This window comes from Anoplophora glabripennis, unplaced genomic scaffold (genome assembly GCF_000390285.2).
Source record: "Anoplophora glabripennis isolate ALB-LARVAE unplaced genomic scaffold, Agla_2.0 scaffold327, whole genome shotgun sequence".
NCBI lineage: Eukaryota > Metazoa > Arthropoda > Insecta > Coleoptera > Cerambycidae > Anoplophora > Anoplophora glabripennis.
Genome location: NW_019416408.1, coordinates 267,063 through 411,241, shown reverse-complemented (window position 1 = coordinate 411,241; position 144,179 = coordinate 267,063). Strand labels below are relative to the sequence as shown.

Genomic DNA, 144,179 nt, shown 5'->3' with positions numbered 1-144,179 from the left:
TTTATGGAAAACAAAACATAAAGATTATCATAACAACATAAAGAGAACAGTGTGTTATGAGGTACTTGTGAACAAAATGAAAGAAATAGACAATACTGCCGATTTAAATAAAGTAAAAAAGAAGGACAGTGTTTCGGAAAGAATTAAAGAAACTGAATGACTCTCTGGTGTCCGGAAGCAGTTAACAGCAGAAGTTAACTGATCGATCGTAACGACCAATCCTTTCGTGTGTGAGTGGTGAGTTTTGAGCACTCAATCATCACGATATCCTTTCAGATTGATCGTAACGACGGATCGTTCCGTGTATGGGGCACTTTAGATTCATTAAAAAAAATTGTTGCTGATTTAATGACAGGTAATTGTTCCAGTCGCTTGACCTCTTCACACCATTAAACTGTGCAATGAAGATAATACATAAATCTTGACTTATTAACATTAACCTATCTTCGATTTCTATGAACTTTAATATGGGTTTACTGTAGAGATAGACTAACGTTCATTAACATAGGCAAAATTTAGAAATTAAAATTTTCTAATGAATAACAAATACAATTTTCAAATTTCTAACGATAAAGGGATATTAAAATATAGACATATAGGGTGTTCCAGAAAATAGTGGTCATACAGCAACCAGGAATTCCTTGGATAAAAACAGTGCAACTTACATCAAGTTAAAGAAAAATCTTATATTTGAGAGGATTTTCCATTAATATCTGAGATGTGATATTATATTCACATTTGGTACACGTGGGTGTGAGAAGCAATAAAAATTTCATTTCATTCACTGTATAAATGATATACGGGAGGGAGGAAGATGTGCCCTTTTGAATATATCTATTTTCTCTGGCTATGGTTCTTTGAAGAAAAACGAGTGTATTTCGGGTAAAATGGGAAGAAATGTTAAGTTTTGAGATTCTCCCAGTTTCATCTCCTCAATGTACTGATGTACCTACAGCAGAAAATATGTTGTAGCATTGATTAATGTCTTTAAAGGAACAGAAAAAGTTTTTCTCTTTTGTTTCCTAGACACATTCAATTTGGTATCTTCATTATTGGGGTAGCAAACAGAATCTTCTGTTTTTTAAGAAATATTGGTAAGAAGTCGTAATAAATAATTGAGGGAATTGATTTCAAATAAATTGTTTGTCTTGAGGATTCTGTGGTTGCTGTATAATCACTGATTTTCAGGGCAACCTAAACATTGTCTGAATATACCTAACTAAATAGAAAAAAGATGTTTCCTTAAGTCTAATTGTAAGTCATACTTCTTTAAGGTTGATGCTTAAGCCCCTTTCCACAAAAAATAACAATGTGTTTTGTTGGGTTGACTTCGAGCGAATTCCATTTTTGCAATTAAAGATCATCATAGATCTTATGTGACTAATACACTGAACAATTGAATGCCTAAACTACTAATTAATGAATGACAATGGAAATTATTGCTGAAACCTTGAACCTAAACAGTAGGTATATGAAATAAATTAAGAGCAATTAGCTTCACATAGGTATAAATAATAAACGGCGCCCCATACGAAGAAAAGGCAAGAGATATTTTTTGTCACAAATTGAACGAGGAATTCAAAAATGATTTTTAATTTGTAATATCTCAGTGGCGTACCATTTTTTTCTTTAAAAAAATTGAGATTATTACCTGTACGCGCGCCAATGATGAACATGAAATTCTTAATTGCGTGTCAAAAAATGCGCAATAACTACCTCTTAAAACCCACAAAATTTCATTTGCACATCTCGACCGGTTTCAGAGCAATAAAGTAAATCGTCAGTTTTTAAGAATAACTTTGACACCCCGTATCTCGGAAAACGAATCATTTGCGGACATACGTTTATAAGCAAACTGCCATTATTTTCTCATGTAGAATCACCCCCTGAAATTTGTCGCACTTATTTACTAACACCCTGTATATTATGTAACAGCCCGATTATTAAACAACCAATTACATACAAAATTTGTTAACAAAAAATTCCTTGAATTTGTTTGAATTAACTTAATACTTTTAAAATAGGGAAAAAAGTATTATAACAATTTATTTCATTTTGACTTATTGCCTTTACAACTGTGTATTTATTTATTATTTACCACTAGATATACTAGTAAGGTCTAAAAAAAAATAATTTAATAAAAAACAGTAAAAAAAATTGTTTTTTGAAGAGTACTAAGCAATTTGAATATATCGTCCGATTTAGTTTTTATGTGAACACGAGATGGCAGAACGCACTTAGCTTTTCATATTATAGATTATTTTAGGATAGATAAATACACAAAAATCCGTGAAAATATGTAGGCAGTATTAAATTATATTATTATATTTATTATTATAAAATTGCACATAAGATAATACAATTTGTATTTTTATTAAATTTGACCTTTATTAATTTTTATTAAAATTATGGACTTCTTTTCATTATTATTGGAAATTATTATTCCTATGGTTTATGTTACTGTAGTCGGTTATCTCGGTTGGCGTAATCGGGAAATTTAATTTTTAGTGAAATTTTTAATAAACGAAACATTGATAGTTTACATACCCACAAATCAAAAGTAGATATATTAAAATGTGTGATAAAAGAACATTATCGCAGATATGAAATAAATCTACTTCACTAAGTAGCTGTACTTAAAAAGAATTGAACTATTTAAATCGAAATTTTGTCATGGTAAATTTTTCAAACCAGTTAGATAAGATTTAATTTATACACTAATTGTAAGAGAGTTTTAAATATAACGAATAGATTAACTTACTGATAGACAGAGGCGGCGTAAGGCGTAGATGGTGTGGGCCACCGCCCACGGCCTCGCGGTGCAAAGGGCCTCGCGCCTCAAAGCCGAAATAAATTAAAGAAAAGTATGAAAAATCCAAAAGTGCACGCCACAAGGCTTTTTTATAATTAATAAATTATAAAATTCTCAACTCCATCTGTTTTTCGCCATAAGATATCGAAAAATTGATATATCGACATTTTTTTTTTAAGAGAAAATGTTAATGTTGACTTTCTTACATTATTAGTTGATACTGTTTATTTAAAATATTATTGTTGATTTTTATTTTATTGATTGATAATACTAATACTAAAAATGTGTAGTTATTTTTTTAATGTGACGTTTTTTCATTACTATTCCCTGTTTTGAAGCTGCAGTTATAAATTATTTTTTACAAATCGGAATTTTTGCCTATATTTAATGTATAACAAATGCCAGTTTTACTCGAAATCCATAAACGATATGAACATTTTGTAAGAGCAGAAAAATCTACTAAATTAATGCTTATTTTTAAAAATATAAATTCTGTCGTCATTGGCGCACACACAAAAAAGTTTCGGTATAGCCAGTGGCGCACAGGCACTAGAAAGAGAACATCCTGTATATGTATTCTCACCAAATTCAGTATTTATCTTGTCCTTATATAAAAAAAATAAGTGTATCAAATTCGAGGTTTCTAAGAAAAATAGTTTTCAAATTATTTGAAAAAAACTAGGTTATCTATTCTATATTTAGAAGGCTATATCTCAGTAGGCGTGCACTTTTGTATATAGGTAAGTTAGGCTAAATAGTCTTATTTTCATCCAAGGAATCTGTGGTCAAACGTTGTCCATCCCTTTCAGGGACACCCAGTATCATAGAGAACGATTTGAAACAAATTTACCCAAATATTTACATAGTCATTCGAATTTTGTTAACAATACCTGTAAGTACTGCTTCCGCTGAATGGAGCTTTTCAAAATTAAAACTAAAAAAATTATTTAAGAAATACAATGGGTCAGGAAAGACTTTCAGCTTTAGCAGTTTTATCTATTGAAGCAGATATAGCATCTAAGATAAATTATGGACGAATCATTAAGGAGTTCAGTAAAACTAAAAATAGAAAATTTCTGTTTCTATAATTGTGTCTTTTTTTAATCTTTGTATAATGTGCCAAAGAAGTATAAGTAAAAAGTTTCTTTGTTTCTTTATGAATAAAAAAATGTCAACCTCTTCTTGGGCCATCAGAGGGCCTCGCGAAATGTATCTTGCCCACATTAAGTTTAGGTCTCGTGCCGCCACTGCCGATAGATCGAAAACAGACCTTTAAAATATGAGTTCTCCATCAAAATATGATCCGAACAAACGCAGAACTTAATTGATCATATCTTACATGGGCATAAATGTAAACATGAAACCGTTTCGACAAAAATCCATAGATTATACCTAAATGTTTATCCGAAAATCCAAGACTGTCTACAAAATCCGGAGATCCGGATAAATCCGTAGTATATACTGTAGTAGCTATCCAATACTCTTGTTTAAACCATATAGTTTACAGGCAACCAGCAATACAAAACTGATAACTGTGAGTGGTAGACTAAAGGATATTTATTTAACATTTAATGAGTTTGTGCTTTCGCAAAACAAACTACATATAATATAATAAGATGCAGACATTAGTCATATTAGATTATCTCCTGATTTATGTACTCACTCGCTTTCGACGAAAAAAGTTGTAAAATGTAGGAACCTTGGCTGCAATGAAATTTACACTCGCAAGTTAGTTCTTCGAATTAACATATAGCTAGTAGATGTGATATAACCAATTTGCATTATAAGCAGTTTTATTAAATCTTTACATTTATTGAATTTTAAAAAGGTTGTTTCTAAAACCGACTGCCAAATATCTAGTGCAGTCAAAATAAACAAAAAATTTAAATGAAGCGTCTTGAATATGACTTATAATATATTTTTTTAAATATTTTCTAAATCTGTTAACGTTTCAGAACCTACCAACTTTAATACATATTTTTAGTCATTGATGACATTTATAATATGGGTACAAAAATGGCTTATAAGGAATCCATAGCAATTTTAGAAGCTGTACCTGAAAGAGTGCTATTTATGGTAAAAATCGTTGCTCTTGAAAGATTTTCAAGTAAATTCTGCCTTTTTTCGCATTTTTTGCCCCAAAAAAGCCGTCCTCTAAGTTTGAACATCAGATTTGTGTTCAGCACCCAAAAATACATAGAAAATCTAAGTCAAAATCGGGATAAAGTCAGTATTCTTCATATTTACCATAGATGGTATCGAGATAATTGCATATTCAATATAGAAGACATTTGTCCCTATGATTACAAAAAATCTAATAGATGAAAATTTCTTTACTCTTTAAATTTGGTTTCAGCACATCAAATTCTATAATAAATGATAGGTCTAACCCAGAAACCAAAAAAAAATTTTTTGTCGTCCCGTGTAATTATTACTAATGATGACGCATATAAGAAAGCTTATGAAAAACCAATAAATTTTGCTGATTACCAATCTTTTATGCTATAGCGTCTGAACTCACATTTTGCACGAGCTATAAAAAATCCACATGTAGAAAATCGTTTGATTTGCACAGATGTTGGTGTCGAGTGGATGAAATATTTAACTACACAGCTAAATCTTAAATTGCTATGATCTATCGTTCGATGTGAAGGTGCCATTAGCTCACCGATTTGAATAATAGGTAGATTTCCGAACAAAAAAAACAAGCTACGCATTATTTTGTTAATGATCAATAGTCGTTCTTCGAGGGTGAATGGGAACTTCCACATAAAAAAAAAACTGGAAAATGTACAGATGATGTAGATACATTAACTTTTAATTAGTGACTGACGTTATTAACCATGACGTAAAATCTATTTTCATCAAAAACATTTCCATTACATTATCAGTTTATATTATTCACGAGTTTTAGAAAAATTTAATCAGTACTTCTAAGTACCTACTTATCCAATACATATTTTAGTTTGGTATTTCGGCATTTCATTTGCACATAATTAGATGTTTTAATTCTGAAATTCTTTTAATTATATGTACATGAATGTTAACCAAAGAACTTTCTCATTAATATACAGTGTAGGAAAGTACCGATGGTCTATCTGAAGTTACGTGAGAGCGATAAAGTAAGCCATAGAAATCCATGCGATAGAGAAGGATGGCTATAATGAAGGCCTCTCATAGTCACCGCCCGTTTCGCCATTCCACAAATAAGATCCACTTCTTATTTGTGGAAACACAAATTCAAACAGCCAATTTTTCGATTTTCGTCGCGTTTACACTTATACATTTTAATTCTCATTTTTTGCAAAAAAAAAAGGAAGGATTCGTTCATGGATTTTCATCACGACTTGTTCGAAGGGTCATTAAAAATGAAAAAACCGCGGGGTGCTATTAAATTAGAGGGTTGAAATTGAAGATAGGGGTGAAAATGCACTTTTGCAGTTTTTTAAATATAACACGAAAACGAAGCAAAATTCCGATATCTCATAGGAAATATTTTGTAGAGTAAATTTCTCATCAAAATAGCTTTTATAAAAATTTAAAAGAAAAATTTTATGCAAAATATCGTTAAAAAACAATTTAAAAAAAGTAAAAAATATTAGATTTTTTTTACTTTTTTGACTAATTTTTTTTAGTAGAAGTAGGCTAAGAAAATGACTGTACAAAAAAACTAGATGACATTCCCTTCAAAATGATGTGTTTTCAAAAGTTTTTGGACTAATATTTTAAACATAAATTAGAGTCAAAAAAGTAAAAAATAATCAAAAAATCTTATTTCTTGCTTTTTTAAAATTGTTAACTATTTTTGCATAATATTTTTTTTAATTTTTTAAATAAGCCATTTCGAACTATAGCGAAATTTTGTTTCTTTTTCGAGCTACAATTAAAAAACTAAAAACATTTTCACCCCTATCTCCAATTTCCATCCTCTAATTTTTTCATCTAAAATGACCCTTTGAATGATTCATGCAATAAAATAGCTTGAACGTGATAGTTTCTTTTAACCCTGTTTTTTTTTTTGGATATAATCAATAGCCTAGTTGATCTGGTTGCCCTTTGGACAAGGACAGACTAACTTTTCCTAAACCTATGGGCAATGTCAACAATTGACAAACTCTCTTGTCCTGTCATAATTAGCTAAATTACATACGCTTTGTAATACTAGTCTGTCCAATCCTGTGATAGATATAACTTCGTTCTGTAAACCATCTACGGCTTACCAAATTCATCTAATTTGATGTTTTTTAAATAAGGATAATCACAGAAATTCAAATTTGATAGTCACAATTTATAGGATGGATGAATTTCAAATGCAATAGACCTCAACAGGTTTGCTTAACTATAGATTTGCTTTTATATAAATTAACTTCTCGACTAGAAAGACATATATTGAAATTAAATGAACCTGTATTCGCTGTCCTAATGACTAGAAAGGAATCAGGTTTTGAACCAGCAAAGTCACATGTCACATGTCACATGCTCCTAAGCTCCGAGCTCCAAATTTTCACCCAAGTTCTCAAAATATTTCAATAAACCTTCAAAAAGCCATACACGCGGCATAAATCCCGTTAGAAATAGGAAACCATGGACAAGAGATTGCAGATGTCACGACCTACATCGGACAGGATGCAAAACAAAATTGCACCGATGTTTCCAAATTTTCCCAAAATTCCCCTACGAGCCCCAATTGCTGCCAAACACCAACAACCGTAGCAGACGATGCTAACAGAGCACGCTATCGACCGATCAGCCATCGCCGACAGCACACAAAGGCACAAAAATTTTCAGTCAATAATTCCAAATAGCGGACGTCAATTCATCGATTTTTTAAAGTCCATTTACTACTATGGCGACGCGTTTATAAGGAGACATCACACTACAAGCTCTAAAAGCTTCCATATCAGGTACTCTCGGCAGATCCCACAAACATTTAGTACTCGGGAAAAGCCGACAAGGATAGTGAAACATAGACACACGAATATCTTACTCTCAGAGCTAACAAACCAATCTGCAAAGTGCAATATAGAATTCCGAGGTTATATCAGTTTATTCTAGGCAACAATACTATTATTCCAAGGATTTCAGCTCGTTATCAGTGAAGGAAGAATGACAATCGCGGTGTATTACTCAAACGTTGCTATTGGTGTGAAGAAAACATCCAGTTCACTTCTTCGCAAGTGAACCATAGAAAATATAGAACTTACGTAGAATGAAATGTCCCTAATATTGATTACAGCGCCATCTATCGTATGCAAACGACTTCTCACTTATATCCTCTATACATTATTTTAAAAATTTTAAAAGCAAACCCTTATACAAATAGGAATAGTCAAGTGTCAATACTTTTGAGATCAGATTATTTAATTAAACAGAAAATGTAGCGAAAAACTAATATTCAGTACTTTACTAATTCACTTCTGCTTTGACAACGAAACTAGAGGTTTCAAAAACGTCATAGTGTTATTGTGATGTGTATTTTTTTCCAGTGCGTAACCAGACTTATACATGTAGATGTATGTCTCTAGCAATGGCATCTCACTATTAGGCAAAAGTTTTCAGTATTGACACTTGACTGTCCCTATCGGTACAAGGGTTTATTTTTCCAGTTTTTTTTTCTTCAATCTATGGCAAAATATTCAAATTATAGCAAACATTTATAATGCCACAAATAAATACAGACAATTTCTTCTTATTTATTATTTTATTATATTATAGTATTTTTCAAATATTGATATTTGCCAAGATATACTTAGTAAATGGTTTCGATAAGGAAATAAAACATTTTTTAATAATTTTAAGTTTATTTTATATCTACAAGAAATCCTAAGTGATTTATACAGAATGTTGATATGCATGTACTACTAAAACAATTTCTTGTTATGTATTTAATTGTAAGTAAAAACGACAACAATTTCATTCATTTGCTTCATAAACTTGATAAGTTGGCAAGTAAGCTGTAAAAATATAAAAATTATGCAGGGACTGTTATAATAATCTCATTTTCCGGAGAGTATAACCGAATATTTGTACAATATTGGGTTAAATTCAACAGTTCATATAGTTTGGAACTTTCAAACCATAGAAAACTTAATATTAACACTATATTTTCCATGTCTCAAACTGAATAAAGAAAGCAATTCACCACCATTAAATTTTGTAAGCATCTAAGTATCAAAGGTTTCATAAAATATTAGTTGGAGTTTATCATCATACATATAATTATTTTTATCTATATTTAACTTAAATAATATGTAATTACACATTTTATGTGAACTGTTTCTAATCGATTAATATAAGTAACATGAGTATGAGTGTTCCACATAATGTTGATAAAGATATGAGTTTGGTTTTTAATAAAACTATATAGCTTAAAACTTACATATCATATATCAGGGTTGGCATTCTCTGCGCCACCTTTTATTTTGGAAGCTAACTAATATGTGACACCGCCATGACAGTTTCATTATTCATATGTTAGATTTCATTCTACCTACGTTAGTACTATATTTTCTAGGCCAGTGAACAGACGACTAACCTCCCGGCACTTCAGACGAAATACAAGGATCTCGGTGTACCATCAATCCAGTAACAAAGATGTGGAGGTCCAAGACCACCTTATGTATGAACTAGAAATAAATCTAAATCTCGGGGTGAGGGCACTACTTTGTCAGAAGGTAACGTCTATACGGATGTACTAAAAATTTTTTTGTCTTTAACGCCATTTAGCAGTTAAATGAGGCAACTTGGTATAGAGAAATGGTGCACTAAAACACCATATTCTAATTTTCGATTCATAAATGCAAGCGAGCAAGCACGCTTTGCAAGATATATATCTTTGTTTACGTTTATAAAAAAATCAGTTTGTTATTAATAATAACAACATACATATTTTACATTACTCAGCTCCCAACGTCCTGAACTTGAACTTGACCGGCGTTTTTATGCACAATTTATGAAATGGAATTATTATTCTGTTTTAAACTCTGAGATCTGATCTGTAAATAAATCTACCGACTCCGAAACATTTGACCTGTTTAGAAGTAAGCGTTGCATAATACTATAGGGTGATATCATTTTGCATTCATTATATAATAATTATGAAAGAGAAAGATTTTATTTGTGCAATAATAAATTTCTCACTTTGTACACGTTCTCCTTCAACCCACACTGCTTGTTTAAGTAGCCACCTGCTAAAACTATTAGATTTCATAGCAGGAAAAGAATACTGAAATATGTAACTGAATGTTACGTTGTAAATATTTTTTATACAGTGCTCCAAAGCATTAGCCTAATTCAGTGACTTGTGGGGAAGAAGAAGCAGTATACTATTATATAGGGTGTCGCACTTAAATGTGACATTTATCCTACATTCCATAAAAACAAATTTTGAAATCGAAAGAAGTTACAGGTTTGTATTACATTTCGCGACTTCATGGAGTGCCTGAAGATGTATTGATTTTGATGAAACTTAGTGGTAAGTCGTTTTATGGGATGGTGAATGAGAATACGCTAATCGCTAATACCAATCAGCTGTTTTGATGTCAACAAAACGCGTCCTAGTTGGCGGTGAATTGCATTAATAAAAACGGCAATATCACAGTTAGATAGTTTTTTTTAGCCTACATTCCAAAAAAAATTTTTGAATTCGATCAAAAAATAAAGAAGTTACAGGCTTGTATCACATTTAAGCGCGACGCCCTGTATAAACTATCTTAGTATCCAGAAACGTCATACGGTGTACCTTGAATGACAGGACATATTTGTTAACTATCACGTATAATGAACTAGGTACATATTATTATAGTTATTTTAATTTTGCAGGTACATTCAATTATAAAATCAAAACTGTAATGAAGTAATTTGTAGAAATTACATTATTTCATTAAAATTAAGTTTGTACTTATAACGCACATTTAAATACTTAATAGATGCACTTAAATATATGAAAATTCATTGCTTTTATTTCATCAACAGTTTTTAGTAAAATTTATAAAACTGGAAACTAAGACAATATATTGTTTGTTTTAAATAAAAATACGATGAAGTTAAATATCATGGTTATAGTAGATTGGCAATGTCCATAAAAAAGAAAAAAACCCAAATTAATTATGGAATAAAATAACAATAAATGTTTACTAAATATTAGGTATAAGTATTTAATCTTAGTGTTGCTCAACTCGATTCACTTCTTGTTATTGTATTATACAGTTTTCATAAATGTTTACTAGCCACGTGACTACCAAGCATAGGCAACCCAACATGGCACGATTGGTACTGGTAACGAAAAATTCCCTAGATATTGGTGTCACCAATATTAATGACTCGTTTACAATGACCAATGACAAAGCACTACATCTATGCTCCAGATAAAGGCGATTGCAGATTGGTTGAATAAATTGCCCCAATCACAGTCTGTGAAACAGATCGTCGAATTTTAATGGCCAACATGAAGGAAATAAAATTACTGTTCCAAACAAAATTACTGGTCACGTGGCTTGTAAACATTTATGAAGGCTTTGTACTATTTGTCACTAAAAAAACTTTTTGATTCCCAAAAATAATAAAATTTGACGATTTTACTATTTTTGGGAATCAAAAAGTTTTATTATGGCAAATAATATAATAACGTTGTGGTTTACAACTGAAAAATTATTATTACATTTTTATAAAGAATAACATTCCTGATGAAGAAAAATAATAGGCAGATAAGTACAAAATAACATAATAAAATGTCATTTTCTTGAAGATGATTTTGAATTATTTTTTTCTAAATGGATGTGTTATTTTTTTCGCAAAAATTATACTTATTAAGGGAAAAAATTAAAGTAGGTACATGTAATTTCTATACAACAAAAAATGTACCTAATGCTTTACCAAAAAGAAAAATGTTAACAAACCAGAAATATAAATTTGTCATTCTGTAGAGCTAAGAAAAGAGGCCCGTCGTTGTTTCAGTTTTAAATGTAAAATAGACAAAAGAATTACTCATTTTGATAATGTTATCTGTAGTGTAAAGTCCTATAAATTATCGCAAATGTGTTATCTACATATTACCTATATCCTTGGAAATCTTTTGTCTCGGCTGTGTGTGTAAATATGGTAACGCTGACAAATAATGAAAACAAAAAAATGTATGTTGCCCTATTTTCAGTTGACTGAAATTACAGGGAATTACTTTGGTTAATTGAATGTATTGAATATTCTTGCTGCTAAAATTAAAATCGTTTTTTGCAACACGCGAAAATTTTGTAACTACGTCTTTGCAGTTGGAATAATATCTTCACAAAAAAAAGGAAAACAAATATTTAGTCTTGTTTATGATTTCAATAAATTGATAACTTCAATTTTAGTAAATATCCTTGTTTATACAGGGTGTCTCACATTTAAATAGCAGGACTTCAGGAATCAGTAGAAGACCTCATTTTGAGTCTAAAAGTTCCTATATATATATGGGTCCTAAAACGCTTCGTTTCTGAGATACAGGGCGTTGAATTTTATTTTTGTTTTATTTATTTAATTTTTAACTAAATAACCGCTGACAAAAAAAATCATCATGTTGCGGCGAAAGACTTAGTATTTAAGGGCAAATAATTTGACACAGAAAATCATCGCATATTAGTTCCAGTGGTGGAGATAGAGGGGTCTCTATGCATATTTTTATAAAAAAAAGTATAGCCGATTTGATATTTTCCAAATGTTTTCGAAAAATATGAAAGAGCATTCAATTTTACCCAGAAAAGGCCCTCTTGTCCAAAGTCGATAGGAGGTGGCGTTTTCAAGAAAAACCGAAAATACTGTTTAGAAGTCGAATTAAGAAAAACCGAAAATACTGTTTAGAAATCAAATCAGACTTGAAATGTCATTCTAATATTGACATTTGCGCTTATTTTATTATAGTTTCTAATTGTGTGTAGAGTATTAAAAAAAATTGCAACAAATTCAAAATGCCGTTTAAGTTTACGAACCAAGAATACGCAGATATTCACTTCGTATACGGGTTTGCCAATGGGAACTCGGCAGAAGCTGCTAGGGAATATCGGAGACGATTTCCTAATAGAAGACAGCCGCATCCACACGTTTTTATTAATATTCATCAACGTTTCGCTAATGACGGATTGAATCTGGTCCATAGGGATCGCAACATAATTAACGTTAATATTGGCAGAAATAGGAGGAATCAGCGAATCTTGCACGAATTTGACAGAGATCCCACGACGAGTACCAGAAAAATTTCCAGGATTATTGGTGTTTCCAGGTGCACTATTTCTAGAACATTAAGACGAGATCATAGACATCCCTACCACTTACAACCTGTTCAGGGTTTACGTCCGGGTGACGAGGAACATAGAATAGCTTTTTCTCGGTGGATTCTTAACTCAATTGAAAACGACGGAAATTTTTTATCACACATATTATGGACCGACGAGTCATGTTTTACTCGTCGAGGTGTGACAAATTTACACAATCAGCATGAGTGGGCACATGAAAACCCGCATGCAATCAGACCACGAAATTTTCAGCACGAATTTAGTGTTAATATTTGGCTCGGCGTTTATAACAATTGTCTTTTCGGCCCTTACATCTTACCTCAACGACTGAATTCTGCGAATTTCTTAGAGTTCTTAGAGACCGAGAGTGCCAACATGTGGGAGGAAATTCCTCTGAATTTAAGAATGCGAGCATGGTTTCAACTTGATGGCTGTCCAGCTCATTTTGGCCGAAATGTCAGGAACTGGTTGAACACCCACTTTCCCGAAAAATGGATTGGCCGCGGGGGTATCGTTGCATGGCCTCACCGATCCCCTGATCTGACACCCCTAGATTTTTTCCTCTGGGGTTTTATTAAAGAGAGAGTTTATACCACTACTGTGGACACAAGGGATGAACTTATTCGTCGGATTCGGAACGCATGCAGTGAAATCAGAGAAAATAACTTAATGAGGATATGGATTTTATTTTATATCCCTAGTACCCGTAGAAAATATTTTAACTACGCTCATATAAACCATTTTTCTAATTTCTATATGTAAAATTGCTTCTTTAAACATAAAAACGAAATTCTCGAACACCTTGAATTTCAGTACGTATGACCGAAGATATCTGCTTTTACTTGAAATCCACAGCTGACCTCAACTTTTCAATAAAAAATCAAACGTCAGAAATTCTCTAGAAATCAATGTTATATCGAATAATATAAATAGACAATAAAAATTATAGGGTCTCCAAAATAATTATCACCAAATTTAATTATCTTATGTATTGCGGTGATAAAGGGTGTTAGAAGTTTGAGTGCCTTAATTTTAACAGACGATATAATATATTAAAATAAACAAAAAAAATCTTATGACATGAGTCCTAAACTCAACCATTTCCGAGAAAAAAAATTATTAAAATCTCATGATAAACTAACATATTTTCACAAGAGTCACGAAAAAAAATCGTTCTAAATCGTTCTTTTTTGGGCCATCCTAATATACCTACATATAGAGGGTATTCCAATTAAGAATACCAAAAGTCGTATTATTTGGATACCTTCGCGATGTACATTATCTGATACAAAATTCTGACGCTTCGAGAAAGTTTACGTTTCAAGAAAAAAAGAAATATACTTGACATATTTACATTTTTTCTATTTGTAAAAATACTAACTCTAGCAAGGGTGCAAAATATAGAGAAGCATGCTGTATAATAAGAATTCACTTAGCGATACAATATGAAACCTTCAAGCAATGAGATATAAGCGCCTATATCAGAACAAGCCAAACTTTTAAGTTTTAAACAAATAAATAACCATTATGTACTTTATCTTCAGTACAATATCTAGAGGAAAATAATCTGTTGACGCATCTGATATGTTATTTGACCCAAACAAGTTCATTGTATTCAGTTTTGAAGGTTGATACTTTATTGGAAAATATATGACAAATAGCAGCCTTGTAATTACCTAAATCAATTGTTGATAACAATTAAAGATAAATGGTGACAAAGACAAATAAGAAAAAAACCACTACAACTAAGTGGCGTTATATTCATACATTAGTCAAGTAAGTTAACAATAATTATAGTCGGATAGAGTTCAATTACAATCAATTATGTTTTTTTTTTGTAGACATTTTATATAAAAAGCAGGGGAAAAAAACTGGTAAAAATACTCGATTAAATTTTATTTACGAATGAGTAATTTTTCAAAGCCTAATAAAAAATTTTGTATAAGGCAATGTTTCTTTAATACGTATTAACCGACAAAACTACTGCTTTTAAGTATACCAAACGTTAGCTATGTGTAGTGTAAAGTATAACAACCTTTGATTCCTTTTATGAATTTATCATATTATCTATCTTTATTCTGATATACTCCTACGTATATCAGTTAAATATTTGTTGACAATTACTGTAAAATCAAATTTTACAAAACAATTTGTTACTGGGTATCTTATGTACTCATGGTAAATGTTAAGTTTGTGCATTAAATGATAAATAGAAAGAAGCACTGTTTTGATACCTGGAACACTATTTCACACAGTATTTACTACTGTAGACAATTAATTATTCTGCATTTTTCTAAGAAATAGGTGAAATAAACGTAACCACTTACTTAAAATTGAAAGATCACATTAAATTTATGAATTCATAATTAATTCTGAAGATGTAATCATATAGGTATATAGAGACGTATGTATTTTTGCGATTTTCAACAATTATTTTCCTTTGATATTACAAACCAAAGAAATGATGTACTTTATACTAATTAAAATGAAAAAATGTATAAATACTATCAAAATAAATCAGTGAGAAAAGATCTCAAACAAGTAAGTACTCCCTATTCATATCTCTAGCAAATATTTATTTTTATTTGGAAACTATCCCCAATAGATTAGAAACACTTATGGAAATCTTTACCTGTGTACCTAGTATAAAAATTAATATAATAATAATTTCAATTTAAAAATTAATTAAAAACTGCTATTGTTGCAACATAATACAGATTAAATAAAGAGAATGAAAAACATGCGAAGAAAACATTTTGAAAATTAAGTACATTCTTAAGTTTATTTTTTAAAAAAATTGTAGAAGAAACATTAACAAGAATGTTTGGTAAAAAATTCTAGTCATGAAATACACATATTACGTACATTACATACGACTGCAGAAAAAATGTCTACATCTCGAATACATGTTGAATATCAGTGATAACATATAAATAAATACGATAAATCTGTAGAATCTGTATGTGCCATGAAGAATGCGATAAGTAGTAATCAGGCCGCCAGGCTTAAATCTTTCAATTTCTGGGATTAGCTTGAGGAAATTTAATCTTCATAAGAAAGCCAAGTAAATAATAGGGAAGTCTAGTTGCAGCATGTTGCAACAGTTTGAGATTGGTTTGGATACCACACAGCTGAACCATATTCTATGATGGGTCGTATGCAAGGTTTTTATAAGCAGTTAATATTTCAATTGAAAATGCAGATAATATTTTTTTCAAAAGAAATTATGAGTTTAGCTTTGTTACAAGCGTATATGCGTACGAGAGGACATTAGAAACCGCTACACCAAGATCAGTTTGTCTGTCCACTTATGACAATGAAATGTTGCTAATTTGATAATGAAATCTTTGGTTATATTGACCTAAGTGCAAAACTACCCATTTGGAGTTCAGAGATATCAACCATTTTTAGCACCAAACTGTTATAGCAATCAAGCTTTCCTGGAATAGTTGATAAATCAGCAATAGGATTCCTATAAATCTTTGTGTCCTGGAGAGACGAAACGTTACATATAAAACTTAATTATGATATTCGATAGAGGGCAAAAAGTTGCCATGAAAAAGTGTTCTTCTTTTTTCAATATCACCTCAAACAAGGCTGAAATGAAACATAAACGGATTTCCAAAATTTCGGTTTCTTTCAAATATTTCGAAAACTAATTATGTTAGCTTTGATTTTTTAGAGGCATAATGTCGGTCTCCTGATTACGCAACTTTGCCTCCATTTAAGCAATTTCGTATATCTTACCGTTTCCGATGTAGTGAGAAGCCTGTATATCTTATAAAATATGGTAAAACATCATAATTTACCATCCCCTTTGAAAATATTTCTTTATTATTAGCAATTTTCAGAAAAATATTTACATCGTCAACTTGGTGTCCTAAAAATATTGGAAGGCACCTTGTGTATTATTATATAGTGAAATTTAATCTTATTCCAATGCCATTAACTGAAAAGGTTAATGACATTGGAATTTAAGACAACCTAGTTTGATAAGCACAGTACTTGTTTGTTATGGTGAGTGCTGACAGACCGAAGAAACCCTTGATGCAAGCGTTTGAGTAGGTACAAGGTGTTGCACTTAAGACGAATAAGAATTTGTTGCTACAGAAGACCGCAACTCTCGTAGTATCAATAATACAATAATGTATCTCAATAAAAAGTTACTACAAATCATTTTCTTAACACTTTCAAATTATTTCTGATTCTACAGTGAGATTCCTTTTTTTCTAGCGTTTACTTTTTCATAAATTCGTCTGTGTGTAAATTTGCAGCAGCCATATATATCAAATATCTTTTGACACTAAGATTTTTTTCACCATTTGTTCAAGACCGTAAAAAAGATATTTTATTACTTGCATGTCAAGTAGAAAAATAATAATCGATTAGTTTTATATCCCAAATAATTTATTTTTTTTTAACGAAACAGTGTTATTTAGTACAGATAGATGCAAAACTTTCTTGATATTTTAGCGTCATTACTTTAGTTTATGTTCTCGTCCCTTGATATCATTGTTTTTAATCCAAAGTAGTAAAAATAATGTTTTAAATTGACTGGATGAGGCCCCATAAATTGATAAACAAATATTGAGGTGTTTATTTGTCAAAATAGCCCTTAAAATCAACGAAGAATTAAAAAAATGTAATAATGTACATTTGAAAACATAAAGTTAGTTATCGCCCAGGAAAATTCACCTTGTAGGGTCGAAAATCCTAAAAAGAAATTCATGTGTAGCAACTTTTATTCGAGACAATTATTTCGTGTTGTTCATATTACGGAAGCTCCCGAAGAATACATCTTAGTAGGAACACCCTGTACATTTAAACACCTTCAAGGTCAGGCAGATTATTGACCTAAAATTCTATAGGAAAGTCTTTACATTGGGCTATAAAAAGCCTCCAGAACTGGTTTATTTAAAAAAATACCACTGAAAAATATACCTACTGCCGACTGGTCTTCCTCTATTTTTTGTTTTAGTCCTAAAATGAAAGTTTTATAGATACAACGACCTTCTGCTTAAAGCGTCATGCTTGGTGTTTCCTGCATCGATATTACTGTATGGCTCTTTTAGCGTGAGAGCTTCGGCTTTTTTTATTCTAGAATAAAACTTTGCCCTGAACTTATTGCAAAATTAATTAATTCATTTACTTATATACAGGGTGGTCCGAATTTTATGCAGGAAACTTCCTGGGCTGATAGATCTCTTTAAAATAATAGGTGTTTGCCTTATAAACATAGGTCTGGAACGGCCTCGTTTTAGAGATACAGGGTGTTGAAGTTGTTAAAAAAAATTAATTTTTTGTTTATATCTCCGGAATCTATTAACCGATCTGAACAGAATTTGGTACAGATAATGGATGACAGTAGGCCTTGCATTCTCTAAAATATAAGCTCTAAAGGATCTACCAGTGGTGTACAACTGGACAGGGTCACCCTTTTTTTATAAAAAAAACCTACGCCACTGTATTTTTTACAATCTATTGTAACGGATTTATATTCTAATGTACAAAATACGTAAAAAAGGTAACGTGAATTTTTTCCCTAAAGTTCACCGTTCTCAAGTTATTCATACGAATACAATCTCCTTGTGGCGGATACTTCTAACCATAATATTACAAGAATATTTATGTTTATGCTTAAAAGTAAGTGCAATTTGTAAGCACATCAACAAAATTCTTTACACTCGTCGCTTTCATCTTTTGGATTAAAACGATATTTGGAAAATCACGACGGCTCAATGAAAGACACAGAAATGAAATTTTAAGAACATTGGGGTGAGTAAATCGAAAATTTGAAAAGTTCTACATAAGGATGGTAGAAATCCGTACTATTTACAACCTGTGCAAAATTTACTTCCGGGAGATGTAGACACACCTGAATTTTTGTTAGTGGTTGTTTTAAAGTCACAACATAATCCAGAATTCTTACTAGAAATACTTTGGACCGATGAGGCTACGTTCACAAGGCGAGGGGTAGTGAATTTTCACAATATTTGGTCACAAGAAAATCCTCGTGAAATTCGGATAAGATCTTTTCAACGAATTTTCTGGCTCGGAATAATTCGGACTTTATTTCTTGTCACCCCATCTAAATTCCCAGCATTTCTAAACTTTCTAGAAAACCATCTATTTGAATTATTAGAGGATGTTCCATTAAATATACCACAAAATAGCTGGATACAAATGGATGGTGCTCCTGCGCATTTTAGGAGAATAATACAATAATGGCTTAAAAATTATATGGGGCGATGGATAGGTTGAAGACCAAATGCCAATGTCAACCATAATGGTGCAGAGAATCCAGTCTCTTGGCCAGCCAAATCGCCAGATCTAAACCCCCTGGACTTCTACGTTTGGGGTTACCTATCTGAAAAGTAAAGTTTACTCTACTCCACCACAACTACTGCAGCGAATAGAAGAGGGGTGTAATGAATTAAAAGAAAACCACCACATGATATTAGTTAGGTAATTCCATTAATCATTAATAGAAATTGTCAGAAATGTATCGATGTGGATGGTTCGCATTTTGAACAATTGCTGCAAATACGTAACGTTAATTTCATTTCTTGTTTAATTGTCGTTGCTTGGTAAATGTATTTTTATTATTATTTTCATTTAAATTGTCCTTATTTGTAAAGATAGTGGATTAAGCCTCCAGGAGAAACTAAAATACACTAGGAACACTACCTCACAGGTGATGTGGAAATAATTTTGTTGATCTGCTTACAAATTGCACTTCCTTTTAAGCATAAACATAAATATTCTTGTAATATTATGGTTTGAAGTGTCTGCCACAAGGGGTTTGTATTTGTATGAATAACTTGAGAACGGTGAATCTTAGGGAAAAAATTCAAGTTACCTTTTTTACGTATTTAGTGCATTAGAATATAAATCCGTTACAATAACTTGTAAAAAATACAGTGGCGTAAGTTTTTTTTATAAAAAGAGGGCGACCCCTGTCCAGTTGTACACCACTGGTTGAACCTTTAGAGCTCATATTTTAGGAAATGTAAGGCTTACTGTCATACATTATCTATACCAAATTTTATTAAGATCGGTTAATAGATTCCGGAGATATAAACAAAAAATCAATTTTTTTTAACAACTTCAACACCCTGTATCTCTAAAACGAGGCCGTTCCAGACCTATGTTTATAAGGCAAACACCTATTATTTTAAAGAGATCTATATGCCCTCGAAGTTTCCTGCATAAAATTCGGACCACCCTGTATACCAGTAGATAGTTTATTCAATGCTACGTAGGTATGACATTAGAATAATGTAATAGATGTTTCAGTTAACTGAAGAAATCAATTTGAAAAACTGTTTCAAGAAACAAAATTTCTTTTATTAGAAGACAAATTCTGTAGTAGATATTTTACATATCTACATTTATATCGTTTTATGTATAAATAAATTACAGTTTACAATAATGAACATAATACTGAGTACAGTGATTACCTTTTAATATTATAATTTTTAAACAAGAATGTACAAACAAACTTACGTGACGGCGGTAGTTTTTTGTATATAAATAGCACTCTATTTTCTGTAACATTTTCCTTCTTTTTCCCTTTCCGAAAACTGTACATCGTAAATTTTGGGAACCTGATACTAACGCACACGTTTAAGGTTCAACTAAGACACCATTTAAACTGTAACACTTTATTTATTGTATGCTAATTTTCCTTTAGTTACAACATTACACGTATGCACTCATTTTGCTTGTCACTGTCAGATTGTGTAAATTAATTATAAGTTAAAAATACAGCTCTTGTGGCTTACTTAGCTGAAAAGATATTTCAGTTTACTCAAGTTTTTAAAATTTTTGGCGTAGGCGCTAGTGTTAGATAAAGGAACTGCTCTAAAAAGGACGAATGACAAATTTTGTTTTTTTTCTTTGGAAATATGAAGGTTGCAATAGTCTGTTTCTTATCGTGCTTAACTGCTTATGACTCTTTTTCATTTATTTCATTGTTCGAACCCTTTTAAATGTTTCAAGTCGGACACATGTTTTTGTCCATAGTTGTAGAGTTGTATGGTATACAAAACAGAATAATTTATCTATTCTTAAATGAAACTCGTAGTTAGACGACCACATAATTCAATATGTGGGCGTTGAAATTATTTTGTTTTCACTTAACTGTTATATTTATAAATATACACAATAAAGGATGTTAAAATGTTTCCTTTTAAAATGTTCACTTTTGACATATTTTATTGTTTTCGCTAAAATATTTTGTCGCTTTTGTAATAAAAATTACCTATATGTATGCTTATAGCAAAATCATTATACAGTGTGTCCAAGATAAGGATGGTATACCATTAGGATCTTGGAAACGGTAAGATATACGGGGTGGCTCAAATTAGAAAAAAATGTGTTTTTATACCTAACAATATGCCGTTTAGAAAGTTTTAAAATTCCGGGCAGTTCCGGATATATCCGGAAAAACCCGAAATTTTGCAAAATCGCTTTATTTTTTTTTTCTGGCTTTATTTGAAAACGAATTTTAATTGGATAGAGCGAAAAAATGGCAATGTAAATATGCAATTTATTTTAAAATTCGTTTTCAAATAAAACCAGAAAAGAAATAAAACGATTTAGCAAAATTACCCGGAATTTTAAAACTTTCTAAACGGCATATTGTTGACGGGTATAAAAAAACACAATTCTAAATTGAGCGCCCCCGTATCTCTTACCGTTTTCTACATCCTAATGCTATGCTATCCTTATCTTAGACACACTGTATATTTCATCCCTTATTTATTATTTCTGTTAGGAAGCTGTAAAATATCACAAATAATGAAATAATAGTCTATAATAATTATTTTCTATGACATTTTCGTTAAATATGCATTATACAGGTGAATTGTACAAAGAGGAACAGGTGATTTGTGACGTCATAAGAATGTGATCTGGCCAAACTTACCTTAGTCCAATAGTTGATAGTAACCGAGCTACAGGGTGTTAAAAAAATATATTTTCAATTTTTTTAAATAACCCTCGAAGTAATTGATGTATTTAATCGAAATTTGATATCCCGGGTTTTTTTGACATAAAAAATTAAAAGTTCCTTATAATTTTGTCATATATTCTAGAGGGCGACACTTACACCCCCTGTTAGAATTTGTATAGTTCACAAATTTTTTGCTACATACTGTATCTTATTTTCTGGTAGCAACATCTCTTTTTCCGTCACTTTTACATAAAAAAGGTGTACCTTCTCAACATCGCTGGGAATTACCGTTCTCGAGATATTTGCATTTAAAAAAATTGTGAAAGATACATACTATGTAATTTAGATTTGATCAAAGTAGTCTCGCAAATAATAACAGAAACAATTGAAAGCTTTAAAAACCAGTTTATGCCAAAGTTGTCATCTGATTAGTGATAGAATTTAGATTACTGTTGAGTTTCTACAGAGTTGATTTTGACACCCTGTGTCCAGGACTAAGGTAATTTTAGCCAGATCACATTATTATGACGTCGCAAATCATGTGTTACTCTATGTACAATTATGTATAACATATATCTACAATAGAATTAATTACAATTGTAATATAAGTTTATCGGTTTCATACAATATTTTATATTCAATAAACCGGGGTAAAATAAGTTTGAACTTGTATTGACCAAGAGAGTTGCACAGTCAAAAAATTAGAAATTGAGATATTGCAAAGAGGAAACAGTTGCATCAAACTTGTTCCAAAATACAAAGGATTTGTCAATAATACACCAATTAAGTTGTAAAATATATCAGATGGAGTGCTGATAAAATAAATTACGTACATTTTTATTAATTTGGTTTTTAAGATAGAAAAAGTTCTACCTAGTTCAAAATATATAGTTTTAAAAAAATAAACTATAATTTCATCACTTGGAAAAAAGCAACACAAAATATGCATCAGTTTTGCGATGACAAACAAATATTACCTTACTTATTGACTTGTTTTCAGTCACTGTAATTACCATTACGTATGGAAACAAAATATTCAAATCAATTCCGAGCACTAAGAACAATATAAATTCATTGAATATATTAAAACATACCTGCTTGCGTAGCCGGAACGTATACGATTTGAGCCATTTTTGCACGAACAATTTCACAGTAACTAACGAATGCGTCTCAACAACCCGGTTAATATGACAATCAACGTTGTATTGATACTCCTTTTCAGTTATTTTATCATCAAGTATCAAGTGTATCACCCAGTGATTTTCGCAGACTAGTTAACAAGCGCACATGTTGTTTATAGATAAATAACTTATCTTCCGGTCAAGATTAAAAATCCGGTACCGACTCTTACACATTGCGTCGAGCTACCTCTTTGTCTTCTATAAATAACTTGGCCATGTTTTGCCTTAAACTTTGTTTAACGAATGCAACAAAACAGACCAACGCTCGCTAAAGGTAAAAGTTGTTGATGGAACGTGATCATGAGTGGAAATTTCGTTGTTGTTTACTTTATTGCCGCAAAATGAAACCATTACAACATCAGTGTTCTACGAATTATTTATAAATAATTGGCTTAAACAATAATTAACTTCAGTTTCACGGTCATGCCGAAAGTTCCTCCGCCATTTGTGTCAATTTTCACTGTAAATATGCAACACATTGCTACTCCCACTTTACTTTTACTTTTGTCGTAATCGTAGGCGATACTACTAGTCAGCTGATTCGAGGAAGTTTTGCGGTAAACGTGTATTTTTAAGTTCGACTGTACCGATCGCTTACTATTTGTTACTAAGTATCTCCACAGCGATTTTGCGATATAAGTAATCGGTTGATGTAAAAAAAAAATATTCACACTGAATTATAATACAATGATGTTTGAAGAAGGCTTTTAATTTATTCGTATAAAAAAATTAATTCCTCAGGTATAACGTTTATATAAATCTTGAATTAAATATACAGGGTGAGAATGCAGTGCGCAGGCTACAAAATGAAAACCAGAAGCTATAATTTGTTTTTACAAAGTTTATTTGACCAATTATTTCGTTTTGGCGAGAAGAAGTTTCGGTTAAATTATTTACACCCTGTATAAACCAAACTTGTTATTTTAAATGGAATGCCCTGTATATTCGTCGCTTATCTCAGAATCATCTCATTTTCCTAGTTACAGTGATATATACATGTCATATATTTACTTTGACAGTTTGCACAATATTTTGACTTATTTACTTTCCACAATGGATAAAGTCAAGATTGCTATGGAACCATCAGTGCACATTTATGCTTTTCGCTATTGACTTTATAAAACACCTCTTTAAATACTTTATTATGAAAACAAAGTATACAAGGTGATTCACAAATGACGACCAAAAATGTAACCTCGTATTCTTTGGTGAATTTTAAAGAGAGTCTTCCTATAATGTTTTTATCTAGGACGTTTCGTTAAAAAGATGCAGGGTATTCAAAAAATATTGTTTTGATTGTTAGATCTATGTGTATTTCTATAATTATGTCTAGTGCTTTAGTTCTATTTTTTTTTAAATTGTTGTTTTTATTGTGTTCCTTGACTAGCTACTATAATATGTTATGTATTAATGTAGATCAATAAATTCTATTCTATTCTATTATATTCTATTCTATTCTATTTTTATTTGTTTTAAATAATTTAAAAACTAGTGAAATAATTTGAAATTGGGCACATGTATTTATGTAAACATTGTCCAAAGGCTTTTCCTAAAATTTACATGCTCCAGTGGAGGAGATACAGGGTATCGGTGGCATATTTTTCTAAATAAAATAGTACACTACTCTTTTACGGCAACATTGATGATATTTTCGGATTCGTCTTTCAATTTCCTACAAATTGCTATTCTCTTATGTTTTTCGGAAAAAGCCTGATTTTTGAGTAAAAAACCGAACTGAGAACGCACTTCGATATTCGAATATAATGTTTTTTAAGTTAGAAGAAAGAATAAATAATGCTCTTCATCAGATTCAAGCAACAATAAATTTCAAACAAATTACATTTTCGTTACTGTGTTGAGCCTGTGTTCGTGGAAATGGAGGTATTTTTGAGCATTTACTCAAATAAAATCATTAAAATGATGACTAATATTACCAATTTCTTTATTCGAATAAATAACCGAATGATTAGTGCTTGTCATGTCATTTAAGTAAAAGTGTTCTCAGTTCGTTTTTTAAGTTTTACTCGACAATCAGCCTTTTTTCGAAAAACATAAGTGCGCAGAAATTTGTAGAAAATTGAAAGTCGAATCCGAAAATATCATGGCTGTAAAGTATTGGCGTAGGTACTATTTTATTTAGAAAAATATGCCACCGATACCCTGTACCTTCACCACTGGAGCATATGAATTTTAGGAAAAGCTCTTAGAATTTGGACAATGTTTACATAAATACATGTTTTGTTCTTGCAGGCTAGCAAAAAAAATCAGTGTCCTTTTTCAGCATTATCAACTAAAACGAAGGCATAAAAATTTGTCAAAATTCTTCATTGCTGGCATTGCCAGTTTTATTGAAAACGTCGTAGCCACTTGCTATTTAATTGACAGCAATAAAAAGTTGTCAATGTTCTATATAACTATTTGAATTTTGCTAACTGCAATCCCTAAGCATGATTTTTTTAACATAAATGCATAAATAACAATTAAACAGATGATTAGTTACGGAGATAGGGGCGATCACAGGCCAAAGTTGCTCACTTATTTAAAAAAAAATCTGATTTGCCACCTATATCCTAAGGTATAATTAACAATAAAAGAAGAAGCTACCAATGCAATGAATAGCGGTACCAAATTAGATGTATTGCTTGAGTTTGAAGAAAACCAACATGATTTAAGTTGATAAGCATCTTCAGCATTGAATATTTCCCATTCTTTGATTATTCGCATATTAAAAGAAAGTAAAATGTATCCCTATAAGCTGATCCCAACTCCCAACTCTAATGAGGACGATTTTGATAGAAGAACGATTTTTTTGGAACAAATGATGTAAATGTTAGATAACAATGAGCCCATTTTTACTCTTCACGGTCATGCCAATCGTCAAAACTGTCGCTACTGGGCTAATGGAAATCATTTCTGGATGAGAGAAGTACATACGCAAGCTCCTGAAAGAGTTAATGTTTGGGCGGGGATAATTGAACAGTGTCATTGGTCCCTTTTTTAATGATCACAATTTGAATAGAGATAATTATTTACTTCTGCTCTAAAATAATGTCGTGACGAACATATCCTACTCAAGCAAATCTACAACTTCCAATCGATGTGAAATGGTTCCAGCAGGATGGAGCACCACCACATAAATGTCCGGCAATTTCTCGACTTAGCATATCCAAATCGGTGGATAAGGCGAGGATCGCTAGAATCGCACGTTCTCCTGATTTTACACCCTTAGATTAATTTCTGTGGGGATATATGAAAAGTATAGAATACAAAATTGAGCCACGCGATAAAGTTGGGTTAGATGGGTCACGCCTCAGATGTTGGAAAACGGTAGAAGACATTTTTATTTTCGGTTAGGAAATTGCTAAAACGATCAAGGAACTCATTTCGAACATCTGCTACGTTGAAATTAAGTTGTTTTTTTAATTTGCTCTAGGGAATTCCGTCAGATTTATTTTTTCACTACCAATTTTTGCAATAAATGCAAAAACCATAGCATTTTTGAATAGAGATTGAAAAAACCTTTCAATAGAGGTATCACAAGCCCCTACTTTCAACTTAAAAATTTAGGGGTTGCAACTCGGAGGGGGTTGAATTTAAGGATGTTTTTACGTTGCAGGATGTCAATTCAAAATCCAATCGATCTATATAGGGATTTTTTATAAATATGCACAATTCAGATACTATTCCATTTGCCTGTTCCACGCTATATACTCTGTGTCCCAAAATGATGGAACAAACATTTATATTTTTTCCAGTTGAATTTAAAAAAATCGCTGAAACAAGTCAATTAGTAAATAGAAATTGTCATTTTCTATTTTTTGAGTTATGTTTGACAGACCTATAACACTACCGACATTTTTTTTAATAGGACGCTCTATATTTTATAGTATAAATAGATAGCCCTTCTAAAGACGAATTCAGCGATATTTATTTATTTATTTATTTATTTATTTATTTATTTATTACCTACACCTACTCAACGGGATGAACCCACTTACAGAGCAGGGAAAAATTACATAAGAAAGTTAACACAATAAATACATATACATATACTATAAAGACAAGAAATCACAGAGTAGATCACAAACAATATATCACAAACAGAAACACTAAAGAGAACATCAAAATAATTCTTTAATAATAGAGATTCTAATGTCAAAGATATCTATACTGTCCTGCACAGCTGTTAAATTTCTACACATAACATATAATGGAGAATATTTTAGTATATTAGTACTAGCTGTTTTCAAATAAAAAGTTTCATTAGACCGTGTGCTTACAGAAGGAACATTAAAGTAAAATTTTTGTAAAATTTCGGGTATATCCAAATTTCCATTTATTATGTTGAAAAGAATAATAACACTGTGCACATCACGCCGAGATTTTAAAGATTGATAGTTATATTTTCGGAGGAGCAAGTGCTGCGGATACCCTACCGGAGGATATACATTCAAGTCTTTATAGTTTAACAACTTCAAGAATCTGCGCTGCGTTCTTTCCAACAAATCAATATAAGTAACATAACTTGGAGCCCAAATCAGGAAACAATATTCCAATCGAGGTCTAACGAAAGAATTATACAGCAACTTAACTGTATCAACATTGCAGATATCCCGAGCATTGCGAATTACGAAACCCAGACATTTGTTAGCTTCCGACACAATATGATGCACATGATACTTAAAAGTGAGTTTAGGGTCAAAATAGATTCCTAAATCCTGAACAGCATCTGGTCTATTAAGAAGTACAGTATCAATATCGTACGGAAAATAGATACTATCTTTCTTTCTAGAAAAAGTCAATACATTGCACTTTTTCACATTTAAGGGCAATTTGTTCAACTCACACCAGAGTTTCAGTCTATTAAGGTTCTCCTGCAGTACAAACAGTCCTGTACATTTCCTATCTTTAAGTATAACTTCATGTCATCGGCATATAAAAGATGAGGTACAGTGAAATTGTCGACAATGTTGTTAATAAATATAAGGAACAACAGTGGACCCAAGATCGATCCTTGGGGAACACCCGACAAGACAGAAAAACTGTGTGAAAAGAACCCCCTGTAGCATACGTATTGACGACGGTCACAAAGATAGGAGTGCAAAAGTGTTGGAAAATTAAATGAAAGGCCGCATTTGTTAAGTTCACGTAAGAGAATATCATGTTGTAAGCGATCAAATATATATAAGATATATAGATATAAGGTTATATCTACTTTTTTGTCATAGTTGTCAAAAAAGTGTAAACAATTGTCTTTTATGTCGTACTGACGACTATTTCAAACAATCAGTCTCTTCTGTAGGTACTTTAAAAAACGTACCTATACTCTTTCATCTTTATTCCTTTTTTTATTTACTTGCCTTTTTTCTCAAAAAAAAAACACATCGATAAACACATAAAATTCACCAGAGTACCTTAGATATCACGTGAATCGTTTTAGTTCCAATTCATTTGTTGTTAAATTATTTTGAAAAAATTAAAACAGAGAATTGAAATTTTAATTAAGATTGGATGCAGAGATATTTAATAGTAAAGTTTGATTCAATATTTTTTTGTATTAAAATACATTTGTTAATAGATAAATCTGGTTTTAGAAAGAATACTGAAATTGCTTTCTAATTTAGAGCTAGAAAGCTAATTAAATTAGCAGATTAGCATGTTGACATATTAATTCAGGAGCATAATTACATAAACGGGAGATTAAATTGTTTGTTTTATGAGAGTGATACTATGAATGAATGAAAGATATAATTTTAACTATGTTTAATTCAAAATAATTATTCCGATGTATTTATTCAGCAAAAAAACTAATTATCTCACTTTTATATTTACTTTGTTTTGGTTGTGTAGGTGGTAGTAAGTCTCTAATAGTGTTTAATAAATGTATTTTTTAATTAAATATGTATGTTTGTTATTAGCTCTTGTACGTTTGCATTACCTAGTACCTTAAATATGGATAAACTGATTAAAAAAAATTGTAAAACATTTTCTATTAAATGTAGTCATATCATACCAAATATCTAAGTAGGTGTATAACAAATAATAAAGCATGTCTAAATATGTCTATATAATAATATGTCTAAAAACACACACACAGACGTTTTTGCTTATGCGAACCTGTTTATCTTTGCATCCAAATACCGTGCAGGTGTGTCTTTAATTATTACAGATATAACAAAGTTTAGGTTAATTTATATTTAATATACAGAAATATAATAAAAGGCAAATAGTACTTACATTCTTTTGGAATCTTCATAACACCAATTTCATATCTCATCTTTGCTAAACAATGATGTTTAAATGGAATTTATTATTGTGTATATATTGAGATGAATATTTTTAGAATAAGACGATTGTGTATATAATACACTATTTATACGACAAAAATATGCAAATACGTTTATCCAGTTTTATTTCATCAATTATAGTTTTTTATTTACTGGCAGCTAACCCACAACTTAAAACCCATCAATGTATATATTTAATAATGTAACTGTTGTACTTAGGCAACCTATTATACAGTATACTGTAATACAGGTGGCTTGAGTGCGAATCAGGACCGCATTTAGTATTCATCAACTCTACATGTAGAAGAGAATATAATAAAAGTAAAATCTAATGACATAATAAATAAATAAATGAATAAATAAATAATAAAATAATAACATATTTGTAGTACATATAGAAAATAATCTATCATAGATCATCTACTTAAAAAAATATTTGGCAAAAATATCTCCACATTTTCCTATACTACCGTTTATATTTCGTTGCATATTAGGTATTATTGTAACATTTTTCCAAATATCATCTTTTGAAAATTGTTTGCATATTTTAAATTATGGCTTACTTTAGAAGTAGTAGTACTTTCCAATTGTTAAATTGTGTATCACTACTTCAATTACTGCCTGAATAATTTGTGTAAATTTTTCGTCCATGAATTGTACATTTTATTTATTTGGATTGATTAGTTTGGCAATGAAAATTAACCTGTAAATAAATTTAAAACAAACAGTTATTCTTTGCAAGATGATATTTTATAAATATAAATTTGATTAATAATATACAGGTTCGGAAAGTCCCCATCGTACATCGGTGATGATGACAATAATAGAATTTTATTTTTTAATATAGAAGATATAATTAACAATTAAAATAATATGGTTATTAATAGGGTACATCTGTATTTTTTAATGCATGATTTCTTTTATGTCATAACATAACAATCATTTGCAAACTATATTGCATCGGTAATTACAATTTTTCTTCGGTTTTTTTTAAATGTTAGTTGCAAAAGGTCGATTTTTCATTTACGAAGGATATAATTGTAACATCAAATTTGAGATCACCACATTCATCCTTTGATTTTCAGCAACCCTAAAAACTTTAAACTGAATGTTAAGCAAAATATGTATGCCTTTAGAAAAGTCTTCTAATTTTTTATATAAACTCTAAAGTTGTCGATTTTGAAAAATTGTTCATTTCTTATAATAAACTTTAAATAAATATTATATCTAAATATTCAGTTAGTTGAAAATAGAATAACTACTATTTTCGAGAAAAATTATCCATAACTACCTACTTTTATTATTTTGCAGATTTTTATGGACCCGATATTTTAAAGATACCTTGCGTGTTACCTTGAATTATGGAATTCTCTACAGTATTGTATACTTATAATTAGACGATTACATATATTAAAAATAATTATAAAATAAGCAAAACAGAACATATTAAGGAAGATTGTAAAATAAGCAATGTAATACTAATTCTACTTCTTAAAGATTAAGAAGTTCTATTAATCGATAAATGCACAATCAAAATGAAAGTAAAATTCTATTCAGCACTTGTCATGAATCATATTATCACAACTATCACAATTTTAAACGTTACTGAATTGTTCATTACTCATTATAAACAGATACCAAAATTTTCAAAAAACTCTTTTTGCTCACAAAATGAATATGAATAAATACGAACTTGTCAATTTGCACATACATAAAAGAAAACTTCAACTTAAAACATTTTGTTCAATTTGTTATTTTACTTTAAATATATAGTTATATATTTATTCTAGAATTTGACTGGAAGGGAGAACTATCGATATATACACATTTCAAGAGCGACAAACATATACTTTTCTACTATTTATCAACCAATAAAACTTGTGCCTATGTTTTCTTTAGTTTAGGTGTGCAAATGAAACAACTTCATGGTCATGTCACTGAACAAAGTTATTATGAAAATATAGACTACCTCTAAATATTTACCTACTAGCAAAATTATTGCTTTGTTTAACATCTAATGGTAAAGGAAACATAATAGTTTGGTTAATAATAATTCATTTACAATTTTATTAATATACAATATACAATACAATATTACTACAATATTATTAATATTTTTCAGTAACAAGACTGAGAAAATGTTTGTTTTATAAGTAACGATTTCACTATTCGATAAAAAATAATAAAAACTGTTTTATATTTTTATGCATACTATCGTTAATTGGTACTATTCATAAAGTATATATCCTTGAAGTTGTACTTATGAATATACAACCATCAGGTTACATTTACAGTAAAACGCAAGTAGTAATTTTGGTAATTTCCGTAAATATGCTTAATATAACTAGCAAATAAAAGTTTCAAGGACGAGTCTTATCAATTAATTAAGCATTTAAATGAATAAAAAATTGACAGCACTGTCATGAACAAAGAGCAGTGTAAGAGTAAGTCACAAATAACTAGAGCTGTCACAATCGTGACGTTTCTCAGGTCGGGCAAATCAAGTCCGTTTACACCCACTAAAAAAGCATTTCCCTATTCCCTACCACGTGCAAAAGACAGAGATAAAATATAGATCGACGTTCAGTGTAATTCAGTCTATACACGATTATAGATTCTACCGATGTGCATGGCGAGCGGCACAAAGATAAATAATATTGAACCGTATAGAAATCATTTTATATTTTATACGCATTATGGTAATAGTGTTTTTATATTATGTATTAGTCACTCTTTATAATTTCGGCCACCGAGTATAGGTATGAAATTATTAACATATACATATTTGGAATAGAAAAGAATTTTATGAAAGTAAAGGAAAATAATGAGTTCTAAAAATACCTATTTAAGCTGTTTCCTTTGTTGTGATGTTTGGTTTTTTATTTTTTTTTTTATAAAATTAATAAAAAAGCAAGGAATAATAAATTATGTACTCCGGTCATCATCACAGCTTTATCAGTAGTAAATTTGTCCAAAGCGGCACTCAACTCGTGTTATTTCAAGTGCATGTGGTCATAAGGAAATTTAAATAACGAACAATACTTTCTTTTACTAAAAAATATAAACAATAATGTAATTCAGTATGTACATACTTGTATATGTATAAAAACGTTTAAAATAAATATTAATAAACATAAAGTACTAAGTATTAAATAGTATAACAGTATACAGGGTGTTCAAAAAGTTTGGAACCCCCCTCTATCTCAGAAAATACTGCTCAAACAAAAAAATGATTAGGACAAAAGTTGCAGGGTTTTGAGTGAGCAATCCAACGGTGACCTTGACCATGATCTTGAAGGTCATTTAGAGGTCAAGTTGAAAATTTTAAATAGAAACGTATACTTTTGACCCCGGAACGGGTCTAATATATTGGACTAAAAGTTTGATTCAAAAAGTTTTAAAATTGACCTGTAAACGACCTCCAAGTTACAGTCAAGGTCATCGTTTGACTGCTCACTTTTAACCCTAACATCTCGGTAATTTTTCCATTGATGAGAACCTTCGGAGATAGGAGACAGGCTGGAAATACTGTTACCATTTCCGGTGTAAATTCCCTGACTATTCCCTGTTTTTTATGAAGAAGAACAAATTCCCTGACTTTTCCCGGTGTTTCTGGTTTTCCCGGCCGCTACGATCACTGTTGACCTCTAAATGACCATGAAGGTCATGGTCAAGGTCACCTTCGAACGTAAAATTTTCCGCTCTTACCATTTCCGGGGTCAAAAGTATACGGTTCCATTTAAAATTTTCAACTTGACCTCTAAATGACCTTCAAGGTCATGGTGAAGGTCACCGTTGGATTGTTCACTCAAAACCCTGCAACTTTTTTCCTAATTATTTTTTTGTTTGAGCAGTATTTTCTGATACTGATTGCATGTAACCTAGCATTTGATATAGTAAATAATAAAACATTTCATTCCTACTAGAATAAATATAACCCCGAGTGGAAATTATCATGTCGGACCAGTTTAGAAGTAGATTAGTATTTTAATTATGCAAATATTAGATCAGTAATTGTCGAATAAATTTCGCTGAAACAAGGGTAGGAATATACCTGATGATGCGATCTATAACAGATCCCATCCAGATTGTGGAACCGATGGCAACGATGCATATAACAATTTACGTGTTTCACAATGTTACAATGACAAAAATCTTTCTATAATCTGTATTCACTTTATTTTATGTTGATGATACGCATGCCTTAGGAACGCGGCCAATTATAACAGCTCTACAGATAAGTTAGTTTTTTGATAGATAAAGTCATAAATTTCTTATCCGTAAAAAAATGGCAAGTATTAATTTTGTTTGAAATATCAAATCTATTATTCATGAAAATGAACATTTCCATATCGTCCCAATGTTTGAAAAAGGGCTAATCTCAAGGATTTACTAGTTATTGTTCTCGATGTTTATGCTGAAAAGCTGAAAGATCAAAAATTTTATAAGAGACTTATAATTTCGTATTGCTGGCACAAAACTGACTTTATCGGACATGATTGTTTAATCCCTTTTCCTCAAAGTTCTTTCCTAACGTAGATCCATCACAAAAAAGAGATATTTATATTTCAGGTCATTTTTACTAGAACATTCTCTTCTTGATTAAAGAATGAGAATTAATAAACAAATATTATATATGTATATTTTTTTTAAGAAATGACGTTTATAATATCCTTGAAAATATCTTCCAATATAAATATATAACAAGATATTCTTCATCACATGAAACCGTATTTAACAATTTGTATGCAGTTAAAAAATATACATTTTTCGATCTGTTAAGTGTCATTTTTTTGCAGTTTTTTTTTTGTTTCCTGTCCAAAAGTTGATGACACGTGACATTGTAATTTTCAAAGCCAATGTACAGGAACTGTAAAAATTATATTTGAGCATGAAAATTTTCCTAAATGTGTGAATAATATTTACAAGTATGTACAAATCTATTTTTAAGCAGCTATTTTTGTTTAAAGAGGATGTTCACATTGTCATATAAAACATATATACCAATAACAAACTAATTAAAAAAAGCGAAAAATTATAAGAGAACGCTATCTACAATAACTGATCAAAATGTCTACCATCTTCTGAGCATATAACCGTATACCAATCCTCTCATCAACACTATCAAGAATTTCAGGATTATCTTCGAAAGTATTCTTCTTCTAACTTCTTCTAACTTCTAAAGCCTACAGTTATTCTATTTAAAATATATTACGTAAATAATCAATAAAATATGTTTTCTCATACTTGAATGAATGATGAAAATCGCAAATTCTTCTCATGTTTGGGAAATGGAACATCCGGTATTTAGAAATAAGTAAAAAATAAATAAAGCAAAAAAAAGGAAAAACAAATACCCATCTTTTACACTTTCAATACATGAAACGAGTTAATAAAGAATGAATTATACAGGTTCGGAAAGTACCGATGGTCCATCTGCCGTTACGTGAGAGCGATAAAGGAAGTCATAGAAATCCGTGCGATAGAGAAAGATGGCTATAATGAAAGCGTCTAATAGTCACCGCCCATTTCGCCCTTCCACAAATAAGAAGTGGATCTTATTTGGAGTTTATTGGATCCGTTAGGCTCTTTACCGGACTATTGGACAATGCTTGGGTGGAAGGGGCACTACAACGGAGGTCTAAGTTAAAATACGTATTTACAACTAACGGATATTTGATTATTTATCTGCAGAGGCTTTACGCAATTTATAATGGCAATAATTAAAAAAACGTACTATAGATACTAGCCAGGATCTGTTCCTATAAAGCATCAGGGTCGACGTTTTAGCACAGCCTTTGATAGATCCGTAGAGGTCCCTTAACGAAATCCGCCTTAGTTTGGATAACTGGCCTATGAACTACTGGATATGATCATACATTCCATGAAAAATGTTTTTTTATATATATTTTAATAAGACATCTCTTTAGACATCGTTTAATGTAATTTTAATTGTCGAACGTTGGAGGGAATTGAAAGACTAAATTAGTACTTCCACAAGGAGGTTCGCATATGCATACCTGCACACGCACGAAAGAAGGTATTCAAGCCGCAGTAAGCAAGACCGGCGTATCATTGTGTCAGTTAACTCTAGTCTGCAGTTGGGTTGGCAAGTATTTTTAGTTTCTATGAAGTGACACAGCAACAACAACAATAACAACAACAACCGAATCGCGAGACTCGCTCTGAACGTGAGTATACATTATATATAACTTTAATTGATCACTGTAAAATTTATAAACAAAGTGTTAAAATAGCCTAAGATAACTGAAAAGTTCTTTTAATGCATTTTTTGCATTTTAAATATTTAATCATATAAAACTTGTACTTCTTGCATAACCAAAAATTACATAAAGTGAAAATAAACAAGCCTTTATTTGTGTACAGGTATTTGCATTACATTTACTAAGGTTATAATTTTAATATGACATGAATAGTAGTTAATGATATTGATGATATGATGCTAGTAAAATTATATTTTGCTAAACTTCTCATTATAAGTAATTTATAGATGTGACAGTTTTCAAGTAAACAATAATTTACAGGAAGATAAAATTATGAATATTATTAGGTATTTCCTCTACTATAACAGCAGTTTTACACAGTTAAAAAAAAAATAAAACAATTTGACCTTGAATTAAATTGTTATGTTGTTAAATACATAAAATTGTCTATAATTTATTGATGACAATTATTTTATGAAGAAATTGTAAGAACAGGACTGGCCCTAATTTTTCAAAAATTGTTCTGTGAATCATGGTTATATTTTGATTTAAATACAGGGCGTTGCAAAATGTCGTTCAGAGAATTCTAGAGCAGATTCTACATCCAAAAACACGAAACAATTCCTATAAACGTAGGTCCGCAAATGCTTCGTTTTCGAAATAGTGTCAAAAAAAAATAAAAAAATATGTTTATTTTATTGATAATTTCTAAATTTTTCATTGAAAATCGTTTAAATTTGGGTAAATACATTTATGATACGTAGGTTATAATATGAAAAGATCGATTGCATTTCAGACCCACCAGGGGCGTAGATATGGGGGAGTACCTATTGATTTTTGACCAGAAAACCTACGCGACTGGTTTTTGTACTGGGTTTTAGGATTTTTAGGAACCTCATTTATTTTAGAGCAAAAAGGCTTACTTGCATATCTGTCATTTAGCGAGCGGCTTTCGAGCTATTAAAGATTATTAAAAATCATGCAAATCATTTTTATTGAAACATTAAACATTTAGTATAAAACTCCTGTATCTTGACTTCAATGTACCTACATTTATATTAAAACGTAAATGTTCAAATTTACAAGAAATTATTAACAATAACTTTATTAACATTATCCATAACATATCGACAGCAATAATTAACAATTTCTCGATTAGGATAATCTAAAAAAACAATAATAAACATTTTTTTTTTTTGAGACCCTCTATTTCGAAAACGAAGCATTTGCGGATCTACATTTACAGGATTTTTTTCGTATTTTTGGATGTAGAATCTGCTCTAGAATTCTCTGAACAATATTTTGCAACACCCTGTATATAATGCCAACCGTATTTATAATAAAAATCATTCCCTTGAAATTGTTCACTACTGAGTAATTACATTAAGATATTGGTCTATGTAATACACTTGCAATATCCTCAATAACTTCCTCAACTTCTCCATGAATGTCTTTAATTGTGTAAACTGCTATAATACATAGTAAATGCAACATAATATGATGATTACGCTTATTCATGGGAGGCGTATGATCCATACATCTCGCTGGCCTCTGCTTTAGATAAAATATCTTCTCTACAACATTTCTATGCTTTTTGCATTGTTCATTTTATGGACCTAAATATATTTGTTTGAAAATAATCTTCATTCGATAGAATATTGCAGTTGCCTTCATCAAATGTTCAAAGACTGTACCAATGTATGATATTTACCAAAATTAAATTTTCTACAGCTAGAGGAATCAGTGAATGGCAACAATTTTTTGTGGAACCTTCTACGACATTGACATATATTTTGCTTTACTAATTAATCAAATACTTATATTTTTATTATAATTTAATTTAAAATTGCATTCAGCTGATGATAATAGCTAGACTACTTTTTCCAGGTTACTGATTTTTCAGTTTTGTAGTCTGGTATAGTACGAATTTTCTTTTATAAAAATTAATAAGTACGAATGAAAATCACGAAGAACCATTAATCTTGAACCTATTTCCTCATAATAATAATAATAAAGTCATTATTATTAAAAGAGTGAGAATTATGAATGAAACAATTATTACTGTCTATACAGACATTAAAAAAAGGGTTCACTTTTACGTAGGTGTTGCAAGTTTCCTCTCTTCACCTGTTTAATGTTTTGAAGCAAACTCGTTCCTACCTATTGCTCATAAATTAATGAATGTGAAAAAGAACAAGATATTACTGGTTTTCAGTTTATTTAGTTTTAGTATCGCTACTTTCGCTTAATTCGCGTATATTAAAATAGTACTATCGAAGTGGTGATTACATTGTGAGTATGCACAGAGATGTTTCTTCAAAGTTCTGACATTTTTTGGCTTGTTTCGACTACATTGTAGTTCATGATTGTTATTTCGATTAAAGTAAACCTTTTGATAGTGTTAAAGTTAATTTTTTTCATTTTGCATAGTGAAGTACTATGTAGGTGTCATTTAAATCGTGTTGTAAAGTATCTTGTTACTACATAGAAATGTCATTTTACTGCATAGTAATAAAACACAATTTGATAGAAAAATATTTGTTAATATGGTAAGACTATTATTATATTATTATATAGGTACACTGAATTACTCGAATTTGAAAAATGAGTAACATTTAATTCAACTACCATTTCTGAGGAATTTTCTGATTAATCTTATAATGCTTGCCTCAAGAGTATAAATGAATATTTATTTATAAATATTATAAAATGCAAACAAATAGTATACGTACCACGATAGTAACCGTGCATTTACAAACTCATGACAACAAACTCAAACTAGCCATACTTTTCTAGCAAAACTTCACTTTTCTTAGTACGCAACATAATATTACAGCAATTTAAAACATATTCTTAAAATTGCGAAGAACCTAGATATTGATACAATACTTATTATTCAACAGGATTTTCACAACTTCTAGATTTCTACTATAACTCACAGGCAAAGAGAATATCCGTGAATGAACAATCAGTAGCAGCTGTATTAGGTGATGTAACAGAAAAAGGTTTTAACATTATTTATGATAGCTTGTGGGTAGTTGGAAAATAAATATGTTTTACAATAAAATAGCTTCAAGTCAATAAACCCTGAACTATTTTTGTAATTGAGAGGAAATCACTAAGGATTGCCTATTAGTATTAAGTACTATTTTAGTATTTTACTAACGTCAATATATCAGGGAATTAAATTAAAATTATGCGTATGTAAATCAACCTTTTTAATTTTAAATATTCATTCAGAACTGCAATATTTTTTGAATGAATACCTATATATGTTTATCGGCACAATTTAAATCAGAAAATATATGCAGCAACCTTGATCAAGTTTACAAGGTTTCATTTGGTTTGCTTCATTACCAGATTTAACCAGTTTATGACTTTAAACAGAGAGATAATTGCAGTCAACGTCGATAGATTTTCTCATTATAATTTTTCATGTTACAGAACACAATTTGGGAAAAATATATGCAGTATCTTTATACTATTTTTTATGAATAACTTCACACTTCTAGAAACCCAAATAAACAAGCAAATGATTTTTCTACACATTTTAGTAGGCGCAAAAGAACTGCGTTGTATTGCAATAAAATCATCAATTAGCTTCTTGACGAAAATCCATTGTGATGGGATAAATTAGAATCCTTTTAAATTTAGTAGAAACTTTTATGTTTCTTTATTACTAGTTTCGGCTATTATGCCATCACCAGGCAAAATAAAATGTCAATAATTCAAATAAAATTGGCTACATAAAACTACTAATAAATATTTTTTTACTCTTTATTAAAGTATAATCTAAGTATAAGCTAAGACATCCAATTTCACAGAGAAGATTACTAACTGCTGGTACTGCAGGAAACAGGTTTACAGGTCAATGGTCTACATGCCCTAACTATTATTGGATTATTGGATTATTAGTAGTTTTATGTAGCCAATTTTCTTGAATAATTGTCATTTTCTTTTACCTGGTGATGGTATAATAGCCGAAACTAGAAAAGGAAAATAACTGTTTATACCGAATTAGAAATTTATTACATTATATTCAATAAAATCATTGAATCATTAAAAGAAACAGATATTACTGTTTTTCCGAAAAGAAGATTTTTGTAATTATGGCATATACATATAGGTATTAAATTTTTTAGCGAAACGTAACCTACAAACTGTGGAATAAACATGAACACTAATCAGGTAACAGGTTTAGAAGCAACGATTAAAAAAATTGTTGAATGTACAAATCACCTAACACCTAATATAGAATTACTTTTATGTAAAACCATATTTATACCTAATTAATTAAAAGTTAATAGTATTATGCAATATCATTAGACTACATACGTCCTCGGTTTCGTTTCTCCTTCAGGTTTGATATCAGAAAGTATTTTTTCAAATTGAATCCAGTGAATGTTTTTCATTTAATAAACTTAGGCGTCTCAAAATATCTTCAAACTATTACACTAAAGTTTAAGGACTTTGCCTAGGGTACAATTTTATAATGGAAATGCCAATTAATAACCAAAAGCATATCAAGGATACATTAATTATCTCAGTATTTGTGGACCTTCTACACTCAAATAATCTTTTTTCATTAACTTTCTCTAGGTATCTGCCTTGAATGAAATAATATCAACAGGCTTCTAAATAAAAATAATTTTAATTATATTAATCTCATTTTAGCAAATGAGAATTAAACCCGCAAAGATGATGTTATTTTGAATAATTTTTTGCAACTCTCACAGCTGACACACTATTTCATAAAACGTACGTAATGAATTTCTATGGTTTCTTAACAACACTTTATGCGCTCAATACGACTATCTAAACCACCTTGTTTCAGACGATCAAGGTGAAAATGAGTATTTATACCTAGCCAATATAAACAATAGGTTTTATAATGCCATACATTTTTTTAAGTGACAATTTTTTCATGATATATGTATATGTACATTGCACATTATAACGATTCAGATTATAAGAAGAAAATACACATTTAAATGTTAAAAGTATTTGGGTCAAGAGCCTTTTGGGTTATGAAATGGTGTAATTGACGGTGATTGCATGCCTGTCTAAAATAAACATTTACAGAGCAATACTGACTATAATAATAAATGTATTCAGGTATTTTGAATAAAACACTTTCAAAAACTTGCACTGTAATGTAACTGAATAGAGAAGGTTTTCAATAAATCGATTTTTATCGTGAGGTAACTTAATCAAATGTGATGCCAGTGGTAGCTGGTGAAAATTAAAGTCGTATAGAACTTTCATGACGAAAAAATTTGGAACGTAATTTGGGTAATAAAAAATTTAAATAGGGGCTGCCTATCCAGAGATCTTGGAAAGGGTGGCACACAATTTTTGCAAAATATTTTTTTCATAATGAACTGATTCCATAATCAGGCATTTCTTTAAATTTTTGACAAAATGATATATTCTTTGTAGTTAGTCCTATTCAAAGGACCCCACAGTGTTTTTATGGAAATTGGCTTTCTGTCAAATTCGCTGATATTTTGAGAAATGATAGGTTTCAGCGAGTAGAACAAAAATACTCATGGGCACAAAGCCATAGATTTCAAGATATTTCCCTGTTAAGTTACCATTTTTATGGCCAAAAGTCAAATTCCATAACCCTGCGGTGTCCTTTCAATTGATAAATAACATTATATATTTCAAACTTGATTATAATTCTATGACATAGGAAAATTTTGAAAAAAATGGAAAAACTGCTGTTTGTGTATATCACTTGTTAAGAAAAAATAATGGCAAAAGGGCATGGGACTCACTCCTTATTATCAAAATATGACCACTTTAATTTTCACCAGCCGACAATGAATTTGTCATATCGATAGAGTCAATAGCGTCATAGACCTAGACAAATCCATACAAACTATTATTAGTCCGGTCAAATTAGTCATAAAAATAGTGGTCAAATAACAAAAATTCCGACAGAGCTAAATTTTGGTGGAGACCTTTGGTACACCATTAGAAATAAAGTGTCAAAAGTCAAAATTTGAGGTTTTTTGGATTTTTTTTCGAAAACGGTAAGTTTTATCAAATAAGAAGTTCAGACAAAAATTATAGATCTGTAAATTATCTACAAAAATGGTCCTTATACTTTTTTTTTCTAAGAACCATCATTCCTGAGCTATCGCAATTCTAAAAGTTGAAGGAGTCACGTTCCACATGATATACAACTATACATAGTCAGGCACTTAATGCAAGTAAAAATGCCTATTTGTGTCTTATATGTATAAACTATACTATTCTGAGAATATACACTCAAAAGAAACTCAGCCCCTTAATCAAAATGACGCAGATGTCCTTATAATTGAAACAACAATAGAACAATTTAATGCAACAAATACAACTATTGTAGTTGGTGAAGTCAGTCAGTCAAGGACTGCAATTGATAAAATTATATACTTTTTAAAACCTGGAAAGGCTCAACAGCGAACAGAAATATATTCTTCAAAAAGTTTTGTGCTTATCCAAAATGCCAAAACCATATCTTATTTTTACATGCGATAACCGGCTGCGATACTACATCAGCAATGTTCAGAAGGGGTAAAACATCAATATTAAAATTATTTCTAAAAAAAGATTTGATTGATTGCAGAAATTGATTCTTCACCTCAAACAATAATCACAAAAGGAATTCGCTTTCTCCTTGCTGTTAAGTAGCTCCAAAAAAAATTGATTGTATAGATAAATATACAGTGTGATTTATTAACAATGGGAAAGTCGAAGGCGCAAACATGCCTTATCCGAAAGTTGATAATTTCGGAAATACAGGGTGTTGAAAGTAAAAATTTTAAATCGTTTTTTTGCGATTATTCTGAAAATATTTAGGTTAGGAACTTGAAAATTTGTGAAACTATATTTTTTTAGACGACGAATAAGATGCGTGTTGTAATTTCAGCATTGCTCATAGTGGGCGGCACTTCCGACCAATTTTACCGAAAATTTAGTTAATACCTTTTTACCCTGTATATTTAACATGAAACTTAATTCAAAACCAAGAGCTATCATTTTTCCATTAATTATGTACTCTTGTTTCATTTCAGTATCTCGATCCGTTTTCGAGAAAAATCGATTTAACGAACACTATGTTTTGATAATATGAGAAATTAAAAGCGAAACAAACCAAGTGTTTTTTCGTGTTATTATAACAATTAACAATAAAACAAATAAAATACGTAATTATGATTAGTTAGTAACAAAGTTTGTAATTTGTTGGTAAGGTATGATATAGAGGAAAACACATTGAAGTGGCAAAATTACCATTTGTCCTTCTAACTTAGCCTTTTTTTATGGTAGTTATTGAATATAGCTGAAGTCATTTTGCTTAGAAATAAATAGATCAAATGATTTGTATTGTATCATTTTCATGAATTTTAGATAAATAAGCACAAAAATGTTGTCCAAACAACAATAAAAGTCGAAATAAATGTCACTGACACCTTTTTTAATAATTTAATTTTTTTTTAAAAGTCGAATTTTTATGAGCATATTTTTTTTTCCACAGTTGTCGATGTAATTTGTAATAAAATAATAAAAACATGCAAAAACATAAAAACCATGGTAATATAAAAATTGGTTTATGTTTTTCTTTGTTTTAACAACAATTTGTGACACCAACATCTATTTTTTTCAATTAGTGTAAGAGGAAAGACATTTCATAGGCGTAATAACTTCTCATATCTATTAGAAAAGGGTTTTATTGATTATCTGATATTTTTTTACAGTTCAACAATGCCGTCTGACACAGACGTTTTGGCGGAATTAGACTTGGGGGAACCACCCAAGGAACTATTAGAATGGGCTCGAGAAAACATTAACGAAGACCCAGAAACGAGTTGTCAGAAATTGGAAGAATTCAGAGATATGATTTTCGGTGAGTATATTGATTAATATGATATTTTCTTCACAATATTCACCAGGTAACAGACCAATAACAGAATAGGAAATATAAAGTTAATATAAACAAAAATTATAGAACACAATATAACAGAAAAAGATATTGACTATGATGCACAAAAAAAGGTAACAAAAATTAAAATTGAGGTTAAAAAGTCCATATAAGGAATAACAGGGAGTTTTTTTATTTTAAAGTAAGTAAAATTATAAGGTACAGGAAAATATGTATATAGTATTATAAAAAATTATCAATGTATCCAAATATTTGGCAACCAATGCAGGTCAGAAATATGTTTTTTTCTCTCTGTTTAATTCTTTACATTTGTAATATATTTTCTAAGTTATCATGACAACAACTTAACTGACCACGTTGTATAGAGAACAATTTTTTGACATTATTAATGAGGCATATTTTGTCTTGGATCGCTAAATCCAAAATTAATTTATTTTTTTCATCAAATACACATATCTAACACCAAAATCACAAAACTATTCCGATCTGAATAGAACTTGTTAGGTAGGTACCTAATCAAACGCTACCATATTTTGTTTAGTTGTAAATGACACAGCATTATATCTATATAGACTTAGATATGAATCATTTCCAGCACACCAATAAATAATTAAATTCAAATTAAATTCAAAAAATAATTTAAGGTCAACTGGATTAATAATAATTTTGCCGTTAAATTTTCCACAAATGATCATATATTACTTAAATAGACTGAATATTAGGAGGCCAAGGATAGAACCTTCGAGCAGTCCTGCTGTAGCTTATCTTCAGATGTATAACCTCGACATATTACATATTGAAAGTTTATTAAGTAAAAAAGTCGAAAGTTCGAAATAAATTAATTACTATTGATTGTCCTTAAAGAAAATGTGTTGATTTATCATTGATCATATGCCTTGTATAGATAAAAATAAATAAAAGCATTTCAAAACATTTAGAAAAATTATTAATAATAACTGTTGGGTGATAGCAGCTCTTTCTCGACCTTCTTAAGTATTGGAACAATTTTAGATGATTTCCGTATAGCAGAGAAAATACCAGTCAGCAAAACGAGTTAAACAAAACTGCCAAAGGATTAGAAAATATTACTGGTTGGAATCCCATCAGGCCAATTAGTAAGCTTGGGTTTAAATTTATTCAAACAATGCAAAATATCCTGCTCGGAGAAACTGTGTATTCAACATCAAATTCATTCAGTATCTGAATTTATATAACTTTATGTTGGGTCATTATAAGAACTCTAATTGTAAAAGAAATTTGCAAATATATTGCATATATTAGAAGGATATATAAAAGACTCATTATTCAAAGGCTTTGAACGCCAAAGAGTTTTAAATTCTTTAAACATTAATATCTTTAGTTCTTTTAAAATTTACATTTTCATCGAATTTACATTTACATTTTCATCGAATTTTAGGAGTTAAATTTGTATTAAACCAAGAAGGATATGTGATCTATATGTCTCAGAGGGCAAACAGTGGAATTTCACCTACAATATAAACAATAGCCCGATTGCATCCAAATTTGGAAATAAATTTTAATTCTGAACAAGTTTTCCTAATGAAAGGCACTTTACCCACATAGAATATAATTTTTTTGTTCTTTAGAAGGCCTACATAATTTCAGATATAAAAATATGTTAACCAACCAGAATGGTTTCCCGAAACAAATAATTACCATCAAAAATTGTTTGTCATTGACACCAATAGATGAGAAAACATGTCGACACCTTGTACGAATTCAACGAATTGGCTATTTATAGGATAATATCTTATTTCTAATAATTTCTCATGAACAGACACCCTGTATACCTTGACCCCTTTAAAACTACATTTTTCTACATTTGAACAGAATTCAATTCCATTCGTAGACACATTGTACCATTATAAATTTAATCCCAACAAAATCAGTAACAAGGATCCTGTTAAAATCAATAGGAGACAGATCTAACTTATAAGTGCCTGGATATAATAACTAACTACTAAAACTTCGAACAGTGACTTTACAATCTTGATTAAAAATGTTAAAAGTATCGTTACTCATTATTTCAGTATTTTCTACGTTTGCGAGATCCCAGAATAAAATAGCAATATGAGGCATTATTGTAGAAAGTACTAAGTTTTGTATTCATTCCTCGAAGGTATTGATAATATACAGGTTGATTCATTAACAATGGGAAAATCGAAAGCTGAAGATCCTACACGTGAAATGGTGACCATTGGTGCAAACATGCCTTATCCGAAAGTTGATAGTTTCGGAAATATAGGATGTTGAAAGTTAAAATTTTAAATCGTTTTTTTGCGATTATTCTGAAAATATGTAGGTTAGGAACTTGAAAATTTGTAAAACTATATTTTTTTAGGCGACGAATAAGATGTGTGTTGTAATTTCAGCATTGCTCATAGAGGGCGCCACTTACGACCAATTTTACCGAAAATTTAGTTAATAACTTTTTACCCTGTTTATTTAACATGAAACTGGATTCAAAACCTGAATGAGCTATCATTTTTCCATTAATTATGTACTCTTGTTTCATTTCGGTATCTCGATCCGTGATTTAACGAACACTATGTTTTGATAATACGAGAAATTAAAAGCGAAACAAACTAAGTGTTTCTTATGTTTTTACAACAATTAATAACAAAACAAATGAAATTCGTAATAATGATTTTAAAGTCAGTGTTCGAAGAATCCACCGTTGACATTTACACACTTTACACAACGTTTTCTGAGAGTTCTTCGAGTTTGAAACAATATATTGGGATTGCGTTTGACTTCGTTGGCAGCGATTTGTATTTTTTGCCACAACTCTTCATACGAACCAATAGATTCTTTGTAAACGATATCTTTCATTCGAGACCAAATAGAAAAATGATGAGAATTGAAATCCGGACTTCTGGGTGGCCAAGTAAAAATGCTTCCACAGCTTGAAGAAGTTCAACTTTATTTAGGAAGAGACATGTGGTTCTTGCACGACGGAGCTCCACCGCATTTTTCTTGGCCAGTGCATGCATATTTAGATGCAGTTTTTCCAAATCGCTGGATTGGCCATTTCAGCATTTTTGCTTGGCCATCCAGAAGTCTGGACTTCAATCCTCTTGATTTTTCTATTTGGTCTCGAATGAAAGATATAGTTTCCAAGGAATCTATTGGCTCGTGTGAAGATTTGTGGCAAAGAATACAAATCGCTGCCAACGAAGTCAGACGCAATCCCAATACGTTGTTTCAAACTCGAAGATCTCTCAGAAAACGTGTAAAGTGTATCAGTGTCAACGGTGGATTCTTCGAACAATTACTTTAAATCATAATTACGTATTTTATTTGTTTTATTGTTAATTGTTGTAATAACACGAAGAAACACTTGGTTTGTTTCGCTTTTAATTTCTCATATTATCAAAACATAGTGTTCGTTAAATCGATTTTTCTCGAAAACGGATCGAGATACCGAAATGAAACAAGAGTACATAATTAATGGAAAAATGATAGCTCTTTCAGGTTTTGAATCAAGTTTCATGTTAAATATACAGGGTAAAAAGTTATTAACTAAATTTTCGGTAAAATTGGTCGTAAGTGGCGCCCTCTATGAGCAATGCTGAAATTACAACACGCATCTTATTCGTCGCCTAAAAAAATATAGTTTCACAAATTTTCAAGTTCCTAACCTACATATTTTCAGAATAATCGCAAAAAAACGATTTAAAATTTTAACTTTCAACACCCTGTATTTCCGAAACTATCAACTTTCGGATAAGGCATGTTTGCGCCAATGGTCACCATTTCACGTGTAGTATCTTCAGCTTTCGACTTTCCCATTGTTAATGAATCACCCTGTATAAATCCTGAAAACGACAAGTTGAACTATTTACATCAGAACCGAAATAATTATCATAAATATTGCTTCGGATAACTGATTGCGATTTGTGGATCAAATTTAATTTTATTTGGTGCTCTTTTATATTCCACATCAATACTAGCATTGTCAGATTTTTTTGATAGAACAGAATAATTTTCAATTACACAGTTATTCATATTAGACTTACAATTTGTATTTCATGGCTGAGACTGCACTTGTATGATAATAAATTTTTACAATTATGTTTTGAATTATGATATTCATTATACTTAAAATCTATAATAATAATTTATTATTTTGCATGAAAACAAGTTTTCACAAAGAGTCAAAACATCAGCATTTTCTCTGTATTAACTTGAAATAATTAATGTATTATGAAAAATGGATAAATTAATTTCTTCGAAATAAGAATTTAATGATAAGAATATTTCTTTCTATAAATTATTTTCTGAAATGATAGAAAACCACGTAGATGTTGCAACTATTGTTTTTTAATGTTTCAATTACTTGTTATATTTATGCCAGCATCTTTTGAATAATGTATAAATGATAAGTAGAAGGTTTTTAGCATATATCAAGTTTAATTTCAGTAATTGAGTAGGTTAAAAAAATCATCGAACTATGTTAAAATACATGTTTCTCCTTAATTTTATTATGCAATACAAATAAATACATCATTTTCCAATATCTCATGACAAATGTATGTGTCACTAATGAAATAACTGACCTTCACGCTTACTGTTTTGATTATTCTACGACTATAAATTATTTTGTTTACTGTTACTTAATAAAATGGAAAATTCACTTTACGTTCAATTAAAAATTACTTATTAAAAGTGGGAACAATGATATATGCCTATAAAGGAGTGAAGTCTAATTGTAATTACAAAACTGCAATAAAAGTTATTTTTAGATGAGTTTTTCTTATCTATAGGTGTATACTTTTAAAATAGCACTGAAATTATGATAATTATTATTGATCTTAATGATAGAAACATGAAACGGAGAAGTTATATTTTTGTCATTACGACTGGCAAGGTTACAATAAAATATTTTATTTCCCAAGTATGTAAGTGTTACAAATAAATGGTCTCCAATGAGACATAAACATGTAGGAAATTTATGGTATGAAAATTCGATGTTTTTTATGGAATTACTCATTTCAGTTTTCCCCTTATAAATATAGAATTTAACATGTTGTCAGTGCATTACTTCATTTGATGTATGTATGTACCTCTGCTCTTTCAAAAAATGACGTCTTCTATATGAATATGTAATTTTGTTGGGAAGCTCAGTTTTAAATAAATGACATGTACTCGTAATTATTATAAAACGCAGCTGTATATTTGAAAAAAAGTGTTATCATATGATCATAAAAGACATGTAAATTTAGTTACTTTAAACAATTTTTTAGACAGTTAGTTATAATTCATCCTTAACTTGGACGTAGAGACGAACAAAAAATAATGTTTAATGTAAAAACTGCAGAACATTACAATAAATAACGTCTAATTAAAATGTATTAGATAATTAGTTCATCAAATATTTTAAACGCTCCCAAACTACGTAAACAATCTAAAAAAGTAGTTCTTGCGGTAATTATTTATGGGAAAATACAGTTATTTAGAATACAACTTACGAGTTAAAGATATGTATTTATGCAAAATTATTGAAATTTTATATAAATTATTTATATTAAGTTGTGTTGGCTTTGAAAATAGGATCAATTACCTAAAAGTATTTGACATGGTGGTTAAATTACGTTTGCCCAATTATTATCATTTTCTAAGTTTACGCAGAACTTTATGACATTGCGATTTGTATACAGGGTGAGCCACCAGTAACGCCTCGGTGGCTAGGGACCAAACGGCAAATGCTATAGAAACCTGTTTAGGTGGGTATTTGTAGGTTGATTACGGCTACATTTTAAAAATATTTTGATATATACAGGGTGTCCAGGAAAAGCGTACCATATCAAAGTTATGTATTTCTAAATGGAACACCCTGTATTTTACTGCATTTTTGAAAGCACCGTAAAAAATAGGTGAACTTTATTAAAGGTTCTGCATACCTAGGACTTATTGTTTGTGAAATATTCCAATTTTAGTGAAAATGCAGACTTAGCAATAAAAAATAATTTCTAGGAAGCAGCTTTGGAAAGTGTATTTTAGATCCTTTTGTGTGTATCTGTATTTAGTATTATACAGGGTGTTCAAAAAACTGGTGAATACTTCTCTCAACTTTAAACAGCAATAACTTGGTTATTTTAAATGGGGCACCCAGTATATTTTTACTTACGAAGTTAGGAAATTTAAAACTATTTCAAATTGTATAGGTTCCCTATACCTATCTCTAACGGTATTAGAGATATTTGTGCAGATTCGTTTTTTATAGAATTTTTTTGAAAGATGTAAGTATCCACGTGTCTTCATCGAGGTCTTTTCCTGGACACCCTGTATATTTCAAAATATTTTTAAAATGTAGTCGTAATCAACCTACACATACCCACCTAAACAGGTTTCTATAGCATTTGCCGTTTGGTCCCTAGTTACCGAGGCGTTACTGGTGGCTCACACTGTAGATAATACTAATATCTGAATTGGAAGAAAAGAATAAGATCAATAAACTAATTTCAATAATAATAATTTAACAAGTTTTTTTCAGAGAGAGACGAATGCGTTCCACACAGAACTGATGATTCTTTTCTTTTTCGCTTCTTAAGAGCTCGACATTTTATTGTAGAGAGAGCGCACAGACTGGTAAGAAAATTTAATGTGGGTATGATTAGAAAAACTTATGTATTTATTGGTTTTTAGCTAGTTAACTATTACACCTTCAAAGAAAATAATCCGGAATTTTACGAAGGCGTTAATCTGAGACAGTTATTAAAAATGGGGGATGACTCTATAATTACTGTACCTCCTTACAGAGAACAAACTGGAAGGAGAATTTTGTTGTACAGGATAGGTATGTATATAGATCTAAAAAAATACGTATTAGGCATTACATTACCCTGGATGCTAATTTGTTTGTACGATACCGTACGAATTCGTGCATGTTCAAATTTTACTTCGCCATTAAAAGTACCTAAACAAAATCGATCCAATTGTTTACAACTATGTTAAATATATTTTTGGTAATAATCACATTCATACAAAATATGTAAATCAAACCATTTTCCTTGACACCCGATTGTCAAACATGTCGGGCAATTAATATGAAATTTATAACAGGACAATCACACCGTATATATAGGGTGTCACGGTACTTGATACAAAAAAGTCGAGTATAAATAGATGAGGCCAAAATAATATCAGTTCTTCATATACATTTTTTTCATATCGGCCTTCGTTAACAAGTTACGGGCCCTCAAAGGTAAAAATTAAAAAGTTATTTTCATTTAGTATCTAAACTATTAACTACAGCATGATGGAAATCTGGTGATTCATAACACATGCGTACAGCTTGTTTCTGATGTTGTAAGTGAAACTTCATATTGCCCTGAACATCAGGGATGGACTATGCCCAATAGTTGACAACCCAGAATTTTTGCATAGATGACGATTTCAATCTGTCTGCGTCAAAAATAAGTTCCCTGAAGAATTTTCCAACGATAATATCCTCTTGATTTAACTCTGTAAAATTAAGAGTTTAGGAAATATTTGTGATTTTATGTCACACTGCACATCGAGCGCGCCTCCACCATTTTTTGTTTTTAAATTTTAATTGGACACATTTACTATGTTAGAACCGTAGGTACATATTTTTAAAATAAGAACTTAGAAAATCTTACTGTCTGCTAATGTAATTTTCACTAGCAAAATTTGACAAACACACTTTACACGTAACACAAAATAGAAAAACAAGAATAAGTTAAAGTAAGTTAAAAAAAATAGTTTAAAAGAAAGAAAACTATCAAAATATAGGTCCATAGGTTTTTGAGGAACGTCTGAATGGAAATCATTATTTTGGAGTTTTTGCAAAATAATTTGCAGCCACTATTAGATGATGTTCCATTAGAAACCCGAAGAAACGTTTGTTTATGCACGATGAGGCTCCTCCCCATTTCAATATTGATGTAAGTAATAATAATAATAATTATTATTATTATTTATCCATTGTGTTTAATAATAAATGGATTGAGAGAGTAAGCCGAATTTCATGGCCACCACGTTCTCCAGACCCGATGGACTTCTTCCTATGGAGATACCTGAAAAGTTTAGTGTACGCAACCCCAATACAAACAAGGGATGAATAGCTAAAAAGTATTAAGTTCCATTGTGATAAAATTAGACATACCTACCCCAGAAATGCATTTTCTTGTACAAACAAATAATATTTGTAGACTTAGGAGGTATGTGGAGGTGGAAGGTGCCTATATTGAAAATGTATTTTTATAGTTTTCTTTCTTTTAAATTATTTTTTTAACTTACTCTTGTTTTATTTTTTTATTTTGTGTTATGTGTAAAAAGTGTTTGTCAAATTTATTTTGTTTGTGAAATTTACATTAGCAGACAGTAAGATTACGAATACGCAAGCAGTGAAAACACTGCCTTAAGTCTGACAAATTGTACGAAACAAAATCGTATAGATTTCATAAGAACAGTGTTCCGTTGTCCACCCTTTATACATTTAGTTACAAGTATTTTCTTTATTGTAATTATTTCTTTTCTTTTCATGGGATTAATTTTGTTCATGGGATTATTAAAATATTAAGAATAATATTAATAAAATATATTCTATTTAATTATACATTATATACTCAATTATACTCAACCTTAGTTCACATTTAGACGATATACACATACAAAGGCGTGGTTCCGATTTCCTTTCCCATACCAACCATTGGTATGTCACTGTATTACTGTTTACGATTCAATCTTACTTAACATGTATTTATATTGTTGCGTGTTCTCGGCCAATGTGTCATAAAAAGATAGTTTATCGGCACCTTACATAATGGTGTAGAGATGCTACAAACAGATTTTCTTACAAATTCGTAGTCAGTGTAAACACAGTCTTAAATCCACCTTAAATTTGACATTTCATTCGAATCAATACAATTTCATAAGAACCAATATTTTACGAATTCGCAAACAATGGAACCGCCGGCGCCGCCTTAAATCTTGTATGATACCTTACGACATCATTAATAAATTTTTACGATTTCGCATGCAGAGTAACTGTGGTCTTAACAACTACCCACTCGTATTTCAAAAGGAAGGTGAGTTAAACTATGCTTTCTCATTTTGTTTCCAGAACATTGGGATCCCGAAAAAGTGTCAATCGAGGAAATATTCCAGGGAACGATGATCGTACTGGAACTAGCCATCCTAGAACAGCGAGCACAGATCCTGGGTGGAATATGTATATTTGATTTGGGTGGCCTGTCCATGCAGCAGGCCTGGTATATGACACCCTCCATAGCTCACAAAATGGTACAGATCATGGTGGTAAGTTTTAATATTTAGTTTTAAGGATAATATCATTTTTTACTTTAATCCATATACAGCAAAAAGGTAAATATGTAAATAAATAAACACTGACTTTGCACAGAAATGTGAACATACTGAAGACTGCTAGAGTCGAGAGGGGATGAAAAATCGCATACGCCATACGACACATAAATATACATACTTTGTACAGAAAATGATAGTATAAAAAAATAGCTAATACAATATACATATAATATTGCATTACTTTGTACTTCATACTAGGAAGATAAATAATAATAATGTATTTATTTCCAAAACCTTGTGGATAATGTGAACTTGTAGATCAATTGAATACAAAGTTCATTCTTTTTATTTGAGTATCATTTGATGAAGATTTATCGTATTTCAAAATAAGAAAGATAACAAATGGTTCAGTATGAGGCCGTTTGTGTCATTATTTTTTACTCTTTTTATACTTTGTCTAGCTAATATACAAGGTGTCCCGGAAATGGTGGGCAATCTCTCGGATATGGATAGATAATGAGAAAATAATGTCACAAGTTCATATAAAATTTTTTCCTCCGGGCTTACCCTGTAGAGTTATTAGCTCTTGAAGTTGAGAATTAAAAATGTTTTTTTGCTGTAACTTTTGTATTTTTCAATAAATTTTGAAAATTTTTTGGCTGAATCTATAATTTTTGAAGCTGTTTTGGATGATAATATGAAATCCTCGATAATAATTATGGGAGCCCGGGGGCAAAGCACCCCCACCAAAATTTCTAGAAAAAAAATGTTGTTCCACTATACTCCAAATTTTCCATCATTTTATAAAAATTTATGGTACCTATTTTACGTAAAAGAGGTTACTTATTTAATTTGAGACATTTTATTTAATTGAAACAGATTTAATCGTAGTTGGCTTTTACATATCAGAATAAAGGACAAATAATTTGCAATAGCAGTGTTCCAAATTATGAGAATTTGGACTTAACTAAACTAACTAAACGAAAAGTGCATGACAATCAAAATTTTGTAACTAATATAATTCATAATAAATTCTCAATATTAGTTCCACCTTCCCTTATACAAATACGAGCTCGTTTAACAGAAGACTGTTGCACTCTCCATAACATTTCAGGATTTTGTCGTATTTCATTTGCACAATAAAAAATCCTTTCTTCTAATTCTTCTCTAGTGGTTACAGGTGTGAAATAAACAAGATTTTTGTTTGCAGTAACAGTAACAGGAGCAAACTGACCTAAAGACATTAAAATTTATTTAATATCCATTTTGTTTAATAATAGTAATCGTATTTTTTCTTTTTCTCTTAATCTTTGATCAATGCGTTCGAAAGTTTTGCGATCCGGAATCCTTCTATTAGGATAAGAATGCTGATAAAATCTTTTTGCTGCCGAAGCGTTACACAGAGCCCGCCCGTACATTAAATGCATATCAGCATATTCTTCATTAGAATACTTCATATTTTATAACAAATTATGAGTTATGAGATTAGTCTTAGATTTAAAACTACGTATTTGAAAAGTTTGACAATTTAATTGCCTTTGGCATACTCTGACATGTCAAAACCAACCACGATTAAATCTGTGTTTCAATTAAATAAAATGTCTCAAATTAAATGGTACCTTCCTCTTTAAACGGGTTTATCTCAAAAAATATCTATTTTATGGATATTCAACAAGTATACCTTTTTTACGTAAAATACCATAAATTTTTATAAAATGATGGAAAATTTTTCTAGAAATTTTGGTGGGGGTTGCTTTGCCCCCGGGCCCCCATATTTATTATCGAGGATTTCATATTATCATCCAAAGCAGCTTCAAATGTTATAGATCCAGCCAAAGCATTTTCAAAATTTATTGAAAAATACAAAAGTTACAGCAAAAAACCATTTTTAATTCTCAACTTCAAGAGCTAATAACTCTACAGAGTGAGCCCGGAGGAAAAAATTTTATATGAACTTGTGACACTATTTTCTCATTATCTATCCATATCCGAGAGATTGCCCACCATTTTCGGGACACCCTGTATACGTAATTCTGTCGTTCATGTTTTGATTAGTTTATCGCATTATCTTCAGAAGGTTAATAAAGTTATTGCAAATTGATACTTTTCCTAAATAACGAGCATTTAAAAATTTTTAAAAAGAAATACAAACATTTGACGTCTTTCTCCTGCTTCAGATATTCTGATTTAAAATTTGATAATGCAAATTTTAAGCGCCCTATACAATTCACTGTTATTTTAAAAAACTTGTTATATTTTAAGGCAACTAAGGATTAAAATAATCCAACCGTAAAATATTATTATACACAAGAATATACACTGATGGAAGAGAATTGCTAATGTTTTCGGTAAGCTTTTGCTGATTATATAATTTGCTTGCAGCATTCAGGTTCATCAAACTTTTACTTGAACTTGATGTACCTGTTATGCCTGCAAGCGGGAGATAATAACAACAAGCTGAATAATTTCTACTAAGCAGGAAGTACGACTGTGAAAAGTCTTTTTCCTTAAGAAGTGATAAATAGGGAAAGTAAAAAGATGTAATCGCGAGCGAAGTCCTATGCTTTGATTAAAATATTTAGTTCCTTAATTCCTGAATATGTTTAATTGGGCATCGAATAGTCATTGATATTATTTCCTTAGAGAAAAAAACTATTTCCACTAGTTGTAAAATGAATATGTTTTACAAGGAATTTCATCTGACTGATTTACATACATCGCATTATAAATAGATATGCACGAAAAAAATAATAAGAATTTATTAAAGTAAATTTTTGGGTAATTTTATTTCTATCGGCAATGTAATTTAGTTATGAATTTGTTTCGATAGCTTAATTGATTTGAGACAAATAATTTCTATTTATGATAATCATCAATATTTTTGATATACAGGCTGTCTACTGTAGGAGAGGGCCCCTTCTATGTATCTCGTTTAATATACGAAGCACGTCAAAAATCTTTATATGTTTTTTGGTTGCATTTTTTGAGGCATTTATGCTCGTAAAAACAAATTTGAGATACATGGCCAACTTTGTGAGAATTTATAAAAAAAACGGAAAAGTGCCGAAAGTTTAGGGTCGTCTAACTTTTTTATTTTAAGAGAGAGAAAATTTATTTTAATAAAATTGCATGGCAAAATTGATATTTTTCACCTGGTATAAACAGATTTTGGAACTATCGTATGTAAATTGCTGCGCCCCCTACACGGGCAAAAAAAAATTGTCATCGAAGTAGACTATGGCCAGAAAATAATACTACATGTTGCCTTTATCTTTTATATTTATTATGTTTTTTATAATTTTGATATAAAAAAATATAAAAATTTTCGTGTTGCTTATGTTAATGTAGAAATTGTTTTAAACACGCCAAATATATAATAATAATAAATATATCTACTTACAGAATTAGAGCTTTCCTCTTCCTCAAATGACATACACTTTTTTATTTTATAACACCTTCAAAATGATTTTTCAAATAACAATGAACTGTAACAGTTTTCAAGCCAACAGTTACGTATAATCTATAATAATAAACAGTTTGCCAAATGATGACATTACTGGGGTCTAAGGGGTAACACATTTGTTTTTACAGCTTGCGAGGTTTAGCGTAAGCTACTTTATCTGTGAAGGCTTCTTAATTCCCTCTAATGCAAAAACCAATACTATAATAAAGTAATAAGAAAATCTGTATTTTGCTTAAAACAAGTGCATTATATTTATTAATTCTTTTGTAGTTATTATGTTTAAAATTAATGTTTACATTAATATAAGCAACACGAAAATTTTTATTTTTTTTTACATCAAAAGTATAAAAAATGTAATAAATATAAAAGATAAAGGCGACATGTAGTATATAGCATGAAAGAGGAAAGAACAAGCAGTTATTTTGTGAAAATAGCCTACTTCGATAACATCTTTTTTTTGCCCGCGTAGAGGGCACTGCAATTTACAGACGATAGTTCCAAAATCTGTTTAAACCAGGTGAAAGATCAATTTTGCCATGAAATTTTATTAAAGTAAGTTTTCTCTATATTTTAAAATAAAAAAGTTAGGCGACCCTAAACTTTCGGCACTTTTCCGTTTTTTTTATGATTACTGACAAAGTTGGCCATGGATCTCAAATCTGTTTTTACGAGCATAAAGGCCTCAAAAAATGCAACAAAAAATATATAAAGATTTTTGACGTGCGTCGTATATTAAGCGAGGGGCCCTCTTATAGTAGACAGCCTGTATATATTCTTGACATACAAGATCTGTGTCAAGAACTGAAGAACTTGCCCAACCTTTTCCAAAATCCACGAAGAAAATGCGAGACGTTGCAGAAAATATCGCAATAAACGAGTAGAAAGTCATATGTGGAAGGAGTATAAAAGTTGTTGATTTAGGTGGCCCATAAAATTTTTCTATTGCTGATGTTTGATTCCTCATCAATAAAATTCGTATAGCTTTTATTGATAGCTTACTCAATCTCTAGCGACTATATCTTTCACAAGGCAAATTATAGGTTTTACAACTATTTTAAGTTTAATACCTTATTACTTATTAGTTACTTCTGGTGTTAGGCCATTTTTTTAGTATCTTTAACACTAAAATTTAATCATTTTTTTTGGATCATTTAAAACTTTATTCAAATATACAATACATTAATGATCGCTTATACTTGCAGAAATGTGTAGTTGAGTATAATTTAGTTTAATTGAGTTTTAGTTTAGTGTTTGAAAAATCAATTAAGTAAGTAATCATTGTTCATTTATACTTAAACCTCAACCTCTTTTATTTAATTGTAATAATGGTTGTCAAAAACTCACTTTCTCCAGTCAAATTAATGAAATGGGCGATGCTGCTTATAAAACATTAGAACTTATTATCAGAAAAGCTCTTTATCTTTCAACGATATGGTTGCTCTAAAATCTCTCTATTTTTCCTTAGTACACTCAAGACTTGAATGCTGTAGAATTATTTGGTTCCCTCTCTATAAACTAACACACATAACTTTAAAATTATTTGACAATATTTCTAAAAGAAATATGTATGTGTTTCGTTAGAATCCAAAATATATGTATCATTTAATAAATAATTAACACTGTTATGTAAAAATATGTAAACTAAAATAAAATACGTTGCTCACATTTACTGACAACAAATAAACTAATTGTAACTATTAAGAATGAGACGCAAGTCAAATCCAGTGAAAGGCGATTCGAAGGAAATGGCATAACATTATCTATAATTGGAAATAAAATAAGGCACTAGTTGCCATTTTATCATTTATCTGAGATTGACCTAGTTTCCTTATACCGCATCAATTTATAGACGATAACACAGTACAGTTACGATGGAAAATGAATACAATTATGCGTTTACATCGATGCGCTCCAATAAACTTCTTTTAACCTTTTCTTCTGAAAAATTGAGATTACGAATATCGATACCAGTCGTATAGTAACTTTTACCGGTTGTTTAGAAAGTAAGCAAAATTTGAATATGCTTCATTGGAGGAAGAATTAGGTACGTTTTCTGTTCTTTCTACAGATCAATTAGTGGTCGTGCTGTTGGAAAATCACGGTGCAATTAATATTTGTTTCCAGTGAATCGAAACGGGACTGAAGAAATCAGTAATCAAACTGGGATCACGTTTTCTTAGAAACCGAATAAAGAACAAATCGTGTTCATGAAATAGCTGTCTTATTTTATTGGACAATTCTGGGGATTATTTGTGAATTTTAATACTTGTACAGCAGGCCAAATTTCAGCAATATAAAGAACATTATAACCTGTAAAACAATCAACAAATATATCACTTCGAATATTTCTTGGAGATATTATACATGTTACAGCTTAGCTTCTTTTATGCATGATAGGGCTTCTGCCTATTTAAGTTTAAAAGCTCCACAATATTTAAACGAAGCATGTTCAATCGTTGGACAGGCGGATCTTGAGTTTGGCTTCTTTGAACAGCCGTTTTAAATCCTATAGATTTTTGTATATGGGGCCACTCATAATGTTTAATGTAGAAGATACCTGTGTAATACATTCAAGAATTGAGAAACTGCATTATTGGTTCACGCGCAGTCATTTTCAACATACAGGGTGTGCCGTGTATAATCTATAAAAATTACGCTACAGCTTCCGATATTGATATTGAATGATATTTGTAATAGAAAAGTCTTATACGAAAAGTTCTATTTTTGAGTTTTTTTTTTCTTCAATTAAAGTTGAATTATGGATCAAAATATTTTCTCTGGAACGGTCCTGTCCGTATGCTGTACGATGAGTTACGTGCTGTAGACCAGCCGCGTAAACAAATAGTCGTTGAAAGATAGAAAGATTCTTCTCAATTTGTGGAGAATTTTTCAATGCAAACGTACAAACAAAGAAAAATATATATTTAAAAAATAATGATATTAATATTATTAGTAGTAATTACTATTTTAAATGCGTTGTTGTTACTGCAAGAGTTCGCAAACAAACCCGCATCCGTAAGCATCTGTAGTTTCCAACTGCGTGCACTAAACAAACTCTATTAAAATATGGAACAAACTGAAATAAAACTTACCATTTCTAGAGAGAATGTTGAAATTGATCCCCATTAGCGCGGATACAGGCATGGCACCGACTCACCCAATTTTGGCGAATATTTTCCCAAATTCCAGGTATTCCCGTAAATGTGTCAGCAGCTTCAAGTATATTTTTTCGCAATTCTTCCACCGTAACAATTGGAGTATTGTAAACCAATTACTTCAAGTGACTCGAAAGAAAAACAGTCCATTGGAGTTAGATCGGGTGACCGAGATGGCCACGGCACAGGACCAAAGCGTCCAATCCATCGCTGAGGAAACATTTCATTCAAAAGTGTCGTTACTTCTCGAGTACTGTGTGGAGGAGCCCCATCTTGAAGATAAAACATGCGTGCCCGAATTTGTAATGCCACATCGTCCAATAATTCAGGCAGTCGGTTCTCCAAAAAGTCGGCATATGTTGGTCCATTTAGTCGTCCTTCAAAGAAATAGGGACCCACAATTACATCGCCTATTATGCCAGCCCAAACATTTATCGAGAACCGATGTCGAAAATGAGTTTCCCTAACCACGTAAGGATTTTCATCGGCCCATATGTGCATATTATATAAATTCACTTCATCGCGGTTAAATGTTGCCTCATCTGTTACACAAACATAAGCAGGAAAGTCTACTTGATTGGCACATTGCCGTAAAAACCATCTGCAAAAACGCATTCGTTGATCACAATTCAGGGATAAAATCTGTTGAACTGGATGATAGGGGTACAACAGTTGGCGCCTTAAGATGCGATGTACAGTACGAGTTGAGGTTCCTACTTGCTGTGCGAGTCGCCGAGTACTAATTGTGGGGTCTTCGTCAAGATTTTACAACAATGCATCTTCAACATTAAGGTTCACTTTCTGACCACGTCCTTCTCCTCGAGGAATACTTCCCGAATCTCGCAGCCGCTGAACGCACTGTAGGATTGTATTTGCATATGGGGGGGTGACGTGGCCATCGTTCACGGTACAATCTAGTCGCCGCGAGCGCATTTTCTTCGATTGCACCATATCGACACTTTCAGTAATAGTAAATGCATTGTTTTCTCGGTTCATTGTAAAACTAGTTTGTGCACAAACTAAAAAATTAAGTAAAGTAAGAAATAAGAATCTCGTTTTTAATGTAATCGGCACGCAAATCTTATTTTTTACTTCTTTATAAAAATTACACTGCCACTATCGTGGCATTACAAAATAAAAACTTTTGACTGGAATCTTTTACTTTTTAACACTAATGGGTCGATGGACGATGCGTAATATTTAATAATTAAGTGAATAATGAATTCAATACAGATACAAAGTCAGTTGACTGCACAAATTTTCTAACAATGTAACCTAATCTTCTTTTAAAAATTTAAAATTTTTTTTCGTATATAGTTTTTTATTACAAATATCATCAGGAAGCTGTAGTTTAATTTTTATAGATTTTACACGCCACACCCTGTATATTATGATGTTTTATGGTTCTTCGTTCCTAATAAAAGTTTCTTTAAATTTATTCTCGTTCGGTCTAATATATTTATACTGTAATAAAAGCTTGTATTTCCTTTTGGATAGTAGATAAAAGTGTACGTAATTTCATTTTGTAACTTTCCCAATATTTAAAAAATAAAAATTACAGATGGATACATTTTCTCTGGAAATTTACTTCATAGGGCAATATCTTCATTAAAATTTAAATTGGTCATATTTTTATTGAAGAAATATTAATTTGAACTTGTTTCAGACCTCGTTCCCAATGAAGATCCACGCCCTGCACATAGTGAACCAGTCCTGGATTTTTGACATCATTTACAACTGCTTCAAACCGTTCCTGGACGAGCGGATGAAGTCGAGGATATTCTTCCACGGGGAAGACATGGATAGTCTCCATCAACACATTGACCCCAAACACTTGCCAGAGAGGTACGGCGGGATACATCCGGACTACAGCTACAACGACTGGGTGAATTATTTCGAAACTAACGAGAAAATCCGCTGGGAACTGGAATCCTTAGGTTACAGAGATGAACCGGCTGATAACAATAAAACCGAGGATTTCATAGTGACCGAATGATTTTCTTATTTTTATATGAGGAAGTTCTGTTTGTGCCTGCATTACCTTGTCACTTGGAGGTTTAGTAATTTCGAATACACTAGAAATTACAAGGCTGTGAAGTGGTTTTCTCTTTGTTACGTCACGTTTGAAAAGGTTGCTGGATTGAAGCATGACTCATATTTTTCAATGTGTGATGAATTTGAAAGACAGAAAGAAAAAGTTACCACATTAGTTATCTTATCATATTTCACAAAATATGTCAAAAGATGCGTCACGGAAAATATAAAAGATATTTAAAGAGAGGGATTGTAACTTTTTTATTCCTACAAGCTGTATGCCCGCAACTGCAACTTGCAAACAATTTCATGTGCATTATTGTTTCATGCACGTTGAACAGCAATTTTATTAAGCTTTCCAAAGGTGTATCGTATGTACAAACAAATTCAAATGTACCAAGAAAAAAAGTTGAGATTCTTAAAATTACTATAATAATTTTTACATATTTTTCCAAAATATATCCAAACCCGATAGTAGCAAAATGGTATCGTACGCCATTTAACCGTTTTTCTACCTCTTATAGTTTCCGAGTTCCTAATACATGCATCACCAAAATATATCATCTGGTATACAAAACTATAATGTTTACAATATGTTACTAACATTGGGAGGAATGTTAATTGTGAATAACAAAAAATAATCTAGACGTATTTTGTAATGGAAAATTTCTGTTTGTTTAAACTTTCATGCATGAGAGCAAAATGTAAATAACAAAAAATAATCTGGGCGTATTTTGTAATGGAAAATTTCTGTTTGTTTCAACTTTTATGCAAGAGAGCAAAATGTGATATAATACTAACTATGTACTCTTATTAATCATTGAAATGTGTTCAACTTTCTTTCATATTCTAAATGTAGGTCTGCATTAGGAAATAGATGGGCGAGTTGTTAATAACAATAATATAAGAAAATTCCATTCCGCAACACTAAGATCTTTTTGTATGATTATTCGAATTAAACTTTGGTGAATGTAATTATATTTTTCAAATATATTCGTATATAATATGTACTTTAATTTTTATTTGTCGTTATTACTATCTTAATATTGGTTGCAGCTGGTTTATTTAAATTGCAAATAGTTTGGAAAATGTATAATGCATTTTAATAGGGAAGTTTAACTAAAGTTAAACCCTGAATTTTAACCACGAAAATTCAGACCTTCATAGAGTAAGTAAATATAATGGCACTTTATATAAACTTGTTTTTTAAACACTACCGAAATACAGAATATTAGTCTTCGGAAAAGTATTATTTCTCTAAATATCTTTTGAACAAATGCAGATATTGAAGTGAAGTGCGCAATACGTGAATAAACCGTCTTTTGTAAACCACTTTTAAAAATATTCAACCTTATTCTTAAGCACAATACCTTTCTTGACTTATGGAAGCAATCCCGAGTATGTCCTGTTTTTAAGAAAGGAAATAAGAATGATATTGAGAATTACCGACCTATTGCCATTTTATGCAACTTCTCTAAAATATTTGAAATATTAATTCATGAACACCTTTCCTTTTAAACAAAGAACCTGATAATTCCCGAACTACATGGATTCATGAAGGGCAGATCCACAGTGTCGAACCTTGTATGTAGCACTCAGTTTATTGCCGAAACGCTGAATAGGAGGGGTCAGGTGGACGTCATCTATACTGACTTCTCTAAGGCATTTGACGGGCTTGATCACGGTAAACTTGTGTAAACTTGAAGCTTGCGGTGTCAGTAGATCCTTTCTCCAGTTGCTAAAATATATTTCCCACCTTGTTCAGTTTGTACGGTACTGTGGTCACAGCTCTGTGTTCATCAATCAAATATCTGGTGTGCCACAAGGCTCCATACTTGGACTTTTGCTTTTTATTTTGTATATTAATGATATCGCCCAAGATCTAAATGTTCACTTCTTCTTGTACGCTGATGACCTCAAGCTCTATGTAGATATTAACTCCGAATACTTAATCGGCCTGAATTTGTTAAAGATCTCGACATCAAATTAACATTCAATAAACATATGGAAGAATGCATAGCTGGAGCGTATGATAATCTGGGGTTCATACTACGTAACAGTAGAGATTTTAAAAACATATCTACATTACGAGTATTATTTAATAGCTTTGTTAGGCCTAAATTGGAGTACGGCTCTGTAATTTAGTCTTCAAGTTATAATTGTCATATAACGGCGTTAGGGAAAGTACAGCGAAGGTTCTTTAAATCCGCAAGTTTCATATTGGATGGGATTTATCCAACCAGAGGGTATTCACAAGACTTATTATTGAAACGATTTGAGATGAGCAGTCTAATTAGATAGAGGATTATGAATTCTATAATTTTCCTATACAAGCTTGTTAACAATGGTATGGATTGCATTATGCTTACCTCTGTTGTTAGCTACAGAGTTCCTAGAGCCAACGCTAGATCTAATAATTTATTTGTTGTTTCCTACTCCCGTACTAATATTTTGCAGTGGTCTCCCTTGTATATGATGCTAAGAAATTACTGTAACATTGAAGAACGGCTGGATATATTTAACTGTACGCTTGCAGATATAAAGCGTGCTTATACATTTTAAAATCTGTATTTTATAACTCATTTTTGTCTTTATTTTATAATGTTGTTATTGAATCAGCGAATAGCGGACTGTATAAAAAATTAAGGACTAACAACAACAAAAAGTTATTAATGTACTCACCTTTCGGCAAAACGGGGTTCTGGTCCATCACTGGAGAACTCAATAGGATAGGGGAGGGAAAATGGGATGAGTTCTTAATAACAATCAACAACAATAAATCAAATTATTTCAAAACTAGATAAAACTAGGCATCGCGTGTGTTCTTCGATGCGAGACTGCCTTTTTTACCTATTTACTGATATCGATATGGAGATAGGTATGTATTTATTTTCCTTTAATTGTAGGCAACCAATATTACCCCTTTAAGAATGCCTAAACAGTTATAATATTGTTAATTATCTTATATTGTTTTGCCGTTGTTTTTTAACTATTTCTATTCCGTTTTTATTGTCTTTATACCATTTTGCTAATTAATAGAAATTATGCTACTCTTATGTTACATATTTTCTGTTTTTATTCATCCTGTAAAAGGGTTCTCATCCCATTGGATGAATTAAATTAAATAAATAAATCAAATTAAATTAAATTAAATGCCATTCAACGTGAATAAATTAAGTCTCAAACCTGTGCGTAGATATGAAATACTTATGCAAATTAATTACATTTGCCTCTAAATTTACGGTGTGCCACTGGAAAAAATGTTAGTAATTTTTGAAATGTAAATTTAATTTTGAACGAAAACGATTTGCATAATTTTTAATGTTTTGGTGCCGATTAACAACACAGGCACACAAAAAAATTTCATGAACCAGAGGGCAGACCCCACTATTCTTAGGTTTTTGGAGTCGCTGAAACCAAATATGATCACAAAAAATGATTCCACTTGTCCGTTTTCCCGCTAGCACCCCCTGAAGGAGGTTAAATTTTAAATTTTCGTACAAAATTAAGATGTATGCGTATTTCTATGTTTTTTGGGACGCTGAAATCGAAAATGACTACAAAAAATGATATTCACTTACTCGATTACCCTCTTACACTCCCTTACGAAAGAACCAGCATGATCTATATGAAAGTTGGCTCTCGGTAAATTGCGCTAACGTTTTCGGAAAAAAGAGGAGAACCAAAGTTTTCATGGGCTCGACGTTCAAAATTCCAACGATCCAAAGTCAATTACCTGTTAATTAGACAAGTTAAGAGTACCTCCAGCCCCTGTGTTGTAAACGTCGATACTTCACCGATCAGAAATATCAAATGTATTTATGATTTGGTTCAACTCTTAGCGCAACCCAGGAACAACGGCCTGGAGGTGGTAGGTTTCTGTTCCTTTTGGGGTGCTTGATTAACGTGAATCCCCTTGCCTCTCACAATTTGGGGTGCTTGATTAACGTGAGTCCCCTTGCCTCTCACGGTTCGGGGTGCTTGAGTAAAATGAGTCCCCTTGCCTCTCACGATTCGGCATTTACCTCTTTCTATGATACCGAACTCTCTTCCTTTCAAACGATCTTCTAAGCCAGTTAAACTGTTATCCGTTTTCACCGCGTGAGATGTCTTAAGGCGGGTATCCATTTGTGTCAAATGGTTGCATGGTACGTGTAACAAATTTGACACGCGTAACTAATCCGGGAGGAACCATTAGTTGTCGGTTTTTAGTCGTCGCATCAAAGGGATGCAACAGTACTTTCTGCCACATGTTGAGACGGGGTTACGCTTTTGGCCGTAACGTTGCCTGTTGCACATATGATTTTGTCTTATTTTTTGTTTCGTCAGTCTTTTGCATATGGTCTGGGGTCAGTCTGTTTTATGTAGTGACTAGGATGAGTGTGTTTTTCTGTGTTTGTGCCATGGAGTGGAATAAAGAAAAGATTTCCGGAGATTTCCGTTTCTTATTCTTCAAAATTGTATGATGAATAATAATATATGACGCTGTTGCTAACTGCAAATGCCGTCAATCCATTATTGCAGTCAGGTTCATACTGCGAGTTTATGTTCCTGTGTCGTCTCGTAACCTTATTTTGTTACGTTGCGGAATGAATAATTCTACCAAAACCACATATACTTTCACAGCGAACCATGTCACCTTTTGCAACGGGCCGTAACATGTTCGTTGTTACGTTACGGAGCATTGCCACAAGTGGATACCCGCCTTTAGTCGCAAAAGTAGATACGGAATCAATTCTATTCCGGAGGCATAAAATTAGATTCATCTCTTAAACGTAAATAAAACTGGTCGGTGAAGAGTAAAAACATTAAAATCGAATAGAAAACAAAATGCAAAAGGAAAAAAAATATATCTTGTCTAGAATAAGGTGTCAAGTTCAAAATATCAAAAGGCATAATAAACACGGTTATGATTATTACAAAAATCATAATTCGGTTTTAACGTCCCAAAAAAAAAATAAACATACATCTTAATTTTGTATAAAGGTTTAAAATTCAACTTCCTTCAGGAGATGGTAAGGGGGTGTTAGCGGATAAGAGAAGGGTTAAATTAATTAATTTTTTATAGTCATTTTCGGTTTCAGCGTCCCAAAAAAACAAAAAATACGCATACATTTTAATATTGTACGAAAATTTAAAATTTAACCACCTTCAGGGGGTGTTAGCGGGAAAACGGGCAATTGAAATAATTTTTTATGGTCATATTCGGTTTCAGCGACCCCAAAAACCTAGGTATAGTAGGGTCTACCCGCTGGTTAATGAAATTTTTTTTGTGTGCTTGTGCAATTTATAAGTGTTTAACTGATCTGCTCATACCCTATTTTTTTTTTAAATTGTAACAGCTTCTCAGAAACTAGGTCGTAAGGGTCAATGGAAAAAATTATTAAATTTGGAAGAAGAAAATGCTGCTTCATTTTTAATATGTTGTTTCTCTTTTATTTCAACATTAAAACATCGTTTTTACAAATTTGTATCTACCAAAACGGCAAAAAGTATGTAAAAAAAATAATTTTGATTCAAAATAAAAGGTACACTTCAAAAGTGATAAAAAATATTATTTCTTCACTGGTTATCAATTATCATTACTTTTGAGAAAAATATAACCAGAGACTTCATATTTACGCCACTGGCTTAATTAGGATCTTTTTTTTCATTGAAGATATTCTCAGATATAACATTTCCTTTTGAAAATTATGGTAAAACATAAACATAGTAAAGAGAGCATTTGGATTACTTACATTTACACAAAAAATAATGTTTAAGCTGACATTGCGAGAAAGAACTACTATAGAGAATAATGCTCTGAACATCATTATTATACCCGCAATATAGTAAAACTAATCACTTCGAAACCAGTATATGTCTGGTGGTTTGACTAGCGAATGGTCCTATTTATTTTATTTATTTATAATTTAACGGTGGTCGAGGCGTTGGTTCGCCGAATAGTTGCTTCTCGTAATACCATACGTTTTATAAATTGCTTAAATAAAGGTATAGATTTCATAGTATCTGCAAAGTAGCAGGTCACTCTCTGTCAGTTTCACGATTTGAAGGCCAACGAATTGACTAGTCAAATAATCATTACTGCCTCTCATCCACATACATAAAAAATTAATTTATGCATTTAATACATAGTTCCTAACAATTATCTAAGACGAACGAACTGCTTACAGATTTACACAAATGTGAAAAATTTATTTAAAATAACTGGTTATTTGAAAATGCACAAAAATTAATGTGAGTACATGACATGAGTATATGAATAAATATTTATTCTGCACTTAAGGTATGTATGAATAAACTTGATTTAATTAATAAGGACTGATGAAAACATCTGTTGTACATAAAAAAATTAGAACGGTTTATCTTTTAATCCACAAACTATATAAGCAAATAAAATAATTAAAAATGCATTTAGTTGAGACATGAGTCTATTTATAGACCATTTGTTGACAGATTTAGATAATATGTACTTATTTACGTCTCATTTATATTGAAACACGTTGATGAAAAGTAAATAAATAACAAAAATTAATAGAGGTAAAATACTGGGAGTATTTTTCAGTCCTCACTAATTTTACATAAACTGATTTATGTATATGTACTTAATATATTTATTAAAATTGAATATGTGCCACATTTTGTATTATAATTGCTATTTAATATATTTACGTTTTGTCGTTATCACAGTTTTATTATCTGGTGTTTAAAGTGTGTATTTCGAAATGACCCAGTCAGTTCGATAAAAACATTATGTGTATAAACATTGAAATTTGAGTGAATAATCAAGTAAGTATCTTTTGTATGTTATATTGTTATTAAAATAATTTGACGGAAGTTATTCGTTTGTAGCACCATATAATGAGATTTTATGTGTTTGCTTGTTGTCGAAACTAAGTCAGTTCAACATTTCAGTGTACTGTGATTTTTATTTTTATTTTAACCAGAAATATGTATGCTTCAAGTAATTGTACGAAGCAGGCTACATCGACTCTTTTGGGTGGTTACCCGTATTCCCTGAGGAGGGAAGTAGTAAAAATAGTTAAGATGTATGATGGGTAAATTGTAAAAACTGAAAAATATCAAGTGTTTTACATTCAAAAAAAAGTTTGTTTGTTTAAAATTAGTATTTATAAAAAAATCTCCAGTACGCCACTGAATTTTGTGATAAAAACGACGCAGATGACCTTTTCACAAAAAAAAATGTTAAAAAATTAAATACGCTCTTAACTCTTTAGGCCGGCCGTCCTTTGGATGCGTTTTCCCCCGAATTATTTTCGTCAGAAATCAGGCTAATAAATTTTGCCAGATTTTGCCCATGTGGAATCGTCCACTAGACAAGCTTTTGCTTCGCAGAAGTCAGTCGTACATACTGATTTATCAAGTCAGCATGTTATACTTGTTAATAATATGGATGATTATCTTTTGACGCAAATCTTTCAGCGACGCTGGCTGTGTTTTATAGATTTTACTTTTTAGGTATCCCCACAAAAATAAATCAAGGAGCGATAAATCCGGTAATCGTGGAGGCCACTCAATGCTGCCTCTTCTCCCAATCCAATTCCGTAGAAAACGTTGGTCCAAATACTGACGGACAATTAACGCATAATGCGGAAGAGCACCGTCCTGTTGAAATATAAAATGATCTTCATCATACTCTGAAACATTTTCAATAATATCAGTCAAGGCAGGGTCAATAGCGTCTTCCAGTAATTGCAAATACATTTGGTCAGATACATTTAATTTTTCCGGTTGCTGTGTATGCACCTTGTGAAAAACTCTTGGGTTTGAATCGGAGCATTAGCGGCAATTGTGACGATTTACCGTCCCGTTCAAGAAAAAACTGTATTCATCAGAAAAGCAGATGTTAAAAAGGAACTGTGGATCGTTCCCTGCTCGCTCATTGTTTCGCAAAATTGCAAACGGCGGTCATAATCATCCTCATGAAATTCCTGGACTAAATGTATTTTGTATGGATGGTATTTATTCTTCTTCAAAATGGTTTGTATGCTAGTTCGATTGATCCCAGACACAGATGCCAGCTGCCTCGTACGTATCAAGATGATCTTGTCCCAAAACTGCAACTTCACTAGCTTCATTAACTATAGGTTTTCCAATTTCTCGTTTTTTGAAATTTTTTTTACTAACTCTAGAACATACTTCCTCCTGACATGTCGATCTTGATGTTTTTCTTTAAATAGCTGAGCTGTCTATTCACACTTTTATTGTTCATAAAGTAAAGCGAAATGATATCTACCCTTTCCGCAATGGAATAAACCATAGTGTTTAATTTTCAAAAACACAAGAAAATAATTCGGAATCCACTAATTTTACGTTCATTGTGTGCGTATAGCATTCATTTCTGTTTTTTATAATTGTATTTTTCTACGAAAGTGATAACAAATCGCCAAAAACCAATGTAACGCAAGAAATAATAAATGTATACCATTGGCGTACTTAACTCGAATGACTGACATTTTTACCGTTACTAATTATTGTTTGTACATAAGTTTCAACTTTAAAATCAAAATTCTTAATAAGTATTGGGCGGAATTATAAAATTTAAAGTCTGTTGTAAAGAGAATTGTTAAGAGCTTTCAAAAGAAATATTACTCAACCCCCAATGCCATTTAAATATTTTGGGGTGATGCTTACCCTTGCTTGGGGGTGAAAGTGGCAGAGTCAAAAATACCAGCAAAGAATGTCCCCCTTTAATCTAAAATCGACAGGTCTGAGCGTTTTTCTACAATCTTGACGCAGTTCCTGAAAATGGCTCTGTTTCGTTTTCATTTGGCCACCCTGTATTTAATAATACTATACCTCAAGTCTTTCATGTTTATTAATTTTTTACTATTTAATATAGCAATTTAATAGTAAAGTATTACGTTTACTATTAAATTTAAATGTATACTGTTAATTTATGTACTAATATTAAAGCAACACATTCAAAAAATTAAATTTACTGCAAAGTTTTTACTAATCTGTTCCCATTTTATTATAATATAACAAGTATAGAAAAGATAATAGAAATACTTCACTCCACAAAATATAATAACTATATAACTTTAAATGTTGTTCGTTTAGTTACATTTCATGGACTTTGTGTGAGCTTGCTTCAGTAGTTTGTGAGCACTGGACATGCGCTTCTCAGTTGCAAACTTTATTTTAGTCTTTGCTCATGTAAAAAACACAAGGTAAATAAGTCTCGTTCAAATTAAACTAGTTATTAAAGTTACATAGGTTTCGTACTAATTTAGTAAGCTTGCTGGTTACTGATGAGGGCGTATTAATATTAAAATAAACATGTTCTTATTTGTTTCAGAGCATTTGTAGCAATAATGGTTTATTTTTACCAGTCATAAGTTGAATATTAAATAGTTTTAAAAAGTGTAAGATTTACCTACCTTTGATTTATTTAATTGAATTTAACTAAAATTGTAAGTTATGGAGTATTCTACATAGATAATAAACAATAAAGTAATTTTAATTTAAATGTAACTTACGTGAACTTACAGGTTAGTTCGATATTGGACAATAATTTCTTCAGTGTAGCTACTTTTTCTCCTCGAGAAATGCGAGACACCTTAAAAGTGATGAATTTGGCCCACCAAACATTTAGTACCTACAACTATAAAAAAAATTGAATAATCAGTGCCTATGATATATTTGAAGCCTTAAAATATACATAGATGAGAAATTCTTCTATTAAGATATTCCTTTTTTGCTCGAATAATTTGAAAATTTTTGGTTCAATTTTTATATGTAAACCCTACCATTTAAAAAAACCACATATAGTCCGTACGATATTTGTTGAGATACAATTCCAAGAAAATAATAAGCCATTAAAGTTCTGTTATCGGAACTACTGTAACAATTTACCGCGGCAGAGGTGTGCCTTGAAATTTTCCGCCAATGTCTTTCTGCCTTCGGGTGCCGATTACTGCAGCAGGGGGACGCCTTGAAATTTTCCGCCAATGTATTTCACCTCGAGTGTCCAATGCAGTTAATTCCAAGAAAGTGAAGCAGGGGTCTTCTTGATATTCTATCTCAACAAATATCGTACGGACTATACCTAATTGCGAACTTAAATCAGTCTACGAGATAATTCGTTATGTCTCTGAATCACCTTGTATAATAAACATTAATATTGAATATTACCAACTATTTAAATTTTTATGTAAGTATGTTAAACTTAATTTGAAAAACATTATGAAACTACAAATTGCAGGTACATTTGTAGAAGCAGTTCTTATATGTGTATTATTTTTTTACATTATTTTACACTCCCTACGCATTACAATAAACACACTTTACAGATATGTCACTTTTAATAGTAAACTTTCTATAATTAATAATGTAATTTATTATCATTCGTCATCCTTAGACACCTAATCCGAAGTTATGTTCATTGTTGCGAATGTTCATACATAAATTAATGTTATTCGAAAACGGTACATCTCATCGAAATCACAATATTGGTACATAGATCTTGATTATTTTATTTTTAAAGAAATATTTGTAACTTTTTTGAATATAAACCAAAAACACGCAATTCAAACAATTGAAATATAACCACCTTTTAACACAGATTGCTTTTTCAAAAATCTAGAATTAAAAATTTTACAGCAGCTGTTCCTTCCAGTTGCAGTGGTGCATTGCCCTTTATTGCATACTACTCTATTGCTTAAGCCTATCTAATGGTTTTTATTGCATTGCATTTCTGATCGCTTGCTCCCAATCCCGATTTTCGTTTTGTAATGCCCAGATCTCCATGAACTTGATAAATAAATCGACTAGATTCTCAGTACAAACACCTTTCCAAGAGATTGGTATTAAGAACTGTATATTCTTATAATTAAAATAACATGCTGTAATCATACGCCATCATGTCGTCAATACGCGAGAATTTTTAACAACATATCATTTCAGTCTTGTATTCTGAAAACGGTGTTGGTGTGATTTCAAAATTCCAAATTTTAGCTGAATGCATCGTAACCAGGGAAAAGATGTAGTTGCTTCAGATTTCTACTTCAGTTGTCAATTACGAACTTAAAATTTTTGTGAAATTTGTGACTATTAAATATTATTTATGATTCACATTAACTTACTATTTAAATGTCAGCGTCTAATGAGATTGGATGTAATTTCACGATACTAACTTTAAATGTTTACTAATCTCCGTAGACGCAAACTGTCGTATAGACGTCAGGTAATTTAATCATAAAAAACTTCCTTTCAGCAATTATAACTTATTCTTACATTTTTCGTAAGCACGTAATCCTCTGTGTACAGGGTGAGTCGCGAGAATCGCAACAAACTCCAGGAATGGATTCTACGTTGTGGCACTCTAAACACTTTCTGCTTCGTTTATATCTCTCCTGATTGCTGCACGTATTTCTTTAATAAATGTTGATGATACGTCGAATTAGTGCCTCCCTAGTGTTCATTCCGACTTTGTACACTTCCATAAACAGTAATTCAATGCTGTGAAGTCTGGAGGTCCTGGAGGTCAACTAATAGACCACAGCGGCCAATACAACGCCAATCTTTAAATGAATATCGTATAACAATATTTGAATTTTTTCTTATTATTTTTATTTGTAAAATCCATTACTGGAGTTTGGTGCAATTCTTCTGACTTACCTTGTATGTGGTGAAAAAATCAGGTCGTGATAAATAATTTCTAATTCAAATAACATTTGAAACAGTTCATTGCGTTCGCAGAGCATCTCTGACGTCACACCACTCGACTGGCCGATGGACATTTGTATCTTAATAGCTATTAAAATAAAATACTAGAGCTAATAATAAANTATTTTTAGTGATTGAGTCATGTCTTTGTTTTTCAAAAGTCTCCTCATTGCATGTACACATCTGTTTCCTGCCATCAGTCTTGCCTGTATCTCTCTTTTTATATCTGGCCTTCTGGAGAACACTGCGCCTAGATATCGGAATTCCTCTACTTCCTCGAAATTGTATACTTTGTTATTTTCTGTTCTTATTGTCAAATTATTGCCTACTTTGTACTCTTTATCTGTCCATGTCATATACTTTGTTTTATTTTCGTTTATCTGCAATCCTACTTTTCGGGCCTCTCTCTCTAGTTGTTTTAGTTTTGTTTTCAGTTCTTGCTGTGTTCTTGTTACGATTGCAATATCATCCGCGAACGCCAGACACTGGTGTCTTTAAGCATTTAACGTAGTGAAAAAAATTAAGTCGATAGCTTTCATGTTAATAAATAATAAAAAAATCAATTAAAACAGTTTTGTGCCAAAAGGGTTACCTACTTGATTATTTTTATCAAACTATTTTTGCTAACCAAAAATCGCACTCTGAAAATAGCAGATCACTGAAAAATACGCATCACTATGTCACGTATTTCAATTGAAGACTGAACCCTTGTGTCAATAAGTCAGTTTATTTGAAACACTATATTTCTGCAAATACACGAGGCAAATCCACAAAATAAAAAAAGAGTACTGAGACTGCTCCCATGTAGTTGGTAACGCTGCTTTCAAGGCCACGATGTTGGGTGTAGAACGCCTGCTCATTTGCCTCAGTCAGTTGAGAACTGTTGTTGTAGTGGCGTGTTGAAATGAGTGCCGCTATTCCGAATCCCGCCAGCTGCAAGGTAAGGAGCATAAGATTTCTTCTTGCAAATGAAAAGGTGCCGTTCCAAATTTTTAACGAAAGCAAAACTGTTTATGGGGATGTTGTGATGAATCGTACTAATGTGTACAAGTGGTGTCGTGAGTATAAAGCTGACAAAACGATGATCCAAGGAGTGGACATCCCTCAATCTTGAGTGGTGCACAAGATCGACGAAATGGTTCGCGGCGACCGTCAATTGACTTTGGACAAGATGCAGTGTTTCCACAATCAGATCTCTTCTGCATGAAATCATTGCTGAAACACTTCATTATCAAAAATTGTGTGCGAGGTGGGTACCAGAACAGCTGCTCACGGATCAACGCAAAGCCAACAGAACTGCACCTTCACGGGAATTTCTCGAGCGCTTCGAACCGGAAGGTAGACAATTCTTTGACTATTGTGACTGGCGACTGAACGTGGGTGGTCCACTACACAAAAAGACAATCAATACAGTGACAACATCCGTCTTCACCATTCGCGAAAAAAATGAAAACCGTTGTTTCGGTCCAAAAAATTATGGTAACTGTGTTTTGGGACCGTAAAGAGATTATCCTCATTGACTGTTTGCTTCAAAGTAATACAATTAATGCTACGCGATACTGTAAAACTCTGAAAACACTGTTGAGGGCGATACAGAACAAAGGAAGAGGAATGTTAACGAAGAGAGTATGCTTGTTGCATGACAATGCACATCCAAGCACAGCTAATACCACAAAGCAACTATGGATTCTTTCGGTTGAAACATCATCAATCATCCCGCATACAGTCCAGACCTGGCAACTTCCGATTTTCATCTTTTCTCTTCTCTGGAGGTGTTTATAGGTAGAAAACAGTTGTCTATCCACAATGAGGTCCACAGTACTGTGAAACAATGCGCCCGAGAGGCGGCGGGAGATTTTTTTGATGAAGGTAGCAGAAAGTTCATCCCTCGGCTCACAATTCATCCGGCATTTAGGGTGAACTACGTCGAAAAATAGTGTTTAATGTACCTTACCTGAATATATAAATTTTTCATAAATATACTGCCGATGCCGTTTCGATTTTTTTTAAATTGAGTACTCTGTAGAAATGCCTCGTAGGTTTAACAATGTACTCTTTTGGTGCAAATATGGAATCTTTGTAGTTAATAGAAAACTGAAGTATGAAATAGGAATATCTCTTTTATAATAAATAATTTGACTTGACTAACAAAAGAAAAGCAAAAAAATAAATATTGTATCAGGATCAGGTATTCCTTGTTTTAAAGTTGTAAAGTTGCAAGTTACAAAGATGACTTAAAACAATGGTATTTATAATACTAGTGAGCTACGGTATATACCGGGTGTCCCACTTTAAAAAATACTCGTGAATATCTCTTAAGTTAAGGGCTTAATGAAAACATTTTTCAAATAAAAGTTGTAGGGTTTTGAGGGGGGACATCTAATGGTGACCTTGACCATGACCTTCAAGGTAATTTCAAGGTCAAGTTGATTTTTTCAAATGGAAACATATTTTTGACACCAGATATGAAAAGAGAAGAAAATTTTACATCCGACTATGACCTTGAACATGACCTTCAAGGGCATTTGAAGGTCTTTTTAGTTTTTTGTTGCAAAATTCATTTCCGTCTTACCGAATAATGTACTCGGGGGTTTTCGAGGCGCTGATCGCGAATATGAAATCAGAATTTGAAAATATTCAAATCCAATATGGCCGACCAATTTTTGGTAAACATTTTTAATATGCATATGGATTAATACGAGTACTTTAAAAATGCTTCAACCTACGTTAAAACTCAAGGTCGAGCCGAGTATCCGACATATTGGATCTGCCGTATCGGATTTAACTATTACTAAAATCTGAGCTAATCTGAGTTCAAAAACATTTGAATATGCATATGCATGCTGCAAAGGGTTAATGGGTATTCTGGAAAATTATGGCGAGCCCCACATATCAAAAAAAAAAAATATATGAACAAGATTAAAGTTTTGCCTGCAAAATACTAGAATGACCTTCAAATGACTTTTGAAACTTAAGGTCATGATCAAGGTTATATCCGGAAGCAAAATTATCCGCACTTTCTATTTTGGTCTGGAAGATACCGGTTTCTATTTGAAAATTAACTTGACCTTGAAATGACCGTGAAGGTCACGGTCAATGTCATAGATGACCGTGAAATGGCCCGCTCTTCTCATTTCTGGTCTCAAAAGTAGAATTTTGCAACAAAAACTAAAATGACCTTCAAATGACTTTGAAGGTCATGATCAAGGCCATAGTCGGATGTAAAATTTTCTGTTCTTTTCATTTCTGGTGTCAAAAATATGTTTTCATTTGAAAAAATCAACTTGACCTTGAAATGACCTTGAAGGTCATGGTCAAGGTCACCATTAGATGTCCCCCTCAAAACCCTACAACTTTTATTTGAAAAATGTTTTTATTAAGCCCTTAACTTAGGCAATATTCACGTGTATTTTTTAAAATGGGACACCCGGTATATTTGGAAAATGTTTAGCCCTCGAGGCCGTACGCTAAGAGGGTTAATTTTCCTAAGTGACTTATAAGACATAACACACGAGTGCCATACAAAATCTTATCCAACACTTTCGTAGAATTTCGTTTTAATAATAAATGAAAGTAACTTAAAATTTCAAGTTGTCAATGTCAGAAAAAGTAATTTAACGAAATGAATATATTTTTAAATATTACAAAGGAGGCGAGTGAACCTAAATTGTGCCTGTAACCAAGGGTTTCATAACTCACTAGAGACTTATGATTTATAACTCACTAGTGAGTCATAGGCCACATTATTCCTTTAAAACCAAGGAAATTATAGTATCATTATACAGGGTGTTAAAAAAAGAGTGTAAAATATTTCAGGAGGTAATAGTATGAACCAAAATAAGCAGAAAAGTCTTAATAAACATGGGTCCGCAAAGTAACGGTTGCGGAGATATGGACCACTATTCGTTTTTCAAACATTTTATTTTATTAGGAATAAACCGACAAAGGAAGCTTTTAACAAACAAAAAACAAAGTTACAGAAGATGTTCAAAGTGCCCTCCGTCCATTTCCAAGCAGGCACGACATCTTCGTCTCAACGATATTCGAACTCTTTCGAAAACACCCTCCTTGGTTTGGATTTCTTGACACTTTTGATTAATCCGTAGCTGCAGCTCTTCCAGGCTATTTACAGGAGTACCATACACTAATGTCTTCAAATATCCCCAAACAAAGAAATCTAGAGGGTTCAGATCAGGCGATCTTGGAGGCCATAAAACAGGTCCGGCCCTTCCTACCCATCTATGTGGAAAAGTTTGGTGTAAATGCTCTCTAACGGCCATGGAAAAATGAGCTGGAGCACCATCATGCTGGAACCACATTTGTTGCCTCTGATTCAAAGGAATGTCTTCCAAAAACTCATACAGTGTGTTCTGCAGAAAGTTGAGGTAAGCAGCGCCTGTTAATCGGTTTGGTAAAACAACAGGACCTAGAAACCTGTCACCTACAATACCCATCCAAATGTTTAATGAAAAACGTGCCTGATGTCCAGATTCTATTAGAGCATGAGGATTTTCGTCGGCCCAAATATGCGTATTGTGAAAATTAAACACTCCATTTCTTGTGAACCCGGCCTCATCAGTAAAAAGAATGTTTGCAAGAAAACGAGGGTCTTCAGCATCATGACGTAGAAACCAGCGGCAAAAAACCAAACGTGCTTGATGATCATTTATTGGATTTAAGGCCTGTACTCGTTGCACATGGTATGGATAAAGCAGTTGCTCGTGAAGGATTCTCCAAACAAGAGGACCACTAATTCCTACCTCGGCTGATATTCTCCGCACACTCGTACCTGGATTCTGCTCTACCAGTGCTAGAATTTCTTCTTCTGCTCTAGGAGTGGATACCGACCTTGGTCTTCCGGATAAATGGCACTGTTTGCTCAAGGAACCGGTATCACGCAATCTTTGGTGAATTCTTCCAAACATGCGTTGTGAAGGAATCTGGCGATTTGGATAAGCGTCAACATAAAGACGTCGCGCTTCGGTGGCGTTCCCATTAGCACGACCATACATGAAATGCATGTCTGTTAATTCTGCGTTAGAGTAACCAGCCATAGCGAAAGAAAACTTGTGCACTGAGAACAACTGTCAAATACGTACTGTTTATTTCACTAAACATCAACCAACTATTATAAGAAAATACACAACGTTTTTGCAAAATAAAAAAGGGGTTAAAAAACATAAAACATTCCATATCTCAGCAACCGTTACTTTGCGGACCCACGTTTATTGAGACTTTTCTGCTTATTTTGGTTCATACTATTACCTCCTTAAATATTTTACACTCTTTTTACACCCTGTATACAAGTGTTGGATGAATTATTTTGAAGGCCTGCGACATTTTAAGGAAACAAAATTGTATTAAACAAACTTAATCTAAATTATGTATTTTATCCAATTATATTTTATCCGAGGAAGCTACTCATGAATCATAACCCATTCAGTTCTGGGCACCCATATAACATTTATTTTGATTTTCTTGTATAAAGAAGGCATCAGAAGAATAGGTAAGGTTTTACAAAGAAATCGGAAAGAAAACTAATGGTGCTATCTTCTTCAGAATATCTCAATAAATACTTTGTGAAAATTTTTAGTTCTTACCTGTTTTTAATAAATGTCCATTTTTGAAAATGTATGTTTGTAAGAATTTGCTGACTGACATGATCCCTGTGACAATTTATTAAACAGCACTTGTCAAAATATATATTTTGTTGCTAGTAATATGGAATAATAACATTGCATTTCGACATTTCCATTATTCTAAGACACATGTATTGTTTTATTAATAGGTACTTAAGTAATCTCAGAAAAAATAAATCCTTTGTATTTTTCAAAAAGCAGTGAGCATTATTTATTTAGTAATCGATCAGTTAAACTATTGCCAGTAATAATAGAGTATAGTACCCCTTTGCTCTATTCTTAAAAGTTCACTTTAAGAAACCATTTGTACAATAAAAAAATAATTCGTATATGTAAAAATATTTTTCATGAACATTGAATTAGTTATACTTAACAAACGCATTATGTTGTCGAAGTAATTAAGCAATCATCGGCAGAACACTAGTTTTGATAAAAATTCAAAGTTACATCCATTGTGTTTGAACGGGACTATTATACATATATACAGATTTTAAATACCGACCCTATGAGAAGTACTTACAGACATGTTACTGAAACGTATATCGCAGTCGATTACTGTGTGAATAAAAAGGCTGTTTAAAAACATTCAGAATATAAAAAAGTGAATTTCTTAACAAAAGTATAGAAATTTTATTTCTTGTTGTATCTACCTATCTGGTGCTGTGCTGTACTTAAGGTAATAATATTTATTTATTTATTATCTGCGATATCTGTAAATTTACTATTTGATTTAGTTTAAACAGAAACTGTCACCAACGTTTTCAAACCTTTTCTTTCTACATATTATTTTTCGCTCTAGAAAATATCGGGAGCGTTGTTTCGTAAAACTAACTTAGATAACTAATATTTAATTCTAAATTTATGTTGCGGAAAGCAATGGCGTTAGAATATAATGATTTATTCTTATTTAAATAATTATAAATAAGTTTTTCTCAACTTCACTCATAGTGGTGCAGTTTTTTTCTAATTTGTCCTTTATATGAATAAAAGTGATTTTAAATTTTAATATAATTATTATTTTTAAAATACACGTGATTCGGATCAGAATAATGAATTATTATTATTGAATATTACAGAAATGTTAAAATTTTATTATGAAAAGCCGTTTGTAATTAATTTCTTTGTGTATTTGGGTACCTGCACACTAAAAATCTTACACTGAAAAAAATAGAAATATAAAAACCACTATAACACACACTTCATTCGTTTTATTTGTCGCCAAAAGGATCCAATTTCACGGAATAATTCGAATCACATCTTTCACAACATTATTTTCTTTTTAATTAGTAAGATTATGAGGTACAACTACTCTGCGGCCTTAATGCCCGTTCAGCATTAAACTACATCTATTCCATTCTATTCTATTCTATTCTATTCAGAAAATAACGGACCTTTATTTTTTTTTAATTTATTATTAATTTTATACAAGGTGTAAGAAGTTTGACCTCCATTACTTCAGCATGAGATAGAGTAATCATAAATGAACAAAAAAGTTGTATATTACAGGGGCGTAAGTTTAACAGTTTTCAAAATACAGCGAATATTAATATTGGGGAGAATCATCACAACGTGACAACAGCGCTTAACCTGCTGATGCACACCACGTGTGCACGCGGCAGACTTGTCCTACGGAAAAAATGTAAGGGACTATTATTGCGAAACATTTAGTAAATTTCAAGACAATTGTTTTCCAGTTTTTTAATAAATAAAATAAAATGTATCCATTTTATAGTACGAAGATAGTGTTGAGATTAAATTTTACCTTGAATTTTAGTAATATGAATCTCTTAAAAAAGGAACTTAACTTTTAATTAAATTATGAGTTTGAAAAATATGTAATTAAAGTACCCAAAAATTCATGTCGTCCAAATAATCATACGTATTATAAATAATTTAGGGACTTACCAAAAAGCAAAATTCAGTAATTTTTAAACGTACAAGTACAATCCAAAGTACAACATATGCTCAAAATGTCCCACCACCATTTTCGATGCATGCACGACAGCTTCAAATCCAATTTTTGCACATTCGCTGGAAAACACCTCAAGAAAAGGAAATAGTGCTACGCAAAAAACACTCCTACACGGTCGAATCCAGATACCAACTGAATTTCGTATTGGTGGGTGGTAGTACTTCGTATTAATAAACCGCCGCGCCGTTGTCACATTCTCTCGATATGAATTTTATGCAATTTAAAATTTATTACAACGCTAATTATTTTTTAGAATTAAGCATAAAGAAGTTCAAAAATGCGATGAACAATGCATTTTATGGTATTCTATGCGCGCAGTTATGTCAATATTCCTTAATTAATCGAACTTTTGTACATCAAGTTGGAGATTTTAATATTTTTTTTCTCGGAAATGGTTGAGTTTAGAACCCATGTCATATAAGGTTTTGCGTTTATTTTAATGTAGTCAATCAAAGTTTGCAGAATAAATATTCTTAAAATTAAGGTAGTCAAACCTCACCCTGTATATTACTGGTCCCTGTATCTGTCAAATGTACTCCCTTCTCCTATGCACACACTTTTCTCAGCGGTGTTTCCATTTTGCGAAGCTTTAGCTTTATTTGAAATGGCCTTTAAAGTCGATGACGTATTTGCTTTGATGTCATCAATAGTCTGAAAAAGGTGTCAGCACTGATTTTAAATTCAGAAATAAGAAAAAATCGCAAGGAGCCAGGTCTGGCGAGTAAGGAGGGTGAGGGAGGACAGTAATCTGATTTTTGACCGATGAGTTGTCTTGCTACAACCCTGATCTCTTTTTGTGGATTTTTTCACGTAACCTTTGTAAAACGCCTTGATAGTACAAACGATTCACTGTTTTAACTTGAGGCAAAATGCACAATTCCATTAAAGTCGAAAGAAACACTTTGACATTCGATTGAGACTGACGTGTTTTCTTGAGGCATGGAGAAGCTTTGCCAATCCGTTGTGATGATTCAACTTTTGTCTCAATGTCGTAACCATAAGCTCAGTTTTCATTATGATCCCTTGAATGAATGTTTCATTGTCATTGGGTTGTTCAAGGAGTTGCCGATAAACGTCCACACGATTTTCTTTCTGTTGTTCGGTCATCAAACAAGAAACAAATTTTGCTGCAACTCGATGCACGTTCAATTTGTCAGTCAAAATGTCATGATTTGACCCCAATTCAAATAATAACCTCTTCTGCAATTTCTCTTACAGTCAGTCAGCGATTTGCACACACCAGATCTTTAACTTTCTGAAAGACGGATCAACATCAGTTGATTTCCGTTGGCTATTCTTTTGATGCTTACAACATTTTTAACCTCGAGCAATATTACGCACAATGTTGGTGAAACCAAAACTGGCACCAAAAACTAGAAGTACGGTTTACTTTTAGAAGTTTTCATACGCAAAGTAACTGCCTGTAATCACTACATGGTATAATAAAAATGTTTAATAAAAATAATCCTAAACTGATCTTTCTTGCTTAATCAACTTCAATCCTTTTTAGTTCACTGACAAATAATTAGATAATAATTATAGTCTAAAGTTACTCATATGGTTTAGACTCTTAACAATGTGAGTAACTGATTTATTCACTCATATGACTAAAACTATATATACGAATAGATAATGTTAATACGTAGAATTTCCATTGCGTTGTATGCTGTTTAACCGATATTCGAAAACAGTTTGTTTCAATATATTTAATGATAACAAAGAGATAGAGATATTTGTGTTCAACAAGCAAGTCAAGGTAATAATTGTAAACAACAATAAAAAATGAAACGACATTGAAACAATCTGCATAACAAAAATCCAATCACATTAAAATTCTCTACATAGACATCTGCGCTTACACATGATGAGGTCTTGTGTTTTATATTTTAAATTAGGGTTCAAAACTACTATTCTTTTTATTAATAGGTAAGTAATCATTATTTATAAAAGAAATCTAAAAATACGACCTTTCATTATTGAAAAAAATACTGAATTTGACTATCGTCGCGGTCGATACTTTCACAACACGAAAAAAGTACCCTTCAAGCCGCCAAAAATAATACTAAATATCTACATTTATTTCCGCAACAGTTTTTTTAAGAAAAAGGAAGCTCTGTCGTAGTCTTGAAGGGTTGCAGAATTTTTTCTTGTTTTTGGCGACTTTCACCTGGCCATCCAAACGTGAACACAAGTAATTTCCTTGTTTTAATTTACTCTACGAATATTCCGTTTAACACACTATAATTTATCAGATGGATTTAATTATAGATATAGCTTAGTTGCAATTATGCGTGAATGTAATAATTATACTGAAAGATTTATTTCAGATAATAATTCAAACTAGTGCACAGATAAAGGAAGGAATTGTAATATAGAAGATACTTAGATATATTCTTAATACATACAGGGCGTTCTATGAAAAAATGCAAAAACATTATAAGAAAAATAAGCTTAAAAGTTTATACTCGTATAAACTTTGGTTTACAAATGTAAACCTGCCATTACAGTATGTACTTAACAGTTCGTCATGAAGCACTTGGACAGGGTGAGTCAGTTTTTGTAGTAGGATTTTAACAGTTGATAGAAAATCATTTTTTAATAAGAAAAGTTCCTATAAACGTAGGTCTTAGAACGCTTCGTTTGTGAGATATGGGGTGTTGAAAACAAACTTTTTTTAAGAATTTTTCTTAATATCTCTAAAAGACCAACATATATTGAACTGAAATTTGGTATTAATAACACATTAGTTATGGTGAATAAAACAAAGATATCTGTTATCCATTTCACACACCAGTGACGTGCCTGAGGTAGGTTACTGCCCCCTTTAAAAAAATAATTCGTACGCCCGTGTATGTTTCTGGAAAATAACATCATTTCTAAATTTTTTAATCAATTCTGAACAAAACAGATCTCTTTCAATTTTTTATAAAATGAACATTTTTGGTTAAATTCATTTGGCATGAAACTGTTCCAACGATATTGATAATACATTTGTAATAAGACAAATATGATGTACCCTGAAAATCAACAAAAACGATTAAATGTCATAACGTTGACATAAGAACGCAAACATTGTGTAACGTGTGTGTCAATTAGTTCTTTTTTTAAGTTCTGTGTTTGTTTTTTCATGCCAAATTTCAGTTTAATATATGTTGGTCTTATATCCCTATATCTCACAAACGAAGCGTTTTAAGACCTATGTTTATAGGAACTTTTCTTATTAAAAAATGATTCTCTATCAACTGTTATTATTTATTCAATCGTTTTTGTTGATTTTCAGTGCACATCATATTTTTCTTATTAATTCACAAATGTACCAGGTACCAATATCGTTGGAACAGTTTCTTTCCAAATGAATTTAACCAAAAACCGTTAATTTTATAAAATATTGAAAAGATCTGTTTTGTTCAGAATTGATTAAAAAATTTAGAAATGATGTTATTTTCCAGAAAAATTCACGGGCGTACGAATTATTTTTTTAAAGAGGGTAGTAACCCACCTCAGGCACGTCACTGGTGGGTGAAATCGATAACAGATATCTTTATTTTATTCACCATAACTAATGTGTTATTAATACCAAATTTCAGTTCAATATATGTTGGTCTTTTAGAGATATTAAGAAAAATTCTTAAAAAAAGTTTGTTTTCAACACCCTATATCTCACAAACGAAGCGTTTTAAGACCTACGTTTATAAAAACTTTTCTTATTAAAAAATTAATCTCTATCAACTGTTAAAATCCTACCACGAAAAACTTACTCACCCTGTATAGAAATTTTCTGCAGATACTCCTAGTATATTCAAGGTATCCCGAAAATATGGCACGAAGTTTGGGTGATCATAGTACATAAAAATATCACTAAAAATGACTGGAGTTTTAGATGACTATTTGCTCAAGCCATTCTTTCGACATCGCAGATTTGATGTATTGCAATATTTAAACCTTTGAGAAAATCGTATTCCTGAGTTAATGGAATATATTTAAATTTAAAATAATACTTGTTGATTTTTGTCAATGGGGCACACAAAATCACTTGTTTATGCCCCCCTGTTGATAAGAATATCAGCTAAGAATGCGAATTGTAAATGCCATTAATTTGATAGGAAATACTCAATACATTTTCCAACGTGTTAGATTTAATTATAAAAAAATTGTAATAAGATTTGTTTCGGTGTTATTTAGCCTTGATTGTTTATTAAAAAACATCTGTTTGAAAATTAATTATATCTTTAAAAACACATTTGCGTAAAAAATGTATGTAAATAGTGTCTCGGTAACCATCCCTCTGCATTTTGTAAAATGTTGAAGATAATTTAAATTCAACTATCTTTTTAAAAAATCATATGATATTCGCTGTGCCATAATAGAAACATTCTTTTAGCAAAAAATAGGATACATGGTGGTAAAAAACACCTTTCCGCACTTACAATTTCATTCATATTTATATTTACTTATCGGCCTAACTGTACCGATTCTGAAAATTTCATGAAAACTGCTTCTGTAATTGCATCTCTTAATAGACGGAGAGCTAGCTACGTGTGGACTTCACTGATCGGCTATAGTGGTGATTTTTTGTTAAAAGTTTCTTATCACATTGACAAAGCCAGAGCCCATCAGTCAGAAGTCGCTGTAGAGGCGGAGAGCGTGAGCGGGCGGTTAAACGCGTAAAGTTTTGTCAATAAAAAAATAATCGGATGTAGTCGTGAAAACTGGTACACTTATAGATTTTAAGTGGATAAACATAGAAAAAATATTGTCAGAAGGCTAGGTAGTGGCTTAAGCGCTCTCAGAAGCGATAAAGTAGTAAATTGTGAATTGAAAAATAAATCACAATATATAGTTCTGACATTTTGTTTGTTGTTAGTTTATAATTCAAATAGACTATCTGTAAAGTTACAGAAGTTAAAAGTGAGGCTAATACCCAAAAAAACATTATTGATCACCGCGCGTACAAATTTTGCCATGGTTGTTACGCCCGGTGTTTTTATTCTTTTATTGTTAAGAAATGAATAAATATAGTTCAGGCATTTTACATAGCCACTCTTTACATATATATTTATATTACAACGAAACAACAGAAGTTTAGCAGAGGTTAAGACTATGCCAGAGTCAAGTATAGCGCGCAAGATGATAGCACGGGCCGACAAAAAAATTGTTTGTTTTTGCAACATGACCCTACCTATCTTTAGAAAAATTTTCCGCTGAATCCGAAACAGATAAAAAGAAAAATTTTCTGACGTATGGATTTTCCTCACATACTCTCAATTCCCATTAAAAATTAAAAAAATCCTAACTGGCTATCCAACCTACCCTACCCATCCTTAGTAAACATTTTCGCTGAATCCGAAATTCTTAAAAAAAAGTTCTGACGTATGGATTGCCCCACACCCTCAATTCCCCTAAAAATGCAAAAAAATCCAAACTGGTCATATAATCTATTCATATTTAGTAAAATTCGCTGAATCCGAAAATGGCAAAAACTTTGTTCGGACGTGAAGCATCCCGCCACTCATTTGTATCTCTCACTTTCTTCTTTCAAAAATAAAAATAAATACAAATCAAACGTGGCAACCGTTATAACTTTTATAAAATCTGTCGATAACACCAAAACAAAAAAATATTTTTTAACTAAAATCTCCCTTTGCTCGTACACTTAACCTCACTCCCAGCTAGCATTTTCAAATTACATCCTAGCATTGATGACATTTTTCATTGAAAGCTTATTGTTTTCCAAAATGTTTCAAGCTCTTAAGTAACTTTAAGCTAGGTAGGTATTTTCTAAATCCAGGTTATAACTTACTCTGGGTTGGTAGACGCCTTGGCGTGGCCCCAGGGCTTGAACTCGCATTTTAATTGAATGCGAAGTTAAATTGCTAAAACGTTTTAGAAAATACCTTCCGCATGCTACTAGCTTAACGTTACTTAAGAGCTTTTGGAAAATAGTAAGCTTTCACTGAAAAATTTCATCAGTGCTAACCGTAATTTGTAAATGATATCTGGGGGGCGAGGTTAAGTGTACGAACAAAGGAAACTTAGTTCATCAATATTATTTAGTTTTGGTTTTATCGACAGATAAAAGTTATAACGGTTGCCACGTCTGATTTGTATTTATTTTTATTTTTGAAAGAAACAAGTTAGAGATACGGATGAGCAGGTGGGATCCCTCACGTCTAAACAATTTTTTGCAATTTTCGGATTTAGCGAATTTTACTAAAGGTAAATTGGATGGGCAGTTTAAATTTTTGGGGGAATTGACGGTGTGTGGGGGAGAGTCCATAAATTTTTATTTTTATCATTTTCGGATTCAGTGAAAAATTTTACTAAAGAAGGGACGGTTCACGTCTCAAAAACACAGGATTTTTTTTGTCGGCCTGTGTAATCAGACCGTTATTCTGGCCTGGCTTTCAAAATAGTAACCAAGCGTCAAATCGCTTCTTATTTTTGCTCCAGTCACAGCTCTAACAGCGTTCACTGCTTGTGCATTAGATTTTTCGTGTATTAATAAATTTTTAAGCCACCAACAATGGCGAGTGTTAAAGTGTGTGTTTTCTATTGCAGTTACAATGACAAAAAAAAATGACAGATGTAGAGTACAGCAGCGATGATGGTACTCAGGACGAATCGTCAGATTGCGATTCAGAGTAAAGTACACTGCGCGTATTTCGGTAGAAAATACCATTTAAAACCATTGTGAAAACAAACATTACCAAATAAAAAAATTATAGCAATTTATTCGATTGCACTTAAACTTATGTAGCTCTGGCATAGCCTTAACCTCTGAGTAAATTTCTGTTGTTTCGTTATAACAAATATTATAATATAAAGATTGGCTACGTAAAATGCTAGAACTATACTTAATCATTTATTAACAATAAAAGATCAAAAACTCCGGGCGTAACAACCACGGTAAAATTTGCACGCGCAGTGATAAATAATGTTTTTTTGACTATTGCCTCACTTTTAACTTCTGTAACTTTACAGATAGTCTATTTGCATTATAAACTACTAATAAACAAAATGTCAGAACTATATATTGTGATTTATTTTTCAATTCACAATTTACTACTTTATCGCTTCTGACGATATTTTTTCTATGTTTATCCATTTAAAATCTATAAGTGTACCAATTTTCATGACTATATTCAATTATTTTAATATTGACAAAACTTCTCGCATTTACCGCCCGCCCACGCTCTCCGCCTCCAGAGCGACTTCTGACTGATGGGCTCTGGCTTTGTCAATGTGATAAGTAACTTTTAACAAAAAATCATGACTATAGTCGATCAGTGCACTCCACACGTAGCTAGCTCTTGGACTATAAGGCCTACAACTGCGAAACTCTGCGTTTACCTAAGACGTCGTGTTTATTAATTTTCTCGCCCCATTTATTAAAAACTTTATAATTGCGTGTCCTATAATGTGGCATGTTCTTAGCAATTTGCAACAAAGTCACTATCGTAACAATGGAAGCTAAATGCTGTAAAATATTCAAATTACTTTATAATTACGTTATTAACTTAAAACACAACAATTTTCATTATTTGTCTTAGAAAATGTATGTTTACAATGTATTATCTACAGTAAATAATGAGTTAATTACAATTCTAAAAATATTTCTTAAACACTTTATCGATACCTTAACATAAATATTGTTTAGTTCCTTCAGTCATTTGGAACTTGCTTCAATTTTTTTTCCAGATTTTTTTGGGTATTTTGCCACCTATGAAAAAATTTTAAAAAATTAAATAGACCCTTGCGCCAAATTTGGACTCAAAATAAAATGATTTAATTGGACCTCCGTTAACCAAATGCTTCGTTTAGTCGCCAGTGGACGTTAAATTCGGCAAATATTTCGACGTAAAGTTTATCAGTGTGGATTGGATATTTCATAACGTTAATAGTTAATATTAAGACTTGCAAAATGAAAAAAAAAGATCCAAAACAATTTAAAATAGAACCTTAAACACAATAGAACCGTTTAGGAAGACATAAAATTTGTATAAAACATTTGCCATTCTCAAATTTGCATACTTTTTTGAGTAAATATATGTAAGTAAATACAATATTTAAAATCAAATATTAAAACGATTTTAGACTATGTTAAAACTATCTTCAGTATATGTATACCTACACATATTTCATTGCTTTATTAAACAGTGTTACATCCTGGAAGGAAGTGATATAAATGAACTCAAACTTTGAAACAATCCTACACACGACATGTAGATGAGTACTTACATTACGAAGTAAATATTTACATTTCTGAGTTGGAATTACATGCATTATCATTATTATGGTATATTTCAACACATTTGTGTATTATTTTAAATAAAAAAAACGTAGTTGCATGTTAATTTGTTTTTCGAGAGAACGAGAGAATTATTTACTGATAGTAGTAATATTCCATTACAGCATCAAATAATTCTTAAACTTTAGTTTATAACGACACATTTTTTTAAATATAACGCATATAGTTCCTTAACATTTACTTTATAATTTTCCTTTCAAATTAGTATTAAGAAATTAATTAAAAGGCATGTGTCACACTGACCAAACTCACGATGATTCAATTGTTGAATCATTGAGATTCCTATCAATATAAACTTCGATCAACCTAAAAACATTAGATATACACATAATTGTTAGTAATTGGAATAATTAATTACGACCAACTGTAACCACTTTTCTGTGCAAAAATTAGGGATCAGATTATACAGGGTGATTCAGAACTTCTGATTCAGAAAATTCTGGATGTACAGGGGACCCTTACAAATACAATTTTGTAAAGAAAAAATCAAAAAGGTCAGTTCCAAATTGATTTAAAAATACACTTCTGCACGGCATGCACTGGAAACTGGTCCACTGTAAAACCTGACCTAGCACAATGCGACCGGTATGGTGGCGTGATAAAAACGGACAAAAACTTTCGCAAGGAAAGAAATACCTATGTAAATAGAATTTTATCGCACCTATTTTATATCGGCAAATTCAAATGCTTTTGCCTTTATTAATTATTAATAAAATTAATTTGTGTTTTTAAATAATAAAATCATTTGACATACCCGATGCTGCAACAGCAATTGTTCAAAATTTTATCCACTCACGTGTAAACACATTTGGGTCCGTCTTACTCACTTTCTACGAACTAACACAAATGATGTCTTGCTTCACCATAACACAAATACTTCACCATAATACAAATGTTGTCTTGTTTCACCATAAATTAAAACGATATCCATCAACTCTGAGTTGCTATACACGCAAGCCATTTTTGACACTAACTACTAAAAAACTGATGTAAATACCACAGATAACAGGTAAAAACTACCGCAACGACGGATTTCAGTATTAGGAGTCACATGGCTCTCCACGCGTATTGCGAATGACGCTAGAAACTACAGTTATCCAGCTATGTAGTGGTTTAATGTGCTATAACTTCAATAATTTTTTTCTCAGAAACTATAAGGATTTTACAAAATTTTTTTTTTACAATATTGACTCCATTTCTCATGCCACATCTATTCCCTAATTTTTTTGGATAAGTTGTAAATCACCCTGTATATGTATGTATGTTTGTGTATATTATGTTTTAAATTATTAATAATAAGATTTCTATATATCCAAGACATATTTTTAAAGAGGAAATATAGTTTCAGGATGGTTTTGGCACATCTTTTAGTTTTCCTCGGATATTACTTATAAACAATATATCCAAAAAAATGTCAGTTAAAAAAAGTTGCAACTCAGCATAATATATTTTTAACTACGAATATTTGCAGCTCTTTCAGTAGAATATGAAAGACGTATAAGTATTTTTTATTTTTTTTTTGACTAAATTATGTACTAGATATTAATAATCGTGACAATTTCTGATAAAACAACATTCGATTACAAGTTTTTAATTTCCACACCACTGTTTCCTGTTTATTATCATATAAATCAAATTATTGATGATGAGTGAATCAGATTTATAATGGAAATAAGTTGGAGAAGATTAATAAATATAATAAATAATGTGAAAACTGTTAACAATATAAACAAATTTAAAGAGAAAAAAATTTATTATAGTTAGTTATTTGGTAAAACAGAACTGAAATTGTAAGATTACTCGCAAAACAATATGAGCATTTCTTACTATGGCAAAACTATTCTGCGGACTAATGCTCCAACTAGCACTGAATTATACCCGCAATATCTAGTAAACTATTAGGAGCAATTTAATGCTGTTCGGAGCATTAGTCGGCAGAGTAACTGTTAATAACAAGTTGCTTTCGTTTGCACTGAGCAGCAATAACCATTCATAGATGTCGCTCTTAGGAGTATCTCATCTATAATGCACAAGTAGGTATTTGCATGCCAAATTTTATCTAAAATCGGAGATCTGAATTTGATGGCCTCTAGCAACATTTGGGACACCCGTCATTAAAGAAAAGATAAAAAACCCGGTTAATAAATAAGCAAGTTATTGTGGTCTCTTCTCCATAAACAAAACATACTGTAGATATATAGATACAATTTCCCAGGTCTTTTTAAGAAATGTGTTAAAAAAGTTGTATAGTTTGTAATCAAATAGCAAAGTATGACACCTGGTTTGAATTGAAAACATTTTTTATCATCTATTCGACAATGCAAAATTACTGAAATTTAAACTGGCAGTTTGTGAAATAATGATTATGATACCTATCAAATAATTAATAGTCCAGTCATTATAGACATGAAACAACCTGTTTCGGGAAAAAAATACTATTAGAAGTTTTTTTGCGGAATATTGTTAGGAAACGTGTTATAAACAAAATATCAAAAAATCGACTAGAGGCTAGTTGGGAAACTTTGTTTAAACAATGGTCAAAGTTATGGAAGAGTGGTTTTTTGACTCGCGTGAAAAAACTATTATCATAGCGAAAAAAAGTTTATACAAAAAAGGTAGGTATTAAATAAGCCTATAAATTGAGACAAGTCCGATTGAATTCCGATAATTTGTTTATGCGCAAGAGCTCAAATATGGTCGAAAATGGCCGTTTTTTTCAATTGCTAATAATTAATGCAATTTTTATCGCAGACACTTGTAATTCAGGATTTTTGAGGCTTTTTACACCTTTAATAAGAGGTAAAAATTTCAACCAGAAAGCTTCAATAGTTTGGCATTGGCGGAATTTGTTATCTAAGAAGATGCTATTTTCAATTCATTTTTCCCAAGCTCAAAGGCGTTGTATAGTTTCGATCATTAGTTGTTTTTGTATCTAAATAGTTATATTAATATATGCATTTACTGAGAATTTAATTTTTCAAATTTAATTTGTTTAAAAATGACTGAAAAAATGTTAATATTTAATGAATTGTTAAGATAGGTAATTATTATAAAACGAAATATTAACGTCTATAGTTATATTTTTTCTTCGAATTGAACAAAAAATCGTTGTTCTAAGTTGATTAAAAGCTGAGACAATTTTTTTTTATTTAAAGAAAACGGCCATTTTCGACCATTTTTGAGCTCTTGCCCATAAACAAATTATCGGAATTGAATCGGACTTATCTCATTTTACAGATTTACTTAATACCTACCTTTTTTGTATAAACCTTTTTTCCCTATGAATTACAGTTTTTTTACGCGAGTCAAAAAACCACTTTTCCATAAATTTGACCATTGTTTTAACAAAGTTTCCCAACTAGTCTCGAGTTGATTTTTTGATATTTTGTTTATAACACGTTTCTGAACAATATTCCGCAAAAAAACTTCGAATAGTATTTTTTCCCCCGAAAAAAAGCTATAATGACTGGCCTATAAAGGCTCTTAGACAATCCAATATTACTTACTACAGAACCTTTCCCATTTCATACTTTCAACATTTATGAGAGACTTATCTATTTTTAGCACTTTTTCCTATAATTTCTCTAGATTCTCACCCAACTGTCTAAGACTTGTCATGTAAATATAAGTTTTGCTAGCGCACCTAGTCCTTAATTGCTTATAATTTGAAATGGAACATGCTCTCCATGTAAATCATTTTCAGATAACAGTGCAGCGGTATAATTTCTCGCCTTTCATATTAATATACAGGATGTTTCTGTAGTAAAAGACCGAAACGTGATATATAAAATGTCATTTGAAGTTCCCTATGAACATGAGATTGAAACTGCCTAGTAAAAGAGGGTGAAGAGGGTGCCTTGTCAAAAATATTTTCTTTTTAAATAATTCTAAAATAGCTGATTATATCAGAATCGTCATAGGTCATTGTATTATCGATTACAATAGCGTCATACAGAATTTTTTCTGACACACTGTAGAGTTAATTGAGGGAAAATATAGAAATCACTGAGGATTTTTTATCTAAATAAAAATTGTATGCAGTATAATAATATAAAATATATGAAAGAGCATCTTAAAAGACACAAAAAAGTACTTTTGTTTGATATTGATAATCTATATTGTTTCCAAAAAGCTTATAAATACATTGTAAAAAAAATCGGTTTGAGTGAAAACAAAAAGGTATGGAGTTAATCCATTCTGTGAAATTATTGAGCACATTTTTAGTCAATATTGGGCATTTTGATAACTATACACATTTTTGATAATCTTTGATATTCTCACTAATAAAATTTTAGTTGTACTCGTACTAATAGAGGAAAATTTTACTCAATCGGGTGTGGACAGATATTGATACATTACTGAGTGAAATTGAGTGAAAACAAGTCCAATTTTTTTTACAGTGTACGTTTTCTACACACATTATACAGCGTGTCCCACTAGTGCGGGAAAGTCCAATATCTATGTTAAAATGAGGAATATATGGATTATTCTTTTTACTGTGTTACCACATTTCTCGGAATGTACACATTAAAAATATATTCAACTATACAGGGTGTTTCACTTTTCCTGGCCAGACACCAACTTTGGTTTTTTAAATGGAAACACACATTTTATATATTTTTTTCGGATTCTACATCAAAAATAAAGGGTACTTTATGTAGAATAGTTCTATTCAAATATTCACAGTTTTTGAGATATCTCGCTTGAAAGGTTTTTCTAGTCGATATTGGTTGCTTACATTTTCTGATACTGACAGGTTATACTAATAGCTACTAAGCCCATTTTTTTATCAGATGTTTAGTAGTGATGACTCTTCCGAATCATGCTCCAAAAACTAGCCTGCGTTATACAGGGTGACCAAAATATCATGTCAAAATTGAAAAATCTCGATTTTTTTAAATGCAACGCCCTGTATATTTTCATACCATGAAATGCAGAATTAAATTCTCAACAACTTTGTTATACCTGCTCCTATACCAAAATTCATTAGTTTTTCATGAAATCTCATTTCTATGGCGAAGTTTACAAATAGCTTATATGTAAAATAACGTAGTAGGCTCCTGTCAAAGGATCATCTGGATCATTTTCGATTCACATAAAGTTTAATAGAAAGAAAGGTTTAATAGAAAAAGAGAAGCCCATGGTAACTGTTTATTGGCAAGTCGTATTTACCAAGCTAATAATCCAGATTTACAAAGATATCCTCGTACAAAGTGTTTTGTAAAACTGATGGTGAGGTTGAAAGAACGGCAAATGCAAATTGTGAGAAGACAACAAGAACACACGCATGTGGTAATCAGGATAGTCAAATTGACATTTTGGAATGTGCAGTCCAAAATCCATCTACAAGTGTCAGAGAAATTAGCGATGAAATTAGTATTTCCAAAAGTGTGGTTAATAGAACGTTAAAGAAAAACAAAGTACGCTTTATTTTTGATGTAGAATCCGAAAAAAATATAAAAAATGTTATTTCCATTTAAAAAACCAAAGTTGGTGTCTGTCCAGGAAAAGTGGAACATCCTGTATAGTTGAATATATTTTTAATTTGTATATTCTGAGAAATGTGGTAACACAGTAAAAAGAAAAATCCATATATTCCTCATTTTAACATAGATATTGGACTTTCCCGCACTAGTGGGACACTCTGTATACATTGATTCCAAAAATCGAAAGTGGATGACTTTCAATATTGGGATTAAAAAATTGCGTCAATAATTTTATTACTAATTTATTTTCTTATGACTAGTACAATAGCTCATGTCAGTAAAATTTACCTATACAGGGTGTCTCATAATTGAGTCCAATAGTGTCCAATAATTTATCACTTGATTCTATTGCCAAAAATAAGAATATTTTTTCATATAAACATGGGCCGAGAAATGCTTCCTAAGGGAGCTACGCCCCCCCCCCCTAAATGGGGCCTCAAAAATTCGGTTTTTTTTAAATATTTCCGAAATGGGTTGAAGGAAAATTATGAATTTTTACATCGTGAACGCTCATTAAAAGTCGAAATAGTTCATCAAAAAACTTTTTAAAAATTTTAGTCGGGGGCTTATCAAATGGGGGGGGGTCATCAGCTAAAATGTGCCCCAATTTCTTTGCTTGTGGAAATTTTCAAATTCAGATGCTAACAGACCCTCATTTCCTCTACCAAAATGGTATTCTTTATTCTTTATTAAAAAAATAATAATTTTCTTGGGTATACATCTACCATTATGAATATTGATATATCATCATAAGTTCTTAGAAAAGTTTGTTATGGGCGTCCTAAGCTCTCAATTTTGTTTGTGCAATGTATTATTATTATTATTACATTAAAATTTATAATTTTTCAAAGGATTACAGTGTATTCTTATTCTAACATCACCCAAGTCTATCTTTGTCACTCTGTAATTTTTTAGACACATGTTTTAAAATAATCTGTATAAATGCAGGACACAGGAACAGTTGCTTGATTGAAGTCTTAACAAGCAAGTACCATTTATTACCCGAGGCTTTTATTCTATATATACATAATTATTATATCGATACAAAGTAATGAATACAGTTCATTGGCTATAAGGTGGAAAGTGACGATAACTAGCAATTTTAGAATATAATTATAATTAAATATGCGTGTCTATTTAAACTCCCTAGAGTCCCTAGAGCATATTGAGAAAATTCAGTGATCTTGTCTGTTTTTAATCTTCTGCAAAAAATTAAGGGAGCAAAAAAATTTTTCGAATTATTAGTGATTTTTCAGAATGCTGTATCTCAGTTAAATATGATGGTATCAAGGTTTTAAAAAAAGCATTTTAAAGCGCCGAATGTCTAGTTTCCAGATTTCTTATTTCAAAATTTTTAGGAGCGATAGTCATCGCGAAATTCTAAGAAATAAGACTAAAAAATTTTTTTTCCACTTTTTGCGTTTTTTCTCGGTCCACGGGCTTGGAAAAATTATTTACACAAAAATCATGATATGGACTTGATAGCCTGTTCATTCAGCTTTAATTTCTTTTTTTAAATTTTTCTCTACGTTAATTTGACCCGGTGATATTCGACTACGAATACAAAAGCATCCTTTTGGCTTTAACCATCGATATCTGAGCCACTAATGATCAGACAGAAAATTGGCGGGCAGTTTCGAAATCTCGAATAAATTTCCTACAAGGCTATGTAGCGTTCTTGGAAGAAAAAAATTTTCTTTCATCCTCGACATTAACTTGAAAAAAGTGAAAAAAAAGTGACTTTTTGACGTGTTTTGCTAAGTCGACCGCATCTTTGCTAATATCGATGGAGAGTCTAATGCTTGTACGAATTTTTACACCTCGATGTACCCCCAAAAGCTCCGTAAATTGGCAGATCGATCTATCGAACGGTTTTTCCGGACCGCTTAATCAAAATTTCAGAAAAATTTAAAGGAGCAAAATTTACATTTCTGAGCACCCTGTATCGTTCGTAAAAATGAAAAATTTTATTTTTTTTTTTCAATTCTTTCACAATTGGGCATTTTTTATTCATTGAATTTGAAAAAAAATAATATTTGAAAAAAAAAATTTTTTTAATTTTTGAAAATTTACTCTTCTTTATTTTTTAACAACCCAAGATAAAAATATTGAGTCATTTTTGAAGCGATGTACTGTTTCCGTACTGTAATTTTCTTTATTTTGAATTAACGAAATTGATTAAAAGTTGATACCCCCAAGATTGGTGTAGTCCTCAATCTGCGAAAAAATAGTGCGTATTATCCTAAACTTTCTTACGAAGCTAACAAGTGTGAAAAAAACAGTTTTTTTTTAACTCTATCTTTGATTCAAAGGAACCAACCAACAGTTTTTCTCAAAACTAACAATATTTTTTGAAATTCTAGTGAAAAAAATTAATGAAAAGTTTTTGTTGACTTCAATTTTTTTAATTTTTGTCATGCCTAGACGGCATTTATCATTTTTATTTTATTTATCAACTTTTAATCAATTTTGTTAATTCAAAATATAGGAAATTACGGTACGGAAACAGTATATCGCTTCAAAAATGACTCAATATTTTTATCTTGAGTTGTTAAAAAATAAAGAAGAGTAAATTTTCAAAAATTAAAAAAGTTTTTTTTTTCAATTTTTTTTTTTCAATTTCAATGAGCAAAAAATGCCCAATTATGAAAGAATTGAAAAAAAATCTAATTTTTCATTTTTACGAACGTTACAGGGTGCTCAAAAATGTAAATTTTGCACCTTTAAATTTTTCTGAAATTTTGATTAATCGGTCGACTTAACAAAACAAGTCAAAAAGTCACTTTTTTCACTTTTTTCAAGTTAACGTCGAGGATGAAAGAAAATTGTTTTCTTCCAAGAACGCTACATAGCCTTGTAGGAAGTTTATTCGAGATTTCGAAACTGCCCGTCAATTTTCTGTCTGATCATTAGTTGCTGAGATATCGATGGTTAAAGCCAAAAGGATGCTTTTGTATTCGTAGTCGAATATCTCCGGGTAAAATTAACGTAGAGAAAAATTTAAAAAAAGAAATTAAAGCTGAATGAACAGGCTATCAAGTCCATATCATGATTTTTGTGTAAAAAATTTTTCCAAGCCCGTGGACCGAGAAGATCAACGCAAAAAATTGAAAAAAAAAATTTTAGTCTTATTTCTTAGAATTTCGTGATGACTGTCGCTCCTAAAAATTTTGAGCTCAGAAATCTGGAAACTAGACATTCGGCGCTTTAAAATGCTTTTTTTAAAACCTTGATACGATCATTTTTAATTGAGATACAGCATTCTGAAAAATCACTAAAAATTCGAAAAATTTTTTTGCTCCCTTAATTTTTTGCAGAAGCTAAATTTTTCAGTTATTAATTTTTATTTTAAATAGTGTGGCTAAACAACTAATAAATTTAATAAAAATAAATACCCTTACAATATTTTTCCCGACCAAGGAACGGGTGCAAATCCAGTATTTTACATAAAAATGGTTTTTTTGCAAAAACTACGCAACTTAGGTATAGGGAAAGCTATTAAAAAATTGTAGGGTCTACAGAAAGGCATCTAATAAAATCTTAAAACACAGGGTGTTCTATTTGAAAAAGTCGAGATTTTTTAAATTTTAAATTATCAGGTTTGGCACGATTTTTTTTGCCCCCTGTATATCGCAGGTCAACTTTTGATACGTTTTCTGAAAGAGCCATCTTGACTACAGTTTTTTAAAAAAATAATAATTTCTAGCTATCATACAATCATAATTATGTCAACTACTAGAAGAGACGAAACATAAGAAAAAAAAAATGAAAAGTCGATTATCTCGAAAACTATCAATATTTTAATAGGGATCATAACACAAAGTCCCGTTAATTTTTCACGTAGAATTCGATAATGCCATAAAAAATATAGGTTTCCACTTAAAAAAATTAAGTTGGTACCTGCCCAGGAAAAACCGAGGGAAAAGTGAACACCCTATATATGCAAATATATTTTCATTTTGTGCAGCTCGGGAAAGTAGGCAACTCTGTAGAAAAAAAAATTAAGTTAGGTATATCTTTTATTAACCTAAATATTGGACTTTAGATTCTTTTCTTTTTTTTTTTTCTTTTTTTAGTAACATTTTCATCTTGTATTGAAAATTGTCTGAATTCCCCATCCGTTCTCGTCATTCCATTTGACTGACAAAATACTCTGTAAAAAATATCCCTTTGTTCCAACCAAGCTGTGGGAGAGAGAGAAAGATACAAATAATAGATGGTGACTAAGAAACACTTATAAAGAGATAAGTTAGATTATACATTATGCAGTTTAGAGCAGCAGTCATTGTTAATGTACCTACCTTCTCGCCGTGTTACTGCGAATATTTAAATGACTGATGTTTACGATTTTCGGATTATTGTTATTGTAACGCACATCTCGCGCCCAATCTAACTATTGGTTACAAAGTGTTAAGGATTACCATCTATTTTCGATAGGTATGTAATTTATTATTCTAAACTGAAGTGATTTACAACAGTTTTGAAATTATTTTATTCCATTTTGTACCTACCTCTAATAATAAAATTGCTTTAGTGAAATGAATTTGTCTCAGCAGGTTTGGAGGAAATTCGACACTAACCATTGTCTTACTTCTATCTTTCTATAAAATATAACACCAAAAACGTTTAGCTTTATTTAAAATAAAATAAATGTATGTATAGCAAAGTTTTGTAATACTTATGAGAAACATAATATTCCTATGAAATAACATGCATTTGTCAGGTAATAAGTAATTGTAATTATATGCTTTAAATTTATTGATGATGAATATCCGGAATATCCGAATAAGTATAAAAAAAACAAGAACGTATGATACTTATTTACGCACCAAATATACCAAACTAAGAAAAAACGTGACCTTACTAGGTACTCAAGTAAAGGAACAACTGACAACTATATTGATAAAAAACAATAGGAAAAAATAATGACTACCTATGACACTCTTAAGAAGCTCCAATTTGAACATAGTAGGTGATGATCGAAACGGCAGATTGCATCACAAAAAATGCTTTAATTTCACTGTTGCATAAATAAAATAAGCATTTGCTTAAAGTAAAAACAAAAGCAAATGCTTCAACACAATATAATGTTTTTAATTAATTCTGTTATGAAAATTATTTCTCCATTTAAATGATTTTTTTTCTTTAATATATTTAGGTATTAAATGCTTGGAAAAAAATATTAAAATTCCTCGAGTCTTAAAGAGAGCTTTGTTAACTAGGAAATTAATCCGATCATTTTTATTTACTTTTTTCGGTAGGTAATATTAGATATTATTATTTTATCTTTTATAACTTAATCAGTGTAATTCAAGAACATTTGACAAACTTTAATGTATACGTAAACGTAAATACAGGGTAGTACGACAAAAAATTAGAATTTTTTGTCTTATGAACTATATATCTATCTCCTCTTGTTTTCGAGCGGCAAAATAAAATTTTTTAAATACCTAGAATTTTTACGAAAATTTCCAAACGGTGCGAAATATTTATATCAAATTTTTTTAAGGACGCCAAATACACTGTCTAATTATTTTTTGGATATTTCATAGAGGGCGCTAGTTATGCTATATTCCAATTACCTACATTATAAGTTATAATTTTTTTAAGGTTAGGTTTTTACCATTCGGGATCCAATTTCTAATGTATAATTTTATTTTCTAAAAATAATGTACTCTTGTTAGAACTTCCTAATGTGGACTTAAAATAATAGTTAACTACAATAAAAATCACTAAAATTTAATATAAAGTTAATTAAAGTTTAAAATATTACTAAGAATGTATGCGTTGTTTATGAGACATCCATCAATAACTTTTGACATAAGCCTACTTTGAGAAAAGTCGATTATTTTGTACACCGTAATATTGTAAGAGTTCAATTAAAAACCTTTTTTCTCGAAAACAGTCCACATTAGGAAGTTCTAACAAGAGTACCTACATTATTTTTAGAAAATAAAATTATACATTAGAAAATGGAACCAGAATGGTAAAAAACCTAACCTTAAAAAAAAATTGAACATAAAATGTAATAGGAATGTAGCATAACTAGCGCCCTCTATGAAATATCCAAAAAATAATTAGACCAGCGTATTTGACGTCCTTAAAAACCCCGGAAGAACAAATTTCATATAAATATTTCGCACCGTTTGTAAATTTTTCGTAAAAATTCTATTTAAAATCTCGAATATAGTTCATAAGACTAAAAATTCTTATTTTTTTATCGTAGTATCACCCTCTGTATATACGGGAGGTCTTTCTGAAACACCCTGTATATGTGTTTGTATGAAACCTAATTTTATTTTATGTTCAAATCCTGCCTCATTTAGGTACACTGCAAAACAATGAACAATAAATGTGTTTTTCCCAGAATACGGCTAATTAGTTTTTTAAATGGCATTTCTAATTAACAGTTAACTATTTAAAAACCGTGAACAAGAATTTTATAATTTTCTTTCCTATAAATAGGTACAGTCTTTTTTACCAATAATTGAAAACCGATTGTACCAAATTCAAGTACACTGAATTTATTAGTTAGGTACCTACTGCTCTGCTGGTAAATTTTTTGTAACTTATTGAACTACTTATATGTATGTATTATAGACATTGTCACGTTTATTTCAGGATAATCAGTTTTATTTTAAAAATAGCGTAATTTGAATTTTAAATGCCGAAATACTTTGTTTCGGTGGATTAAATATATTGCTGTATTTATTCACGCTATTAATATGTAACTTTTATAACAATGTATTTGATTATGTTAAGTGGAAGATGAGTGGTCTAAATTTAAAAATGATGTTAATAAATATTCAAAATATGTATTTTATTGTTCGATTAGTATTAGCAATTTATTTTCCAATGATTGTAATTTTTCTTTTTCTCTGATGATGGCATAATTGTCAAACTAGTAGGAAAGAAAATAAAACACTTTTATATTGAATTAAAAAAGACTCTAATTTATTCATTACACCTGGAAAAATTGCAGTAATAATTATAAATATAGCATAAAACGATAATTGTCATAGTTTCAAAATTTAGTCTTTAAAGAATTAGAAAATTGTAAACAACAAATAATCTGCCAATTTTTCACACAGTAATATTCATTCATTGTTATAATCACGATTACTTTATCAGTAGACATGCTTATTGCAATAAGTAATGCATATATTGCCTGCAGCAATTTTGAATTATTCATTTCAATCATTACCTACATAAAATCTAGGAATTCTATTTCCAACATCCTTGAAACTATACAAAATCCATTTACAATAACATAAAATTGCTAACTGAAGGTATAGATAACGTAAATATCACAAAGGGAATAATAATTAAATCTTTAATTTGTGTTCAAGCTTTTAGTCAATAATGCTAGTGTCGATGTTTGAAAACACGGAAAATGTTTTATTTCTTTTTACAAGCACGTCATCATTGCACGTAGGAAAACAACAACCTGTAGTAAGTGATAACACTGATAACTCTCTTTGCAGTACAAACATGGAAGCAGAAAAGGACCGTCTGAAGGCTACCCTTGATCTGGAAGAACCAACTGAAGATTTAATGGAATGGGCAAAGGATAATATTAACGAAGATCCAGATAAAAGTGATCAAATCGTATCTGACTTCAGGGATATGATTTTTGGTATGATATTCAATGTCTAAATAGATCAGTCACACTTAAAAGTTGAGAAATTATATTTTTATGTTTTTTGTTATATTACTATAATTTAAGAGCAAAAAACAATGGTGTTTTAATTAACGTTATGTTTTATTTACCTAAGATCTCATTTAATTGATCATTCAAAGCCGAGATCTCGGGTAAAGACAACACCGCTATTATCAAATTGTATGTAACTACTAATGAATGCTTGCATCGCTCGTTCAATTTTGTTTTATACTTATTACTTATTACTTACAGCAAAAGGGGAATGCACTCCGCATAGGACTGACGATGCTTTTTTGCTGCAATTTTTGAGAGCACGGCATTTCATCGTTGGGAAAGCACACCGACTGGTAGGTAGAAAGATGAGTGAATTCATGTTACTCGTGTTAATTACATAAGATGTATAAGTATCTTGTTTAATATTACTTTTGTTGACTTAAAAAAGTCAATCCCTTTCTTACTGAATCTGATTCTTAATAATAAAACACTCTCATAAACATTGTAAACCAGTTACAAATATTTTAGTTTATCATAATGAAACCAAAAAATGATCTAAAACAATTTAAAATATTTAATGATTACTTATTAGTTATTGAAGTTAAAAGTAAATTACTGAAAATTATTTTAATTGTAAAATATCAATGAAACTTCTTCAAATTAAAAGTTTATCCTCTTGCAGGTTTTTATGTATTTTTGTCTTGATTTTTTTTATCATTGAATAAATATTTATATTTCTGTTTCAGATGGTAAATTATTATAAATTTAAGGAATCCAACCCACAATATTTTAAGGAAGTAAAACTAGAACGAGTACGCGAACTAGCCAGGAACCACATAATAAGTGTTCCGCCATACAAGGACCAATTAGGAAGGAGGCTTATGATACAAAGAATGGGTTAGTATTAACTGAATGTGAAAAAAAATAATTAAACTTTTGAAGAATTTAATAAACCACATAAAATATCAACTGGACACGGTGTACTAAATGATATTATCGTAAATTTAGCGCTAATCGTAATGGTTTGTCGATATTTATGTACACTAAAGAAAGGATATACGTCAAACAGAATTTATATTAAACAAGTGCGCAACAAAAAAAATGCCTATACCTAGACTGCCCTCTAATTCACTTTCCAATTTATTATGTTTAATAGTGTTACAACATTATATCTACGTATAATTTTATTAAATTAATAAATGCTTGGTTAAAATGAAAAATCATGAAAAATGTATGTCTATTAGGAGATCTGATATAGCTACACCTTGCCTTAAATACAGGGTGTGGCGTGTATAATCTTTAAGAAGTAAACTACAGCTTCCTAACGATATTTGTAATAAAATTGTGTTATACGAAAAAGTTCTATTTTTGCGTTTTTTTTTCGTAAATTAAAGTTCAATTATGGATGAAAATATTTTTTTTGGAAGGGTCCTGTCCGTGTGCTGTACGATGAGTTACATGCTGTAGACCAGCCGCATAAACAAATCGTCGTTGAAAGATGGAAAGATACTTCTCAATTTTTGGGAATTTTTCAATGCAAATGTACAAATTAAGAAAAATAGATATTAAAAAAAAAACTGATATTTTGTTATTATAATAATAATAATTACTATATTAAATGCATTGTTGTTACTGCATAAGTTCGCAAACAAAACCACATCCGTAAGCATCTGTAGTTGCCAACTGCGTGCACTAAACAAACTCCATTAAAATATGGAACAAAATGAAATAAAACTTATCATTTCTAGAGAAAATGTTGAAATTGACCCCCATTAGCGCGGATACAGGTATGGCAGCGACACCCCCAATTTTGGCGAATATTTTCCCAAATTCCAGGTATTCCCCTAATTGTGTCAGCAGCTTCAAGTATACAGTTTCGCAATTCTTCCACCGTAGCAATTGGAGTATTGTAAACCTATGACTGCAAGTGACTCCAAAGATAAAAAAGTCCATCGGGTGACCGAGGTGGGCACGGCACAGGTCCAAAGCGTTCAATCCATCGCAGAGGAAACATTTCATTCAAAAGTGTCGTTACTTCTCGAGTACTGTGTGGGTGAGCCTCATCTTGAAGATAAAACATGCGTGCTCGAACTTGTAATGCCACATCGTCCAATAATTCAGGCAACCGGTTCTCCAAAAAGTCAGCATATGTTGGTCCATTTAGTCGTTCTTCAAGGAAATAGGGACCCACAAGTACATCGCCTATTATGCCAGCCCAAACATTTACCGAGAACCGATGTTGAAAATGAGTTTCCCTAATCGCGTGAAGATTTTCATCGGCCCATATATATTATGGAAATTCACTTCATCACGGGTAAATGTCGCCTCATCTATTGCACAAATATAAGCAGGAAAGTCTACTTGAATAGCATATTGCCGTAAAAACCATCTGCAAAAACGCACTCGTTGATCACAATCCGGGGATAAAATCTGTTGAACTGGTTGCAGATGATAGAGCTGCAACAGCTGGCGTCTTAAGATACGATGTACAGTACGAGATGAGGTGTCTACTTGCTGTGCGAGTCGTCGAGTACTAATTGTGGGGTCTTTGTCAAGATTTTCCAACACTGCATCTTCAACATTAAGGTTCACTTGCTGACCACGTCTTTCTCATCGAGGAATAACACTTCCGATATCTCGCAGACGCTGAACGCACTGTAGGATTGTATTTGCACATGGGGGTGACGTTGTGGAAATCGTTCCCGGTACAACCTAGTCGCCGCGAGCGCATTTTCTCCGACTGCACCATATCGACACGTTCGGAAATAGTAAATGCAAGTACATCGCCTATTATGCCAGCCCAAACATTTACCGAGAACTGATGTTGAAAATGAATTTCCCTAATCGCCTGAAGATTTTCATCGGCACATATGTGCATATTATGGAAATTCACTTCATCATGGGTAAATGTCGCCTCATCTGTTATACAAACATAAGCAGGAAAGTCTACTTGATTGGTACATTGCCGTAAAAAACATCTACAGAAACTCATTCGTTGATCACAATCCGGGGATAAAATCTGTTGAACTGGTTGCACATGATAGGGGTGCAACAGCTGGCGCCTTAAGCTGCGATGTACGGTACGAGATGAGGTTCCTACTTACTGTGCGAGTCATCGAATACTAATTGTGGGGTCTTCGTCAATATTTTCCAACACTGCGTCTTCAACATTAATGTTCACTTGCTGACCACGTCCTTCTCCTCGAGGAATAACACTTCCCGTATCTCGCAGCCGCTGAACGCACTGTAGGATTCTATTTGCACATGGGGGGTAACGTTGTGGCCATCGTTCCCGGTACAACCTAGTCGACGCGAGCGCATTTTCTCCGGCTGCACCATACACTAAAATCATATCGACACGTTCGAAAATAGTAAATGCATTGTTTTCTCGGTTCACTGTAAAAGTAGTTTGTGCACAAACTAAAAACTTAAGAAAAATAAGAAATAAGAATCTCGTTTTTAATGTAATCGGCACGCTATTCTTATTTTTTACTTCTTCATAAAAATTACACTGTCATCGTGGAATTACAAAATAAAAATTTTTGTCTGGAATCTTTCACTTTTTAACAGTGATGGGTCGATAGACGATGCTTAATATTTAATAATTAAGTGAATAATGAATTCAATACAAATATAAAATCAATTGACTGCACAAATTTTTTGACAATGTAACCTAACCTTCTTTTAGTATTACTAGTATTAGATTGTACCAACTTAAATTATAAGGTTGCATCTCGGGTCGCATAAAAACATTTCCAAAGTTTTTAATAAATAACACAAGGTCGGACTTCAGTTTCGTTGAATAAATGAACTTTAATTTACAAAAAAAAAACGCGAAGATAGAATTTTTTCGTATAAGACTTTTCTATTACTAGTTAGGAAGCTGTAGTTTATTTTTTATAGATTATACGCACCACACCCTGTATACTTGCAAGGGAAACTTGGCAGTGTGATATACATTTTTTAACAACATGATTAATGTATTTGTATCATATAATGCCCACATTTATAATTACTTAATTTTTGTTGCAAGAAGGACAATTTTATTTAAAGGGTACAAAAAGAATGTATAACTTATTTTGTCAAAATATCCAAAAAGTCATCTAACTTTAGAACTTCGTGGAGCTTAAGAAATATTTTTCAGCGTCCAGTCAAATAATCAATTTATAAAATAGTCGTCTTTCCAACTTGATTTTAAAACGTACAAACTAGTACAAGATAAGCTTAGATTTATAAAATATTTATATAATTTATGGCATAATATATATTATAATCTGTAGGTGTATTTGGTATTCAGTTATGTATATAGGTAACAATTTTATAATTACAAGTTCACAATTCAATATAATTTATACATTTTGCCATTCATCAAAATTGATAAGGCAGTAAACTTGATTTCCTGTATGTCTGCAAACACGTATCTTGTAATGAATTAGGTCGTTCACTTTAATGCAGAATGGTGTTGCAGGCATTGCACTTTAAAATAATAATTCCGCTACAGAAGACAAAGACATGAGAATACATAACACGTTGATAAAATAAGATCAATATGTCATAGTAATTATCATTCTCATAGTCTATGGGAGCGCTAAAACAAATTGACCGACAATCTCTGAAGAGTTATGTTTTCTTTTATAATACCTAATATGCAGGGCGCATTAAAAATTGTATTTATACTCCTGTACAAATGGTTCCTAAATTTTATGTTGAGTATAAAATAAACTTCTCAGGACATATTTTTTATCATTTTTAAGGCAAGCGCATCTTAAATAAAATAAATCACTGTCCATTAGTCTATATTTACAAGAAATTTTTTGAAATACAGAGATAGAGTTAGTATATACATTAATCTACAGTGAATGACAGCAAAACGCCACGAGTCATCGCGTCGAATGTTTTTCGATAAGGTTCTAGTCCGCCCAGCAGAGATTTGTTTATCTTATGAAACGAACCTGAGATGCTGGATAATTACGACAATGTAGACCTGTCAATTTCAGGACATATTAACGGGTTTAAAATACTTTTACGTTTTTTACTAAATATCTCTGTCCCTAAAAGTTCTCGACAAATTCTAAAAAAGTTATAACCAATTTTTGATTATAAATTCAATACACAAGGCAACAAAAAAGTTATGACAATTTAAATGCATGTAAAGTATTACGGGTGGTGTCATCTACCAATTTACAGTAAATTCGGGACCTGATATCAATTTTTCATGCCAGAAAACTCCCCTATACCAAATTTTATGAATTTACTACAATTAATAATGAATTTTCTGAAGAAAATCTAAAATATAATTGTAATTTTAACACTCTGTATCTCGGAAGTTACCAATTGTGAACTAAAGTGACAGATTAGATCATCATGTTTTGGACCCATAAATATGTGGTAGAAATTTTGTCCAGACCTTTTAGAGATACGCTGAAATTCGTAATTATATTAATTCTATTCCCTGATAGATGAATATGATCAAATGATTCATATCATTTCGATTTTTACCTATGGGAACATATAAAAAAATTACAAAAGAGTGTACACGTTTTAGGAATTACCAACTCAAATTGAAACCATCACAGAAATCATGTCAATGTAACCATAAAACATCGGAAATACACAATGCTACTGACTGGCATAAAAACATGTATCATACATTCGACCAAGCAAAGCGTCAAACTCAGCCACAAACGACAATGAAATGCACGACCAACGTCTCTAGATTTTTCAGCGGCGTGCCAGCCCGGTAGGGCAGGCATTAGAGTGCAACTAGATATGTATCGAATAAATTGATCGATGCGAAGCTTCAGATTAGAGGCAGACACTTTAAAATAGATAATTCAGTATATATGTATAAATATTCAACCAGACGGTGCATTGTAGTTAATCGAGATGTCAAAATATGTATATTTTTCTATTAGGTATTTAATATCTACCAATAAAGTAGTTTCTTGTTGTAATTCGGCTTGCAACAGTGTAACTCTTGCAAAAACATGTCCCACTTTTGAGGTTAACTTTTTAGGAATTTGGAAACCTTCAGAGTTCACAACAGACGAACTGTTTCAACTGACCATAGGAATCCTAGAGGTGGCTTTAATGGAGCCCCAGTTCCAGATAAAAGGTGGCGTAATGATATTTGACCTCAGCGAGTTGTCCATCAGTCAAGCGTGGTACATGACCCCGACTATTGCAAATCATATTATCCAAGTCGCTCTGGTGAGTACTAGTTTACCAAAAATAAACAATTTAGTTTTTATAGCGTTATAAAAACGACACAATTTATTATAATAATTATCTGCTTATGATTATTTTTTATTTACAATAGATTAGACAAAATGTATAAATATCAACAAAAAAAAAATCGTTTTTCACTAATAACTTACTTATAAAAAGCTGCAAATACTGTTTTTAATTATCTTTAAATAGTTATTTATTATAAACGTCCTTTTTTATTTTTATTAATAATAATTAATATATAAACAATATATAATAAAAGATAATTATTTAAATTCTGTCCACCCACGAATGAAGTTAATAATAGCTTCTTCAACTTTAATGCGTAGCTGTAAATGTAATTATGTAATAAAGTTAATTATTACTAAATGCAACGTTACAAAATAAAAAATACTTAAAAAATTGATTTGGTTTGAAATTTGATTTCATCGAATATATATAATTATAAACAATGCTGATTAATTAATCTATATCTGAATCAAAAGTTGGTTGTATTGATTATTATAGTTAGCTATACATGGTGTTTCCTAAGTAAGTTACATGTTGAAGAAAATGGTTATCATCTCCAAAAATATGTTTAAATGAAGTATTAACAAAATGTCGTTTTTCTGTTAGGTATCATTTCTAAAAAAATATTGCTAAAATTATATTGAAAGCTGATTAAAAAAATTGTTAATACCATTTAAGAAATAAAATGCACAATTTTTATCACTCATTTTCAATATATTATATTATAAAATAGTATAATCATTTACAAGGGAAATTTTACAGATGTGACAAGTGAATAAAAATTTTTCAAAATCTGAAAATTTTAATTCTGTAATGTATAATAGGTAATTATTTTTAATAAAGAACGGAAATATGAAAATATTATTTCTAACCATTTTCACTATTGAAATAATTTTGAAAAGCTGATTAAAAAGTTTTACCAAAATTTAATTTTCAATTCAAATTGAGGAATTGTGGCGAGAAAATCAGAGCATAGGTTTTGCTAAGAAAAAGCAGGAAAAGTATACAGAGTGGACTTTTTGGAGGGGCCACAAAGGAACAGAAATGTTCCCAGGACGGCCCTGATATTTTGTAATTTTATCCTCAGCTGCTAGTGGTATATGGTAATTAATATTGCAACAAATTTTTCCAAATCTGTAGAAACAAAAATTTTAAAGAAAATTAAAAAATCACTTATTCACAATTTTTTACACAGGACTTTTTTTTAAGTGGCCATTAACTTAGATTGCCTTGCTCTGTCAGTATAGTAGGTATGTATAGTTCATCCTGAAATACGCTGTATACGTAAATAATGAATTTAGATGAGGATTGAATTCAATTTTATCATTGAATTTATATACCTATGTCAAATTTATTACCAAAGTTTATGTTGAATATGGTTCAAAATTTTACCTTTCGATAGTAGAGAAATACCAGCAACTCCTAAATCAGCCATACTCTTTTTCATTAGTGTATCATTACAAATTATAACAAGGCATTAAAATTGCGTTGTCAATTCTGCGCTTAAATTTTAAATTTACTTCAAATGAAGAAACAAATAAACATAATAATAAAGACAAAGTTTCAGTAATTAGAGATTCACAGTTTAATTCGATTTTTTTCATTAATTAGAGATTCACAGTTTAATTCGATTTTCAAAGACATGATTTAACCTGAATTCAAACCAGATAGTTGATATATTTTAAATACCTTGTAGTTTTTTAAGAAAAGTACTTAATTTCTTTTTTTAACATTACTTATATTGTACTAAAAAACAGTCGTCATGCTTAAAAGATTTGTATTAACAGAACTAAATCCTAACTTTTAATTTTAATGCTTTTATATGAAAACATTTTAGATTAAAGAATGCACAATAAACGTAAATGTCTTGCATAATCCTTTTTAATAGTAATTATAAGGTTTTTATGACCTTTCTGATATTTATAGTAGGTACGATAGTTTTGCGAATTGTTTTGACCTTTGCACCTGGTCACCGCCAATTACAGACTTGCATCGCATTTCCTTAACCAAGAATCTTTGATATGCCCTTGTTGTTCTCGGCCCAGGTTATATGGAGATGGATCCACTATGAGGTGACTTTGAGTTATTTTGAAGTATTTGGAAGTTTCCAACGCATTCCTAAGAGTGTATTTTGAGTTTTTAATATATTTTGAATATGATTGTGTATATTTTCCTGTATTTTTCTACTCATTTAAAGAATTTCTATGCAGTCCAAGGGTGCTTTGATGATTCTTGTTGTGTTTAAAAACTGTTTTGATTAATTTTATTGCTTTCTAACATATTTTATAGAAATGTTTCGGTATTTATTGAAGAATTGTAAAACCGATTCGAGGAACTTTGATGAATTATTAAACTTTTTTTTATTCATTAACATGTCTTGAAATTATTATGAATTCCAAAGCTGTTTTGAACTATTTTGTTTTATTTTGTAGTATTTTTTATGTATTTGCGCTAATACGAGTCCAAATATTATTGTAATTAGATATAATCTTCGTACAAATACATTTGTTTTTATTCATTTCAGACGAGTATGCCAATACGAATAGAGGGCATCCACATACTGTACCAATCCTGGGTATTCGAAATAGCTTACAACTTCATCCAGCCACTTATAAATGAAGGGGTTAAGGACAGGATCGTATTCCACGGGGACGACTTGGAAAGTTTGCACTCACACGTAGATCCCAAACATTTGCCCAAGAGATACGGAGGTGTCCATATTGATTATCCTGTTGATATCTGGTTCGAGGACTGGGTGAAACATGACGATCGCATCATTCAGAACCTTGTCGATTTAGGATACGATGACATGGAGAGGTTGAAAGAAGATAGAGAAGAGGAGAAGTGATAGTTAAACTTAGGAAATTATTCTTGTGCCTGGTGTTCTAGTCCATTTTATAAGATTTTATAAATATTTTTTATTGAAATAATATAGTTTTCAGGTGAAGTCACAACTGTTTTTACTCTTTGCATTGATATCCTAAATATATTATTTGTTTTGTTCTAATACTTTTAATAGAAACATTCATTTTCTTAATCCTATGGTGATGTAGGTCACGATCTGTTACGATTCTTTATTAAAAATCTGGCTACTATCTTCCTTGAAATTACTTTATCTGAAACTTCATCAATTTATAATGCAGAATAATTTTTGCGCATATGTACTTAAAACTTTAATTTTATTACGTTTCTGTTCAGAAGTAAAAGTCTAGGAGACATTGGAGCTATCTGAAGATAGTGTACCAATTACTGACGTTACTAATTACGATTGGGAAGTAATATAGTCTACTTACAAGATATTTTCGCAATTTTAGACAGACCCTGGAAGTAAAAATCTTAAATTGGTTTTTCGTAACATTGGTTCTAAAATCACAGCAGACCTTGGATTACTTACTGAACAATCTAAATTGGTTCAGTAACTACGTCTATAAGGCTACTATATCTGTAAAAAAAACTTATTCGAGTCGTACACAAAAAAAAATTAAAGGAGTGTGTGTTTTTAATTGGTTACGTTATAAACTAAATATGATATATGTTTTAGTTATAATAGAAAAATTTCAAAAATCATATTCCTTAGACTCATACTTCAGACAGATTCTAAGAAAATAGTGGTCGAAATTCGCAATCTATCAAAAAACAATTGAAAAAAAAAACAAGCAAATAAATCTGAAAACCTGGTTCGAGTTTGTATATGAAATAGATATTTACTATACCATAGAGAAAATTAATAAACGTCCTTATTTTTCATTTTAAATATTATATAACATTTATTTACCTACACATTTAAATTTCGTAGTAATATTGTTGTTAAGCATAGATTCAACAATGAGATATAGAACTGATTTTTATTTTGGTTGAAAACCTTAAAATATGAACTGTTTTATTTCCGACAAGTAAAATTAAACTGTAAGTATTATGTCACGGTCGGTTAGCTAAGCAGAGCATTAATAACGTTCTAAAACAAAAGAACGAAAACTATTTATGTAATTTGCTATATTCTTAGGGAAGGGCATAATTAGATTTTATTAGATTATACATATCTGGAGATATGTGGTATTTTTGTCTTGACAAAAAATAACATACTTCTAATCTTACTTTATAATTCCACAAGAATTGATATAAGAAATATACACATGTTTTGACATATACTTATCAAGTCAATTTTGTATAAAATCATATTTAACAAAAATACGTCTTATTTGTGCTTGTGAATCAAATTTTCTCTCCATAACCTCCTCTATAACCATATATTCTTGGATTGTTGATTTCTCTACGATATTATTACTTGAGTGCACTGTGTTTAAGTGTTAGTGACGATTCTTGAAATGCGCGACTTTCTTGAACAAAGATGTAACGTAAAATTTTGCATGAACCAGGAGAAAACTTTCATGGAAACAGACCAGAGTTGTAGCCAGACGACTCATGGTTTTTGCACCATGATTCAGCTTTGTCAATTCGTCAGTTTTGTATCAAAAATCAGATTGCTATCTTCTCGCACCCTCCTTACTCTCCAGACCTAGTTTCTTGCGAATTTTGCTAATTTCCGAAATTAAAATCTATGCTGAAAATACGCCGTTTTCAAACTATTGATGACGTCAAAGCAAATTCGTCACAGACTTTGAAGGCTATTTCAAATGAGACTATCCGGGACTGCTTCGCGAAATGTAAACATCGCTGCGCTGGTTAAAGTCGAAATAATGGAGGGGAGTACTTTGAAAAATACAAGGAGCAATACTGTATCAAATTAATAATATAGTTTAAATGTTCGGTTATTTTCTGCACAGACCTCGTATAATTCACACATCAAACCAAAGTTAACATTTGCTTGTTCGCTTACAGCAACGACTTGGATTTCTGAACAAAATAACACTAAAACTATTTTATATTGTGATTTAAAGTCACGATCCAAGCGATTACATAAACATTTTCAATCTTGTGCATATTGTAAATAATATATATTGCATTGCAAAAAATAAACAAACTCGATGTTCTTGCTCAGTTGCAGTCGTATCAGCACTTTTCGTTAGTATTTAAGTTTATTTGAATGTATTATGGAAAATGTAGAAAGTGGTGGTAAAATCCTTTGCGAATTCAGGAAACTTGCCACAGGTTGTCATAGATTAGGGTTGTCGAGTGAAAATTTCTTATTAGTTGTGTTTTAGAGAATAACATCAGAAGGCTAGATGACGATTTCTTGCGAAGGTTTTTAGTTGGCCATCGTTATGATGTTTGTGCAGCCCTTAAAGCAGTAAGTGGTTACTTTAGGTAACTTTTATCAAATTATTTTACATTTAAAAATTAAATTAAAAGAAGTACCTACATTTCTTAATACTTAATCAGCTGTACATAATTAAAAAACTAAAAATGAAACTTTCACCCAACGTTGAAAATTTTATTGTATTTCTGTCTACAATATGGACTATTAGGCATGCACATATTATTATGTAGTTGCTTCTTTCTGTTCTAATCTAAAGGACAGTGTGTAATAACTTTTACCCGTGCTGTAAATAAAGTTACAAGCACTAGTTTAAGTGTAGGTACATTACCGCCCGCCGTAACACAATTGACAATTACGGAGATTCGTGTGGAAACATCAAAATAAATAAAATAATACAGAAAAAAACAAAATTAATTTTTTTATCGAAATCGAATATGACCTAAATTTTTATTTAAATCAATTAAACAGGAATACCTGAAAGAGTCTTTTGTTTTTGTCATTATTTTTTTTTTGGATGAGATGATGAGAAAGGGGAGATATTGTAACAAACCTCATTTTATTTAATGTAAAAATGTCCCTGAAATGTATCGTTTAAAAAAAATGATAGTTATCAATTATGGACATATTATAATGCAATTAAACTTCACTCTCTTCTAATTCATATATTTTTTGCAATTATGACAAACCTACATCTATTAAAAAATCAATGTTTATTGGGATATATAAAATATATTTTCACAGAGCTATATTCCAAAAGAGGTTGACTTTTGAATATGGGTACGACATAGACCAATTTAATCGAAAAATATATTTACTTCAGTTGAAAATTTAGTAACTGGTACAGTCTAAAATTCCTGCAAATGCAGTTGGTCAGGCAATAACAATCGATGATGCCTGAATAGTAAGGTATAGACGACATGTGGTTTCAACAGACGGTGGCACATGCCCGAGAAACAATTCAATTTACTGCATCAGTCATTTCCTGAGCTTGTAATTTCTCATTTTGGTGATCCTCCCAGATCATGCGATTTAATGATAATGCGATTTTACGATTTAAAACCTATGATTTCTATCAAAATTTCTTCTAGAGTGAATTTTGGGTCATTATTTGGTTTGTGGTTTCAGCTTATATCACATTTATTTTACATTTTTACCTACCTCATTAACAATTTTTCATCATAAGCAACTTTTGTGATTACATATTTTGTACAGATTCGCAACTTTCAAAGTTTCATAGAGAGAAGACAAGATAATTGGTTAAAATTAGAAAAAGGTTTAGTAGAAAATATCCTCGAGTCTCAAATTATAGACGTGCTGGATGAAGTTGGACGTCACGGACAAACGATTGTCTGGATACGCTTAGAGAAATGGGATCCTGAGGTCTTCAGTGCTGATGAAATTCTAAAGGTATAAATTAGTAACTCTTCATGTTCCATCGCGAATAATGTTGAGCACGCGCAATTTTAGTGAATAATAAAAGAGGTTAAAACAAGCCATTAAATATACAAGGTATCCCAGATATAATGCAAATATTTAGACCACAACTCTTCAAAAACAACAACATTTATCTATTTTTTTTTTTCGAAATCACTACCTTAAAGTTTTTTACTAGATTCAATGTAAAATGCAAAAAATGCAACGACATATTAACAGCTGTGATTGTGCATCATGTTGAGTTTTACACACGGTGAATACGTTGATATGATGTTAGTTTACGCCGAGACACATGAGAACTCTTATAAGATTTATATCTAAGGATCATTTCCTAAATCGTTTTATACCAAATAGGCGCATCGTATCGTTTAGACTTCCGGATCACAGATCTTTTGAAACTGAACTAACAACAATCTATTTTGTCAAAAAGCTTACAGCATCAGGATTATTGTCAACATTTTTGTAACATGATTTTTGGGTGGAAATAGTAAAGAATGCCTCATTGGACATTACGTTATACCAGATCCGTTAGATGGACGGAGGTATTTTTGGATGATGTTCCACTGCAAGTTCTTCGAAACTTGTGGTTTGATGATGGTGCTCCTTACCATAACGCTCCAATCATTCGAGATTGGTTAAGTCAGCATTTTTCTCGATGATGAATTGGCCGAAATAGTATAGTTGCATGGTCCACCCGATCGCTAGAATTCAATCCGAGCCACTTTTATTTATAACTTACCACGTTTATTTTTTTTTGATGAGTAGAAAGTTGTAGTTTTTTACTTTTGATCATTTTTAACTTAGTTTATAACAAATATTTTTATTTTTCAAAAGTTACCGAATTAATTCCGCATCTTTTTGTTTATTATTTAAGGTGGCCATATCCCTGGCCGAGAAATGGTGAAATTTCTGGCATTTTTAGGTACTGAAATCTTGAAAAGTAAAACGTGTAGAACAAAAGTAAGCACAAAAATAAAATCCTTGATGTTTTGTTTATTCATTGTTACCATTTAAATTTACCCAAATAAAATAATAACTAAAAAAAAAGCGTTTGTAAAACATGCGTTTTCTGTTATCCTAACCCCACACTTTAAGATTTATTTTCACGTACTTATAAATAAAAGTAAACAATTTTATATGTAGGACTAAACAAGTAAATGTTATAAGAATATTTATATGTGGAGTTATATATAAAAAAGTTAGTATTTTCCTAGATTTCGGTACCTAAAACCTTGATGGTTTGATCGTTTTTTGCACCTGTTTATTCGTTTTACTGCGCCGTCTTTGAAAATACTCAGGTGGCATGACATAACATTCCTATTATTTGATAAGCTTTAGATTATTCAGTTATTAAATGTTTGAAATTATTTGTCTTTGCGGAAAACACTATTTAAAGAATATGGGGCCCTTAATCCATTAAGCGTTTCGTTTTATGCTTCAATAGCGGGTAACAATAATTTAAAAACTAGGGGTTTTTCGAAAAAATACACTCATACACAAATAGACATTGTTGTTTTAGATTAATTAAAATTATGGTTAAAATTTATTTCTGGGATATTCTGTATGTGAGAAAAGTAAATGATCCTTTACTACTGACTAGAAAATACAACAAATTATTTTTAATATAGTAATCCTACTAGCAAGATAGTAAAAACCCATTTTCTTGTCCTCTTTGCTGTTATACTATATTTTTTTTTAATTTAATTTAAGTTTATAGATTCTGCAGATTTAAATGCCATTGCCTGTAATTATTTTCTAGTGATCTCTTCCAGTGATTTCATCTGGGCTTTAATATATTTAATATTTAGGTTTCAGCTCTTCTCTGCGAGTTGGTGTATGCAAAGATGAAGGAAATAAAATTTATTGATGTCATTATGGATATGCATAGCTTTTCCCTGAAACATCTGAATGGCCTTTCTATGAAATTTGCCAAGCGAATGGTATTCTTCATGTCTGTAAGTAAAGATAAAAAATTACTCAGTTGATGCTGAATTCCTATAAGTAGGTAGGTATATTTAAATATATCGACACATAGGAAAAAAAGAGTGAAATTAACTTTCTTTTTATTTTCAGGAATGTTTACCGATGGAGTTGTTACACATATATGTGGTTAGGCAACCCAAAATAATATTCTACCTCGGCTACGCGTTATACAAACCATTTGTAGAAGAACGTATGAAGAAAATTGTAAGTAGAATTAAAGACCAAAATAAAAAAAATAGATACCGTTAATAATTACGTACCTAACAATGTATATGGAATACTGATTAAGCTATAGCTATAACTGCATCGAAATTTTCTTGATACTTACATTGATAAAAAATTTATGTAAAATTGCACACTAGATCATTGGTTATTTTAACGCCACAGTGATTATATAAGTAAAGTACACTATAATAAGTATATCCTTTTTAGTATAAATCTGTTGCTTAATATAACATCACAATAAAGTTATTAGTAAGACCTAAATGAAATAGGCGAGCGGTCATTCCTAAAATGATGCTTCTAAATGAAGGTAACCGACTAAATTTTTAAAACAAAAACCTACAGCATGAAACTTTTTTTTATTTTATAAGTGTTTTTTTCTGATAATTTACATTTTCTTTTTATATTTTTCGGCGTGGTCAGTCAATTCTTAAAAACAAAAAAGTTGTAAAAAAGAATTACTCGCCGAATGGCTTTGAAAACAGTTTTTTATCCATTGTAAAATGGACCAAAATAAACACTTTTTGTTCTTTGACAAAAACTCGAAAAATACTTCGTTACCGAGATATTTATAATTTAATGTGAAAAAAGTGACGAAATCGACAGAGTTTCGGAATTTTTTTCTCAAAAACTACTGAACTGATTTTAATTCTAAAGAAGCATAAGATATATTTTTTTGGTATGGGTCAATCATTTTATTGAAGGTCTAAAGCGAGTAAAAAAAGTCTTTCAACGAAAATTATGATAACACTTCAATTTAAAATTTTCTTTTTACAATATCTTGGATTAGATTATATTTACAATAAACTTTATTATGATTTTTTTAAATCGATATATGTTAATAGTACAAATGTTCAAAAGATCATTTTGTTTGGTTTTGTAGCCGGAGTAAGGTTTTTGCAAGTAATTAGTAAAATTTAAATATTCGATTTTTGGTTTTATAAATACCTAAAATTGACTTGAAAGTTATACCAAAACTAAACATGGAACATTCTGACATTCACCTGAGCACGCACAGACTGCACAGCATTCCAGGTTCGATGACAAACAGTTACAATTTTCCACTACTTGAACAAAAATATTTTTGAAACATATCTAACGCAGTTTCTCCTTCGAAATAATGAAAATCCAAACAACCATTTTCGATTTTCCATCCATGTGTCAATGGATCAAGAGTTACAATTTCACTATTTGTAGACTGTTTTTTTACTTGCTTTAGACCTTCAATAAAATAATTGATCCATACCAAAAAAATATGTCTTAAAGTAGAAGATCTGCCGATTTGCCGTTTTTGAGAAAAATATTCCGGGAGTTTGTCGATTTCATCACTTTTTTCACATTAAATTGTAAATATCTCGGAAACGAAGCATTTTTCGAATTTTTGTCAAGGGACAAAGTGTGTTTATTTTGGTCCATTTTACAAACAAAAACTATTTTCAAAGCCATTCGGCGAGTAATTTTTTTTACAGCTTTTTTGTTTATAACAATTGACTGACCACGCCGAAAGATATAAAAAAAAAATATGTAAACTATCAAAAAAATACACTTTATAAAACAAAAAAAGTTTCATGCTGTATGTTTTTGTTTTAAAAATTTAGTCGATTCATGCCCTTTATTAAGGGGTGAACCGCTCGCCTAAAATTGGATAAAACTAACTTAAGATTCAGGTTAGAGTAATAATTATTTGAAATTTCATTTTACAGATTCATATATGCGGAGATAATTATGACTATTTGACAAAAAATATTGGACGAGACTTTTTGCCTGTATATTTTAATGGAACCTGTGAAAACCTCAAGTCAACTAGGTGGCTAAACGTAATGCATCAAAGAAAAATACGGCAAGGTTAGTAGATGATATATTTAAGTACCTATGACATCTTAAGCACTATACCTACCATCTTACCTTTTAATCGGTTAAAGGTAAAAGTAAAGTAAAGCAACGGAGAGCGGAATACATAAACAATTGTTCACAATAAAGTCTATGTCTAGACAGATATACTTACCTACTACCTAATTAATATGTTATTTGTGTATACGTTCTTCTTTTTCGCTATAGGTAACCTTGTGAATATAAATAGCATTAAAAAATAATGTGACAAAATGACACCGTTATGGGTGACAAGGTATTTGAAACATTCGTTATTTTAAAAATTAAATAAGCTTTCGGAGACTTTATCGATGCAGTAAGCAACGAACTCTACTAAGCATAAAGTAAACTAAATATACGTAACTAAGTAGGCCTACAAATTCCTTAAAAACTCACTGTCATTTTACAATTAATAAGTGTAACTTTAGATACATTGTATATTTTTACTTAAATACTAAGTAATACTTAAGTAAGTATTACTTAGACACTTTCTTAAGCACTCAAGACATGCTTATGTTTCATTCACAATTAGGTAATCTCATACCTTTTTCAAGTGTGTTTATATAAATATAATAAAAATTTAATGGAATATAAATAAATTCGAATTTAAGTGTGAGAGAGGAGTAGTGGAAGTAGTAGCTAATTTCATTGAAGTGACAGGTTATTAGATATAATTTCAATGAAAAAAAAAAAAAACTACCAGTACAGCTAGTCATACTAATTACCGTCTTATACCTAATGATAGTTACCGTGATAATGGTATATACATAGGTACACTAATTATAATTGGTTATTTCACATATAGGTATCTACATTCACTTAATGAAGAAGGAACATTTGTCAATTTAATAATAAAATACCTAATAATAGTGAAATTTCAGTGATTCTAATTATATAAAGAAATATATACAAGACTTATGAAAACATCAAAAAATAATTGAGTAATAATTAGATAACTATGAGGTCTCTCAGAAAATAATCGTACTTTATTTTTTATACTTCATTATTAATTTTATACATTATTGATCCTTGTCATAATAACATTATGATTTCCTATTCCGTTCATATGGATTTAAATAATTAGATAAAAATCACATTTTTATTTCTTTTGTCCCAAATAATAATTACAATGTGGGAAATATTGTGGGATAAATTAAAATATTATTATTACTGTGTACTTACATAAACATAGATACTTGTTGAGAAAATTATTGTTAGTTTTTTTGTTTCAGATTTAAGTTTATCAGGATATGAATTTTACGAAAAATCGACTGGTAACACTTAAGTATGATAATAATTAACAATTTACATATGTACTACATATTTTTTTATTGTTATTTACGTAGGTACTTATTTGCAATAAATGATCGACAGAATAAAAAATTATTGTTTATTTATCCAATTTACCATATATACAGCGTGGTAAAAAAGTTCTGCATAAAATTCATATTTTCGTCAAACAATTTTTTTTTCGAAAAACGGTGAGACCCGTCGATTTTTATTTGATCCAGGGCACCTTGTTATGTGGAAAAAATGTTTTTTTCGATAATCCACTTACGGCAGCGATGACATAATTTTTTTTTAAATGACAACGCATATTTTTTTCGTTCGAAATTGATGACAGTGATAATTATCTAAACAACGGTGTGAAAATTTCGATGTCTTACATAACAATTTTTTTTAGAAAAATGCACCTTAAGTTCTTGAATGCAATAATTTGCTGTTTACGGATCAAATGCCTTAGAAAAAAATTTATTCGGCAGAAAGCATTTCAGATAACTTAAGTTGCAACTGGTGTTATGTAATATTTGCGGAATTATTCATCAGATATTGTCAGGATCCTGATTAAACTGCAAAATTTAGAACCAAGTTCAACCGCACAAAATCCAAATAGTATGTAGCAAATTAAGGTCGACTTTTTGTCTTCGAGTTTGCCGATAAATTCCTCAAAAAAAAAAGATCCAAAGAAATGTTTACTTGAAAGGAGTAGATTACCTGAAATATTGAAGACTAAAAATCAGTACCGATTTAACATTCTTTGGTGAAATCGTTTAATTCGAAATGGCAAAACTTAGTGAACGCGAAAGAATTGATATTTTGAGGATGATTGGTTTCGGCGATAAGTTACGAACCCATCAAGAAGCTTGCCAATTATTTAATGCAACGTACCCTGACAGACCACCAATTACGCAATCTACGGTTAGTAGGGTACTGGCAAGGTTTGAGGAAACTGGTAGTGTGAAAGATGCTCCTCGTGCGGGTCGTCCTAGAGTAGATGATGAAACTAGATTGAATATCCTGGTGGAGCTCCAGGACAACCCTCATTCTAGTACAAGGTCGATTGCATTGAACAATGATATTTCACATGTAACTGTGGTGAACTTTCTCAAAAAAGAGAAATTTCACCCCTATAAGGGTCACTTGATACATGCATTGACTGAGGACGACCCAGACCGCCGTCTCCACTTTTGTGAAGATTTAATGCATCGATGTAACGGAGACCCCGACTTCCTCAAGAACATAATTTTTTCTGACGAGGCTACTTTTTATCTTAATGGATCGGTGCATCGACATAACTGCCGGTATTGGTCTCAGGAAAACCCGCACTGGGTGCAAGAAGTAGATCATCAGCACCCCCGAAAGGTGAACGTTTGGGCGGGAATAATAGGGCGTCGTATTTTAGGCCCGTATTTTTTCGAGGAAAATTTAACTGCTGCTCGCTATTTGGATTTCCTGCGGTTCGATTTGGTCCCAAGCTTAGCAGAGTTATTCCCGAACAACGAGGATCCTGATATTCCTGAGGAAAGAATTTGGTTTCAGCAGGATGGTGCACCGCCCCATTATGGAGTGCAAGTACGGGAGTACTTGAATAACACGTTTACTGGCCGGTGGATCGGGCGACGCGGAACAATCGAGTGGCCTCCGCGTTCGCCTGATTTAACACCTCTAGACTTTTTTTTGTGGGGCTATTTGAAATCGCGTGTGTACACAAACAGACCAGGTGATTTGGAAGAACTTAAAAACCGTATTCGTTTTGAAATAAATCAAATCGACCCGGGAATGCTTGAACGAAGTGTAGACGGCGTTTACACACGCTTAGGACAATGCCAAATGGTACAGGGTGGGCAATTCGAACAATTTCGCTAGACTTACACAAACATTAGTGTAATTTTACTCGTTTGAAATGTAATTTTGTCAACTTTGTCCTTTTCGGAGCCATTAATAGTGTAAGTAGACAATTATCACTTATAAGAACTTAAGGTGCATTTTTCTAAAAAAAATTGTTATGTAAGACATCGAAATTTTCACACCGTTGTTTAGATAATTATCACTGTCATCAATTTCGAACGAAAAAAATATGCGTTGTCATTTAAAAAAAAATCGCTGCCGTAAGTGGATTATCGAAAAAAAAATTTTCCACATAACAAGGTGCCCTGGATCAAATAAAAATCGACGGATCTCACCCTTTTTCGAAAAAAAATTGTTTAACGAAAATATGAATTTTATGCAGAACTTTTTTACCACGCTGTATACCTATATAGTGTGATTAATTGACTATAATAAGAAATATATATGGTTTAAGTATTTTTTAGTGTGTATGTAAATAAATCTGGTCAGACGTACATTAAAGCAAATTAAATCCACATGTAAATACACTAGGCACAGAAATTAAGGGATATTAAAAAAATCCCAAAATTCTGAGTGATTTTCAAAGAGCTGTAACTTGGAGGGAAGTAGTTGTAGAGAGAATAAAAAAAGGAAATTGAAGCTTCAAGTGCTTAGTTTTCGGATCTGGACTTTAAAATTTTTTAGCGTCAGCAGTTTTTGAGTAATCAAGAAAATCAACGAAAAAAAAATTGCAAAGTTTTGCTTTTCTTTAAACAAATTTTTTTTTTGATAACTTCACCATGAAGCTCTTTTAGATAATTTAATTGTCTTCAATTTGAACGATTCCGGAGCCTTGTACGATGATTTGTCGCAGAGATAGTCTCGTCGTCATCGACGCCCGAGCATGTCCTAAACATGCCCAATGTGGTTCAAGTCGGGACTCACAGGTGGTTGAGAGTTACCACGTTGTTGGCGTGAAGAAAATTTCTCGTATGTTTTACGTACAAGACTCCGGAACCGTTCAAATATTGAAGATAATTTAATTATCTTAAAGAGCTTTATGGTGAAATTAAGTCCATAAGCCTTTTTAAAGAAGAGAAAAAAATTTGCAATTTTTTTTTTCGTTGATTTTCTTATGATTACTCAAAAACTGCTGGCGCTAAAAATTTTAAACTCCAGATCCGAAAACTAGACACTTGAAGCTTCAATTTCGTTTTTCTATTCTCACTACGACCATTTCCCTTCAAGTTACAGCTCTTTGAAAATCACCCAAAATTTTGGGATTTTTTTAATATCCCTTAATTTCTGTGCCTAGTGTATGTCTTAAACAATTAAAGTTGCCTATAAAAAGGAATCGTGTTTCCCCAACTAAACCTTTAGCTACAAAGACGATTACACAGTCACACAAAAAAAAATGTTTCTTGAATCTGAAGGTCGCACTACTCGTAGGTCTACTACATGTTTTCTGGGTCGCTGAATCCGAATCCGTGATCCATTTAACCCCATCACGTCAGATTTTGCCAATAACCCCATATCACCTCATAACCCAAACTGTCAAATCCTATTACACACAACGGTCCTGTAAAGGGAGTTGTACACCCACAATAACCCTATAATCCTATACATTCAACCTCAGACCTTCTAATTCCATAACCCCATAACCGATAACTCCAATAACCACGTTATTCAGTAATTTGACTTGATCTCTCCTCGCGGGATATATCAAGGGTCTATAACAGAATATATTTAACTCTATAATCCCCCATCACTAACCCCATAACCCTATAACCCCATAACCCTATAACCCCATAACCCCATAACCCCATAACCCCATAACCCCAATAACGACGTTAAACAATCGTTCGATCGTTTGATACAAGGAACATAGTCTATATCGTTATTGGCTCCCAGTTTCATCATCTCTAGTAGATTCTCCGTCAATTTAAAAAATGTCGTGCCAAATGAAGCTTTATATTTCGCTTATACTAACCCCAGTCCCTGAAGTCCTTGGATCATGGTTTTCATGCCGTCTTGGCAGACACAAGTGAAAGACATACGAGACAGAATTTCGGATGTCCAGAATCGGCGGCTAGTTAGAGCGCGAAAGTGGGCCCCGCGAAATAAAGCTTCATTTGGCATGATATTTTTTATATTAATGGAGAATCTAACGGATATGATGAAACTGGGAGCCAATAACGGTATGTTCCTTGCATCAAACAAACGAACTACTGCGTAACGTCGTTATTCGAGTTATGGGGTTATTTGGTTATAGGGTTTTGGGGTTAGGGGATTATAGGGTTAAATATATTCTGTTTATAGAGCCTTGATATATCCCGCGATGAGAGTTCAAGTCAAATATAAATAATAATAATAAATGTCAAATAACGTAGTTATTTTAAGTTGTCGGTTATGGGATTATGGGGTTAGGAGGTTTGAAATTGGATGTATGGGGTTATTGTGGGTGCACAGTTCCCTTTACAGGACCGTTGTGTGTAATAGGACTTGAAAGCTTGGGTTATAAGGTGATATGGGGTTATCGGTAAAACCTGATGTGATGGGGTTAAATGGATCACGGATTCAGATTCAGCGACTCCGAAATCATGTAGTCGATATAGTGTGACCTTCAAACTAGAAAAACATTTTTTTTTGGTTGTATAATTTAAAAACGAATCATTATACGAGTTAATTCTATTCTTTAATTTAAAATAATTTGTTTTTGGAAGTTTAGAAAAATATCGCATATTTCTGTTGTATTTGTTATAGTTTGATGAACTTGGGCTTAATAAATTCGTTGAATTATATTAAAATAAGTAACGGTCACTACACACATACTACTTCGATTTGAATTTTGAAAATTTGAGATACCGGGTTTTCGGGCATGCCCTTCTCAACTAAAATAATGGCGTCCACGTACCACTTCCGATTGTACCGGAAGTCGTCATCAACTTGCTTATTTTAAATGGAACACCCTGTATATTATTGCAATTCCACAGCTATTCTCGCAAGAAATTACATGATTTTAGGTGATTACACAAAAAATAGTAGATAACTTAAAAACTAGAAGAGATAGGTATAGGGATACTGTTCGAAAGAGAATAAAATTGTGTATCAGAATATGGAAAAACATACAGGATGTTTCATTTAAAAAAACCCACTTATGAAGTTTTGAATTTAACTAAACTCGGCATTAAATTTTTAGCACCCTGTATGCAATTAGGCCACTTCTAGCTATCCCCCCCCTATAAATATTGTTGCTTTATCTTTCTTACTATAAAATACACATGGTTTGAAGCTGTCACTGTTTCTCTCTATTTTTTTGAAAAAAATTAAATTTCTCGAAAACGGTTAATATTAGGAATAGGGAAACTTCATGAGTGTCCACCTAAAATAACACGTAGAATCCAAAATTGCAATAATATATAGGGTGTTCCATTTAAAATAAGCAAGTTGATTGAGACTTCCGGTATAACCGGAAGTGGTATGTGGACGCCATTATTTTAGTTGAGAAGGGCATGCCCGAAAACCCGGTATCCCAAATTTTCAAAATTCAAATCGAAGGAGTCTGTAATAATTTTAATGGGCCTCACCGTGAGACTCCCTGTATGTCTATTTTTTTTTTGCTGAAAACTATTTAAGGAATCATCTGCATTATTAGATCATACTTTAAAAAACACCCTGTGTGTCCTAAACGTTTCGTTTCTGATTTGATTTTTCGCTCTCAAACTGACCTCAAAATTTACTCGCAGGCGCATCCTAAGCTAATACACATACAAGTAGACACCCTGTATACTCAAATGCATTTTGCATAAATATCATAATTCAATTAAAACATCATGGCCTCAATGGCAAATTGTCGTGCACCCCAAGGTTCTACCTGTACTTTCAGCTTATCATACGTTTTTTTTATTATCTGGTTCATTTCTGCTGTTTACTTACTTGGGAACAGGTTTCTCAGGAACCTTCCCAATGACGACCTGTATTTTACTGGAATAATTTTACCACCGTGACGCAAAAACCTTACACATATATTTCATCGTTGTCACATCAGAGAGGCACGCTACCTCATCAATCGAATACTATAAGCGTAAACTATTCACTTCACGAAGCGACACCAAATTGTTTGCAGCCTTGCTTTTCGAAGCATATTAGGCGCGAGTCACGGACAATATTGGGACACCGAAAAGGATCTCTTTCTGTCCTGACCCGAAAACACATTTGAAAGATGCCTGGCGAAGAGATTGAAAAAAGTATTTGTGATGAAGAGGAGAGTGTGGCGAAGTTGCGGAAACTTCTGTCAGGTGAGTTGTTGATTAAAATTTTTCTGTAAGTTAACTGGGTAGTGTTCTTTTGTAATATTAATCGTTATTTTCACTGTGTGTAAGAGTACTTAACACTGAAATCGGGACGAAAATATGTTGTCTTAATTAAAAAATCTTTAAGCGAAATGTCTTCTTTTAAATAAATGTTTACTTTTTGATTCAAGATAATATTTTTTTATGTGTAGACTGTAGATACATTTATACCTTTCTATATACAAATTTGCGCGCTTACTGCGAATAATTACATTACTGGTATTTGTTTTTCTTTTACATGATGTAGGTATATAAGATATAAAGTTTCATGGGACGAGAAATGCTTAGTTTTCAATAAAAAAGGTTTGTAAATATAAAAGAGGTATCATATTCATCAAATACCTCTGAGGATGTTTGGTGTAGATACACGAAACTTAGACTTGTAATCTAGTTAATAAAATATTGAATCCGTATACAAATCTGTAAAATCAGTGACGGAGATGCTTGGAGTCCCTATCACTAAAAACTTAAAATTATTCATTTTACAATAAAATATACAGGGTGTCACGTAACGAATGTTACATACTTCAAGGGTACATCTAGAATCCAAATAGTGTCGATTTAACGAAATCTGCTTAAACGAAAAATGCCACAAAAAGAAGTTACAGGGTGTTAAAGTTTCTTTTTTTATTTCTTGTTTTCTCTTTAACTCAGAACCCGGTTAACCGATTTAAGTAAAATCTGCTATTGCTTCGTTTCTCTTCATGAAGTATACAGTGATTATGTTCCTATTAGGCTAAATCATACAGGGCGTTCATTTGTTCATTTTACTATAACGCTTTGTGAATATTCTCCTGTAACTTTTTTTATTCGTTTAAATTCTTACATGCAACTATCAGAAATAGGTAGACAATTTTATTCTACACAAAAAATGTATACCTATCAAAGTCGAAATTATGCTCGGTTATGAAGTTATTACAGAAAATATTTATTAATACATAGGTACCGTTTTCCGGATTTTAATCCGTTAGACTTTTATTTTTGGGGTTATTTGAAAGGAATTGTTTACAACACTGTAACACCTAATACAGGAGAACAACTTTGGGATAGATTAAAAGACGCTGTACGACAAGTTAGACGAACTTATAATTCGTTCCCTATTCTCAATAGTTTCATAAAACGTTTAAGGTAATGTGTCGAAGAGAATGGAGAACACGTAGAACATTTGTTATAAATGAATAGACCTTTTATTACTGCCACCTTTCAGTTTATTATGTTATTAATTAGGTTATTTATTATGTTTATTATGGATACTAGCTTTGTCCAAAAAATATGTGGTATGTGTTCTGTAATATCTTCATAACCGAGCACAATTTCGACACACATTTTTTGTGTAGAATAAAATTCTCTACCTATTTCTGATGGTTGCGTGAAAAATTTTAAACGTACAAAAAAGTCGCAGAAGAATATTCGCAAAGGGTTGTATTAAATTGAACGCTCTGAATGATTTAACCTGATAGGATCATAATCACTACTTCATGAAGAGAAGCTAAGCAAATCGGTTAAATGGGTTCTAAGTTAAGGAGAAAACAAGAAATAAAAAAAGAAACTTTAACACCCTTTGCTTTAGCGACATTTTTCGTTTAAGCAAGTTAGGTTAAATCGACACCATTTGGGTTCTAGATTATACCCTTCAAGTATGTAACATTCGTTAGGTGACACCCTGTATAGGAATTTTTTGCTTTAATCGCCATTTTAGGAATAGTTTAATCATGAAATCTCCAAAACAATCATTGCCATAAGTATCTTAAGAATTACATTAAAAAAATTAAAAAATTAAATTCTTACGTCAATTACTTTTGGAATTTTGATGATTCAATTGTATTTCGAACAAAAAACATTTTTTTACAATTAAAGATGTTTTAAATTTATTTGACAACGTAGTAAGTTTATTTTCTCTTAGAAATATAAGGAATTAAATTAACTTATTCAATTTTCATAATTCCCCGTCGATTAAAATCCAAAATTTTAGAATTCTTGATCCTTGGTTTATTAACGAAGAAGAGGTACACTTATTTAATGTTTATAAATCATTTGTAACAATTTTATATTTATTTTTCTTTAAGGAAATAAATGCACAAAAATTTCAAGCAAATATTGGAAATTGAAAAACAAAATACTTGCTTTATGGAAATTGTTATGGAAATGTCTCTCATATAAACATAAATTTTTCGAAAACGGTTCGAAATATTAAAATTAAATCATTTTTTTAAATAGTCTAGAGATCAATATTTTACAAAAAAATTTTAGGATGGGTAAACACTCTAAAACTACTTACTCCTTGTAGAACCTATGAGATTTAAATACTACTTAAAAAAAGAATAAGACAGAATTTTGCAAGATATTACAAAAGATATTATCTATATCCATTTATTTTACAAATGAAGCGAAATTATATTGAAATACTTAGTTGTTTTTAAATATCAGATTAAAATAATTGATAAATTTTCATAATGCTGTCATTATCATTAAAAAAAATGATTTTGTATTATAAAACATTTATATATTCAATGTCTATAGAAAAAGAAGGTTAAATTCTTACTCATATAGCTTAAAAGTTTAATAACAGTGGCGAAATTTAACGAGATTTTATGAAAAACACATATACATATCACCTATCACATAAATCACATAAAAATCAAGGAACATTTTAAGGTCACTGTCAACATTTACGCGACAGACGTCATTTAAAAAATGAGTGTGATAAATAAAAGTGTGATGCTGTATACATATAACATTGTGGTCTGACATAAAGTGATGATAATGAGCTTTATTTGTACTACAATAATATCAAAAACGATATCAATTGCTTCTTTTTATTAAATCATGAATCACGAAAGCATAGAACTATTAAACAATTTATTCATGGGGAATGTATCGTTGTTATAACTTACAAGAATTAATGTCTTGTCACAAAAAGAGCACAGAAAAATACGGTCAAATAATCACCAATAAAATATTTGTTCACTTTTTTTTGTTTGAAAATTAAATAATAAGACACATCTTCCAGTTTTCTACCAATTTTCCTATTCTTCTGTGGGAGAGAATTCCAGAGTTTGGCAATAAACTTTAACAATATTGACTGTTATTCATTTCAAGCACCGTTTTTTGCAGTTTCACGCATTATTGAAAATGCTTATTTTTAATAAGTTTGTAAAACTTCCTGTATAAGAATTAGGTCGATTAAATGGAGATATTTTAGACCACACTCTGCTAAAAATTAAGGTTTTGAAACCGATATTCACTATTTTGATCAACATCCATTACCTTCAAAACTTCTTTTATATAGGGTGTCCCAAATTTCACACAAGAAGTAATTTTATTAAAAATAATAAATTTTTTATTGATTCATAAAGTAGGTATACATTACCTATAGGGTTAATATGGAATAGCAGAACGGGTAAATGACCTTCACGGCTTTGCGACATACGCTCTGATTTCCATGACCTTTTACTTAAATGCTGCTGAATTTTGTCGATTAACGAAGCCATCAGGATAAAAATGAGCCCCATCGCTGAAGATGATTTTGTTAAAAAAAACAGCATCCACTTGTTGTTCTATAATCCATTCAACGAACTGTTTTCGCTCTGCGTGGGCAGTAGGATTCAGTTCTTGAGAGATACTGTAGAGATCTTCTCGAAATGTCCAAATCTTGACCACGGTGCCGAATTGATGTTTCTTGAGTGTCAGCCACACTCTCACGAACTGCTTAGATGTTTTGTGTTGAACGACTTGTTGAAAGACGCCCAGTTCCAATCTTACGTAAATTTTGGGACACCCGAAAGAACATATAAAACTTTTAATAGAAAAATACTGCATTATCTAAAATTTAATCAAAACGTGGAATACTTCGAGAAACATTTGGTTCCTTTTAAAATATTTTTTTCGACATCTTAAAGAGCTGGTTTTGATAGGTCATTGTTAAGACAGAACAATCCAAAAACTTGCACCGTTTAACCATTTATATAGTCTATAGTTTCGAGATCCCAATATCTTCATGTATATATACAAATTTGATGATGTATATACTTGCATATGCACCTATATAAAACTTGAAAATGTTCTGTAAGACGTCAGGAAATAAAAAAACTGATAAAAAAGTAAATTTTAGATTTTGTTTATAGTATTTTGTTCGAAAAATCTTTCTGTAGTTACTAATTTCAGAAAATGAAAAATTGAGTGTGTTAGAGGAATGTGACGAAGCTTACCTGAAAAGATACCTCTACAGCACGAACTTTGTAGTTGAGAGAGCATTTAAGAAAGTAAGTATAAAATCATTTTGCCGTACATTAGTATTTTTTAAATAACATTGGTACAGATATCATTAAAATAATTGTAATAACTTAAAATTAACTAATCCATTACCCATGAATTTGTGCCAGCTATACCGACATGAACTGTTTTGAATTATTTGTAAAAGAATGGGTTTTGGAAAAAATATGTCTTACAAAATTTAATAAAATGTAATATACTGAATATGCAGAATGGACAAGAATGTTATTTTCGCAAATTTTTATACAGGGTGTTCCCTTTTTAAACGTACTAACTTAAACAGTTGATTTCAGTTCCTAACCGAGATACAGGGTAGGTATTGAATTTATTTCTAATATACTGTTGTTTTTGGAGATATATAAAAAACAGCCAAGTAATAAAGAAATCAAATTGGACATCTTATTGTGATGTAATGTTTTTTACAAGTAAATTACAAATGATCCATTACAACCACCACTGGCGTGGTAGCTGGGTAGTCAGTGCCACTTTCTTAAACAGAATTTCTACACCAATGACGTTTTTTGAAATTTCATGACATTTTTGGAGTTCTTGATCAATTTTAAATGAAAAGTTAGTTGAACTGTAAAATGTTAATGTTAATTATTATTTCTATAAAGCTAAATTTGTTTTGATGTTATTTATTTGAAAACAGGAATTAATAACAAACAGTAAATACAGAAGAATATAGCACTACACAAAATCAAAGTAGATGTTCAAATTGAAATCCCGGAACATAACTGGCAACCAAGCAATAATACAATACCTCCTTGAGTTTGACGTAATGAATGCAGCTTTTAGAATGTTTTATGTCTACTAGAGGAGAGCATTTCTGCTGCTTCATATGACTTCAGACAAAGTAATCAAGGGGACTAATGTCGGGTGACCGTGCACTAAAAGAGTTTCACGCCGTTTACTTAGAAACCTGTTGTCATCAACAGTCGTTTGTTTGAAATTATGTTTAAAGAAGACACACACAAGGATACTGATTGTCCGTCTACCATGGCACTAGTAATTGTAGTAACTCGTTTGTAGATGACTTTTAAAACACATGCCGTTAAGTAAAAAGGGAATACTTTAAGTATGACTTTTCTTTGTATTCTTAAATTTAGTTGTAATTATTTCACTGAATATCTTTTTTTGTTAGATGAAAATGTTCTACGATCTATTAGGTGAACACCCACAATGGTTTACCACCGATCCACCAACAGAAAAGAAAAACATTATAGAACAAGACATTCGAATATTAACTCGTGAACATGACAATCAAGGAAGGCCAATTTATATAGTTAAAATAGGTAAGTTACATAATTTTTTCGCATTTTGACTGATAATATGCAATTTTACTAAATTCAAAATCGTTTACTAAAGTGGCACTATATTACATGAAATGTCACTTTACTATATAGTAATGTCACTGAAAAAAAAACAGTTTTTTAAATATTGGAAACATTGCTACATATATCTATTAAAAGTAGGTACAGTTATTCAAATTTGAAAAGTTAACAACACGAAATTCTACTTGTTTCTCCTGAAAAGTATTACAATTCTCTATCTGCTTTTCTGAATGATCCTGACTAGTTCTTGCTAGTGAGACTGGATGCATGTGGTAAGTATTTTTTGGGGAATTTTTGCAAAACTGTTGATGCCAACTAGAACTGTATTGTGCACTTGAGCGTGATTATAGTAAATCTAAAATCTATTGTGTTTTACTTGTTCGGGTCTCAATAATTGTAAATACTTCTTATAAATTTCTACCTATGGTAAATACACGTTTCTTTGTGGTTTTGGTATCATGTAAAGTATCATGTAAAGTTATAACACAAAATGCAAAAAAATAGTATAAACAAATCTCTTAAGAAAAGCAGTTTTACCACACTCATATAGCTTTTAAGTTACTCGCTCGTACTCAAAAGCTATATTCATTTAATAAAACTTTGCTTTTCTAAACTAATATAATTTACTAAACAAGGATTTTGTTTTAATTTTAATTTTATCCTTTTTTATTACTTTACATTCATAGTTTGTCATAATTTTTAATAACTGTACTACCTTCGATAATTTTGTTATATTTTTGGAAAATTACATATTTTCGTACTTATTCCTAGATCGTTTAGACATTAAGGATAGTTGTCATTGTCATCATTTAGTCATTGTTATTGTTTAGTCATTAAGTCATTAAGGATAGTTACCTATATGAAACAGTACAATACAATTTAAGTGAATTAAAATCAAAACAATTATGTTAATTAAAAAATCTCAAAGACAACGAGTGTAATGCAAAAACTATTGTTGACCAAAGGTTAGGTACTTAGTACCTATTTACTTCATTTGTCATTAAAATTATTATTATTTTTTTTTCAATATCCGGATAACAATGTCGCGTGATATAATGTTCATTATTACTTAGACAGTTCGAGTGGTGTATAGATTTAATTGTAGTAGAAATAATGATTGCATTTTTAAAATATGCACATAGACAAATTTAATATTGACAATTGAATCAGCATTTTAGAATATAATTTAACATGCAATCATGCATTCTGTGGGGTCGTATTTTTTCCAGTTGAACTTGTCGTACCGCCAATTTCTTTAAAATTATGCGTGATTTTCATTGACTTAAGAGTCCTACATAAAAATATCGATATCTACATAGTAAAATAATTTTTTCATAGACACATCTTTGTGTTATTCTAAAAGAAAACAAGTTCATAAAAAATTAAGTGCATATTATTATCGTACTATTATATGCGATTATAAAGCAGCTCCTTAAAATCTGAATTTAGACTCAGCTAAACTTGGTGTATCAATAATTATTTCTTACGTGACATATATTTAAAACATTATTAAATAGGCACATAAAATATATAAGGAACGATAAATTATTATTTGTAATCTTATTGTTCGGGATGCTAAGCAGGGTTTTAAAATTAAATATTTATAGTGATCTTTAATTTGAATCATAGGAAACGATATTTTTTAACATAACTTTTTCCTTGTACTCTTTTAAATGACAGGACAGATTAAAACTTAAAGATGGGGACATTTATACAGGCTGTTACAAATTCGCTTCTCACTACAGTGTACGATAATTCAATAAACAAAGAAATCTAAATAAAAAATTTAGATAAATTTGGAACGAATACACTGAAGATGAATTTTTCGAGACAAAACGTCTGAATCTGGTTCGGGCTGAGGCATTGGGGGTCATAAAGGTTTGCAAAAAATGTAATAAAATTTCTAGGGTCCTGGAAAGACGAAGCGTCACATATAGAAATTGATTATGCTATTCGATAGAGGGCAAAAAATGGCCACGAGAAAGTGTTCTTCATTTGTCAATTTAACCTCAAACAAGGCTGAAATGAAACAAAAACGGATTTCCAAAATTTCGTTTTTTTCAAATATTTCGAAAACTAATCGCGTTAGCCTTGATTTTTTAGAGGCATAATGTTGGTCCCCTGATTACACAACTTTGCCCCCATTTAAGCTACTTCGTACCTCTTACCATTTCCGAGATCCCTGTAGTGAGAAGCGAATTTGTAACAGCCTATATACAGGGAGTCCCAGAGCAATTTCGACAGGCATTATCTCGGAAACTAGTCGAGATAGAAAAAAAATTTATATAGAAAAGATTTGCTACTTAAAAAGATGCATTTAATAATTTTATTTTCAAATATGCATGGTGTCCTAAAAAGATGGTATATTGCGGAACTTCAATTTTTTAAACGGAACACCCTGTATATTTTTAAGTTTTTGGTCCTCCTTTTATTTCTGAACATATTTGATTAACCATGTTCTATACCTATCATTAACCGTTCATGAGGTAATATAGAAAACATTTTTGGAGTAACATTTTTTTAATAAGTATGTACTCTCTGGAATAATACAAAATGAAAAACATTATAGCTATTATAAAATGTGCTCAAATTGTCGGCCATTTTCATTTTGACACAATTTATACCTCCTTAAAAGTACTTGTGTACAAGAAAACCGTATAACTTCTGGAGATATTTGACAGCAAGCACGAGTGATTTTAATCTGTAGATCATCAACATTATTTGGTTTTTCAGCGTACACAACTTGCTTTAAATGTCAGGTGACCGTCCAGGCCACCTAACAGGTCCCTGATTACCAATCCAGTTCCCTCCAAATCTTTCAGTCAAAAAAATGCGTTATGAGGTGGTGCTCCGTCTTGCTGCCACCACATAGTGAGGCGCTCATTTAATTGAATTTCTTCAATAAGATCGGGAACAACATCTCTTAATAAGGACAAATATCTATCACCAGTCAGAGTACCTTGATAAAAGTATGGTCCAATTAATCGTCCATTAAATAAGCCGCACCACACATTACTTCCTCAAATGGGTTGAAAATGGGTTTTCTGACCCAGTGAGGATTTTCGACAGACCAGTAATGACTATTATGCCGATTAACTATATCATTATTGTGAAAACATGCTTCATCGGTCCACATAATTTTATGGAGAAACTGAGGGTCGTCATATAACTGAACCATAACGTAGGAAATATACTCCAGACGTCTGTTGTAACCATGGTCTTAAATTTTGAATCAAAGATAATTTGTAAGAATGGACACCATTATTTGCTAGAATTCGGTGAACCGAAGATTTGCTTATCAATCTCTTCCGCAATTTTACGAATAGACGCATGTGGATTGACTGCTATAAACGCAAGAATATTGATAGTATTTTCTTCGTCTCTTGCCAAACATACATACTGAACTCCTCTTGGGTTTGGAAATGAACCAGTACGCAATTTTCGCAGTACATTAGAAAATGTTTGTCTAGATGGCACATGTCTATTAGAAAATCTTTCCCTATACAGTTGTTCCGCTTGCCACTCGCCATAAATAAGTAACATATCATTTGGTGTAAAAATTAATGGCATATCTAATACTTATTTGAAAATTAAATGGAGAGTTTGAAATTGAATTACTGTCAATGAAACTGTCACAAAGCTACATTGAAAAATTTTTTAAGTGTAATCAACACCTACTTTATTTATTTAAGAGTAAGGAAAAGGTCTGAATCAAGATTAAACTGTTCATATATCGTAAACGGTCAATGAAAGGTATCGTAAATGGTTAATCAAATATGTTCAGAAATAAAAGGAGAACCCAAAAACTTAAAAATATACACGGTGTTCCATTTAAAAAATTAAAGTTCCGCAATATACCATCTTTTTGGGGCACCTTACATATTTGAAAATAAAATGATTAAATGATGATATTTTTAAGCAGAAAACCTTTTCTATATAACATTTCTTGCTATCTCGACTAGTTTCCGAGATAATGCCTGTCAAGATAGCTTTGGGACACCCTGTAAATATGAGTTACCCTAGGTGGAAAAATAAAAATTCACACAATTGAGACAAGCTATATTTGTGTGAAAATTCGACATTCACATTGCGACTATTTTTACAATTATTGTGAAGTTATTATCAACAATTTGAAGATTTCCTAAAATATTTGAGAGTTTATTTCAATTTGTGCCTGTCCCCATTTTAGGGACAATTATGCGAATTTTCATGACAATGTTTTCAGTGTGTACCTTTTCCTATAAAGTATCATTGAAATAAGAATAATAATAGTAATAAAAATGTATATCGAGTATTCTCAAAGTTGAGTCATTTATTTTAACAGCTGGTAGAACTCGTAAAAAAGTCGATTTACCAAAAATCGTTTATATTAAAGTTGCCACATAAAACAATTATTAACAATTATTAAAAAAAAATTGAAAATAAAAAACTTTATAATACAAACTTGATTTATTGTAATTTTCGACCACTGCGTTGTAAAAACATAAATGGTAAACAAATGGTAACAATTTTGAACAATTTTTATAGAACAGGATTTTTATAACTCTCTTCTTCTGCAACTTTTATATAAACGATTTTTGGTAAATCGACTATATGAGTTCTATCAGCTGTTAAAATAAATGATTCAACTTTGAGAACACCCTGTATATGTGAACAATAAAAAGCTCCTTAAACCCTGGAAACCTTTGTTTTGTCCACATCTGTACCTTGAAATGGTATCGACAAGTTAAGAGATCTTATCAGCTAACGTCTTATTTTTCATTCATTTACATTTTTTAAATTTTTCAAGGTAATATGAACGCTAATGCCATGGACCTGGTAGGTGACGTGGTACCAGTGGACGACTTCTTCATAGAGTATTTACTGTCAACAGATCCTGCATATCAGCATGGCATCTGTGTCATCATAGACGTTTCCAATTTACCGTGGAATATACTGAAATGGTTAACACCAGGTAATATTAAAGTAGCCTTACGGAGGATGCAGACTATGCCTCTAAAGGAATACAAAATCCACGTTGTAAATAGCTCACGGATACTAAATATTGCTGTAAACATTATCTGGCCTTTTCTACCACAGCAGATCAAAGATGGGGTAAGTTACAGCTTCTGAATATGCGAATGTTAAATTCACGTTGTCAGTTGAATTCTTTTTAATTTTAAAAGTAACATTAAATCTGGAATAGATATTTTACATCATTAAAATAAAAAATTGTACGAAGAATATGAATAATGGTCAAGAGTTCATACAGAAATTCACACCTAATTTACAAATCTAGAAAATTGCAGAAAGTTTTCTGGTATGGATTTTAACCAACTGTGGATCGTCTCTTTACTACTTTCATACCGCAAACATTCCTTCAAATTGTAGAAGAATCTTAGATACATCGTTACCAACCAGAAAGTAAGAAATATTAATTCACAAGTCATGCTTTCGTTTGGGAACGTCAGAAGTTTACGATAATAATGGTGAGATGTTGCCCAAGTATGTAGTTTAAAAACTTCACTAAAAACTTATTTGTGAAGTGCATCCACAAGCTTCTGGACAGATAATCCACGTGTGGAAAATTGGACACAAACATTGGCAATTTGATCAAGTTGTAGTCTCTTTCTGCAACTGCAAGTACAATGTACATATTCTGACGTTTTCTTACTCTCTAAGTGCAACTGACTGAGACTCTTTGCCCAAGCCCGGTTTGTGTAGACGAAGTCTTAATTGGGTGTGCACAATGTAACCAGTTTAACTCTAGCATGTTTTTAACTCTCTTTTTGGATGAATCTGTTGTAACCACCAATTCTTGCCAGTATTCAAATGTCTTCCCAATTCTAGTGGGCTATTTTGGCTGTGATTGTACCAAGAACTGGTTCTGGTCCAATGATATTTGAGGAAAAATGTTCTCCAGCTCTTGCTCGCCATATTCCTCTGGAGACCTTAATGGTTAGGTTTCTTCAGCATCCATACACACATCTCAATTTAAGTCTGAAGGATACTTGCACAAGTACTAAGGCGTACCAAGAAATTAGTACTAACTCGGATTGCAGCTATATTCAGTATACTTTAGTGCTAATGTCCTCTGGAGTTTTGGAACCGTCTGTTTACCAACAGCAGCTGTCTGCTCTTAAAAAGGTCAAATAATTCATTCCTCCCAGGAAGGGGTATGACGGAAGGCAGTTTATAGTTAATTGTAGGCTTAACATCTGTGGTCATTGACATAATGATGTTGCTTTCTACATCTTCTATCAATCTGTTATAACATATGTTAGCCATTGGCATATTTATACACTACCCATATTATTTCTTTCTCCAATAATAGTATGGAGGGATTTCCAGAACTACTAATGGTGTGGAGATAATTTGGCTTTGGTTGCCTTTTGAAGACTTTTAGACTATCAAACTTATCAAACCATACATGCATCATTGGCTGATGACCAATAGTAAAACCAGTATAGATGTTTAGATCCTACTTCTCATTTTCCACAAGTACGCCAACATTCTTTTTGTGGAAGACTTTTTCCATGTTTTTATATTCTTTGTAAGGGTATAACTATTTTGTAGGAAGAATTACCTCTACAGTTTGTTAGTACCCAATGTAGATACAATTCTTCCTCTTACTAGAATGACTTCATCGTCAACACTTTTGTAATAACTTTATTATATAATCCTGTTACTTAATGACTTATTTTTAGATACAATTTCACTTTGACGACTGGGACTCTCTCCATAAACACGTAAACAAAGAGGTGCTTCCTCCTGAATTTGGGGGATACTGCAGCATGGATTTCACGAAACTGCGTGAAGAATTATACGAGAGAGACGTAGAGATAGCTAATAATTTGAGGATTAATAGGCAACCATATCTACATCACATTGAAAAAAATATATGTAAACATTAGCGTTAATTATAATTTTTATTAGTCAGTTGTTAATTGTGTAGGCATATGTGTTAATAGTCATACCAAATATTAATTTAAGCTTTTCTTAGTTCTGAACTAAGATAAATGTTTATTGAAGATGCTAATAATTGTGTAGTGGTATTTATTCATGTGATAAAATATTTTTCTAATAAATGAATTACGTATTTTTATTTCCTGTAACACAAACAACAATAAATTGTGAATAAAATATTAGGTGTGTAATATTTTCATATAATAATTGATCCTTTTACTTCAAAATGGAGCCTACGGCTTCACGAAACTTTTCCATCTCTTCTTGTTTTTTGCCAACGTTTTTACTCCCCTCCTCTCGCTAGTACTTCTTCGCCAATTTGGTACATTCCAAGTTGCTATTAGAAATTAAAAACGATGAACTATATGAAAATGGAAATGGAAAGAAACAAATTAAAAGAAATTCCTGACCACTCAAAAAACTAAACTCTGCGCTTGATCAACTCAAAAACTTATAACAACCAGGCAAGGAAAACGGATAAATGAGACTGAATATAAGAAGAACAAAGAAACACAATTAAATATACAAACCAACGGTAAAAAAAGAGACGAAACAAATAACAAAGGATTAATAGAGATGAATATAGAGATAATGAGGAAAATACTCGGAAGGACGGAGAACATATTACGGAATTGAATAGAGATAGACTCTCGGGTGCAGAGGAGTGAAGATCCACTTATACTAAATGCTGACTTCATGGAAACTAACACGAAGCGAAAAAAGCTAAAGTTTCAAAGTAATGCTTTTGGAATGAAAAAAAAAATTCATATAGTTTGTATAATAATTATATTAATAAAATTAAACAAGTTCTCATTTCGGAGAGTCATTATTGTAATATAAAAAACTTACTGTGTCGATTCAATGTACATTTGGATGCACATGGACAAAACGATGATAAACGTGCACCAACATCAGAAAATACATTATTTATGTTTACGAAACTGAAAAAAAATAAGTAAAATCAGAAGAAGTAAAATACTTGAAAATTCTTGTCACTGCAATATTTATTTTTTATTAGGTCTATTTTGATTGTGATGAAAATAAGGGTAACCGAATCGATGATCTAGACAAAATGGGTGGGGCTACAGAAGTGTTCCTAAGTCACAAAAATTTGGTTGAAAATTACAAAAATTGACTTGAAAGCCAAAATAATGTTTTTCAGATACATTTAGTGTTTTCATAAACAAAAATCATAGAGTTATTATTACGTACACTAAACGAAATTTAATTTATTCTTTATTAGAATTCTATATGCCATTATAAGAACATTGTATACTATATGTATAAATTAATTAATTGATTGAAAATTTAATTGATTACTGTCCCACACTGGTTACCACCATAGTACGTCTAAACAGTAGACCTAATAATAATTAATTTTTGTCCTATCTAGACCTATTTTCGATATTTTCAAATTTTTATTTACATGATTTTAAATGTACTCGTATATTAATTTCGAGTAATTTGAATGGCGTCGTGAAGATGGCACCACTTACATATTGCTTCTGTAATCTCAACCACAGTTGACATGGGCCCGTTAGATGCTCTAGAAAAGTGTGGTCGTCAGGAGAACAGGCCTTAGCCGGCGGGTCTCGGCTAGCTGGCGGATTTCAGCTGGTGGGTCTCAGCCAGCGACACGAAGGAGGCCCCGCGAAGTAAATTAATTTCAACATTGTATACCCTAATTAATTATTTGAGTGATTTATTTTTGCACTCAATATTTAGTTAATTAAAAACCAAGTCTGAGTAAAAAACGACAATAATAGTTAAATTTAAATCATATTAGAGAAAAAGTCAACTCTAAATTGGTTTTATATACTCAGAATAGAGTCAACATTTATCCAATTTTCCAATGATATGATTTTAATTGTTTAAATGGGACCAATCGCTCAATCTAGCAATGCGGAATCTAGCGGAAGACGGGGAACTAACTATTAGCAAAGAATTTGTAATTTTGTAATTATCATGCAAAAAAAACAAACATTTCAAATACTTGGATTTTTCTCGTGTATGGTACACTCTAGCCACTCAAGAAAAGAGTACCTCTTTAATCTTGAATACTCTAATATTTTCGATTTTCATATTACAGATACCAAAAGGTTGAAGATAAAAAATATATAAAAATAAAAATATTAACTGATAATTAAAAGATCATTTTTACTTCAAAAGGCTGTCCGTATAAGAGTTAACACATAACCTAAGTTTGATCCTTCTAGACAAACAGCGATCTGAATAATTAAAAAAACAATGTCAAAGGACCATTTTCAATAAGCTCTATATGCCTTAAAAGGTATTTTTGGATAAGACAATTTATGTCAAATCGATATGAAATCATCCCTAAAATCTGCTGTCTTCGTTTGTCCGGTTTAGTTTCCGGGCACCTAGTAAACCTATTTTAATTTCAAATAAAAATAATCATCAAAATTCTAAAACTATATATTAAATTAATATTAAATCACTTACCGAAATTGATAATAACTTAGAACCACTTATTTTCAATAACTGCTTTCAATAGCTGCTTTCTTCAAACTAGTGAATTACGATATTACAACTTTTGCATTGCAGGTACCGATCAACTTTTGTATCAATCTATTTTGCCGAAAATTGATACATTCAAATAACACTTAACATTTTTAACTGTAATTCAAATTTAAACATTTTTTAAACAGCATATATTCTATTATTACCAGGGTTGCCAATGGTTCCCGGATGAAATACCCGTTACAGGATTCGCCATTACCCACAAATACCCACAATACAATTATTTACAAAGCGGCACATATAAAATAAATAATCGATCTTTATTAGATTTCAAACAAGAATTAAAATTAAACAAAGGATCTATACGTTTTTTTTTATTCGTTTTAAAATGGCATGCTTAATAGAAATGGTAAGTTATTAACTGCCAGTAGTCCACATAATTTAAGTTCAGCCCTTTTGGTAGATTATTTAATGCGTTTTGTCATAAGGTCACTTATTTTGATATTCGATTTGATCTAACATTATTTTTATGTTTTTCTGAAGACTGATGTCATTAATTGTCCAAAATGATCTGTATCGACGTAAATCTTTAAAAAAAACATAAAAATAATGTTAACTGGGCTACTCATAGCATATGACAGGGTCACAAGTCACAAGAAACAAGAAGGCACATATTAATTAATGAGACGGACGGACTGACGATGACGGCTGTCCTGGAGGCTTTCGTTTTGGCAAAAATAGTACATAATATCAACTAATATCAGTTCAGAATAACTCTAAGCTGCTACTAGCTGCTGTTAGCTACTATTTTTGCCAAATCGACAGGCCACTGTGTTACAACGAGAGTATTATATCTATCCTCTATTATCTTATGTATAAAATAAGAGAGCAATACGCGTAGAGTAGGCTAGCCACCTACAATGCAATATAAAGTTACTTCCCTAATAAAATAAATATTAACCACAAAATCTCCAGGAAAAACAATTCCCCACAAAAAAACCACAGTCAATGAAATTCCCCACGCTTTGGGGAATTACCCACAGATTGGCAACCCTGATTATTACACTAGACACAAGGTATATTAAAAAATCCCCAAATTTTGGGTGATTTTCAATGAGCTGTAACTTGGTGGAAAATGTTCGTAGAGAAAATTAAAAAAAGGAAATTGAAGCTTCAAGTTTCTAGTTTTCGGATCTGGAGTTTAAAATTTTTTGGCGTCAGCAGTTTTTGAGTAATCATAAGAAAATCAACGAAAAAATAATTGCAGATTTTTGCTTTTCTTTAAAACGGCCTGTAGGCTTCAATTTTTTTTTTTATCAAAAACCAATAATTACGACTTGTAGAGAATACTTTGCAGTTTTCAAAACCCTGCTTGGATTTTCTGTACGACCATTTTTTCTCGAGTAATTGGTTGTCAAAGTCATAAATATTTTTTTTTGCTTTCATCTACGATAACTCGGCGACAAATCATCGTACGCAACGCTTAAATTGAAGATAATTAAATTATCTAAAAGAGCTTTATGGTGAAATTATCAAAATTTTTGAAGTCCATAGGCTTTTTAAAGAAAAACAAAAATTTGTAATTATTTATTTTCGTTGATTTTCTTATGATTACTCAAAAACTGCTGGCGCTAAAAAATTTTAAACTCCAGATCCGAAAACTAGAAACTTGAAGATTCAATTTCCTTTTTTTTATTCTCACCGCGACCATTTCCCTCCAAGTTACAGCTCTTTGAAAATCATCCAATATTTTGTAATTTTTTTAATATCCCTTAATTTCTGTGCCTAGTATAATAATACAATACATGCTTTTTAAAAAAATTTAGTAAAAAAAAGGCAAATATTTTTAAACTAAAAAGCAATTCATATTGATCTGGTGATATTTGACGATTTTAGCACTATTGTTTCAAAATGTTATAGATATCTTTTGCATACCTAGACTTCCGATATCGAGGAACATTAATTCATTTGAGACGATTTTTTAGAAAAAGAAATCGAAAAAAAGTTATGAAAAATTGTCTCTGTTAACGTCGCTATAAAATGTACCTAATGTAAGCAAATTATTACCCTCGTCGGTTTTAGATACATAATAAATTTAAAAGTTAACCAATAAAGTTTATTCAAGAAGTAGTATCGAGCCTAGTAATTAATAATCTATAATAATTAACTACGAAAAGAATAATTAACTAAGTACGGTTTTCTCAACTTTTTTATTGGAATGTAAAAAATATATACTCAAAACTTAAACTCATGCTTTATTTTTTTCTATACCTAGCAATTACAGGCATTAGTGCAACTGTCTATTCATTAAATTAAAATTAAAAAGTTTACCAGGAAAGTTTATTCAAGAAGTAG

The 144,179-nt window shown here is 31.2% G+C and overlaps 5 protein-coding genes across 9 annotated transcripts in view; 4 read left to right on the top strand and 1 right to left on the bottom strand.

Moving 5' to 3' along the window:
• LOC108909486 (clavesin-1) overlaps positions 1 to 29,518 on the bottom strand; it is a 65,821-nt gene extending 36,303 nt beyond the window's left edge. Inside the window, exon 1 of one of the 2 annotated variants that reach the window (XM_018713838.1) lies at positions 29,455 to 29,518. In XM_018713838.1, coding sequence (XP_018569354.1) covers positions 29,455 to 29,494 — 40 coding nt within the window. In that variant the 5' untranslated portion in view covers positions 29,495 to 29,518. Of the gene's footprint in view, positions 1 to 23,130; positions 23,495 to 29,454 lie in introns of those variants that run through there. The other variant, XM_018713839.2, reaches the window with a different exon arrangement.
• Positions 29,519 to 35,535: 6,017 nt separating this feature from the next.
• On the top strand, positions 35,536 to 62,629 carry LOC108909477 (alpha-tocopherol transfer protein-like). The gene is made up of 6 exons (XM_018713826.1): positions 35,536 to 35,695; positions 43,471 to 43,619; positions 50,173 to 50,267; positions 50,325 to 50,475; positions 52,768 to 52,961; positions 61,252 to 62,629. The coding sequence occupies exons 2-6, from the start codon at positions 43,478 to 43,480 to the stop codon at positions 61,579 to 61,581; spliced, it is 912 nt and encodes a 303-aa protein (XP_018569342.1). The 5' UTR covers positions 35,536 to 35,695; positions 43,471 to 43,477; the 3' UTR covers positions 61,582 to 62,629.
• Positions 62,630 to 68,337: 5,708 nt separating this feature from the next.
• Positions 68,338 to 111,553, top strand: LOC108909475 (clavesin-2). Of its 4 annotated transcripts, none has more exons than XM_018713824.1 (6): positions 68,338 to 68,408; positions 102,200 to 102,351; positions 102,628 to 102,722; positions 103,116 to 103,266; positions 108,386 to 108,579; positions 111,131 to 111,553. In XM_018713824.1, exons 2-6 carry the CDS (start codon positions 102,207 to 102,209, stop codon positions 111,452 to 111,454), a joined length of 909 nt encoding a protein of 302 aa, XP_018569340.1. In that variant the 5' UTR covers positions 68,338 to 68,408; positions 102,200 to 102,206; the 3' UTR covers positions 111,455 to 111,553. The 4 variants fall into 4 exon arrangements, with proteins under 4 accessions (XP_018569340.1, XP_018569339.1, XP_018569338.1 ...); XM_018713823.1 differs by lacking the exon at positions 68,338 to 68,408 and adding an exon at positions 79,460 to 79,625; XM_018713822.2 differs by lacking the exon at positions 68,338 to 68,408 and adding an exon at positions 98,996 to 99,152.
• Positions 111,554 to 113,657: 2,104 nt separating this feature from the next.
• LOC108909470 (alpha-tocopherol transfer protein-like) lies at positions 113,658 to 120,617 on the top strand. The gene is made up of 7 exons (XM_018713815.1): positions 113,658 to 113,715; positions 113,769 to 113,854; positions 115,037 to 115,231; positions 117,067 to 117,213; positions 117,332 to 117,445; positions 119,167 to 119,308; positions 120,565 to 120,617. Exons 1-7 carry the CDS (start codon positions 113,658 to 113,660, stop codon positions 120,615 to 120,617), a joined length of 795 nt encoding a protein of 264 aa, XP_018569331.1.
• A 5,892-nt stretch (positions 120,618 to 126,509) lies between these two features.
• LOC108909482 (retinaldehyde-binding protein 1) lies at positions 126,510 to 139,424 on the top strand. The gene is made up of 5 exons (XM_018713834.1): positions 126,510 to 126,738; positions 130,957 to 131,054; positions 132,209 to 132,359; positions 137,188 to 137,492; positions 139,085 to 139,424. Exons 1-5 carry the CDS (start codon positions 126,663 to 126,665, stop codon positions 139,289 to 139,291), a joined length of 837 nt encoding a protein of 278 aa, XP_018569350.1. The 5' UTR covers positions 126,510 to 126,662; the 3' UTR covers positions 139,292 to 139,424.
• The last annotated feature ends 4,755 nt before the right edge of the window (positions 139,425 to 144,179 follow it).

Bases quoted from the DNA above. Each gene is read 5' to 3' on its own strand.
- LOC108909477 (XM_018713826.1), top strand. From the start codon at position 43,478: ATGCCGTCTGACACAGACGTTTTGGCGGAATTAGACTTGGGGGAACCA. The intron at 50,268-50,324 runs GTAAGAAAATTT...ATTGGTTTTTAG, and splicing joins TAGAGAGAGCGCACAGACTG to CTAGTTAACTATTACACCTT. The intron at 52,962-61,251 runs GTAAGTTTTAAT...AACTTGTTTCAG, and splicing joins AAATGGTACAGATCATGGTG to ACCTCGTTCCCAATGAAGAT.
- LOC108909482 (XM_018713834.1), top strand. From the start codon at position 126,663: ATGCCTGGCGAAGAGATTGAAAAAAGTATTTGTGATGAAGAGGAGAGT. The intron at 126,739-130,956 runs GTGAGTTGTTGA...TACTAATTTCAG, and splicing joins GTTGCGGAAACTTCTGTCAG to AAAATGAAAAATTGAGTGTG. The intron at 131,055-132,208 runs GTAAGTATAAAA...TTTTTTTGTTAG, and splicing joins TTGAGAGAGCATTTAAGAAA to ATGAAAATGTTCTACGATCT.
- LOC108909470 (XM_018713815.1), top strand. From the start codon at position 113,658: ATGGAAAATGTAGAAAGTGGTGGTAAAATCCTTTGCGAATTCAGGAAA. The intron at 115,232-117,066 runs GTATAAATTAGT...TTTAATATTTAG, and splicing joins GTGCTGATGAAATTCTAAAG to GTTTCAGCTCTTCTCTGCGA. The intron at 119,309-120,564 runs GTTAGTAGATGA...TTTTTGTTTCAG, and splicing joins TCAAAGAAAAATACGGCAAG to ATTTAAGTTTATCAGGATAT.
- LOC108909475 (XM_018713821.1), top strand. From the start codon at position 102,109: ATGTTTTATTTCTTTTTACAAGCACGTCATCATTGCAC. The intron at 102,723-103,115 runs GTAGGTAGAAAG...TTTCTGTTTCAG, and splicing joins TTGGGAAAGCACACCGACTG to ATGGTAAATTATTATAAATT. The intron at 103,267-108,385 runs GTTAGTATTAAC...TTAACTTTTTAG, and splicing joins GCTTATGATACAAAGAATGG to GAATTTGGAAACCTTCAGAG.